The sequence below is a fragment of the Scleropages formosus genome, chromosome 11 (assembly GCF_900964775.1).
Source record: "Scleropages formosus chromosome 11, fSclFor1.1, whole genome shotgun sequence".
Taxonomy (NCBI): Eukaryota; Metazoa; Chordata; class Actinopteri; order Osteoglossiformes; family Osteoglossidae; genus Scleropages; species Scleropages formosus.
The window spans coordinates 11,251,641-11,373,536 of record NC_041816.1 but is presented as its reverse complement, the minus strand read 5'-3'; the positions used below and the strand labels follow the sequence as shown (position 1 = coordinate 11,373,536).

Here is a 121,896-nt window from a genome sequence, read left to right as displayed (position 1 = left end):
GCACCTAGAGGAAATCCTCGCAGACTGAGCGGCATTCGAACGCACATCTCAGTGAATACACAGCCAAGCAGATCCGAGGCATCCGCTCCACTGAGCCCTGTTTTTGCGCTTTATGTTTTTAAATGTAATATTACCGCTAACTGTATAGCACTTTCTTAGGGTGTGCAGGGAAATAGCCTCGCGGCTGATTGGCTGCAGCTTCACTACATTAGTCCATTTCTGCGGTAATTATTCTTTACGTTAAAAGTGTCCTGTTCTGCTTTAAACTGGCTGGGACTGGACCATGTGCAAATGGATATGAGCTCATACGCTTCTGCCACCGTATTGATAATTCACAATGAAGTTCAGTAATTGAACTGGGGCCAGCGATCACTTGGAGCGACTGTAGAGCGCCAGGGTTTCGTCTGAGTCAAAATTTTTTAGCTGCGTGCTCGATAATCTGCTCGATTTTCCCTTTTCTGCTCAGCTGATATTCACTAGTGGCTTTGCACCGTGCTCCACTTTATCACATTATTTCGCGCATTAAATACGAAGTCGGAGAAATCTTCCACCAAAAATAAGACTCCTTTTCAAAATATTGCAACGACCCGCGTTACTGGGAGTTCAAGCGGGAAAATGGGTCTATTGAAAATAGTTGAATTGTGGGTAAATGGAATTGTGTTCAACCGCTGTGGGAACTCACAGGGAATATAAGGGGGCCTGTGGAAAAGGGAAAAAAGGCTTGAGAAGAGTTAGATGCTGAGAATTGGCCTGAGGTGTAGGTCTTTGAAAAGTTATTTGAAATGAAAATACTATTGCCTTATACTCCAATAAACGCTCAGAGTGAACGCTTTTTGTTCGTCTTTTTTCGCTGCATCTCAGACCGCAGCTCCCTACAATATCTTTTCCTCAGTTTTTTCCTGCAGATGGCAGTATTTATACGACTTACATTTTCTAAAGGTCATAATATAGGTTGAATATTAATAAATCACTTGCAAACCAAAAATAAATGTGTTTAGTACATTTATCCTAACTATCAAAAAGTAGTTGCAAATGATATTTATCATTCCTTGTAATGAGAAGCTACATGAGCAAAGTTAATACGTGTGCAGCTTCTGCTTATAAATATGTAAATAAAACACAATATAGTTGTTACCTGTAAGCATGTTTTATAAATGATTTAACTCTATAAAACATCAAAATAAATGTTAATAGTCAAGCAAATAGTGCTATGGATGTCTTCCTCTGTACTCGTGACATTAGAATACCTTTCTATTTAACATTTGCATTGTGCCACAGGCAAACATAACCTCAAAGCAATACCAGACTTATTTTCCCCATTTCTATTGATAGGTTGAGATGGAAAGCACAGCATCTGTAATTATACCTTCCGAAATGTTCAGTTATTGGCTGTAAAACACCATTACTGGTGACTGTGTGGAAGCACATTTCAGTGCACTATATCATGTTGCTCCAATCTATTTTGGCACCATCATTTTGCAGCTTTACATGACACATTTTCACAATAAAGTACATCTGGGTGGTACAGTGGATAGTGCTGGTGTCTCCCTTTGTCTGAATGGTATCAGTAGATATGGATTTGATCCCTGATCCATCTGTGTGGAGTTGGCATTTTGTCCCTGTGCTTCATGTGGTTTTACTCCAAGAGCTCTCGTTTTCTCCCACAATCCAAAGGTGTGTTTCAGGTTGACTGGTTACTATAAATTTCCTATTTTGTGTGTTTATATTTGTTACATTGCTATGTTGTATAGATGGGTTAATGGTTGTAGCAAATTAAGTGCAGTATGTCTAGCGTGGTGGCGCAGTGGGTTGGACCACAGTCCTGCTCTCCCGTGGGTCTGGGGTTCGAGTCCTTTCTTGGGGTGCCTTGCGGCGGACTGACGTCCCGTCCTGGGTGTGTCCCCTCCCCCTCCGGCCTTGCGCCCTGAGTTGCCGGGTTAGGCTCTGGTTCCCCGCGACCCCGTATGGGACAAGCGGTTCAGAAAATGTGTGTGTCTAGCACAGTAAGTCACCTTAGAGAAAGTCAGCTATATATTACATAGTGTGTATTAGATCTGAAGGTACTTGATATTTTGATATGTGTTCAAAAACATTACATTAATATGTTTTCAGTAGCTGTTTGTCCACTGCAAGGTCAGTGTTGTTCAAAACATATCTTGAAAGGACAAGGCTTGAGGTACAGTTCACTCTGGATAAAACACCAATCCATCACACACGTTAAAACACGGGTCTTTAGCTTTGAAACCAGAGCGTCCAATAGAACCATATGTGAATATAGGGAGAACATGAGAACTCTGTATGGATTAAGCCAGATTCAAACTCATCTCTAAACCTACAGTCCAGCTGGGAGGCACTAGTTACCTCTGCACCACTTTGTCCCTCCCTGACAAAAGCCATAATATTTCACATTGTATTCTGTGCACTGTGTGAAGTTTGCATGTTCTCCCCGTGTCTGTGTGGGTTTCCTTCGGGTGCTCCGGTTTCCTCCCACACTCCAATGACATGCTGTTCAGGGTCTCCCATAGCGTGAGTGACGGAGAGAGTGTGTTCCACTGTTGTATGGATGAGCGACCCATTATAAGTAGTGAATCTAGCATTGTAAATCACTTTGGTGAATAAGGTGTGGGGGCTGATAAGACTACATAATATCCATTGTAAGTTGCTTTGGAGAAAAGCATCTGCTAAAAAAATTAATCTAAATGTAAATGTATTTATGTGTGTGTTTATGTGTATCCAAGAGAATGTAACCGTTAAAATGGTAGGGCTTCTAAATGAAAAAAAATGAAGTCAGCAAAATGACATGGAGCAAATTGGTAGTGATCAAGAAGTTCAAGAAATTCGAAACATGATTACTGAACTTGTGATGAGCATTTTTAAATAATATACAGTATGGATCTCAGTCCCAAGCTGATGGAAAAGACAAGTTTTAAAAAAAATCAGACAAATTTTAATGAGGATGTGTTGCTCATTTTCAGTCTCCTTGTCTAACATGCAACATAAATATTACAGTTCTCTCCAGATGTTTGACAGCTGTTTAATACAGCCCATAATGACTTTTTTTGGACACTAGTACCATTTTAACTGGAGCGCTTAAGGGACTATAAACATGGATGTGTTATTTTCGGTTTAGCCTCAAAGAGTTTCATGGCTTTAGGGAAATGCTACAAAACAAAACAATCAAAAAGAGGTCAAGGAAGAGAACTGAAGGAAAACAGTCAGAAATTATACTCGCTCTTTGTTAGTAATATATTTATCATTTGCTTTACTTTTACTGGGTGAAGAGTTATTCAGGCACATTTGATTCTGGTACTTAAAGGCAATGGGTCTATCAAAAATCTTTGTGGAAAAATTCTATGCTGGAAGTCATACACTTAATATAAATTGTTGATGTTTTATTTATTTTAAATACATTAACTGCTGGGTTAATCTTAACAGAGTTTCAAAGGAGTGCTTCCACAAATTACGTTTTCATGAATTTCATCGTTTCAAGGCTGGCACTGTACGGTCGAGACACACACACACACACACACACTCACACACACACACTCTTGCACTGCAGCAGGTTTGACTTCACCGAGACTTGTAAAATGTAACAGAATTTAGAGGCGGGGCTCTGTGTGCGTGGGCGGGGAATCGGAAGGCCGAGTCTTGATTGGCTGTAAGGATGTCGCTTCCGCTGGCCGCCTCCGTTTATATATCCAATGAGGGCAAAGACAAATTTTGTGGAGAAGTGTGACTTTGCGGCAGGTTCTCTCTCTGTGGAAGACGGTGACAGAGCCACATCATCCAGCATTACTTATAATTCGCACCATGGAGGACTCGAGTAGTTGACGTTTCCTTTAACCTTCTCTTTTTAAGCTTTCTTTCGTGTATCGATCATCGCGCTCCGAAACCGAGCTTACTGGTTCGTCCACTTTTTTTCCTGGAGGTGTGCGTGCTGTCAGATATGAAGATGAAGTTCGTTGTCGGCATCGGAGGGTGAGTGGAAAGCAACAGATATGAACATCAGCTGTACGTTTGTGTAACGATGGCACTGACACTTGCCACGTGGGTTGACCTAAGTTGTATACGACATAGATCTTCTTATTATAATACATCATCACAAGCCTGAGAAGTTCATTTTTATGTATAAGAAGGGAGAAAATATGTCATGTATGAATGAATCCTTCCCAGGCTACTTATATATTTGTGTAGTAAACATTAGCGATGCACTTGCTCAGACCCGATCTGTTGCCAGCAGTACCGGGATTAATGATGCGCTTTTTCTTTTCCCCTAACTTAGGGTAACCAACGGGGGTAAGACCACCCTCACGGACCAGTTAATCAAGAATTTACCCAACTGCTGTGTCGTGCACCAGGATGACTTCTTCAAGGTGAGCGCAAACACTCCTACACCACGACCTGCTCAAATATGACAAGTTTATATGTCTGCTTGAAACAGAGTGAAACGATCGCAGCTACAAACAAAAATGCTTTATAATAAAAGAATGCCAATGTAGCTTTTGTAAATGGCAGTGACGCCTTGTTTCATGCTGAACGTCGTGCTTACCATTACACATTAAAGTGTCCACATGCACTGAAGGAGAACTGTGCCGACGCACCACTTTATTCAATACACACTGACTGACTGTGTCAGTTCTGTTCCGGACGCTTCCAACACTGGTTCGCTGTTTACATGGACCTGCTTTCCGAATGAAAGGAGACTCTTTCCTTAATCAGTTGCGCTAAAACGTCCTGATGGCATGCGCCTTGTGGACTGTACACGAGTATCTCATCCATGTATGTTTCAGCCCCAAGATCAGATTGAAGTGGGTGAAGATGGCTTTAAGCAGTATGATGGTAAGCTGGGATCTCTTCAAGGGATCATGGGTTTGTGTGTACGAGTGTGTGTTTGAGACTTTTGGGCACCTTATTTAAAACATCTGCATGTCCCTAGGGTGCCTGATGACATGTTACCTATGCCAGTTTCTCATCCTTCCACTGTGTCTCCTGCCTCTCCCCTCCCCCCGCCACCCATTCAGTGATTACTGCCCTGGACATGGAGGCCATGATGAGCACCATCTACGCTTGGCTTGAGAATCCAGTGAAGTTTGAGCGATCACACGGCATCAACAGCACTCTGGACACGGAGATAGGCTCGGAGTCTAAGCATAAGGATGATGGCATCCACATCCTTATTGTGGAGGGCTTTTTGCTTTACACCTACGGGTCAGTGTTCTGGTCTAAAAGGATATTCTATGACTTTGCTCTAGCTCTTAGCTTCTATCCAATCCTTGTCCTTTAGCATTTTAAATTTTTCCTTTTTTTTTCCCCCTCTCCCCTTTTGTTTCTTAGGCCTTTGATCGACATATGTGACCAGCGTTACTTTATTTCCATTCCATACGAAGAATGCAAAAAGAGAAGGTGGTGAGTTTTCATGTTTGAGCTTTCAGATCGTTTACATATCCAGAACCAAACCATCTGACACAACATTCTAAATTTGTTCTTTACCAGTCTTTAAATTAACAATTCTTTCATAAGTAAGCTTGTATTCGTTGAGTCAGTTTTCATAAATTGTGCTGCAAAATGAATTCTAGTAGTTTTGCTCTTATAAGACCTTGCTTCCTGTAGTTCAAGGAACTACCTGGTGCCAGACCCGCCTGGACTGTTTGACGGTCATGTCTGGCCCATGTATGTGAGACATAAGACCATGATGGAGGAGGCTGGATTTGAAGTTGGTAAGTACGTTTTGCTGTTTACATGTTTTCCTCTTATAGCAGTTTTAACCAGTGTTTTTAAATAAATGTCTTCTTTCTGTAACAGTGCAACTAGATGGAACTAAGTCGAAGGAGCAGCTGTATAATGAAGTCTTTGGGCAAATACAAAACGGCATCTACAGACAGCTGCAGTAAACAAAGGTGAGGGGATCAGCATGGAATCTGTTCATGTGATCAATGGACCGTTGCTGATACCTTCATGCCTCCTTATCAGATGGCCTTGTTAAATTAAAATCCTTTAAGCCTTAGAGGTGAAATAGGAGGATTTACAAATGAGACTGTTATTTTACCTGTGTTCTCTTAATTGTTTAGGTGGAGTGCTGGCCTCTTTTGTTAATACTGTCTTTGTGCATTATGCTGTATTCACACTCTCCTCTCTCTCTTTTTAGGTCATGTGATCTGCTAAAACCATAATCTACACGCCTTGCCTTAATGTGTTGAAGTGGCAGCTCTTTATTATCAGTCAGCTAAGACTTTAAATTATTTATCCAATGGCATTATGTGCTGGCTTGGTTTTATATCTTTCATATTTATTATTGCTTTATCATAAGCCAACATTTTGGAATGGTTTTACCTAGATGCACCTGTCAATAAAGGCAACCTCCTGAAATGTTTGGACTTCCGTTCATTTTTATTTCATTGTACTACTGAGTACTAAATTACTTCCTGTTCATCAGTGTATGAAATGTGATGGATAGACAAAAAGTTGTAAAATATCACTATGCACAGTGAAGCCCCCTCTTCCAACAAAGTATGTTGACACTTACTGTAGAGTCATGCTCTAGACTACAGGTGAACGTGGACATGTCACCTCTTCCCCAGTGACCTTTTGTCATAAAGAGACATATTAAGTGTGCATGATGTTAAAATCAACTGACTTTCAACCCCCCCCCCCCCCCCCAAAAAAAAAAAAAAAAAAAAACAATTTTTTCATTGAATAATCCTGTCCCTCCAAATCAACTTAGACAAAGCTGTCTTGTAAATAAAGAATAACTTAACTGGAAACAGATTTGCATATGTTGTATTTGACATAATTTAGGTCTTGCCCTGCACAGGTTTCTGTAACTGCTGTGGAACTCCAGCTGGTGACACCTCTTAAGTGATAGAGATGTAAAGTAGCAAGGTGTTAAAAATCATGTGAAATGCTTCCACATGTGGCTTTAACCAAAAAGCCTGTGGTCGGCCTGTGGCATAGAATCTGCTGCTGGGCTGCTGAACTGATTTAGTGGTTCTCTTGCCAGGTCTAGCCTCTGGGTGACCAGGCCAAGCATGCTGTGGAGTTGCTGAGAGGGACGTGTTGTGGAGGTCATTGCAATTCTATCTACGCTGGGAATTTCCTGGAGCCGTTTTTAGCTGCACAGTTGCATGAGGCGTTGCAAATGGTGTGCTGCTTTATAAAAAGAAATCTATAATTCTGCTTTAATTGTAAAGTATGTGTTGGACAAACTTTTTAATATAATATGAAAAATATGATTTTCAGAGCAGAATGGAGATTAATATATTTCCTTAATATTATATTAGAATAATACAATTTTTTATAAACTTATTCTTTATTCTATAATGGGCAATAAGTGATCTGAAATACATCAATACAGTCTTTTTTTGGTGCTTCGTTTGAGATGCTCAAAGTTGCAGGCTGGAGTTTCTCCCTTCTGACATTTCATATTTTCAGAACACATGTACACTAGAGAACTTCATAGTGCATCCTAACGGTGAACCTGTCCTTTCTCAAACTGACAAAAATTTGAGAATTTTAACATTAAAACATGCAATAGCATACCAAAAATCAACATGAAGGAGAAGAGAAATTAATATTAAAGTGCAGTCTCCAAGAACAAGTTTCTCTGTCTATGTATTTCCAGTTAACAGATTTAGTACATAGATATACATACGTATAAAACTATTTTAAGGGTGTACCATAGCATCGTAGTTCCTAAAACCGACCAGACCACAGAAAGCACACATGAATTTTCAAGATAAGCAGTTATGTAACTGAGCGTTGGCACATATCTTGGCGGTGTGTCCCACACTGGCCCCTCAGTGCTATCCCGTGCTGCGCCACCAGACCCAGTTCACCTTCTTTTGCACTTGTATTTGCTCTTGGTAGATAGTGCTATCCTCCCTCCCAAACGTTACTGCGGCGCACTGCGTACTGAATCATGTATCTACATATTCAAGAAGCCTGCTTTATGAGGCGGAGGGGTGGCTCTCATAACCTCACAGGTCCCATATGCTTTGCGATACAGAGGATTCTGTTCTGGGCTGAACAACAGTGCCATAATAGCAACGGTGCCCAAGGACCTCATTGCGCACCAAAGAACGTACTATGGGTTGTGATACATTTTTTCCTCTCCGCGAATGATTCAGGCTCTGAGTAACCAGAAAAAGTCCTGAAAACTGAGGTGGGTATTATTAGTAGTACCAGCTTTGGTGCCGGACCTCATCTGAAAGGAACATAAGGTTTCCATCATGAGGGCACCGGAGAAAGCACCACTGACCAGAGCAATGTCATGGAATGGTAGCTGCCCTACACCTTTTGCAGAACCTCCGCCTCCACACCGCACCACTCACTTAGGTCGCTTGTGGCTGAGCCAAATAGAGTATAAACAACACAATAAATCCTCACAGAAGACATTTTTTCTCCCCCGTATGGTTATGGCCTCCACAGGAGACCCAGAAAGCTTGTTGGAGGAAAACAGCCACTCATCTACTGAAACCACCAACAGCTCTATGGCAGCTGAGATGATGCTTGACGTGAAGACAAAACATCTGTTTAGGAAAACAAAATTCCACCAACCTTTTTTCTTTCAAAGTCAACAAGTGGTAACCTCCCTGCTCCTAGGTTACATAATACATGCAACCACAAGGGCAAGAGAAACTTGTTTAATAAAATCCTTTCTTCCTTCAACCACAATCACTGAACATGCTGGACATGTAGCATTAAAATCTTCATCACGTGTTGTCTTTACGGTGTATTTATATAGCTTCGACAGCCCACTGGAACCATAGCTTTGTTTTTCCAAGTTACTCACTTTTAGCTTTTCACCAATCTATATTTAGAAATATACTTAATAAGACTGCGAGGCCTGTATGAGCTGTCATGCAACTTAGTATTTTAAATCAATTTTTAAGAAATACTTTTTCTAAAAATGTTTTTACAAGACTGCTTAAACTCATTAGTACAAAACTGGGGTATTTAGTACAATGTTACACATGGTTTGCTCACGAAAAATTAGCGGCCCACCTACTTACGGTCATCACTTAATTTGGGACTGACTTGGCTCAGAGAAAAATTATTTTAGTGAATTTTAGTGAGAATCTAACAAATCTCTTCCATCATAATGAAGGTAAATTAACAGAACAGCTTCAAGGGAATAGAAAAGTTAAGGGAAAAAAACATTTTGCAGCAATTGCCACTTTGGAAGTCCACATCACGTCCTGTTTTGGTGGGGTTAGAGCACCGTTTTGTGTACGAAGGTTTCCTTCCAGCCCCAGAAAGAGCCACAGCCATCCTCCTCCTCCTCATCCTCCCCACTCACTGGTGACTCATTGTTTACTTAGACAGGACGGCTGTTGCTCCCTCCACTGCTTGCTGCTAAATATCTGTGGAGTCGGTTGTGGTTTTGACAAGGGGCTTGTTTTTCCCCTTACAACCAAAATTCTAAATTGAGATGCGAGTTTCAACAAAAAAAACGCAGGGGTGAGAGCAGCTGCCTTGACCTCGAAAACCACTGCTTCCCTGAGCCTGTCTGGCTTCTCGAGCGCAGCTTGTGCCCTTTGGCCTCCGTCTCGTGGTGTCTGAGGTTCGCATTCAGATGGCAAACCTTTTCAGTCTGCCTCCACGAGGTTTCTTCATCCAGAACAACACAGCCTGGGAGCTGATGTCAGTGGCATTGGAGCAGAACCAGCTTCCTGTCTGTAGTAAGATTAAAAATAGACAGTTTATAGAAAGCCTGCAAAGGAGGTGGAGTGGACACATTATGTTTTCTTTCTTTTTTTTTTTTTTGTGAAGGAAAAAGGAATTTAACCTACATTTTGTCACCTGAATTTCAAACTGGTAAACTTTCTGCTTCATAATTATATCCCGTATCCGCGACATGCCATCATTTATGTCACCTCAGGTATTTTATGAAGAAAACACTAGGAGGGAGTATAGATAAAACTGGATGGAAAAGTTATGAGTACTTTCCATGCACAAGGGTTTTTAAAATGGTAATTTCTCTATAAACTGTAAAGATGTCTGGGAGGTATGTTTTGTGATGCTATACTGCTGTCTTTCACAGTTTAGGGATGCAGAATGTGAGAAGACATTCAGTCTAATCTTGTTTACATTTCTGAATCAGGTCTGAACAGTCTGGACTTTTCTGGAAGGCTTTTGATCTGAATGATGTAATACCAACATACACAGTTTTACACCAACAAAAGAACTTTGAACCAACAAAAATACATTGAAAAATATAGTAAACATAAAAAAAAACAATTTAAATAAAAGCAATTATTTAAAAAAAAAAAATGTCTTGAGAACTCCGCACATTATAATATGCGCTGCCAATAAGCACACAGTATAACCAACAACCAATAAGAACTTCGTAAAAGGTATTAATATTCAAGAACACGTGACACATTTTTTCAAACTATACTGTTACGATATTCATTTTAAAGCATATATATGCAACTGAAACTGCAAAGCCTCGAGAGACTTTATATCTTATTCGAAAAATGAGTTCTTTTATCAAACTATTTTGTCTCTACTGCCATCTGGTGTCAGATTCTCAAAATGTACGCGAAGCCTCAACTAACCCTGAACGCCTTCAGTGATGAGCGTGAGCTCTAACTTTGACAGCGTAAAAGACAATTACGCTTCCGTGCAGTTAACCTTTAAAGCTGCCAGCCGACGTTACAGAAGAATTAATGACGATTCCTACATTTTATTTTCACACGATAACGACCTGAGATGCAAATATAAAAAGTATGCTCTGTACATTTACAAGACGATCATTGTTTGGACTGCATGTGACCCCATGGTTGTTCTTGGTGGAAAGTGGGCGCCTGCCAAAACCCTTCCTGAACCCTGAGGACCCAGAAGGCTGGACTCTTTCCAAAACAAGAGGCTCATAAGCACAGGCCTGCAGAGCAGCATGCTCTTTCCTTTCGCTCTACCTCAGCTTCTTCCCGCTACATTTAAACGACTGCTTCGCCACTGACTCCATCTACTTGGTGTTTGAAGGTCTAAATCAGGCACTAATTAGACGGCAATCTGAAACCCATACCACTCTGGAGGGATGTAGATTCTAAGCCCCGATTTAGCCGACACAAGTACCGGTTCCCTCACTGCTCATTATGGCATCTGCAGCTTTAAAATGTACTAAGATCTTTTGTCTTAAATATCTTTCTATAAGGGGGCACGGTGGTGCAGCAGGCTTGGCCAGGTCCTGCTCTCTGGCAGGTCTGTGGTTCAAGTCCCGCTTGGGGTGCCTTGTGATGGACTGGCATCCTGTCCTGGGTGTGTCCCCTCCCCCTCCAGCCTTCTGCCCTGTGTTTCCAGCTTAGGCTCCAGTTTTCCACAACCCTGCTTGGGACAAGCAGCTTCAGCCAGTGTGCATGTATCTTTCTATACAAACATTTTGATGGATTTCCAGCATCTCTGTGGCATCAGATGAGCCCTGCTGCATTTCTTCAACTCAGGAATCACCATAGCCAATGATGTTTTTTTGTGTGCATTACATTTGTGTATTTAGCAGATGCTTTTCTCCAAATTGACTTCCAATGAACTCTTCCTCCGCTTTATCCGGGGCCGGGTCGCGGGGGCAGCAGTCCGAGCAGAGTACTCCAGACTTCCCTCTCCCCGCACACCTCCTCCAGTTCCTCTGGGGGAACCCCAAGGCGTTCCCAGGCCAGCCGGGAGACATAGTCTCTCCAACGTGTCCTGGGTCTGCCCCGAGGCCTCCTCCCAGTGGGACAAGCCCGGAACACCTCCCCAGGGAGGCGTCCAGGAGGCATCCGGAACAGATGCCCGAGCCACCTCAACTGGCTCCTCTCGATGCGGAGGAGCAGCGGCTCTACTCCGAGCTCCTCCCGGGTGACTGAGCTCCTCACCCTATCCCTAAGGGTGCGCCCAGCCACTCTGCGGAGGAAACTCATTTCTGCCGCTTGTATCCGCGATCTCATTCTTTCGGTCATGATCCAGAGTTCATGACCATAGGTGAGGGTAGGAACGTAGATCGACCGGTAAATTGAGAGCTTCGCCTTACGACTCAGCTCCCTCTTCACCACAACAGACCGGTACAATGACCGCATTACTGCGGACGCCGCACCGATCCGTCTGTCGACCTGCCGCTCCATTTTTCCCTCACTCGTGAACAAGACCCCGAGATACTTAAACTCCTCCACTTGAGGGAGCAACTCCCCCCTAACCCGGAGGGAGCAATCCACCTTTTTCCGACTGAGAACCATGGCCTCGGATTTGGAGGTGCTGATTCTCATCCCCGCCGCTTCGCACTCGGCTGCAAACCTCCCCAGTGCACGCTGCAAGTCTTGACTTGATGAAGCCAACAGGACCACATCGTCCGCAAAAAGCAGAGACGAGATCTCGCGGCCACCAAAGCAGACACCCTCCGTTCCCTGACTGCGCCTAGAAATTCTGTCCATAAAGATAATGAACAGAATCGGTGACAAAGGGCAGCCCTGGCGGAGTCCAACATGCACCGGGAAAAGGTCTGACTTACTGCCGGCAATGTGAACCAAGCTCCTGCTCCGGTCATACAGGGAACGAACAGCCCGTAGCAACGAGCCCTGAACCCCATAATCCCGAAGTACCCCCCACAGGATGCCACGAGGGACACGGTCGAATGCCTTCTCCAGGTCCACAAAACACATATGGACTGGTTGGGCAAACTCCCACGAACCCTCCAGCACCCTAGTGAGGGTATAGAGCTGGTCCAGTGTTCCACGGCCAGGGCGAAAACCGCATTGCTCCTCCTGGATCCGAGGTTCGACTATCGGTCGGATTCTCCTTTCCAGTACCCTGGCATAGACTTTCCCAGGGAGGCTAAGGAGTGTGATCCCCCTGTAGTTGGAACACAATCTCCGGTCCCCCTTCTTAAAAAGAGGGACCACCACCCCGGTCTGCCAGTCCAGAGGCACCGTTCCCGAACTCCACGCGATGCTGCAGAGGCGTGTCAGCCAAGACAGCCCCACAACATCCAGAGACTTGAGAAACTCGGGGCGGATCTCATCCACCCCCGGAGCCTTGCCACCGAGGAGTTTTTTGACTACCTCAGCAACTTCAGCCAGGGTAATGGACGAGTCCCCCTCCGAGTCCCCGGCCTCAGCTTCCTCTACGGAAGGCGTGTCGGAGGGATTGAGGAGATCCTCAAAGTACTCCTTCCACCACCCGAGAACATCCTCAGCTGAGGTCAGCAGCGCACCACTTCCACTGTAAACAGTGTTCGTGGAACACCGCTTCCCCCCTCTGAGTCGCCGGACGGTTTGCCAGAATCTCTTTGAGGCCGACCGAAAGTCTTCCTCCATGGCCTCACCGAACTCCTCCCAAGCCCGAGTTTTTGCCGCGGCGACTGCCAGAGCCGCGCTCCGTTTGGCCCGTCGGTACCTGTCAGCTGCTTCAGGAGTCCCATGAGCCAGCCAGGCCCGATAGAACTCCTTCTTCAGCTTGACGGCATCCCTTACTTCCGGTGTCCACCACCGTGTTCGGGGATTGCCGCCGCGACAGGCACCGGAGACCTTATGGCCGCAGCTCCGAACCGCCGCACCGACAATGGAGGAGCGGAACATAGTCCATTCGGACTCAATGTCCCCCACCTCCCTCGGGACCTGGTTGAAGCTCTGTCGGAGGTGGGAGTTGAAGACCTCTCTGACAGGGGCCTCCGCCAAACGTTCCCAACAGACCCTCACTATGCGTTTGGGCCTGCCAGGTCTATCCAGCTTTTTCCCCCGCCATCGAATCCAACTCACCACCAGGTGGTGATCAGTTGACAGCTCAGCCCCTCTCTTCACCCGAGTGTCCAAGACATATGGCCGAAGGTCAGAAGAAACGACTACAAAGTCGATCATCGACCTCCGACCTAGGGTGTCCTGGTGCCAAGTGCACTGGTGGACACCCTTATGCATGAACATGGTGTTCGTTATGGATAAACCGCGACTAGCACAGAAATCCAATAACAACTCACCACTCGGGTTCAGATCAGGGAGGCCGTTCCTCCCAATCACGCCCCTCCAGGTATCACTGTCGCTGCCCACGTGGGCGTTAAAGTCCCCCAGTAGAACGACAGAGTCCCCAGTGGGAGCGCTTTCCAGCACGCCCCCCAAGGACTCTAAAAAGGCCGGGTACTCTACACTGCCGCTAGGCGCATAAGCACAAACGACAGTGAGAGACCGTTCCCTGACCCGAAGGCGTAGGGAGATGACCCTCTCATTCACCGGGGTAGACTCCAACACATGGCGGCTGAACTGGGGGGCTATTAATAAGCCCACACCAGCCCGCCGCCTCTCACCTTGGGCAACGCCAGAATAGTGGAGAGTCCACCCTCGATCGAGTAGAGTGGTTCCAGAACCCAAGCTGTGAGTGGAAGTGAGCCCGACTATATCTAGACGGTATCTCTCAACTTCCCGCACCAGCTCAGGCTCCTTCCCCGCCAGTGAGGTGACATTCCAAGTCCCAAAAACCAGAGTTGGCGCCCGAGGTTTGGGTCGGCCGGGCACTCGGCCCCGACCACCGCCCAACTCACAATGCACCGGCCCCTTACGGTTTCTCCGGCAGGTGGTGAGCCCACCGAAGAGCGGCTCCACGTTATGGCTTCGGGCTGAGCCCGGCCAGGCCCCGTGGGCATAGACCTGGCCACCAGGCGCTCGCATGCGAGCCCCCCCCCCAGGCCTGGCTCCAGGGTGGGGCCCCGGTGACCCCATACCGGGCGGGGTAAACGGACGCCTTGCTTTTTCCTTCATAAGGGGTTTTTGAACCGCGCTTTGTCTCGTCTGTCATCCAGGACCTGTCTGCCATGGGAGACCCTACCAGGGGCATGTAGCCCCAGACAACATAGCTCCTGGACTCATTCAGGCACTCAAACCCCTCCACCACGATAAGGTGGCGGTTCACGGAGGAGAATGAATGAACTCTGTGTAGTGTTATCAGCCCACACACTTTAGTCACCAAGGTGACTTACACTGCTAGATACACTACTTACAATGGGTCACTCATCTATACATCAGTGGAACACACACACACTCTGTGTCACTCACACACTATGGGTGAACTTGAGCAGCATGTCTTTGGACTGTGGGAGGAAACCAGAGCAAGCCCACAAAGACGGGAGAGAATATGCAAACTGCTCACAAGCTAAGTGGGGATCAAACCCACATCCTCTCACACCACCCAGGCGCTGTGAGACAGCAGCGCTACTCACTCTGCCACCATGCCAGCCATGTGTACTAAGAACGTCTTAAGTTAAGGTCTAGGTGGACCACGTCCAGGAGGTTCTGCACTCCTCCTGTCTGCAGTGCGGCTCAGAGAAGGACGTATAGCTTCTGTTTGAAACAGGAAGTTAACAGACATGGTTCACAGACCATTTGGAGCAAAACCCTCCAACACATGGGTATCCAGAGCAGTGGAGAAAAAGCATATGCTAAATGAATAAATGTAAAAGACTTCTGTTACCTGAACTTATTTTTATTTTTTAATGATCATGTAATATAGCATACAACCAACATTTCGCTGATATTTCTGCATAAATATGAATGGCACTGAGAGTGACAGCTCAAGGTCCTTCCTTCAGAGGATCACACATATACAATATCTACAACTGCTTGTCCTAAGTGGGGGTCGCAGCAAACTGGAGCCTAACCAGGAAATACAGGGCGCAAGGCTGGAGGGGGAGGGGACACACGCAGGAGGGGACGCCAGTCTGTCACAAGGCACCCCAAGTGGGACTTGAACCCCATGCCCCTCATCGAGCAGGGTCTAGCCAAACCCACTACGCCACCACACCCTCTCCTTCAGAGAATCAACTGAGTTACACATGTAACAGGGGTTCTGTGGCCATTGATAAGGTCTGCAGTGTATTCATCTTCTTTGCTTGTTGCAAAATACACTGTGGGACCAGTGAAATGGCAGGCAACAGCTTAAAATTACAAGAGTACACTTTGGCTAGTTTGTAATATTTAAAAAGAATGCTGAACACACAGAAATGGTGACTCGGGTTACAGTGATGTTTGCTGCGCACACAGCAGGATTTATGATAACCTGTATTTGAGAACTACCTGCATTTTTTTAATGAAGACTAGACTGAACACCAGCAAACATAATCATCATGCACCGTGACTCAGTGCATCACTGTATACCCGGTGTCCGTATACACATTTTGTGTGTTTTCATCATGCATACATATTCAATTTTGTATCGTTCATTTGTACACCAGTACCTACTGGATAGTTTAGTATAATTATACGAAGTCATTATGAATGTCATTACTGTACACAGTATGTCAGGGTGCACCATCGCGTACGTCATCATTATGTAGAGGTACACTCCAGTGACGTCACGATAGCCCTCACGTGACTTCCTTCGGCCACGTGACTCTGTACCAGCACATCCGTACTAGCTGCGTTCTGGAGGTTCTGTCAGTGTGTCCGAATCGCCGGAAGCATACAACCGCGTATTCGATTAGTGGTACTTTCGGTTTGGGTGTTTTATCGCTGACATTTACTGCAAATCTGACGTTCTGTCGGAATGCGTGAGCTCAGCGCGACCGCTCGGGAGCGCGTATGCGGCGACGCGCTCGTTTATCCGCTCAGACAGCGGTAACCGAATCGAATGTGTTTGAATATGATAATTTATGATGATGTCGACGTCTCCCTGAGCTTCCTCTGCACCGGGGCTCCAGGCCCGTCGTGTCGGGCTGCCGGACGAAGCGAAACGTAAAGTGGAGAGAACTACGATCTGTCTCTCTCTCTCTCTCTCTCTCTCTCCGGCACACTCACACGCGCACACAGTTTGACTGGGGTGGCCGCGTGCGCGGGGCGGGTCGCGAGCTCGAGCCGCTTTCACCGGGCGGGCGCTGCTTTTCCGCTTTCCAGACCCCCTTCAGTCAGATGGACCTGCTGGGTGATGGGTCCCTTTAAACTGCTTTTTTTTGCGCTGAAATGAAACTGGTGCTGCGCGTTTCCTCTTCAGTCAGCGCACGGTGGCCGGAGCCTGAGCGAGAGCGCGGAGGTACCTATATATACACACCGTTCTGTGTGTGTGTGTGCTGTTGCGCTTGGAGGATCACACCTCGAGGGTAGGCCCCTACGTCTGCTCACCATTTGTCTCGATTCAAGCGTTTGAATGACTCAAGGAGCTCTGTCTCTGGGTCCCAGTGTTCAGGTACTGTCCTGAGGGCTCTTGTCTACAGTGTGAAGGGCCTGGGTTCAAATCCTCACTTCCGCTTTCATACCCATGAGCGAAATACTCGCCTTGAATTGGTGCGGTGACAATGCCCTGCTGTGTGAGTTATTGCTGATGTGGCTGTCTGACGTTACACATCAGCGGTGAAGATAAATCAGGTTAATAATCGGAGTGAGGTGCGATCCGTGGAGGCGGCCATGGCGGGTTCAGGTTTCCTGGTCAAGGTGAGGTCTGCCTTCCAGAAGGAGCCCCTGGATTGGGACCTCAGCGACACTGTCCCCTTTGACCTCCCCCACAACCACGCGCTGGATGAGGATGAAACCCCAACATTCAGGAAACTGAGGGTCATCGTGTCTGGAGAGACAGATCGCCCGTCGGGTTCGCGAACGAATGGAGCGCTGTTGAACACCGTGGTGGACGATGACGAGTCCCTGCTGGACTCCAGCATCGACAGTCCTACAGCGGGGCAAGACCCCTGCGACAGCTGCACCAGGAGGAGAGAAAGGCTGAAACAGAACAGGGTGATGAAGAAGCTGGGATTCGCTGCACTTTTATATCTGCTTTTTATGATAGGGGAACTTGTAGGTAAGGTGCCATTCAGAAGTGGTGAAATCATGATTTTTATGTTTTTTTTTCTTTTCTTCCCCCAATTTTTAAGCACTTGTATCTGCTGCATGAGGTCAAGTTACTATGTGGAAAATGTTTCACTGAATACTTAGCAAATTTTCTGTAACGTGAAATGTATTTCGCAACTGTAGAACACAGAGTATTGTTTATAGGATGGGGTATTAATGAATATTTGAGTATAAAGCTTTTAACAGATTTAGTTTTGGGAATGTTTGTTGTACTGTTTATGAAAGAATATGGAATAAAATGATGGGACATGTCATAGAAAGAATAAGATGGGACAGGTGGTAGAGTAGTGGTTAGAGTTGCTGCCTTTGGATCTAGAGGTCACAGGTTCGATCCCCACCTCGGGCTGTACTACCCTTGAGCAAGGTACTTACCCTAAATTGCTCCAGTAAAATTACCCAGCTGTATGAACAGGTAAATAATTATAAGCTTGTAATAATTGTAATCTTAACATTGTAATGTTACATTGCTTTAGAGAAGTGTCAGCTAAATGAATAAATATAAATATGGAATAATGGGGTAGATAATGATTTTACTAATTTGACAGTTTAATAAAAATTTAAATAGCTGATATTATTCCTTTTAAAATTGGACAAAAAATGAGTCACACTTGCTCATATGTAGATGCCATATGATTGTGTTTTACGCCAATATGGGGAAAATAATGTAATTTAAATGTTTGCGTAACAGTTCCTACTTGAAAGCTAAATTTTCAAACCCATGTTTGACACGTAAGGCATGATGGATGGTGTTTTACACCTGTAACATATGTCTTTCCAGTACAGTTGTGTACACTTCTTGTTAAAACACATTTCCCATTGTGTGACATTCTAACTTATTTTAACTGTCCTCTTCAAGGTGGTTACATCGCCAACAGCCTAGCCATCATGACCGATGCCCTTCACATGCTGACGGACCTTGTTGGTATCATCGTGTCTTTACTTGCACTGTGGCTGTCTGCAAAACCTCCCACTAAAAGGTTCACCTTTGGGTTGCATCGCCTTGGTATGTTCATTGTCATATAAAAGGGGATTTTTGTAGAGGAACTACTTCTCTGAAACATTTTGACTCTATCTTTGCCAAAACCCACTTCTACAATTTATAGAACAATGAAATGATTGAAATGCTGTTAAGTAAATACCCTTTGACTCAATTTATTACATTGGTATTCCAAGTACCCTTTGAATGGATTTTCAGGGGAATTTCCTTTTTTTTAATGTTTTGTTCACTGATGAAAATGTTGGGTGCTTCATACTTAGCTATATTTGTTATTAACCCAAATCTCCATTTAAATTATCTTCCTGTCCAAAGTGTACCCAGTGTCACACCTTATTTTTTCAGGACAGGCTCTGGACCCATCATTACTGAGCATGAATGGATAGTTATTCTCTATTTTTATGGATCTTGTTGGATCAGGACTTTGGTCCATAGCGATGCTTATGTTCTGTTTTTGTGTGTACGCCCCTTTTCCAGAGGTGGTGTCGGCAGCCATCAGTGTACTACTCATATACATTCTTACTGCGGTGCTACTGAACGAGGCCATCCAGAGGACCATCCATCAGGACTTTGACATCGATGGAGATGTCATGCTCATTACCGCTGCAGTTGGGGTGGCTGTGAACTTAATGTGAGTCGGTCTTAGAGTAGGGCCACGGAGGCTAACCTGCCCCTTTTTTAATGAAAGCCTGTTAATTTCAGATTAATAACATTGATTTCTTTTCAGTGTTGATTTATCTGATGTTCAGCTCTCCTGTAATGGAGGAAATGTAGACCAAGTCTGGTGTGTGTGACAAGCACATATACTTGTGTTGTAAGAGCTACCCACACACTTAATAAGTAGATAACCATAAACATGCTGCCTACTTCTATAATGCGGGGTGAATCAGTGGCCCGGGAGCACTGTGCTATTTGATAGCCATCTTTTTTGCTTCGAGCAGAATGGGCTTCCTGCTGAACCAGTCGGGCCACTTGCATTCCCATTCGCATCACCACGGTGCTCCGCAGCCATCCCACGGCCATGAAGGCAGTCATGGAAGTCTGGCAGTGAGGGCTGCCTTCATCCACGCACTTGGAGACCTGGTGCAGAGTGTTGGTGTGCTCATAGCGGCTTACGTTGTCCGCTTCAAGGTACAGGAACCGTTTCTCTCAAAGCACGAGTAGTCAACATATGCAGTATAAGTTAAACATTTGAGTACACCACGCAGCCTGGGTGATATTTGTATGGGAGAAACTGGAGAGGAGAGTTAAAGCAAAGCAAATGACTACTGCAGAAGATCTGGGAAAGCATAGTGACACATTTCCTGGAAAAAACAATTGTCCTGCAATTGTACTCAAATTTTTGACCAGTAGTGGAAATGTGAGGTATACGAAACAGTATGGATTCAAGCAGTGTCAAGACAAAATATGAGCTAAATCATATTGTAGCGAGAATGTTTAGTGGCGGAGCAACAGCTTGATGTTTTGTTTTCATGGAATTGTGAGGGAATTCCAAATTACATTCAGCGGTGTGGGAGTTGTCCCTTTCGGTTTGGTAAACAACATTCTTATCCCATATGTTAGGAGTAAATGTTGAACCGCCTGTCAGTGCGGCTATGTCTGCATGTGAAGTGTATCTGAGACAGTGTCCTTGGTCGCTTGTCTGGGTGGCCTTGTCTTCACACAGTGAGAGCAGAGCTGATGCTGCACCTCAAATGACTGCCTGTGCGCCGCACTACTGATTGGAATAGCCGCCTGTACTGGTGGCCCCTCCTCTTTCTCACGTACACACCAGTGTCTGTGCTGAACTCTGTCGCCCCCTGGTGACTCCTGTATCACTGCTCATGTTCTGGCTGAGTGTACATTTACCTTTGTTCGTTTAGCAGATGCTTTTCTCCAAAGCAACTTCCAGTGAACTCTGTGTAGCGTTATCAGCCCACACACCTTATTCACCGAGATGACTTACACTGCTAGATACACTACTTACAATGGGTCACTCAGTCACTCATCAGTGGAACACTCTCTCTGTCACTCACACACTATGGGGGAACCTGGACAGCATGTCTTTGAACTGTGGGAGGAAACCCATGCAGACACAGGGTAGAACATACAAACTCCACACACAGTGGGTGGGGATGAAACCCACATCCTCTCGCACCACCCAGGCGCTGTCAAACAGCAGAGCTACTCGCTGTACCACTGTGCTGCCCGAGCGTACAGAAGTTCCTCTTGCCCCTGTTCAGAGTGGTCTCTAATCTCTCAGTTCTGATAAGAAATCCGACATGTGGAATGTTTTAGGCGTCACGAGGTTGTTGGAGTGGCAGCTCTCTGGTGCAGCCTGTGGCATGTGGCGGTGTGCAGATACCACTCTGCATTTCCCAAGTTTTGAATGATCTGCAAGAGCTTTAACTCATGTTTACATTTCTCAATCGTTTTTTAATCTTTTACTTTATTGTTTTTGGAGTTTTTGCAGATGAGAACAATTAAACATTATTAAAAACAGCAGGCAGATATTTGAAGAAATATTTTGGTTTGAAAATACTCTTACTTGGTAGTATGGTGACGCAGTGGGTAGTGATGCTACATCACAGTACCTGGGCTATTTAGGCATACATTTGAATTTGAGTTTGCAGGCTCTTTCTCCCTCTGTCTGTGTGGGTTTCCTTTGGGTGCTCTGGTTTCCTCCCACAGCCCAAAGATACAGTTGAGGTGAGCTGGATTCTCTCAATTGCCCATACTGTGTAATTGTGTGTATGTGTGTGGCTGCCCTACGATGGACTGGTGTCCCATTCAAGGTTTAACCCCCACTCTTGCATCCAGTGATTGTGGGAAGGGCTCCAGCCCACTGCAACCCCTACTAGGACAAGCCATTATGTCACCTGAGCTATGGCAAAGCCAGGCTGTGAGCTTTGGAATTGTTCAGAGGCACTGTAGGCCCCTGGGCACATCAGCACCAGAACAGGTTGTCATGGAGAATAGCCCGCTGGGATCAGCCTTTGACCTGCCAGTGCAGCACTCGTTGTCACCGGTCGCCTTCCACTAAATAATTCAACCTGCTCATAAAAGGAATTTGATGAGATTCGTCTGCTGCCAGTGTTTCAGTTTCCTTTCTGGAATGTTCTATCTAGTCAGTGAGATGAAGACGACTCATTCAAGCTTGCTTTTGTTTTGCCAGTCTCTTCAACATTGCTGTGCCATGGCCACAGATGTATCATTTCCCAAGTGGTATAAATGATTCATTTGTAGTTTGGGTTCGTTCTGTATCACACTGCATGCTGCATAGCCTGAAATTCCCTGATCGTAGTACGTTTTTGTGTGCTATATGTCAGCAGTATGTTCAAATCAGAAGTTTTACATGAAAACACTGCTTGTCCACAAAATACTTTTCCATAGTAAACTAATTCTATTCATGTTTTGCATTTACAGCCTGAATACAAGATTGCGGATCCGATTTGCACATACATCTTCTCATTCCTTGTTTTGTTCACAACATTAAAAATTGTAAGGGATACTGGAATTATTGTCCTAGAAGGTAAGACATACTGTAACAAAGTGTTCAAAGGTATCGATGATGATGGTTTATCTCCAAGATAATATGTGGGGAAAGAGAAAATGTTATGCATGTGAAGCCATAAGCCCTTAGAAATGCCTCCTGGTTAAACGTTCAAGTTTATGACTTCTTTAGGTGTCCCAAGGCACTTGGATGTGACGCGGATCAGAGAAGACTTGCAGAAACTGGAAGACGTGCATTCAGTGGAGGATCTCAACGTCTGGGCCTTAACACCTGACAAGACTGCTGCCTTGGTGCACTTATATTTGGGTGAGGGTTTTTTGCCCCTCTCTCTCTCTCTCTCTCTCTCTCTCTCTCTCTCTCTCTCTCTCTCTCTCTCTCTCTCTCACCTTAACTTCACCCACTGAGAAGTGGACAGACGTCATCTGATTGTGAGCAGTAACTAGCTTGAGACCAGTGGCAGTTGGTCCTCCGTGGTTTGAAATGATATGTATTTTTGGAGTCATCTTCTGCTATTTATTCTGAGTGGCAATTACAGGTGTAGGTGTGAACACTCAGTTAAACGGCGTATGAAATGCTTACTTCCTGGTTTTACTGTAATGTGTGGATGTCTTAGAGTACAGATGATATAGGTAAAACCACTTGAGAAAGTTACTTTATGAGACATTGCTACAGTAAACCATGCAGCTTAAGGACCTTTAAAAAAAAAAAAAAAAGGTAGGAGGGTATCAGGATTTGTCTACCCTGTGTTTTATGCACCTACTTGAACGATGAACCTCAGTGCAGCAAGTGGTAGGTAACAAACTAGGTTTACTTGAGTCACATGTCTGCAGCTGTCTCTTAATGTAATGCATAAATTGTACTTTTGCTGAGATGTACGTTGCTTTGGACAAAAGCGTCTGCTAAATGAATTAATCTAAATGTAAGGACTAGGTAAAAATGTCAGTTGCTCTGGATAAGAATACATTATAGACAGCAAAATACTTAACTTGGCATCCTTGTGTATCTGTTCCCAGTACCGTCCAGCAGCGCTGACTGGGAGGAGGTCCAGGAGAAGGCTAGACTCCTACTCCTCAACATGTATGGAATTTCCAAGTGCACAATTCAGCTGCAGTGCTACAGGGAGCCATCGCCCAACACCTGCAGCAGCTGTCAAGTCCTCAGCGCATGAAAGCTGGGAAAGTCCTGTGCGCACAGCCTTCTCATCGACAAGTGACCTGGTGTCACAGGCACTTTGAACATGTCCTTTTCTTATGTCTTAAATGCTGCAGCTAAAATGGACAAATTTTATATGAAACAAGATCCAGTAACCATACTAATAAGGTTGCCAAAGGACATTGATTTTATTTTTTACTATTAATGCTCATTTTTTTTTGGGGGGGGGGGGGGGACATGCATTCTTCATAGGATCTGAATGTGTATGTTTTTAAGTAATATTAATAGTGTGTATGGCTATGAATTGTTAGTTGTCAGCACAGTTAAATTATTTGTTCAGATTTTTTGGCTGCTGCAGACTGCAGGGTTATTCAGTCTGGAAAGACTATAGATGCAGTTCTTTGTGTGGCTTAAATTTGCATACCAGGTCCTTTTCTGATCAGGTTTACAGGTACACATTAAGCGCACAGTAACGGTTTGTTTTGGGATGCATTCAGGTAGATAGTGCTATGTTTGTGAGCCTTTCCCATTGGGAATCTAACAAAAAAAATATATAACAAAAATGAAATTGGTGTGGAAGCATTTCCACCAGAGAAAGGCCATGTCATTGTGTGAACTGATGCAAAACTATATAACGGTTTTGGTCTATAGTAGTCTTGATGGCTTTCATATGTAAAGCACTATAGACACAAGGGTCAATTCAGTTTTAAGCAGTAAAGTATTTAAAAATAAACTTCACTTTTTTCCCATAAGGGTTGGTTGTAAATGATATAATTTAGGTGATCTGATCAGTATGGTATATGTAACAGTGCAAAAGTGTTGAGTGTGAATGTATAACCTTTTAAAGTGTTTTTTACTGTATTGTGATTTACTTGGATCTTGACAGCTATATTATATATATATATATATATATATATATATATATATATGCACACATTATATATATATATATATATATATATATATATATATATATATATGGGATGTTTGTAGAAGGGCTGTTTAAGTATAATCAAAGCTGGATCTGTGTGTTAATGGTTTTTTTTTTTTCCTTACTGAAATGCATAATTGTCAGGGTAGGCTAAATACTACACTTGAAATATTCCTGCTTTAACTTTGCACATTCTGGTATAACCAATAACGATCAAGGATACAAAACATTTTTATAACTAGAGTTAAGTCTTGCTCAGAAGTTGAAAGATACTCTAGGAGATGCTTCCGGGTTAATTCACTTTGCATAGATTTGTCTCACAACTGGAATGTTTTCTCACTGAAAATGTGAATGACAAGGCTAATGCTACATTTATAGATTAAATATGATTGAATACCTGACTGTCAGTGCCTTTCATTCTGCCTGTTGCCCCAGCTAGGCTTTTAAAATACTTTCAGTTGATGAAGAAATTCACGTTGGTGGTGCATCATCACTAGATGGTGCAATTTCGCATAATTAAATGATTCCGGTATCCTTTGAACAGGTAATACATTTACATTTATTGATTTAGGTGGCTCTTTTCTCCAAAGCAACTTAGTGTTAAGGTTGCAGTTATTACAGTTACAAGCTTATAATTATTTACCCATTTATACAGCTAGGTCATTTTACTAGAGCAATTTAAGGTAGGTACCTTGCTCAAGGGTACTACAGCCAGAGGTGGGGCTCAGGGTCGAACCCCAACCTCAGTACAATTCCTTTGTGCAGCACAGAAAAATTGAAATCAGTTGTATCATATCAAATCATTTTCTCCAAAATCTTCTTCATGTTATGTCTGTAAGTGCTGTTGAGTATGTGAGGAAGGTAGTGGTTTTCCTGGTTATAGTTGATTTCTGTATTTTGGAATAATGTTTCATTACTTGATTTTGTATCCCTGCAACTTAGGAAAAGGATGTACTGCTTGGCTCTGCATTCCCATCATCGCTACATCACAGGGGTCTGGCAAATAACTATGTCGGTCCAAGGAAATGGTGGATAAGGATGTTCGGTTTAAACATCGCGTGGCGTTGATGGAAGTGATTAATCAGAGGGAGCTCCGCTATGACAGGTAAATAAAACAGTCCTTTTCTGGCAAATTCATTAATGGTAACTGAAATATTTCATAACTGCTTTTTGCATAGAGTACAATATGAAAGGCCTTTGAAACAGCACAAAAGACAGCATTTTGCAAAAAATTTCAGGAAATTGTTTAATCAATCCAATCAATAAGGCAAGTAGGACTGACTATTAATTTGGCGATGAGCACTTAGAAGCTAAAATTGTGACAAGAGGGTGGTTGTTCATCTTGCCAATAGACATGTTATCCAGGAAAGGGAAGCAGACCTGTGGAATGTGCCCAACCAGCCCAACACTTTAATTTCTGCAGTGTGACAACAGTCACATTGTCTTTTGTATATCATTGGTTTACATCCTTCTGCACATGGGGTTGCATTTGTAGACACAAAGGGAATGCTGGATATAGATGCGTAATCACAGGATATACCAGTCATTGTAATGTGGCGAAATAAATGACAGTTAAGTCTGATTGAACGGCAGCTCCAACTGGATAAATGTTTGGTTTAAGGTCTGAATTCATATTTTGAATATGACTGTTCTCTATTTGGACATTCTGGGAATGAACATGTTCAGTGACAATGGCAACTGGTTAGTTTACATTAGCGTTGGTTATTATGGACATTAAGAGTTAACAAAGGGCTGTGATCAGCCCCATGTAAACTGCTCCCCATGGTGAAACAATGTGTTGTTTTGAGCTGAAGAGGAAATCCAAGCTACAGCGAGCGGATGGCGTGGATCAGTTTAATTCATGAGATATGCTTTAGGAGTGGTGTGGAAGTGCGCGTTTCCTGCCTCATTTTCTCAGGAACCTCCTAGAAAGGCACTCCGACACAGGATCAGGTGCGCGGTCCATCTCCCTGTTCTCATGTGATCACATTTCTATCCCTAAACTGAACTGACTTGGAGGATGAAACCATCTTCTGGACTTATGTGATTTAACCATGTGATTTAACTTGACTTTTCTGACCAACCTGTCTAACTTTACTGCCTCCATCTGCCTCATACCGGTTTAGTTTGTTCTGTCATTTTGCAATGTGTTTCAGCAGGGTGTGGTCTTATACAAATAAGTGAAAACCCCCACCAAACTGAAACTGTTCAACGATCAACGCAGCGTTACGACCAACGCTGTGAAAACTTGGATGCTCAAAACAAGCATCAGTAAAACATCTGAAGAGAGCCTCAGGATTGCTTATAGGGTGTCACCTGCTTCCAGAACACATACACACACACACACACACATTTTCAGAACCGCTTGTCCCATACGGGGTCGCGGGGAACCGGAGCCTAACCCGGTAACACAGGACGTAAGGCCGGAGGGGGAGGGGACACACCCAGGACGGGATGCCAGTCCATCGCAAGGCACCCCAAGCGGGCTCGAACCCCAGACCCACCAGAGAGGAGGACCCGGTCCAACCCACCGCGCCACCACGCCCCCTATGCTTCCAGAACAGGCATCCTGTAATTTAAAACTTAGATTTCCAAAAGAAGGCAGATTTACATTTAATTTATTGGAAAGCGCAGAGTCTGAGCAGAAGCTGAGATACTGAAGCAAACGGGGAGTGATGTGCACCTTCTGCCCTTTGCTCGGCGTGCGCTGATGCCAAGTGGAGGACTTCAGCAGCTCTCGCGCCGAGATCAACGCTGCGCTGATGAGGAAGTTTGGTGGCTGTGCAGGTCACAGCTTCTCGCCAACGTCAGGTCATGTGACCGAGTCTGGGCGTCCATGTCAGGATGTGTAAATGTGATATTGCCGCCCTTCTTCAGTCAAGTCACGTAGACAGAGTGGAAATAGCTGTGGTTAAATTTCAACCCTGCTGGAACTGTTGTGGGACTTTTCTGGTTCAAAAACTGTTATTTCCTTGGGTGTAATCGAGCCACATCAACAAGTGGTTTTGTTGATAAGGTATACTAATTCAGAAAATATTCATATTTTAACATGCTAAATGTTTTAAATTGATTTACACATCAGGTTTACCATATAGGGAATGGGTGTGTCTTCAGTTGTCCTAAAGGGTGGCATATCATATAATGCCATATAATAAAGAATGGAGGTTTAACTTTGGTTCAGCCAGTTGCAGATTTATTTTTTCACAGATTTAGTTTTTATTAACAGTTCCTCAGAATGTGATGTTTTATTAACATCTGGTCATGTCACGTGAAGTACACAAGTAATTGTTTGAATGCCCCTCTGTACTAGTACTTTAAAAAGATATGAGTTGGAGTTTAAAGTTTTAATACTCTTCTGGAATTTCAGGACTTGCCTAATGTGGTGAAAAGGAAAGCATAACTCGGAGGGGTGTGACGCTCATGGTGAAATGAAAGCACACATCAGAGAATTGTGACAATTGCACTTTATCGACTCTGTACCCATAGGGCTTCAGACAGGAGGGAATATTTTTAAAAAGAAAATGCATTCTCATCATGACAACATCAGCCTTCTGCAGAACAACAATTCCTATTTAAACTGGAGTTTAACTTGTTAGAGGTTCAAAATTGTAGTCTCTGGAATTTAATTCATAAAGTTTATAGTTATAAAATTAACATTTTTACAAATTAATTTAAAAAATGTAATTATTTATACATGAAATTTGGCATCTAATTTGGGATTTAAATAAAGCACTTAATAGCTGACTTTAATCCAGTGTACTCCAGAATTCCTGAAGACCCCCACTGGGGAGCCCTGCTGGTTTCATTCTGCACGGACCATTCTAGCCTGGTTTCGAATGAAGCCTCCTCTCCCGACCTATTTAAGCAAGTCCTACTTTGGGAGTAAAATGCAAAGTCACTGTGAGTCATTTCCTTCAGCAACATAGAAGTTATGCATTCCAGAGGGAACTGACTATGATAACATCTGTCTAGCATAATGCCTTGTTTTATTAACCTGTGCCTATTCTAATAGATCCATAACATATGCAGTACTAAAAAAGTCAAAACAGTCTTGAACCACAGTACTATTAATCTGGTTTGTGTAATTACCTTTCCTAATTACTACAAAGCGTGGGACCCAGATGCTCTGTACAGAACTCTTGTTTTGCAGGTGTAATGCTGCATTAATTACAATCAAAAAAAAAAATCGGGGGAGCTGTCAAAAAATGATACTGCAATTACGGTAATGGTAATGGAATGTTGCCCACTTGCATCACACTGATTATTCTCTTACATTAGAGAAATGAAAGCTGTGCTACGGTTTCATAGAGTATCAGGCTGGGAAGCGTGGAACAATAGACAACTCATTTTACCTGATATATGGATATCTAATGTGTACTATCATTCAGCTCTGTTTTGCATGCACTAAACTGCAAGCCTCACTCCATAGTAAAAGCATGTAACCTTGATAGCACTTAGAGCACCCAGCATGTCCTGAAAAAAGGACAGATCACATTGTTTCATGCGTGGGATGCATTAAAATAGCACTTTTTATTTTTTGCTTTTCCTGTTTTAGAAGGAATAACTGAAGGCATTTTTGGTCATACAGCAACACCACCATGGATGCACGACCAGTGAACACAAATTTTACACTTAGTGTGAAGAGTTTGTGTAACATTGCGTATCTATGAGATGCAGACGTTAATACATTTCGGATGACGGTTTCTAATGTATCTGACAAAAATTAAGTACACCAAGAACACAAACTAGTAGCAATGATTTATTTTACAGCAATACATTCACAAAGAACATAGGTCACCAGGATCAGCAGTGTGGCAGATGGAGTACTGTACCGTCACATGAAGCAAGTGCAGAGAAACATCTCCCCCAAAGACGTGCTCAGACACAAGCTCGATGGAATTGCAACGGCCTGTGCGCAGCGCTGCTCGTCTGGGCTCTACCACCATCCTTTGCTAGAGCGAGTCGAACATGCTCAAAACCCCACCAGTGTGGCAGAAGCATTTCCGCACACTGATCGCCAGAGAGCCTAGTCAGTGCAGAGATGATTCCGACAGACTGATGGGGAGTGCGCAGTGAGCAGAGGGCAGGCTGCAGACCCCATACAATGACGTCTCACTTGGTGATGCTCTTCACCAGCTGCAGCTCCTCCACGGGTTTCCACTGCTGGTTGACGGTGAGGAGCTGAACGACAGGGGAAAGAAGGCTGCTGTCAGGAAGCCCCCACACATCACCGTGACAGACAAGGACGGCGAAGGGCAAGTGTCGCTGTGGGAGCACCCACGAAGCTGATGCCACCGTGATCGCGTTTTACCATGTGGCGGCAGTCTCGCGTGACAAGGACAGTTAATTTTTCACAATGCGCAAGAGTAAACTGTTGCTATGTCAACTGTGCAACTGTTGGCGCCAGGTTAGGAGCAAAGTGTATTTCGACTTTCCAACAGCTTTCATGGAACAGACCATTAAAGAAAAGGAAAATTACCTTCTGAGGCTTTGAAGGATCGAGTTTCTCCCAGGGCTCTGGGTTGTTTGTCTTGTTAAGACTAAAAGAATATTAAATGTATGTTACTTCTCACTTACAATAGCTTCGATCAGCCCTTCGTTTCAGATTACCATGGGTTACTGTGTTTCATATGTAAATAATAAATACAGTCCACAACTATGCTAATGATAAATGAATCAATGACTGAATGAGATGGATGAAACACTTGACTTTCACACTACACACCTAGGCACTAAAATTAAAGGTAACCTTAATTAATGTCTTGGCAATATCAATGATACATCAATGACACGAAATGCATTCCTTAACGTGGAAATAATATTTCTTACATCACGTCTGGCTTTGTGAATAAGAAGTAAAGGGAGGCAGTCGTGGCGCCCGTTGCTGCAAACGCCATAAATCCAATCAGAGGAATCAACTAAGAAATAAATATGAAAATAAATCAAAGCATCTGATTTTCACACTTCTCTCAGGGAAATCACGAGAGTAAACATGTAGGCTAGAAAAAAAAAAAAGAAAAGAAAATTCCGCCGTGCCATTGAACTCACCTCCTTCTTCTTTTTCAACAAATTAATAAATCCAGACATGTCCAGGTGTTCTCACTTCGTACTGAGGACAGGAAAGGGACGAGACACTGACAGACGAGCACTGAAGGTCACACTGCACACACGGGGCTCCCCGTCAGAAGGCTACGGACTCCGAGTGTCTGACATGAAGATGATGCTGAATGATCAGAGAGCTCATCCAAAGAAGACTGAGGCTCCCCGTCCTCCCCCCTCTCCATCCATCCATCCATCCCTCCCTTCCACTCACTCACTCACTCACTCACCTGCTGCACTGCTGCCGGCGTCAGGTGCTTCTCGCGATCAGCCGCCTTCCTCTCGTATTAATAGAGGGCGATACGAGTACAGAGGCACGTACGCAAGCCTTGCGTCGCCTACCGAAACCTCAACAAACAACTTCATTGTCAGGAGTCAAAGGGGCCGTGGTTCGAGCGCTGCCTCTCAGCGGCCTCGTGTGGCGGGAAAGCGAAGCGCGCGAGGTGCAGCTTCCGCGCGGGGGAAATCATCAAGGGCGTCGGAATGTAGGGCTCGGAGGCGCTCTCTCCAAATTTCACAAAATGACCGAGCGACGTGTTCGAGAGCCGTGAAGCACTGACCTCTGAGGGGATTTTAATTTAATAGCTCCTCGTTATCGGCGCGTTTTTGTCCTGAGGCGCGTTTCTCACTTCCGCTCCAAGTTCACAGTAACAGGAGGGTCGTTGACGTTGTGTTTCTCTCCACATCCCAATTTCTGCTTCACTTTATTGACCTGAAGTATCGCAGTACAACTTCACCTGTGCCTTTGACCTTCATCTGTCTACAGACAGTGGGGAAAAAATGCTCATATAGCACAGGCACACACACCTATAAAGATGTAAAATATTATTGTTATTAATAACAACAATAATAATAGCAGATACACTTCAGTGACAGAGCACAGTAATGGCCGCTGGTCCACATGACATGCTGCCCGGATGGACCCTTCACGGTTTGCAGGTGCACTTGTGTACAGCCTGTGCTCATGGACATGTGGATCCTGGTGTCCGTCCCGAGTTCATCTCTCTGCTCCTACTTTCGGCCTCCTGTGACGTGGTGATTTGTGTAAAATATACACCGAGTCTACCGTGTGACGTAAAGTCAACAGGAAGTGCTGTTTTGGGAACTTCTGTCACTGGTTCAAATGTGCAGTCCTGTTGCAGGACCATTGATCAAGGTACTTGCCCTAAATTAATAGTGCACAGTAAGAATACCGTGGTGATTAGATATTATAAGTCCCCTTCAGGATAAAAGTACTTAACTCTTGAGCCATATGTACCCTCCAGGAATAACTGTTCAGTTATACTTATAGTTATAGCAAAACTTTTGTTAAATACCATAAAATGATTTTCAGAACAATCAGTAACCAAACAGGTTAACAATAAAATAATTGCTTTTATTTTATATGGTGTTAAACCAGCAATTAACACTGCAAATACATGTAATAATATATATAATGCACAGCATTCAGCTCATAAACAGATGTTGATAATGTTCTATTTGCTGGGTGCTGAGGGAAGGTCTCATACTTTGGAGTGATTTCTGGAAGTACTGGTGTTTTATTGTGGATGCCTCCATGCTTTCCTCTTGAAGGGTCAATAGGGCTGCCTAAAAACATCAGTTGAGGTACAGAAAAATTGGATTCAGGAAAATATTTCAGATGAGACCAATAAATGAACTGGCAAAGAAAGCATTGCTTCACCAGCTTTACAGTAACTATGAAACCATTCACAAGTCAGATTGCAAGAGAGTGAGCTAGTGGCGAAACAACTGGAAAAATACTGGCTCTATTTCAAGAGATGTTACAGTCTAGAGTGAAACTGAAAGTGCCCAGTCCAACAGAAATACACTGCTACACTGCTGACTGCACAGCAAACTGCGCTGCCCATGAGCTAACCTGTTGATGATTGTCAATGCAGTGCCAATGCTTATATGCTATCAAAAATGTACATTTTTGCAGAATTTTTCATTTTATAGCTTTGATTTTGGTTCAAAAATCATTACATATGTATACTGATCCATAAAATTGGCTGGAAAAACCACAAAATTATTTCATTTGTACTATGAGAATTTTTTATTTTTTTTACCTCTTTACAAAGATTCTCCAAGTCAGCCCCTGAAAACAAGTGTGTTTCCTCTGCCAGCTCTTTCAGAGAGACATCCTCCTCCAGTGGCATCTTCTCAGTGCAAATCTTCAGAATGGCCAGGCGTGCCTTTGAGAGAAACAAAAGTCACATCTGAATCCACAATCTTCTCTGGGGTTCTGCTCACATATTTTAAAAAAATATAGATATTATATGTAGTGTTCTCTGCAACCTCAGGATGAAGGCTCTCTCAGGAAAAAAAATAAATTATATACAAACTATACTAGAGTAAAAGTTTTATCGAGAATTATTTTACCTCTAGATCAGGGGGTGGCACATAAATGATCTTATCTAATCTTCCTGGTCGCAGAAGAGCATTATCTATGACACCTGGTCTGTTTGTTGCAGCCACTATTATCACATCCTTGTTGCAGACTTCATGGTATTCCATCTGAAATATTAAAGGGCATACACTTATGTTATCAGAATGAGCATGTGAGTATCCCTCAAAAAGTGCTGACAACATCTATTATTGCTAGAGAACTCTAGCGAATCGTTAATTGTTCTGTTCATCACCAGAGATGATATGATCGCCCACACACTTGCTGCTCCTCTTTCACATCACTGGAGCCCTCTGCAAGGTACTTTTGCCTCTCTGTTCCTCTCCTCTCCAGAGTCTTCAGCCCCACACCATCCATCTCATTCAGAAGAACAGAGAGCACTCTAGCCTGGACACTGTGAGGTGCTCTGCTGTCCTCACGGGAGCCCAGTAAAGTGTCGATCTCATCCAAGAACAAAATGGAGGGTGCACATGCTCTGGCTTGGCGAAAAAGCTTTGTAGAAAATAATCACAGGGCATGTTATGTTTCTCTCAAATTGCAAAGGCGAGATGTTTTTTGTTGGAGATTCTCCTTTTGAGAAAATTAAAAATTCATCTTTCTAAGAACTATGAATGTTTCACTTTCTTGAACAATTCTGTCACATTTGGTCAGAATCCTAAAGAAATGTGAGCAGCAGAGGTCCAAACCTGAGCCAGGGCCTTTTCAGAGTCTCCAACAAAAGGTGAGAAGAGGTCTGCCCCACTGACTGACAGAAATGTGCAGTGGGAAGAGCCAGCAGCAGCCTTCACCAGAGTGGTCTTGGCACATCCAGGGGGACCATACAATAGAATCCCACGTGGGCGTGATAGACCAAGCCTGACAAAGGCCTCCGGGAACTTCATGGGCCACTCAATACTCTTTTAAAACACAAAGATACCGTATTTAAGAAATTAACCGATCCAAGGTTAGATTCAGATAGGACTTCTTTGATGTGATGTCTTTTAAAGTGCATCCTGTGTAGAACATAAAAGTACCAATACCTGCTTCAGCTTTAACTTGACTTCCTCTAAACCACCTATTTGGTCCCAAGTGATAGGTTTGAAATCGGTCAGGCCAATACTGCTCCTGAGACAGGATGGCTGGACTTTTTTGAAGGCCTCAAGAAAGTGTTCCATGCCTACTGTCTGACCGTGGGAACCCTTCAGGAAAAGATGGAAAACTGGTCATTTAATGTCCTGGCTGGAAATTACTTGCACAATAGATTATGTATGGTGGCTACAGGCTTCCTTCTAACTGTGCATCCTGTATATGTTCTGCGCTGGGCTGGTCAGAGAGCTTAGTTTGCAACCTGATGTACCTGGGAGCTCCAGAAAATGGCTTTCAAAGCTGCTTCTCTACAGAGGGCACTCAGGTCAGCTCCTACATATCCAGTGGTCATTTCTGCTAAGGCAATCAAGTCCACGTTGTCTGACAGAGCCATCTTCGAAGTTAAGGAGTCCAAAATGGATTTCCTCTCATTAAGCACTGGAACACCAATAATGACCTAGAAAAGAAAAAGTAAAGGAATTGAATTTGGTTACTGATTTTGTAAAAAGACAAGCATAAATGTTTAATGAAAAAGAAGTTTCACCTCTCTGTCAAATCTGCCAGGCCTCCTTAAGGCAGGATCCAAGGTGTCCGGTTGGTTGGTTGCCCCAATGACGACAAAACGTTGCACGCTACCAATGCCATCCATCAGTGTTAACAACTGTGCTACAGTCCTGTTTTGGGGGGCACTTCTTGAACCAGCCCGTTTTGGACACAAAGAATCAATTTCATCTATGAACAGAACACAAGGTCCATCTAGGGAAGCTTGTGCAGCTCGTTGGAACATCTTTCTTAGGTTTTCCTCACTTTCTCCAGGTCTTGACCCAAGAATCACAGGCCCATTTATTGTCACCAGAGAAGCACCAACCTCTTTGACGACACTTCTTACCAATGTGGTTTTGCCAACCCCAGGGGGCCCAATAAGCAATACACCTTTAGGGCAGGAGAGGCCAAGCTTTTGCAATGTTCCTGGATAGTTGAGTGGCAAATTTAGCATTTCTTTTAGCAAAGCACAAACCTCCTCCATTCCTCCCAGTGCAATACTGGACAATTCCTTTTGCTGGCTTATGTATTTGCTGTGAGTCTGTATCTCTCCCACACTGATACTTGTTTTACCGGTGATGAGACCCGTCTCACCAGTGGACTGATGTAAACGTTCAATAACAATTAACTGAACTGGAGTTCCCAAGTGCCTCACATTAACTACGTGCCGCTCTGACACATAGGTGCCTCGCAGCATGTCTTTCACCACATCCTGAATGAAATGCACAGGTGAATTTTTTTTAAATTCTTCCGATTGTACAACTACGTTTACTCTCACACATTTTACCTTTGGACAAGTCACAGCCTTGATCTGGCTTAGGCTGACCAGCAGGTTTCTGTTCATAAGCGAGGTGAAATCTTTTGTAGCACATTTAGTGTCAATCTGCAAGAAACCCTCAGCCAAGTCACTTCTTGGCCATGCTGTACACAGACAGTCCCCCCCAGACAGACTTAATCTAACTGGGAAGCCAATCTTGAGTCCGAGAGATACCATAGCTTCAGGGCCCAGTCTGCACCTCTGTGTGCCCAAGTCGACTGGATCCAAAGGGAGAACTTTCAGACACATCTCCTCCATTTTGCAGAATCACTGTAAAAGACAGCAGCGCAAGACTAGTAAACTGCAGCGTCTGATGTTATTATCTACACATTGAGAAAGTTTTACCGTTACACGCTCAGCTTCCAGTACGAAGATGTAAATACCCACCTCAAAAATTACTAGTGATCGCAGACAACGAATCCTAAACAAGCAGCCATGTGTTGAAACAAATTAAGATGGCCAACAGTGAGCTTACTCTTCGTTCAGGTAAAATTACATTTCAACTACAAGACTACACCCATTCTTATAACTTAACATATTACAAAGTTAAGTTATAGAAAAGCTAAAAATAATACTTAGAAGTTTGTACTTCAAAACTGTTACGTCCTCTCCGTTATTGTGTGTGTTTGAAATTATTTTAAGCTTATGGTCGGCCAACACAATTATTTTTCTATCGTTGAGGAAGCCGAACAGGCTTTTTCAGTAACTTGATGTAGAACAACTTTTTTGATGGTTTTGTATGGATCTTAATTTCACGCGATATATAACGTCAATCTCACCGAATGAGGTCGTTTTTTCATGTATGGCAATTGATAGAGTACATTTTTTAATTGATGCAGCATAGTACTGTAGTTTAAAAAGCAAATAGCAAAGAGGAGAACAACAGTAAAGATTCTATAAAAAAGACAAAGGAGCCAGGGCAGGGGAATACAAATACAGATTAGAGTTTTAATATAAATGAACGATTTACAGAGTGTAATACAAGTTTTAATTGTTTTTTAGTGAGTCTTGGATAGTTAGTAATACTACTGTTTGATTTAATTTGAGAGCCCTATAAACTCAGGTTCCTTATTTGCGAATTAACGTTTGGGATATAAAATTTGGTTAACAGTAAATTAATTAGATGAAATAAAATTGCTTGCTGTCTTTCCTCTGCAGCAATCAAAGAAACCAAACAGCACATTTTCCCACAGTAGTGACAATAATGATCTTGCCATTTTTCTTAGATGATTATATTAACTGGAAAATCCTACTAGAAAAATAAAACACGGTGACAATGCGTAACAGTTCAGTTCAAACTGAAACGACTAGCGGCGACAAGCAATAATACATCAACGCGATTAGGTGACGCAACGCCAGACAAAGCAGCACTGGATTGGGTAAAACAGCACAACGATACACAGCAAATAGCGCGGATGGGCTACGTCGGACAACATGGAATGTCTGATAAGCGGAGGTCGGATAATCCAGACTGCAGTACAAATCAGTTTGTTCTTCCGTAAATCGAAAAGTGGATATCAAAAGACACGAGTCTTTTCAGAGGAATGTCAGATAAAGAGAGTTCGTAAATCGAGGGGTTCCAGTATAATATTGTAACAGCGCTGAGGGGAGTAAATGTGTAAATAGTGTTTATGTGTGTGTACATAGTTGTGTGTGGTTTCTGATTGGTTGTCGTCCTATTTATGTTCAGTGTTCGAGAGTGGGATTCTGGGGAGTCCCGGGGGAACCCCTTAACCATAGGGTGCAGCAGGGGGGCTGGGAGTGACCCAGGGGGATTCTGTAATGGTTTGTGTCTTGGACTGTGTGAAGTGTCTTTGTTAAAATTGTGGCTGGAGACATGGAACACTTCTAATAAAGCGTACGCTCCTTTTACTCTGTTAAGCCGGTTTCTCCTAGTTCCGTGGGGGGGTAGTGTTACAGTATTGTATGCTTGTACTTTGTGCTACCAAAATATGAGTTACAACTTTCAGGAAATATGAGTCTGGTCCTTTCCAAGTTTTTTCAGTTATTAATAACTGCGCTTTCTTAATCTTTTTGAAATTTCTTTGCTGTGGCCCACGTTTCTGATTGTTGTTATCGTTAGAAAACACTCGGAGGAGATAAGGGAGGTGGCAGTTCACAGCATCTTGTGGATTTTCCAAACAGACTTATGTCAGCCTATTTTTTGTAGCTGTATCAGAGGCTTTTACAGAAACTATCCAGCGAGTAAACAGAGGCATGCGCCTATTATTAGACTTTTTGAAACTGAAGATGACCAAATGCAGACAAGTATATTTAAAGATGAATGGGTAACGTCCTCATGGCCAGTGAAACAGAGCTGGGATTTAAGGTGATTTAAGGTGAAACAGTTGTAATACTTTCTGTAACTCATGCTGTTTCATTCTGCTATGGCTCTTGAAGTGCAGAGGTTACATTTGAAGTAGCACAGCGGAGTATTTTTTATTTTCAGTAAAGTAGACTTTTATTTTACTTCATTTTAATAAAAGATACTGTGCATAATTCAAGTTTAATATTCTGGTTACAGTTGACAGGCATACCAGAGGATCTGCTTCCCAATACCCATAGGACTATCACCATGCCCCAACCAGACTGCTACGCTTCTGCACCTCTGACTGCTTGGTGGTCCCATGCACAAGGTTTCTAACTCCAGTGTTATGGAATGAGCTCCCTTTCTCCCTTAGAACTGCTGAATCCCACTCAACATTGAGGAAGCATCTTAAAATACATCTCTTTTGGAATTACTTTTCTCCCGATCTTCTGTCTGCTCCATAAACTTTCACATCATTATGTCAAAAAACACCTGATTCTATATACAGCTATTTATGTAACGCATCCTGGCAAAAGTGATGCTATTGGACTAAGTGACTATATGAATTACTTGTCTGTGTCTCTATTTCTCCATGTGGTGGTGAAATGCAGTCTTGTTTACTCCGAGTTGTACGTCCCTTTGGAGCAAAATATCTTCTGCATGAATGAATGTAACAGATAAGCTGGTGCCAGTTCCTGAAGCTGTCTGCCTCAAGCCCAATGCTTTCAGTACAGGAAAACCGAGATTCTCAATTTTACGAATTGTGGGTGGAAATAAATGTCTTGCAGACAATTTTTAATTCACTATAGCTTTTTCTGTTTATCTGATGTTTTCAATAGAATCTAACTTCTGAATACATTGAGGGATTAAGACTGTCACAAAGCGGGTTGCTTTAGGAACAATTCTGAGTTATGAACAGACATTACTATATTACCATCTGTGTAAATTGTGGTAGAAGTGTACTGTGTTTGTTTCTATCGGGGAAAGGGAGAATTTTCAGTGGTTTCTACGGGTTTTTTTTTAGCAACCTCCAAATGCAATAAACAGGATAATCATCTTACATTTGCATATATTCATTTAGCAGATGTTTTTCTCCAAACTCAGAACGAAAGTGTATAACTGAAAAAACTTACAAATACAACTGACAATGGGAGTCTCTTAATTTTATTATTGCTAACTTAAAAGTCACTTTTAAAACTAATCAGCCGAGTCACAATCAATAAATGATGAGATTTCCCTCCATTAATTCTGCAAAATTCTCAAGTATAGCTATAACAACAATAATTACTACAAAATTTCAGTGCTGAGCTACATTAAAACCAATGTAAAATTACCGAAGCAAACTTTTAAAATCAAAAAATTAAATATGGTTAAATTAAATTCAATCAACGCAAATTTTATGAGACAATTAAGAAACAACCAGCAACTCAGCGCTGATTGTGAGAAATGTCTCCTCTTGCCACTGTCAGCCTTAGTCGGACTTCAGTCTCCATGGTAACAGGACGCCTCTCCTTAGTGGCAGTACTGCACTGGAACCAAGCAGAGTCAGGAACACGGAGCACCAGCTGGAGGACTGGGAAAGCAACTTGAAATAAGGTGCTGACACACTCCTCCATTTCACTGTGTTTTACTGGCAGTTATCAGCTCGACAGGTAAATAAAAGTTGTGCTCGCTCCGCTACAAATTGGAGATTCGGGAAAACAAAAGGTTGACAATCTGTGTATCTTTCCATTTTATTTGAAAGCTTCCCATCTTCGACATTTCGTAAGTCAACCTGTCCGAAGTGCAGTAGCAGGTTTATTCAGCGCGCATAACATTTGTCGTGGCGCCATGGCACCACCTAGTGTTTTTATTGGGAATGTTTGTTCGCCGCGTGTCCGAATCTACCGTTCAATTACCTACAGGTACATCATACATGCGTTGCCGACACACAGGCGTAAGACATTCTGTATAAGTAATCCCACTGCTAATATTTCTGGTCAAAGTCTCTTAAGTTGCTTGTCCTAAATTGCTAAAGGCTCTTCTTAGCGAAAGAAAAAAATTGTCACAGACTAGATGCGACCTGTGGTCATAATGTTAATCCACACACACACACACACACACATTTTCTGAACCGCTTGTGCCATACAGGGTCGCGGGGAACCGGAGCCTAACCCGGCAACACAGGGCGTAAGGCCGGAGGAGGAGGGGACACACCCAGGACGGGACGCCAGTCCGTCACAAGTCACCCCAAGCGGGACTCGAACCCCAGACCCACTGGAGAGCAGGACCCGGTCCAACCCACTGCGCCACCGCGCCCCCCCTAATCCACAACCAATAGTGTGATTAACAGATAGAATATCAAAATCAACTTTATTGTCATTCCACCTAGAGGAGTAGAATATTGCATTTAATTCTTGGTATATTTCCTGAAAAAAGTTTTATATATTTTATTAATTGAAGAGCAGTGCGTTTCTCATATATGGCACGGCTCACCGATGCGGGCGCTGCTGGCGGTTACCAGAGAAACCACGAGACGAGACCCTTAGATCGACTCGTTTGATCCTAGCACTTCACTACAACGTCGCCTGGACTAGTCTATACTTTCGGGTCGCCGGTTCAACACTTGAAAAGTACGATTTGTGATCGCTGCAATTCATTCAGACCCCTTCGGTGTTGCTGGGACTGTTTACAGAGGCACGTCTCAGTGCACTTACACGTGTGGCGCGTGCTCGGGAGATCGCAGCGGCGAAGCAACGTGAATCCAATCCCACGCGTGTCTTTCCTTAATCAACGTGCTTTAGCCGGACAGTGAGTGACGTGACAATGTGCTGCTGTAGCCGAGCTCGGCCTCGACGCAGGTGGGCTACTGCTACTAGCCCCTCATACCTCTTTGTCTAAGTGACAAGAGTGAAGAATAACGGGGAATAATGAGAATAATTCTTCGATGCATAAACGGATGCGCACTGTGTGTATGTTCGTTGTTAGCAGTGAGAAAGTGTGTGTTGAAGCTGCATGTGCTGTTCGAACTCGATCATCGAGCCCCACGCGAGAGTCGCCTGTAGACTGTAGTCAAGCCAAAATTCACTGATCGTTCGGGTACGATTAAACTTTGATTTCTCAGTGTTCAGGTATAAACCCCCGAGTTTAGTGTGCAGTTATAAACCGCCGATATAATAATATTAATATATATAATATAAGCCCACATTCCACCAGTGGTCTCCCGAAACAAAAGCCCTTGGCTTTCACCCCTAATTCCCCGTGTCAAGAACAAAAAAGGGTGAAATCGCGCAGTTTGCAGGTACAAACCGTTATAGTTATAAGCCCGAAAGCATTCGAGTGTCCAGGTAGAAAACCCGAGGTTCGACCCCCTCGTGCGTGTGTGTGCGCGCGCGCACTGGCTCACTGTGCGGGTAGAAAAGGCCGGTTTAGGAGGGCGCTGTACGTGGACACAGTCGCGGCGGTGTCCACGCGCAGTCCCAAGGCTGGAGTCTCGCTCGAGCTGTGGCTCGTGAGCGCTAATTGCGCCACCGTTACAGCCTGGGACAGGAGCGCGCGCCGCTCGCCCCCCCGCCTTCTCGCTTCTCGCGAAGCCTCACTGCGCTCTGACGCGCCCTGTCTCCCCTTCCACGTCGCCAGTAAGTAATAATAATGCCCGCAAGTATGATGTGTTTGGTTTTAATTATTAATCAGCTATAGTTTACCATGCTCGCGGTTGCCTCTGAATTCTGCCCCCGCAATGCCGTTGATTGCAACAGCAGCACGAACGTCGCGTTTCTCTTCAAATAGCAGGTAAAAGAGCCGTTAGGACACTGTGTTGGAGTTCGATTAAGGAACCGACAATGAATGTACGGATCTCGGCTCTTAAGTGCAGCGGAAAAGCCCTGCGTTAGCGCTCCGATCTGGGCGTGTGTGTGTGTGTGTGTGAGAGAGAGAGAGACTGAGAGACAGTCATCTTTGGCTGCTTCGCGGAAGGCAGGAGGAGCATGCCGTGTAACGCTTCTCAGGTTTGCCTTTTAATAATTGTTCTTAAAGCTGCCGTTAGGAGCTGATCGGAGCAGCAGTTAACCGTGCGGGTTCGGTGTGTGTGTCGAAATGAAGACGTGAAAGAAGAAACAGTGAAACACAGGGACACTTGGAAGTTGTACAACTTCCTCATCATGTGGCGATCGCGGTAGTACGCGCAGCTAAAAGGTGTCAGTGACTCCGTGTCGTGTGTGCAGACCGCTTTGGTGCAACTTTTCACTCCGTGTGTGTGTGTTTGAACGCGGTACAGAGTTGGTCTTCTCGGTCTTTCAGGAGTCAATGTGACCGTCCGCCCGCCTCCTCCAACTCCTCCGAGCCGCAATGACACCTTTCCAAAGACTGCGGCTCTTTCAGGTAAAACGGGCTGCTTTGTGCTCCTCTGCTCTTTTTCAGAAAGAACATAAAAGGGAACTTGTTTTGTAAAAGAGTTATGAAGGCTTGCCTGGAGCTCCACCTTACCGCAGTGTGCTGTGTGAGGCTCCTCACCACCACTCTTCCATCACGAGGGTCTACATGGTCCAGACCAAAAGTCCCTCATAACTTGGGCAGTTTAAAGGTGATCACAGCCCATGTGCTCCATCATCATATTACTTTGCTGAAGGTGATGATGTAGCTCCAAACCGATGAGCAGAGCTCTTGTGCTTCTGCCCTGGGACACAAGTAGATGTGTTGAAGTGGTTCTTATGAAGTCCTTGACCAACCTTCTTCGCCTTAGTCTTTGTATTATATCTCTTAAATACAACTGCATGACTTGTCTTAAAAGGCATGGCTGACCTTTAATTATTACTTGCTGAGGATAACTTGTTTATACTTGTGGTGATTAGTGTTTGAAACCGCTTTGCCTAATGTTTGTGCTTAGGCTCATAAACAGATATGCATACAGAATCTCTGAAGCTCATGTAAGGTGTAAATGTTCATGCACTGAAACTTTGTGATCATACCCAGATAAGCCCTTACACAGTCGCTACTCCTGTATTGTATGTAAATGTTTGTTTCTTTAAAAAATATTGCTAGAAGGTGATCGGGCATCGTCTTTTCTGAGTTTTATGCAGCTACTCGTGTGATGAACATCGGTGCATAAAGTGGAAAGAAGCAAACTAAGTTTACTTAAGAATCACACGTCTGCAGCTATATGCCTTTGTCCTAATGTAATGCACAAATTGTATTTTCTGAGATGTCCGTCGCTTTGGAGAGAAGCGTCTGCCAAATGAATAAATATAAATGTGCTCTGCTGGGTAAACTGACGTAAAACTGTTCAAAATGTGCACGAGCTGACATTTCCACATGGGCCGCACATTTTTCGTAAATCCACAACCAGATTTTGTTTGCTCAGTGTGTGCGAGGGCCCCTGCTGTGTATTCACACATGGGTTAATAATGGGATCCTAATATGTGGGCCCTGGATCACACACACACTATAGGTGGATGACGGTGCCAATAAAAACTGCAAAGTAACTCACATATATCCCCTATGGGACATTGGGTGCAGTCTTGTTTACCCACAAGTTTGTTTACCTTTGCTGGGCTGCCCATTATAAACCATTTGGAGGCCAAATGGTTACGTCGGTAGTGTTCTTCAGTGAAGTAATGCAAAATTTGTATTAATAAACATATACACTCTCTGGGGACTTCTGCCTTCCTTGGACACTACAGACCTGTGCACAGTAATGGATCAGCAATGTTAAGCATCTGCATTTATTCATTTAACTGATACTTTTCTCCACATTAGCTTACAATGGTTAGGTTGCAATTATTGTAGTTACAGAATTTATACAGTGGTATTTTTTGCAGCAATTTCAGTTAAGTACCTTGCTCAAGGGTGCTACAGCCAGTAGTGGGGCTCAAACCTGCAACCTTTGCATCTAACGGGAACAACTCTAACTACTATGCTACCACCCACCACTGTTTATGCATAAGCGCTCTCTCTCATTTTATTCCTGGTTTGGAACATAAGGCCTCAACAATTTGTCGCCATCTCTCCCTATCATTTGCAACATGTGCCTCTCCTCATCTACGTAAGATTCATCTCCTTTACTTCAGATATTGCAGTTCTTCGTCTTCCCCGATTTCTCTTTCCTGTTGGCATCCATCTGAGGGCAACCTCTGCAATATATTGCTGGTGCATTCTTAGTACATGCACAAGCCATCTCATCCGCCAATACTTGATCTCTTGAACCACTCTATAGCATTCGGTCCTCTTACGCAGTTCTTTATCAGATATCTTTACTGGCCAGTAAACATAAATACATATATAAACACAGCAGGCTGTTATATCAGTTAATAACAGGCCGTGCAAACTATTGTACCGACCCGCGTTGCTGTGTGTTTGGGTGGGGAGATTTGTTTATTGTAAGTAGTTGAATTGTGGATAAAAAGTAATAGAGGGTTCAACCACTAGGGTGATTTATGGGGAAACTAATGGGGTGATTGTGTTTGGGAGGGTGTTGAAAAAAGCCTGGGGATGCTAAGTAGGCTGGCTTGAGGTGCAGGTCCTGGAGGAAATGGGGTCCATGAGCATTATTTTCCTCTGTGCTGGTGTTCTAACAAACATTTGTCATGAACACTAACTATGCATCCTTCTTTGCCCCTTTCAAACCCATGGTGCTGCGTGCCTCAGTATAATAAATGTTATATATACATACACACTTACTTTCTGAACCGCTTGTCCCATACGGGGTCGCAGGGAACCGGAGCCTACCCAGTAACACAGGGCATAAGGCCAGAGGGGGAGGGGACACACCCAGAACAGGACACCAGTCCATCACAGGGAACCCCAAGAGGGACTCGAACCCCAGACCCACTGGAGAGCAGGACCCGGTCCAACCCACTGCACCACCGTGCCCCCATAAATGTTATAAAGCACGTGAAATACATTATTAAGGTATAAGATGCACCTAAATACCAGGATTTTTTGCAAGCCAGGAAGCAGGAAAATCTGAGAAAACAAACACACATGTAGCTAGTTCAACAATGCTTTTGCTGTTATTGCTTATACTTACAGTACATTATGAAAAGATTGACCACATTTATCAAAATCTTTCTAAAGTGACCTAAACTGGCACAATTTTGATAACCGAGAGAGATTTGGGCAAGAATTCAGGAAGAGATATCGTCTCAGTGTACCACACCGCGTAATGTCAGAAAACTGTTGAGGCCCAATAAATTGTACCTGCTTTTAAGTGTAATCTTATCTATAAAATCGTGCAAGGGTATGCAGGCCTTGTTGGTGCTTTATTTTGTGTTTGTCTTGAGCTAAGCTTGCACTTTTGGGAGACTTCAGCTACTCCTTTGCCTCAACAAAGGACTGTTTCAGCTACCCTCTAAAAGTGGATCCTTCATAGCGTAAGGGGATTTTCGACTTCATGTTACACTCCCACTGTGTATTCCTTGGCTTTGGCCATGTACACTCCTTCCTTAGTAGAACATTCTTATGTGTATTCTGAGAGTCTCAGTTGGATACTGTGTTGAAAAAGTACAATGAGCACTTGTACTAGCTGAAGAACTGGTGATGATCACTTAATATAAAGCAGATGCTTCCATTAAGATGTTGCAAGGCTTATGTGACAATGAACGGTGTTTGGCAAGAAACACGTCGAAGGAAAGAAATGAGTAAAGAAAAAAGCCACTTTAGGAAATGCTGACATCAGATGGCCTCCCAGAGGTGATGTGCTGTGGGGTCCTCTGGGCTTCAATTAAATGTGTTTGGAGGGGAGGGAAGCTGAGGTGGCGTGTTCTAGATTGTGAGCGAATATTAGTGGCCTCCAGTTCACACTGTGGACACTGCTTTGAAGCACATAAACGTGGCCCAAACACATAAGTAATACTGTAGTTTCTGTTAATTGTATGTCCTGTTGTCTAGTTTTTTTGCAAGTCATTTTTACTTTTTATGAAGTAATGAATTATGGGTGTACAATGTATTCCAGTTTGAAAATCACAATTAAAAAAAAAAATAGTAATTACCCTGTGTAAACAACTTGCCTAATATTTGACATCAGGTTAGTGTGATGATGGAATATGCTGGGTGACTGTTCTGTCGCCAGAATGAATTCCCGGTGTTTGACGCTTGTGGCGCGAGTGGCGATTTACCAGACATGCTGGACGGAGTGTAGTTGTAAAAACTATTTATGTGTGTGTGTGATTACCAGGATAATTCTCAAATGAGAAGAAAAGCAAAAATGTTTATTTTTCTCATTTCAGGTGTGTGAAAGAAACACTGTCCTCGCACTTTGACCTTGAAAACACTCTTGGAAAAGTATGTGGAAAGCCTACGGTTACCTGGTTATGATTAAAATGACAGGTTAAAACAGTTTGTTCCAGAAGGTCAGCTCATTTTCAGTGTGCAGTGCTTACAGTGGATAATGATGATCTTGAAATTCTGTGCGAGTCTTTTCGCACTCCAAACTAAGCAGTAGCTGTGAATAATAGGCTCTTGTCAGATACGATGAAAATCCCATGGGCGTGAGTTCGCACCATGGTTTGTCGGCCAACTTCATCAACAATATATGCAATTTTTACTTCATGCCTATTTGTCAGACTTCTGTTGTTTTTTGGTATTCTTTGAACATGAATCATTCAGTAAACATTTTAGTTAACATGCATAGTCATAGTATTTGCAGTTTAATTTCTGAAGAAGCTCTACCCTTAAAGCCTAATTTACTTGGTAGTTAACAAAGTTCTGTTTAAAGGGGCCTTCTTTTTTGAGGGATTAATGTTCTGCATGTTTTTTTGATCTTGGTACCACATTTAGGGTACTCCCATGTCATTTTTCTGCACACTCTAAAGAGCGTTAGGAAAAACCTAACAGCATCAGTATGTATGGATTGGTTTAGTAAATAATTTCTCCCATTCAGGTTAATTCTTTCTTGCAAACTGGCGAAATATTGCAGGAAGTAAATTATCAGAGAGAAAATTTAATATGGGGGAAAACAAAATCTCCAGAAGTATTCTATGATTTAAATTAGCTACACATATAAGGTAAATAAAAGTGTAATTTTTTTTTGCAATTAATTTTTGCAGGCAAGCTGACAGACACTGCTGGAAGTCCCTTGAAACTATGAGGTATTGTGAGAAGGAGAGTTGCACCGGTAAGAGCAACTGAAATGCTTCTTTTTTCCACATTCTAACTCGGGTTTTTAGGTGCGATGTAACCGAGTCTGTGACCATGTGAACAAACCCTACACTGCACCACTTAACCCATGCTGTAAATAAACTGGCTTCTCAGACAGCACCGTTACAAAGTGCAGAGACCAAAGTTTGGCAAGTGAAAGAGGCAGAAACACTAGTTACTCTGGTCATACAGGACAGTTGATATCTGAGTATTATAATACAGTGATGAAGCAGCTCCCTTATCTGTGTAGTGCACATTAGTGAGTATGTGTGAATGACATCATTTATTTTTGTACAGACTGCCATAGCTGGTTTCCTGGAAGCAAGTCTTCTTAACATTGTTAAAATGTTAAAATCAATATTCGTGAAACACAATCTGGGAACAGTAACCTAAATTTAGTCTCCTTCCCTTCTGCCAGCATTTGATAACCATTTGTGAAGATGGTGCAGAGGTCTTGTTGCTTGGAGACCTGCATGATATCCCTCTCCGCAGGAGATTAAAGTTTTTTGTTTTAAGCTCCAACCGTATCTTGCCTCAGAATAGCAATGACACAAAGACATAAAAGTAATGTTTTAGCTCCTGACAGACGGAAGTCAGGAGGGCACAATAACCTATATGACTGAATAGAAAGTCTTTAATTTCATGGTGTTGCTTTTGGAAAAGTCATGGTGCATTGTACGTTCTCTACTGCTCTCTGCACCCTCAAGCTGTCGTACATCTACGGCAGCATTTGTGTCTGTGTGTGTTTGTATGTATATGTATGTGTGTGTGTCTGTTCTCTGAGCTACAGTAGATAATAGTAATTTTCCAATGATGTAGTCTGACACCCCATGTGCACATGAAAAACGGTTGTCAGCCTACAGGTATCTGAAGCGACATGTATTCACAAGTGTTCTTACATTTGATTATAACCTTATGGTTATAATTCTGGGGCTTTATTTTCTTGCCCACTAAAGAGCAAGGAAAGGCTGGTGAGATACGGCAAGTGTGGCATTCTTTGCCACTTGCCTGTGCGAATGGGCGATGCTGAGCTCCCTCAATGGATCTTCTGGTTGTTTTCCAAATAGGAACTAGACAAATTAGATGCTGGCTGCTTACCTTGTTTGTTTGGTTCCACCATGGTTGCTGAAAGTTGCTGATCATCTCTGTGGCAGTTGACTGGGTTTAGTTTTTCTGTGAATCATGGGTCCGTGGTGGGGGGGGGTCCTTTCTCAAAATGAGAAAACGTGGATGACGCATGGAGGTTCTGAGCTTGTGAAGACTCAGTATCGATTGCTTTGGTAGGTAGCACCTGCTTGGCTGCTTATTTTTTAAATTTTTGTTATTGTGTCCTAAATGGAATGGACAACTGTTACAGGCAGTGAGACGAAGCGCACTGAAAATCTTTTATTTATAAATGTAAAATGACAAAGCATTGTGACTGCAAAACCAGTGCTTAAATGGTGGTAAATGAAGCACCATGCATGTTCGCCACGAAAATACCTTATAAAGAAATGCATAAATAGAAGACTTAAAAACAAAAGCAAGGACCCTTCAGTTATTCATCTAAAAAGGCATGGGAGCAGACGAAAAGCCGTGTTCGGCGGCACTCCCGTTACTTGGTGTCATAAGGTTAACGGCCATGCATTATTCAGCCCGAATTTGCCACCATTCTTTTGTGTTCTTGGTAGGGCTCAGTTGTCCCTGTGCAATGGAAGATGTATAAGTTAAGTTGTGTGCCAGGGCCTTTCAGATCTGTTTCTGTGAAATCTTGCATAACAATATTTTTTTATGTAGCTAAATTCATGTTGTGAGATTTTTATCCATATACAGTCCCATCTCTGCATTATTTTGTTCATGGACACTATGCTGCATGTGTCTGTGAAGTCACTGTGGACTTTGGAGCAGTTTTATGCAGTTTGGTCTTTTCTATATGTGCAAGCAATGCCTAGGGCTTTTGTTGAAGTAAAAATGCTGTGGTGCGCTGGATAAATGGGTCCTTGGAGGCTGTACGGTCTCTGCATGGTAACAATAACACGGCAGCCACAGAAGGTAAATGCTCTGGTCGGTATTGCTCTGGTTGAATAAGATTTCTTCAGAGGGAAGATGTGCTCATTGTGATTTCCGAGAAGTTGCTCAATTTGTTGTGAAATTATTTCAGTACTGTTCAGTTGACCTTAGGTTTTTTTGGCATGTGAGTAATTCAAGACTTTTCTTTTTTCCTTTTGAGGCTTGACAGAGTACCTGGAATGTTTAATGGATTGTTTGATAACTAATACAATTACTGGCAATGGCTAAATTTTGAAATGATGCACAGTGAGGTAAAGGAAGAAGATAATGAGTCTGGCACTAATCCATAGACAAGGGAGCACTGAGGTTTTTATTTCTGTCTGACTGTCTCTTATTACCCTTAAGGAATTTGACACTGTCCTTTATGCAATAGGAACATGATATTGAAAAAAATAAAATAACCAATCTAAGAAATTATCGAATTTACTCTATGGAACTAATTCCCGAGGGGGTTGTTGCGCACTGAGAATGCCAGAGAAAGGTGCTAGAATCATAGTAAGAAAGATTCAGTATTTTGCAATCTGGCTCATCTCTTGATACGTTTGTGCAGGTTAATTGTTCACTGTGGCTACAGGAACATACTAGACCTGTATAATTCCCAACACCTCGTCTTGCTCGGTTTGGTTTTACCAAACATTATTCTTGGAAAATGTTTGATGATACAGAATCTTAAGTGTATACAAAGATTAATCATTTATGAACTACTGCTCCTTCTCCGTAGAGTAACGGAACCTTTTTTCATCCCAAAGAAATGTCTGATCTGGTGGTTAATGATTAATGGCTCCTTTGGACCTCCTTCCCCAAGGTGTGTGTTTGTTCTGCCCAGTGGTCTGGCACACTAGTTACACCATTAGAGGAACAATGGTTGATGTGTTAGCGTGTTGTCTTTGTTGTTGAAATGCGAGTCTGAAGATAGTTCTGCACCTTTCATTTCTTTTGGAAATACAGGATCCCACTGAAAGTATGGTTTCTTGACAACTCTTGAGACATCATGTGATCTGTCCAGCTGTAAAGTCAAGTATTATTTATGCTGCTGAGCAGTTGTAAGCTCAGTTTTAAACCCTAAGTGGGGGTGACAGTTAGCGTGACAGGTAGCAAGACACCCAACCTAATTGGTCTTGGAGCTTTTACCGGATTCAGTTTGTAGTTTAGCAGTTTGAGTTCTCATTCAAGGAGCATACAGCTTGATGTTGGGCGGAGGAGAAGGTCATTGACAGTGTCACAAGACTGAAAAGGGAAGTACAGGATCGACATGGGGGGAGACGAGTAGTTCTAGCTAGAATCAGGTGATGATAGGCTCTCTGACATCTGGCTGTGTTTATATCAGATTGAAAGTAAGGTAATCTTGGAGTAGTTTTGTGTCTACTGTAGTGCTGGTAGCACCAAGGCCTGTGACAGCATTTCTGAACATGACTGAAAATGCAAGTTTTTCTTTGTCAGTTTCGTCGTACTTAATGTCATATTTATGAATCAACTAAACTAAATCATAAGAAGGCAAAAGGTTGAAATGTTTTCACACTCAAGCAGTAAGGAGAAGTACCGGGGAAATGGGCACCTTGTCCATTCTGGAAAAAGCTGACTTTAAGTTATGCCTGGAGGATGCGGTAGTGTTCTCAAAACCAGTTGAACTGCTTTCCATAAAGTTCAAGACACTTCCCATATTTTTGAGAAAAAGTGACATTTTTTTAGCAAATCAAAGACTTTTATGAATTGTTTTAAACGCACAACACACAAACCAAATGCTTAATTGGTGTATTACGTGAAGGAGTACTTGTAGAGAATGAGTATGTGGAGGAGTGCCTCCCCTATACATAGGGCAAGTACAGACACCTTCCACATGCCACAGCAGCGGCTTGCCTCACAGACAAGCTTGCAGAAATGCACAGCCTGCAGGTGTGGAAGACGCTGTGGAAACCCACAGGAGAAAAGCTCTCTTCTCTTGCTGCCATTTTCTGGAGTCTCTAGCAAGCAGAAAGCTAGGAAGTTAATGAACATGTTTTTCATGTGAAGTGGGGGGCCCTTGGGAAGCAGGACTCTTGTCATGTTGGACTTTCGTCTCATCGACGTAAACTGACTTCCTGCCTTGTTTCTACAAGGATGACCGTGCCCAAGGATATGGCTGAGAAATGGCTGTGGATGTTGGTGCCATGGAGAGGACGCCGGAACCCTCGCAACAAGAACCCCGGTCAAGGTGAAACTGGAGGATGAGAAGGAGTAGCCTTGGGGTAGTGCCCAGAGATAATGGGTCCATGTATGTAAATTATCATAAAGACATGGCCCACAGGTCATGCCCAGTAACAGATACATTTAAAAAAATCATATTTGTTTCAGTCAATAATTGCTCAATTACTTTATGTAAAAGAATACCTAAGAAAGGGCACAAAATCAAGGTAGTTTCCTTGTGACTGGTTAGCTAATGTTTTACTGAATGCTTTTGTTAAACTTCATGAACTTCTATATTTATAAATGTCATGTAATTATCATTTTTTTTCACTTCCCTAGTCTGAACATCTGATATCTGGTGAACTCTGTTTTTGCTGACTTTTGTGAATGTCAGTTAATGCCGAAGTTATAAAAGTGATTAATCATGTTGTGACTGTTCAATATGCAGTACAGTGCAAAAGTCTTAGGCACTTAGATGTTTCACAAAAATATTTGTTTTAGGCAGTTATTTAACATCTTCTGCATTAGTGTTAGTGGGAAAGAGCATATTTTAGATTTCCAAGCATTCCTTTTGCAAAAGGTTACAGAAGTACAGTAAGGGTTTTGAATGTCATTAAAGGAAGTACACACACACACACACACACACACACAGACTGTCTGAAACCACTTGTCCCAAGCGGGGTCGCGGCAATCCGGAGCCTAACCCGGCAACAGAGGGCGCAAGGCTGGAGGGGGAGGGGACACACCCAGGACGGGACGCCAGTCCATCACAAGGCACCCCAAGCAGGACTCGAACCCCAGTCCCACCAGAGAGTGGGACTCAGCCAAGCCCACCGCAACCCCGCTCGGGACAAGCATTTGTTGATGATGGATGGTTACTAAGCTTTGTAGGAAGTTTATTAATTAAGAGCATTATTTTTGGAAGCATTCTCACTTTATAGCTTTTTTCCCCAAGTGCCTAAAACTTTTGCACAGTACTATATAAAAATACTGTACTGTATTTTAAAAATATCCTGTGTAATTTCTTGTGTTCAGCAGACACCATATCTATCTAATGTTTTTTGTCTGGAAACAGTAAAATGGTGAAATGACTACATAAGCAGTTACAATATATGAATTATTTGAAGTTATTATGATTTGGGGACCAGATACTTTTTGTTTGACCTTGCTGTTTCTTTAAAGTTTTATTAAAATCAGTACTCTTACATATACCAACCATGTTCCATGGAGTTCGTGTGCTATATTTTGACTAATGTAGTCAGCAGTTCTTTGTCCACAAGGGATTGATGCATGAGTTCCTTTTTTTTAGTTAAACAGACTTTTTAGACATCCATGGTTAACCATGTGTTCTTAAAAGTTCTACCGTTTTCTTCTTGCCAGTAAATTCACTTTTGTTACGTAACTGTTGTTTCCTTTCAGAAGAGGAGCGCCGTGTGAAAGCTAGTGACCGTGATTACAATGAGAAGTTTCCATACGCTGTAAGTACCCTGTTTGTTCCCTATTCCTAGAGATAATTCAGGGTTGTTTAAAAAAAATGCTGTGATCGTTTACTGTATATGGTAAAATTACTGTTTGAATGTAATTGTGTGGAAATATATTGATGTAAAATCGAGCGTTCCTGTACTCAGAATTGATTTCAAAATACACCGGCCTTCTGAAATTAGTTAAGGGCCTGAAAACATTTTGCCAGTTAAATTCCTGTAGATGAGCTATGTTTTCTTTGACAATAGTAGTAATATTTCTATTCCTTCTTTGTCTTTAGACTTTGTGCTGAATCTCATTATGTGGCAAAATGGTTTTGAGGAGCTGTTGAACCAACGACTAAACTTTCTGAAATGCCAGTGTATATTTATTTAAATAAACAATTGAAGGCTAAATATAAGATGAATCCTTACACTCAGAGTTCTGTCTGACCCCAAGTTGTCTTATGATTGTGACTTGAAGTTCCATAGTAATGAACCGTAACCACCAGTGTGATGTGCTGGAGGTGGATTTAGATCATTGAATGTGTCATTTACATTTATTCACTTGGCAGACACTTTTCTCCAAAGCAACTTACAACAGCTACTCTGTAGTGTTATCAGCCCACACACCTTATTCACCAAGGTGACTTAAACTGCTAGATACACTACTTACACTGGGTCACTCATCCATAAACCAGTGGAACACACTCTCTTTATGTCACTCCCACACTATGGGGGAACCTGAACAACATGTCTTTGGACTGGGGGAGGAAACCAGAGCACTCACCAGGAAACCCACACAAACACAGGGAGAACATGCAAACTCTACACAGACTGAACAGGGATCAAACCCACATTTTCTCGCACCACCCACGCATTGTGAGACAGCAGCGCTATGGCTATACCACTGTGCTGCCCCTTATTGCTGGTTATTACAAAATTTCCCAGTATCATGGGCACAAGCACTGACTACAGAATTAGAAGTTACTAAAGTGGAATGGAAACTAAGGTTGAATGTACGGACAGACATATGGATAACTAGGAGTAAAATGTTTTAAGAAATACACACACACACACACATTTTCAGAACCGCTTGTCCCATACGGGGTCACGGGGAACCGGAGCCTACCCGGTAACACAGGGCGTAAGGCCAGGGGGGGAGGGGACACACCCAGGACGGGACGCCAGTCCATCGCAAGGCACCCCAAGCGGGACTCGAACCCCAGACCCCCCGGAGAGCAGGACTGTGGTTCAACCCACTGAGAAATAATAATTGAAAAAAATCTAATCGATTTTCACAGTTTAATTAAGACAGGGGCAAAGCGAGTAAAAACTGTAAAATATGAGAAGCTGCAGATCTGTCTCAGAAATTGATTTAAATACTGAAAATGATCATATTTGGATAATACAGTGCTGCTTGAAAGTATGTGAACCCTATGGGGATGGTTGTTATTCTTTATAAAATACTCAAATTAACCACACACACACACACACACACATACACATACACTGTCTGAACCGCTTGTCCCATATGGGATCGCAGGGAGCTGGAGCCTAACCCAGCAACTCAGGGTGTAAGGCTGGAGGGGGAGGGGACACACCCAGGATGGGACACCAGTCCATCGCAAGGCACCCCAAGCAGGACTCGAACCCCAGACCCACTGGAGAGCAGGACCCAGTCTAACCCACTGCACCACTGCACCACCACACCCCCTCAAATAAACTAATAAAATCTAAATCTTAAAATAAAATGATGAATGCAATAAAATGAGAATGGAAAAATGATTATGATTTACACACCCGATTCTACTTACCTCCTTGTATTAACCAGTGCAACTTGGGCTTCACTTACTGTTGCTCCCGCACTGCTTGTGTTTTTCTACTTACGTACATGATTTCCTCTAAACCAGCATATTGAATTGCTCATTGCACACCTGTTACATCAGGTGACCAAGACTGCTTCTGACTAAATAACAATTCTGTGGTCCAACTAAAGGAAACATGGGTTTGACATGCTTTCAAGCAGCACTGTGTTTTGTTGTGTTGTGATGATAGTGAATGACTGAGTGAATGATAAAATAAGACATATATTAGCTAAAATTTTTGGTAATTAAGCTTTCATCCAAACTGATGAGCAATACTGGGACTCCTGTGAGTGAATGGAAAGTCACAAGTAACCCCAGTGGAAACAGAAGTAGCAGTACACCTACACTCGCCCTGGATGTGCTGTCATTGCCAACTTCTCAACATCAGGGTTTCTAAGTGACATTCACCTTGAGCAATACCTGCATTGCAGAGGCTGGTCATGATGTGTCTGCGGTATTGTGAGATTCTGATTGTTGCAAAAGGTTCTAAACAAACAGTTTTTTGTGTTGTGTATGGTGGGTCATAAGAGGTTTTCTCTTTTTATGCTATTGGCCGGTCAGTGTTCACTGAATTTTCCTTATAGCTTCAGCAGAATGTGTCCCTGCAAAAACAGAAGGCAGTGTTTTCAGTTTCTTCACACTGGTTCTGAGCTGTTGGTGAGCACTGGTGGAGCTCAGTTGCTCAAGAAATTGAGCAGGTTCTAAAGGAAGGGTTTCATGTCTTGGCAACCAAAAGGCTGAGTTCACTTTGCAGGAGGGAATCTGCTGTTGTACTGTTAAATACAATTGAGTACATTCTGTATAAAGCTGGTAAATTGGCAAAACTGTAAATCATCCTGAATAAAAGTGTTGTCTAAGAAGTTGCAGTAATCACACACACACACACGCTGAAACCGCTTATTGCGGCGAACCGGTCCATCACAAGGCACTCCAAGCAAGGCTCGAACCCCAGACCCACCAGAGAGCAGGACCTGCTGCACACCCGAGTAGCAGTAATAAAAATAGTAATTATATATGACGTTGTGAAGGTACTGGCAGAGATATTTCTGGACCTAACACATTTTCATTAATTTTGTATCATCGTTTCACCTGGATGTGGGAAAAAGAATGATTATGCTTATGAGATGCTTCAACAAAAGTATTTTCTCTTTTGCTTTATACAGAGTTGAGTTTGCATGAGATTTTACAGAGTCTAGCAGTTTGAAGAGGAGGACCTAAATAATGAACATGAGGGATATTTGTATGTTTGTACACTGTGTGGTTTGCCTGACATTGTAATTTTGGATGTACGGAGCTTTGCAGAAAAGCATCCGCTAAATGAATAGATGTAAATGTATTTTGCCTTGACTACAGAAAAGAAAAATTGTTTTTCTTGGTAGCATTGTTGTCATGGTTACCAGATTCAGTCACAGCTCTTTGTTCAGCTATTGGCCTTCACAACTATTGTTGCTTAATTTCTTAGCCTAAATCCATAGCTAATTAAAACTACAGATTTATTCAACTGTATCTGCGGTGAGAGTTGAAGTTCCTTTGATTGACTTGACACCTTCAAAACATGCCTGTGTTATTCGTTTCTGGCATGCTCAGGGGCCCAGCAGGAATCACCTTTGAACCGACAATTCTGAAAACGTGAATGTGTTGCTCCAACCACAGCACCACATCCTGCCAATGAAGCTTTCCAAAACTGACAAGAACTGTTTGGGCAGTTACTTTATGCTGTATTTCTTCTTATGCCTTCCACCCCTCTTGGGGCACAAGGGGCCAACAAGGGTTCTCCAGCTGTCCCTAAGAGCTGAGATGTCATGAAGTTTCCTTGTTGGCGTTTCTGTAGCTGGCGAGGTTTTTACGGTGTGGGGTAGCTAACCTCACGCCAAACCCTCCTCCTTTCTCAGCCGGGCTTGAGACCGTCAATGGCGGATTTACTTTATATTTAACACCGTTAATTTTTTAGTCTTCCTAAGATTATTCAGCTGTCTACTATTATGCATAATAAAGTTTTAGTAATATAAACTGTTAATATTTGGTGAAATACAGCTTTTTGCAGTAAAAATAAATTTTGGTCAATGATTCATACCAAAATATTGTCAAAGATCTGACACAAAATGTATCTAATTAATTAATGTTCTTCATACACTGTGGTAAAGGTGCTAATTATGAAATTATATTTTATGACAAACTCTAGAATATTTTGTTTCTTGTCACAGGGCTGTCAGGTGGTTTTTTTTTGTTGACATTTCTAAGTACATATAGCAAAACAATGGTAGAGCCACTGTGGGATTTTAAGAATAGAAAAAATAAAAATTGTCTTTAAAATGAATAACTGAAGCTAATTTGATATTTTCTAAAGAACTTTCAACTCCTATTGCGTTGTATAGTTGAGGTGGAAAACCAAAAACCCATGGTGAATTTCAGAAATCTAGGTCATCATATTACCGGTTCCTTCCCTCATACTGTTCTCTAGTATCCAAATTTTTGTAAATAACAAAAAACCAAGGACGTTCCTTCAAAAATTCTTAAAAACAGCATGCTAGCCTCCCCCATGTTATTCCCATTTGAATTTTGAGCATTTGAGTTTCATGTAATACCTGTATTTGTATCCATATAACTTCATATAATACCTATTTCTGTCTCTCCCCTTCTCCCTCTGTCTCGCCACCTAAATACTTTACATTTATTAATTTACAATAATCTTTTCTCCAAAGTGACTTATTTATTATTAATTTGTATTTAGCGGGTTTGGCGAAGTCCCTGTATATGGGAGAAGCGGTTTCTGATGATGATGATGATGTATGTATGTGTGTGAAAGCTTTGTAAATTTTAAGATAAAGTTTTTATCGTTTTTTTTCCTCTTTATTTCAGGATAATCGCATCAGAACATCGAAGTACAACATTTTCACATTCCTGCCTATTAACCTCTTTGAACAGTTCCAGCGTGTTGCTAATGCTTACTTCTTATTCCTGCTTATATTACAGGTGAGTTTAGTCTGAATAAAATTCATGGTTTGTTGGACACTGCAAAAATCACAAACATCTTCAATTTTATATGTATCTTTTGGGTGTCAGATCTGAGTCAGTTTTGTGATCTGTGATTGCTACTCATTATGTCGTTATCCTCGTGTGCCATACATATGTTAGACTAAAGACCTAAGTTTGTCCGTAGCTTTTTCAACAAAGTTCTAAGACTATTTTTTGCTTGTGTCTGTAGCTGATTCCCCAAATCTCCTCTCTGTCCTGGTTCACCACCATTGTGCCTTTGGTGTTAGTGCTGACCATCACAGCTGTTAAGGATGCCACAGATGATTATGTAGGTACCGTTCCATTTAGGTGTCGACCACAATGTCACACAGCCATGCTCTCGTTCTTGACATTAATGCCCTACATATGTTGGCGCATGCTGTTTAATAATGGATAGATGGGAATAGTTGAGGGACCTCTTTTGGAGTTAGATTTTTTTTGTAAAATGTTTAAATACTGTTGCAAAGGAGCTGTTGAATACTTTGTGTATTCATTTTTATTATTTATGCAGCCATTGCATTAAATTGGCTGCATGTGATACGTTGTTTGTGAGTATCTGAAAAACCATTATAGTGCCAAGAATTCTCAGTTACTTTATCTAGATTCAAGTAGAAGTTTCAAGTAGTTTATTTAATCTTTTTGTGTTTAAACTGTACAGGGGATATATCAAGTGTACAATTGATTAAACTCAAAGAAATAATGTTGGCCGTTGGAAATTTAAGATCTAACTTCAGTATAATTAGCAACATTACAAGTTAAATGCTTTTTCTTGTTCACTTGTCTTATTTACCTATACTGATACTGAATGGACTTTCTGGCTTTCAGTTTCGCCATAAAAGTGATCAACAAGTCAACAGTCGCCAGTCTCAGGTACTCATCAATGGAAAGTAAGTTTATCGGCAGTTTAATTTTTTTTGCTATACTCAGTCACTGTTTATAGGCCTCAGGCTAGAATGAAAACGATGGTGTTTTAGGAGTGATTAGTAATCAGAATGACGGCACAGATTACATGGGACGTATGTAATATCCCTTGTGTACCTCCATGTTTAACATACCTGTCTGCCTGTTTGATATATTTTATAAATAGGCAAAGGTATCTGCTAAATGTAAAACATAACTCAAAGTGGTCAGTACCCAGTGTTTGGTTGGTTACATTGCTTATGTGTGGAGCAAACCATTTTTGGGAAGTTTTTGATGATTCCCCACCAGCTCTTTTTGTGTAATATGTATAAACGTTATGTTAAAAGGTAATGTACTGTGTTCTAGGCTGCAGAATGAAAAGTGGATGAACGTCCGTGTAGGAGACATCATTAAACTGGAGAATAATCAGTTTGTTGCTGTAAGTCACCATTGTTGGAAGAATGTTTTGATATGCTTACTACTTCACCTACAAGTTTTTTTTTTTTATAAGGCTGTTTTTGAGTGCTCTTGGAAAAGAACCATATTGATGCAGAAATCGTTACTGCATCAAGGTGCTCGTTGCATGACAAGGCTTTTAATTGTATTTCATTAAAGGCATGCCTTTTTTCTTTTGATGTAGTAATGGAGTATATGAAGCCAAGAATCGTTTTTTTCGCCAGCAAAATATGTACATATCTACAGTATGTTTAATTTGTTTTTGAAATTTCAGGGAGCTTTGCTTCAAATGTATACATGCACATCTTTACTGAACGTCAAATCTTTGGCAGGCTGACCTCCTTCTCCTGTCCAGCAGTGAGCCCTATGGACTCTGTTACGTTGAGACTGCTGAGCTGGATGGGTAAGAAATAATCTGTACTGCACTGAACCGAAAGGCGTTATGTGTTCTGGTACTCTGCTATAAAATGCTATTGGCTAGTGCTGTGACAACTATTGATATGTTCTTACTTTGTACTGACATTGATTTTGATTTATAATTTCCCTCACCAGGGAGACTAACTTGAAAGTGCGTCAAGCTTTAACAGTGACTTCAGAGCTGGGAATGGATATGAGCAAGTTGGCTGATTTTGATGGTGAATCACTTTTTCCTTTCATACTGTATAGTGTAGTCAGGGCTCAAAATGTTAGCGTAAATTCAAGCAAGTATTCGGTTTCAATTATTCTTGTGGAATTGCTTACATTTACAACAGGCAGATTTTGGCGTTGTAGAAGAATACCTGTAATTTGGTTAGCGCTCTGGCCTGTTGTCAGTTCAGTTTGAGATGGGAGCAGAGAAATTGTTCACACCTGCTAAGCATTCGTACGGATTGCTTTGTTACTGCCACTTAGGCCCGAGGAGCTCGCTCTGGGAAGTGACAGTCTGAGCAGCTGTGATAGAGCATCTCAACATAAGTGCCTATTCCTGTGTCTCTGTGATGAAGATTCATATTTCCTCAGATAATGATACGTGTGTGTTGTTCATCATCATAATATTTTAGAACTCTGGCAGATTTGCTAAGGGAAAACATGCGGATAAAGCAAGTTGAAACAGAGTAATGAAATTACTGGATCTTCGGACAGATTTACACCATTTTTCATGTACCACAATGAAAGGAAGTGGTGGTTTAATTTTGCAGATGTTCCCACCTGTGTCTGTAGAAAGTATAGAGGTTACGGTGTGTACATTCCTCATCACATTTACTCATTTAGATGACACTTTTCTCCAAAGTGACTTGCAGTGTTAAGCTACTTACAGTTATTTACCCATTTATCCGAACCGCCTGTCCCATACGGGGTCGCGGGGAACCGGAGCCTACCCGGCAACTCAGGGCGTAAGGCCGGAGGGGGAGGGGACACACCCAGGACGGGACGCCAGTCCGCCACAAGGCACCCCAAGCGGGACTCGAACCCCAGACCCACCAGAGGGCAGGACCCAGTCCAACCCACTGCGCCACCGCACCCCCACTTTACCCATTTATATAGCTGGGTAATTTTTCTAAAGGCTGGAGGTAGGATTCCAACCTGTGACCTTTGGGCCCAAACACAGCTGCTGTAACGACTATGCTACCAGCTGCCCCATAAATGCAAGCGAAACCTGCTACTACAGTCCAGACCATTCCATGCTGCAGATTTCACTATGAGGCACCTATGGAATGATTAGCCAAAATACAGTACGACAGCTAATATGAATCCCTACCCTGGTAAAGAGGGGAAAGTTGTTGTGATGCCACAGTGAATTCAGTGGTACATTGTGGTTACATGCACTATGTAGCCTTTGTAAAAGTGCTCCCACTGCATGTACTAGTGGTACTTTTCTTGATGTTAAATACAAGTACTAGAGCCCTTGAAAACACTTGCTCACTGCCATTTGCCTTAGAATGGCTCTTATAGGCAGTTCTGCAGTTGTACATTTTAGGATGGTACTTTTCAAAGGAGGCGAATAGATCAAATGGGGTTTGTGGCAGGTCCCTAAGTGTTCTGTATTCACTTACTTTCTCTGGTTTCCCAGCGTGATCCAGCTCCAGGAAGTAAATGTTTGTGTATTCCTCAGGGGAGGTTGTGTGCGAGCCGCCCAACAACAAGCTTGACCGCTTTGTGGGCACTCTGTACTGGAAAGACAGCAGGTATCCTTTGGACAATGAGAAGCTGCTGCTACGGGGCTGTGTGCTCAGGAACACTGAGTGGTGCTTCGGAATGGTTATTTTTGCAGGTATTGACAATGTTCTGTGAGTGTTGAGTGTGATTAAGCTACTTTTAATCTAATTTAGAGGATGTTTCTAATTTATGTACCATACCAGCCCAAAATTTGAGTGGAGCTGGTTAACCTGGCAACATCTGTATAAGGTGATCTGGACAAATGAGTCATAGCAAAGCAACCCACAGGTGACCCATATCTCTGTGAATTACTCAGAAGAGCTGAAAAAATACAGCAGCTGATTTCCTGTTAAAACTTGATAACTGTCATGAGGAAAAAAATCCAGCAAGTGCACTCAGTCTTTTGATTGATACTATACATATTTGCTTATATTCAAATTTGAATTTGTAGTTTAACATTTGATGTCCTTTAAATGCACTATTAAAATTTAAATCATTGTCGAACAGAAGTAGACCAGATGTCTGTTTGCTTGTTCTCTCCACAAGGGCCACAAACTAAGCTAATGCAGAATTGTGGGCGGACAGCGTTTAAAAGAACCAGCATCGAAAGACTGATGAACACTTTAGTTTTGTGGGTGAGTTATTCGCCTTCCTGCTGCTTTCAGTCCACCCTGTGTGATTACTAATGTAATTAACATGCCCCTGCATGGCCAGGCTTATCAAGGGTAATTGACAATGCAAGCACTTTACATCTGTTTCTGCAGTCTAGGGAATACACACACACATTTTCAGAACCGCTTGTCCCATACGGGGTCACAGGGAACCGGAGCCTACCCGGTAACACAGGGCATAAGGCCGGAGGGGGAAGGGGACACACCCAGGACAGGACGCCAGTCTGCCGCAAGGCACCCCAAGTGGGACTCGAACCCCAGACCCACCAGAGAGCAGGACTGTGGCCCAACCCACTGCGCCACCGCACCCGGTCTAGGGAATAGTGTCTTGCATTTCATGATTAGTGTTGTTGAGGGGAAGGCACAGAGTTTGGGCATGGGTTCTGTGTAGCTCACATACTAGCGATGTGTTCTTTGTTTTATAGCTCTGTATCTTCTCACCTCGCTCTTTTTCTTACTGATGAGTGATAAAGTCCAGAGCATTCTGTGAAAAAGAGAATATATGAGCAGATGGACTTGCTGTTAACAGGTTATTTTTTTTCTTGTAAGATCTTTGGCTTTCTCCTGTGCATGGGGATTATCCTTGCCATTGGAAACTCCATCTGGGAGGAGAAGGTGGGCAAGAACTTCCGGGATTACCTGGTTTGGGAAGATGTGCTGAGCAATTCTGTCTTCTCTGGATTTCTGACCTTCTGGTCTTACATTATCATCCTCAACACAGTTGTCCCTATTTCTCTTTATGTCAGGTAAGAATAAAAAGTACAACAAAATGAGCTGCATGAGGATTGTTAATATGCCACAGCATATGATCTAGTTATATCCTTCTTTTGGGTCAGGGTCATTTTATATTTAACTTTAGCTTTGGGGACAGCGGGTAGCGTAGTGGTTAGAGCTACTGCCTTTTGACCCAAAGGGTCAGGTTCAGTTTCCGCCTCTGGCTGTAGTACCCTTGAGCAAGGTACTTAACCTAAATTGCTCCAGTAAAATTACCCAGCTGTATAAATGGTTAAATAATTGTAAGTTGCTTTGGAGAAAAGTGTAAGCTAAATGAATAAATGTAACAGGTCAGAGCTTCTGTGTATTTGTTGCAATGTTAAAGAATATAGCCTCCTTGCAGTAAATTGAGGAGGTAAAGGGCTGAAATAAGCATCATAGCTGGCAGTGTTTTTTAGTATACTGTATTTATCTGGTATTTGCTGGAATGCTTAGGTAACCATTAGTTCCTTATGTAAATTTTCATTTGATGGCATTTAGAATTTGCAAGGTTGTCTATGTACAGGAGTGTTCTAGCTCGCAGCGCTGAGCACAGTTTTAATTCTGTGAAGTACTCCAGAACATCATTGCTCTTTTGTGAATGCTTGAATGTATTGTGTATATCCAGTAATTCATTTGCATTGCTAAGTGAGCATCAAGTGCTTGCCAAGCAAATGCTCAAATCTGATGTTTGTGTGGGTATCAAGAAATTAATTTGCATTTTCAAGTGAGCACTGTGTTTGGGCTGAAACAGTAAACACTCTATTTTTCACTTGAGTCAGCTTCTGCACGATTAGCTGTCTATTAGTAAAGGGCAGATATCTTATAGGAATGGAAATGTTCAGCCTGGTAATTTTGGTGGGTTATTTGATACTCAGCTGTGCACTTTTTTTCTTTCCATGTTGTCTTGTTCCCATGAAAGTGTGGAGGTTATCCGCCTCGGCCACAGCTATTTCATCAACTGGGACAGGAAGATGTACTATGGCCAGAGGGACATGCCGGCAGAGGCTCGCACTACTACATTGAATGAGGAGTTGGGTCAAGTGGAATACATATTCTCTGACAAGACTGGCACCCTTACCCAAAACATCATGGTCTTCAACAAGTGCTCCATCAATGGAAAGACCTATGGTATGCAGCTTGGACATCTCACAACTGAAAAGCTCAGAATAAGATTTATGAAATTAATCCTAAATGAATCACCCCTATGCTGTACTATACACTGGATTCCATTTTTATTTTGAACAAATGCTGTGTCTCACAACACTTTACAATTTATGCTTTTTCCATTAAGGTGATGTTTATGATGAATTTGGGCACAAGGTGGAAATCTCAGAGGTACGATGAATGTCATTGTCTTTGCGTTGAACCTTTTGGTAGGAGGTAGGCCTAGGTGACTGATCGTCCTGCTGATGTGAATAGTAAATTTTTTTTAAAAAAGGAAACTACAGTCAGTCAGGCTTGGTAAATGTGAAGGATTTGCTGTCAATAATAGTTTTTTTTTTTTTTTTTAATTGTGGCAGTGTTTTAACATTTAATTTTATTATAACCAACTTGTATGTCTCTGAACATTTTTTGTTTATACAGACAGACTGCAAGATGCAATTATATGCTGTTAAAGCTGTAGTGTCAACTCTTCTTGAAAGACATAGTAGAAATGCCTGACTTGGTCTTTTTAACACAACTGCAGAAAACTCCATGTGTGGACTTCTCCTTCAATCCCCTAAGAGACAAGAAGTTCCACTTCTATGACCACAGTCTAGTGGAGGCCATCAAGCTAGGAGACCCTATGGTAGAGGAGTTCTTCAGGCTGCTGGCCCTCTGTCACACTGTTATGTCTGAAGAGAAGAACGAAGGTGAGCATCATGGAAGGACATGCATCATATAGTGATATCGGGTGAATCTTCAGGATACTGGAATTTAGTGTTTAAGATACTCTAGTGTCAAATGTCAGCTGTGGTTAAAAATAACATGTGGTTTGGAGAACTGCTCAAGAAACTTTGTTTGAGGCATTATAGTTCCCCTTCCTTCTTTTCTCCAGCTAGGGTCTATAAATTATGTATATTACATACTATAGATTATATACATGCTAGGTTTAACAGCATTCTATCTGGGAAGATTCATGGTTGAGATTAATAGATATGTGGTTGCCAATATATCCCTCTGAAAATAACTGATGTGTGGGGTACAGGGTCAGTGGGTATTTCTTTAAAACAGTGCTTTTGTAGTGGCTCATGTGGAGGCATTAGTTGTGCAGCTGCTTCTCTTGCGGCAGTGTGGGCCTTTTGTCCTTTCCAGGGGAGCTGGTGTATCAGGCACAGTCACCAGATGAGGGTGCGCTGGTCACTGCTGCGCGCAACTTTGGATTTGTCTTCAGAGCTCGGACCCCGGAGACCATAACTCTGTATGAAATGGGGAAGCATGTCACTTACCAGCTTCTGGCCATCTTGGACTTCAACAATGTGCGCAAGAGAATGAGCGTCATTGGTCAGTCCTGCACAGCTAGTGTTGTTTACTTGAGAAAATTTACAGAAAGATGAAACACAAGAGAATCACCTGCAGATTGTGAAAGGAATCAGTGTTTGATAATATGTTTGAACATGCTTTTACCAACAACTGTGTGTTGCAAAGTCCTTCATCTTTACGTTTTGAAAGTCTCCAACCTCTAGGTACTAATTTTGTGAAGGTAATTTTTTTTTTCCTGCTTCACTTAGTGAGAAACCCAGTGGGACAAATCAAGCTCTACTCAAAGGGAGCAGATACCATTCTGTTTGACAGACTGGATCCAACCAATGATGACCTCATGTACACTACCTCAGAACATCTCAATGTAGGTTGCACAACCTGACTGCTTCTCATTCTGTGGGTCATTTAAAAATATTGGAATGTGGTAGCTAACATAGTCAGACTCTTTGACTTGCTGAAAGAATTTTGTCATTGTTACCCATACCAGAACTGGTATATTAGTATGATCATCAGTGAAAGAAATATGGCTGTAAATGAACTAGTTACAAGATTATGCACTATATTTTCACAGTTGATCCAGTGGCACTGAAAGGTGTTTTAATTTTGCCTGTGTGTTGCCAAAGGTTTTGGCATTGTATTTCCAAATGTGTTGTTGGTGGTACGTTAAGAGATTTAACAGCTTAGTTTATGCAGTATGCCATCATGGATATGTTAAATTCATTTTAATTTAATTTTTATCTGGTAAACTGTTGTAAAGGTTTCTAGATTCATTGGGTGCTAGTAATATGTTCATTATTATTAGCCACTTAATGGCTGTTTCTCCTTAGTCTCTGGTAAAAATTAAACATACTTGCATTCATGCCATTGTGCAGGATGCATTTATTGTTACAACAAAAGGACCTTAACTCTTGAGGATAAATTTGGTGTTCATCCATTAGTGATGACAGCTGAGGCATCTGTTTTCTGAATGACGTACATGAAGAGAGATACGCATCTATCACACATTTTCTGCACATTTATTTACATTTATATTTCCCTTTATTCATTTAGCAGATGCTTTTCTCCAAAGTGATGTACATCTCATAGAAAATACAATTTGTGCATTACCTTAAGAGAAAGAGACATAGCTGCAAATGTGTGACTCTTAAGTACAGTTAGTTTCCTTCACCATATGCACCAACGTTCATCACACAAGTAGCTGCATAGAACTTTACCAGAATATCGCCAATCCCTATCACCTTCCTAGTAGTTTTTTTTTTTTTTGAGATACATATAAACATTTGCGTTACATGGCAGGAGTGGCATTTATGCTCCTTGATTTTTCTCCTCATAATTACCATCCGCTCTTACTTTAGACTACTAGAATCTTCTAGAGTAATTATAAGATGAGATAGTTTATTGTCATTGTATGCAATACAATGAAATTTTGTGTAGTAAATTGTGTTTCAACTTTCCTTGTCACAGGAATTTGCTGGAGAGGGCCTGAGAACATTAGCTCTTGCCTACAAGGACCTAGATGAGGAGTACTTTGCAGATTGGATGAAAAGGCTTCATATAGCCAGCACCACACTAGAGAATAGAGAGGAGCTCCTGGCCTCACTGTATGAGGAAATTGAGCAGGACATGATGGTGAGTATTGAGCAGCACTATGTATAAGTACACTAAGAGACCTTGTTTTCCAGGACTACTCAATGAAAATTGATTTTTTTTTTATCTCTTTAAGTTGTTAGGAGCAACAGCCATAGAAGACAAGCTGCAGGAAGGTGTGGCTGAGACCATTGCTTGTTTAACTCTGTCCAGCATTAAGATCTGGGTTCTCACTGGAGACAAATTAGGTAACTGGAATCTTTTATTATTTTTTTTATCCCATAATTTTACCTAATGCAGCTTACATTTTTTAATTTAGTAGATGCTTGTCTCCAAACAGTCATACTGTAAGTGTCCTGTGATTCTCAAAACAGTTTTTCCAGTACAGCTATTTTTGCTGGCATACTTTGTACCGAGTAGCTCCTCAGATCTGATAAGGGATACATAGTGACAGATGATGTGATGTTAGTTCGTAGAACATTTAGGAAGTTAGCAGAGAAGTATGTCCAAGTGAAGTGTGTTTTGAGACCCTTCTTAAATGTTGAAATGGATTCAGTATCTCTGAGGGAGAGAGGGATCTCATTCAGTCACGTCTAGGCCAAAACAGTGATCCTAAAGACTTTTCAATTTGGATCTCTCAAATATAAGACCATCAAGCAGCCAGAGATGGAGAACTGAAGTGGTCTTGCAAGTGTGTAGGAAGTAACAACTAATTACCAGTGGGCAGATCCTTTGAGTGAGATAAGGAGGGGAAATACATGGGAATGAATGCATTGGCAGGTCAAATAGAACATGACATAGAATATTGGCTCAACTGGAGAGACTTGATGGCAGGTGCCAGAGGACCAGGTATGAGGGATCTGCAGTAGTCCAGGTGGGAGATCACCATAGCCTGCACCAGGAGTTGTGTAACGTGTGTTGTGAGATACGGGATGTATCTGCGGGATCAAGTTATGGCTTCAGTGTGGTGGGAGAGTCATGGGCTTCAGTGGATTGTTACTCCCAGGCTGTCGAGGGCTGAAATTGATAAAATTAACAAACTGCCCAGTTTGATAGAGTTCCCGTTACTTAGATGGACCTGCTGAGAGATGAAGGATCTTGGTCTAGGAAAGACTGAGTTGGTCAATCATCTAAGCAAAAATGTCTGAGGGGGAAACTGCAATATGAGAGGTACATGACTATAAGAGGTAGATGCAATATAAGAGGTATATGAGTACATAGCTGGATGCGTAGTGATTAGAGCTACTACCTTGGGACCCAAAGGTTGCAGGTTTGATTCCTACCTCCCGCTGTAGTAATTTTGAGCAAAGTACTTACCCTAAATTGCTCCAGTGAAATTAACCAGCTGTATAAATGGGTAAATAATTGTAAGCCCCTTATCATTGTAAGCTGCTTTGTAAAGAAGTGTCATCTAAATGAATAAATGTAAATGAGAGGGAAGAGAAGAGTTAGGTAGCATCAGTGTAGCAGTGATAGGAGAATCCATGAGTGGCAGTGACAGAGTTGAAGGAAGCTGTGTAGATAGAGGAGATTAACGGCCCTAGCACTGTTCCCTGTGGAACACCTTCTGAGAGAGACTTACTTTATTACCTTAAAAGAGACAGTGTTTGGCATACTTATACTGCATTTTTTTCCTTTTTTTTACTGGAGCCTTGGGTAACTGTCATACATACAGTTCTCACAGTAGTGAGAAGTGAGACTTCAGATGGTAATTGTTAGATTACAAATCTGTGTCCTCAGCTGCTACAAGTGCAGCAATAATCATGGGTGATATCAGCTGAATTTTATTGTACTGCAACAAATATATATGACAGTCAGTGGAGCTGTAGGGGATATGGTGATGATCTCAGTTTCTTTTTGTGATACAGAAACAGCCATGAACATTGGCTATTCTTGTAACATGTTGCGAGATGACATGAATGAGGTTTTCATCATTACTGGCCACACAGTACTGGAGGTCCAACAGCAGCTCAGGTAAGCTATATTGAGGGTCCAGACTCTTCGGTGGCCTCAGGAAAGGAGCTGCATTAAGAAAGTTTACTTGGATGTATACATAAAATTTACGAGGCCTTTGACATCAATTCAGAAGCTGAAGACGTATCATAACACAGCTAGCGTTAGCAATTTATTCTGTTTTATTCTATAACACTGTTTACAGTGTTGCCAAGCCAAAGTCATGTGACTTTTTGCTAGAAGAAAGAAATAATATTTTTTGTGTCACTGCATGGTGTGGAGGGGGCGCAGTGGCGCAGTGGGTTGGACCAGGTCCTTCTCTCCAGTGGGTCTGGGGTTCGAGTCCCGCTTGGGGTGCCCTGCGACAGACTGGCATCCCATCCTGGGTATGTCCCCTCCCCCTCCAGCCTTACGCCCTGAGTTGCCGGGTTAGGCTCCGGTTCCCCGCGACCCTGTATGGGACAAGCGGTTCAGAAAATTGTGTGTGTGTGTGTGTGTGTGTGTGTGTGTGTATATGGTGTGGAGGTGATCTATGAACTATGGAATGAAAAATTCTGATTGGATATTTGAAACTATTTCAAAACTGTGTACTTCCCGTTTACAGTAACAGTTGTGACCGATGACCTTTGAGCTCTTTCCGGTATCCTTCCTTTCCTGGGCATAGACATCTTTTTCTTACTCTTTGTATGGGTCTAGGAAGAAAATGTATCACTAACACTATAGTACCATGTCAGCTGGCCCTGCTTTCTACTTGGTATTCAGCTGGCCCTACTTGCTATTAATCTTTCCACATTGCAGGTTTACTGTACATATTCTGTTAATGCCTTTTGAGAATAGCTGAACACAGGCCTTAAGCCAAGTATTTAGCAACAGCTGCAAAAACCAAGTACAATTTGAATGTGTTTTGGTTTAGTTGTTCAAATGAAATAATGTACTAGTTACTATTAAATCCATAGAGCTGCACATAGTAATTATGGAAATTATACCACATGCATGTGTGCATAAGTCTTGTCTTTTCTCCTCAAGGAGAGCCAAGGAGCAGATTCTGGGGTCAGGCCGAGAGACTGCCAACTGCAGTAAAGATGCAGAGAAGACGGAGCAATACAGGAATGATTCTGTGTTTGAAGAAACCATTACTTCAGAATATGCATTAATCATTAACGGCCACAGTTTGGTAAGGGTTTTGACAGATGACTTGAATTTTCAAGTGTGAAAAAGCTTAGTTTAATCTTATTCTAATCTTTTCCTTTAGTGTTTATTGGTTAAATTGGCAAACAGTTCCCTAAAGTCGTTGTGAAGGTACAGCATGCCTGAAAGGTGTGTTACAGAGAAAATACAGAGGAAGGTCCTTTTCATGGAACAATAAAGGAGACCAGTTCTTTACGCTAGTTATCTCCGTGTGTGAGGTGTTTGTGTGTGTATGCAGACTGCTTCTGCTGCTGTAGGCAGTTAAAGGGCACATCAGCAGGGTCGCTGGTCCTGCAGCATCAGATTCCCCAGGCTCTTAATTAAAACACACCACTGTGCTGGAGGCACCTCCTCCTTGCCCTGGTCTCTGCGGTTCCCCTTAGGGACCGCATCGCTGCGGCAGAGTACACAGCCTTTTGATGCTGTATCCAGGCCTGTGGCAACAGCAGCCTAATGTCTGAAGTGTTTCTCACAGCGAGGGGTAAGTACAGACAGCTGTGCCAGTCTTGCTAATGGCTGGTCTACCAGCAGTCGGTGATGCCTATTGTTCCCTTAAGCCCCCATAATGCTCCAGGTTGTTTTTTTTTAATTTTATTAAGTTGTCCAACAGTGCCAGCATTAGTAGTGGGCCTGTGGCAACCTGACAGCTGTGTGGGTATCTCTCTGCAGGCTCACGCCCTGGAGGCGGACCTGGAATGCCTGCTGCTGGACACAGCCTGCCTGTGCAAGACGGTTGTCTGCTGCCGTGTCACACCCCTCCAGAAGGCTCAGGTGGTAGAGCTGGTGAAGAAGTATAAGAGAGCTGTCACCCTGGCCATAGGAGATGGTGCCAATGATGTCAGCATGATTAAAAGTAAGCATACTTGTGCGCCTCGAGGGGCATCCATCTCCAGTTCACATGATCATAGAACTTCTCAGTGTTATTGTAAAAATGTAGACAGGTGAGAGACTTAATCATTTGAGTTGCTGTTTTGTCTACATCCATAATGTCTTTTTGACAAAAGTGGATCAGAAGAATACAGATAGTGAGGACAGTGAAACAAAACATTGGACACCATTTCTTTGTAATGTTGTTAAATACTGTATTTTGTAAACTGATTTGGTGTGTATGTGGATCTTTAATGCGTGTTTGGCCAATTCTCCATAGCGGCTCATATTGGCGTGGGTATTAGCGGACAAGAAGGCATGCAGGCAGTACTGGCCTCTGACTACTCCTTCGCACAGTTCCGCTACCTGCAGCGCCTCCTGCTGGTTCACGGCCGATGGTCCTACTACCGCATGTGCCGTTTCCTTTGCTACTTTTTCTACAAGAACTTTGCGTTCACGCTGGTACATTTCTGGTTTGGCTTCTTCTGCGGCTTTTCAGCACAGGTGAGGCTTCCACATGGTGGTCCTGATTGGCCAGCAGACAGTTAGTTTAATATTTTAACACATAATAAATTCGAATTTTTTTGCATTTAAAGAGATGTGATACAGATGTATATATTCATGTGGGAAGTATGAACTGTAAATTTGTGTTATTGAACAAAATTGCAAGTCCAGATGTGTTGCTTAGGTGAATCGATCAATTACATGAATCAGTTTCTCCCTCTCTGTCACCACAGACCGTGTATGACCAGTGGTTTATCACCCTCTTCAATATAGTATACACCTCTCTGCCAGTCCTTGCTATGGGCCTGTTTGATCAGGTGTGGCGTACTTTTTAATTTTAAACTCATTAACAAACTAATGTTTTTCTTAGTATTACATTCTTTAATAACTCTTTTTAGTGTAACAGATCCAAAGTTAATAGTGAATACTGGTAAAACATTTATAAGCTTTGTAAGATACATGATGAGTGAAACCTTTATTTTTATCTGATGCATTAGCATTTCGATCAGCATCCTAATTTTGACCCTCTGCTTTCCAAAGGATGTCAATGAGCAGAACAGTCTTCGGCAGCCTAAACTGTATGAGCCTGGACAGCTGAACCTGCTCTTTAACAAACGCCAGTTCTTCATGTGCACACTGCAAGGCATCTACACCTCCTGTGTACTCTTCTTCATCCCGTATGGAGCCTTTTCCAATACTGTCAGGGACGATGGCTCCCACATTGCTGACCAGCAGTCGTTTGCTGTCACCATAGCAACGTCCCTGATAATTGTTGTGAGCGTTCAGGTAAGAATGCAGCATCGACACTGCAGAAGGAGGCATCTTGCTCAATGTGCTACCATGCTGATTGAATCATAATAATCATTTAATATCATGATGATTTCCCGTAACCCCTGCTAGTGTAGAAATGTGGCAGTGCAACACTTAGTTCCCCATCTGTTTCATTCTGATACTTGCCTGTTCCGACCTGCATGGAAAATATTGGTAATGTGAACTACACCATTGTTCATCATGTCGAAATGTATGTTTACGCAAGCTGAGGTACTTACATAATTTAGTGTAACATTTCAGATGCAGTGTGCAATGAATCATAAAACAATATTTTTAAAAGCAAAGATTTAATTTAAATATGAAAATGCATTTGTTCTCATATGGTAATGAAACTGCATCCTCCGTTGTACTCTATGCTGTGGTTAAATGGAACATTGCATTCTTGTGATGATGGGTTGAAAAACTGTGATGCATGTAACTGCTTTTCTTTCAGATTGGACTTGACACAAATTACTGGACTGCTGTGAATCACTTCTATATATGGGGGAGCCTTACTGTTTACTTTTCCATATTGTTTGCTATGCACAGTGATGGAATTTTCAGGATATTTCCAAGCCACTTCCCTTTCATTGGTAAGTCTAAGTCAGCTGCGTTTAGTGTACATTATTTTTACCCTCTGCTAAGACAGAACGTGAAAAAAGACCACCTCCGTAGTTTCAACACTGTGCTGTGGTTTTGGGGAACTCCAGGCACTGCTCGGAACTCCCTGACCCAGACAAGTGTGTGGCTCGTCATTCTCCTCACCGCGGTTATATGTGTCATGCCAGTGGTGGCCATCAGATTCCTGCGGACAGATCTCTATCCAACTTTGTCAGACAAGGTACGCTATAACGGGCCTTTACAGGCGTTGTGGGAGGGTGGCAGATCTCTGGTGCAGATAAGTAAAAATTACAAGAATTGCCTTCAGAGAAGCTCTTAAGCAGAGAGAGGCTAGAAATTAGTCTTTCAATTTTGTCAGTACTGTGCATAAAAAATATGTTTTGAGAAAAACTCACTGAAAGAATAAGAACATTTTTTTTCTATCATAATGTAAGAATTTTTTTCTGTGCTTAAGACATTGGATAATAGTAATACAGTAAGATAATTATAATAATGAAAGGTATATACTAGTAACATAATAATAATTATCTTATTACTATATAAGGGGGCGCAGTGGCGCAGTGGGTTGGACCACAGTCCTGCTCTCCGGTGGGTCTGGGGTTCGGGTCCCGCTTGGGGTGCCTTGCGACAGACTGGCGTCCTGTCCTGGGTGTGTCCCCTCCCCCTCCGGCCTTACGCCCTGTGTTGCCGGGTAGGCTCCGGTTCCCCGTGACCCTGTATGGGACAAGCGGTTCTGAAAATGTGTGTGTGTGTATTACTATATAATACTAATTAATACATTACTTATAATACTAATTACTATATAACTTACTATAGAATAGTAAGATAATAATAGTAATGAAAGGCTTGAGAAGGTGCAACAGCAGCAAACCCAAGTATTTTTTGTCTGTGGTTTATGTGTAATCGCATTTTTCTGGCAGCATGGGTGCCTGATGAGCACGGCCTTCTTGGTTCCCTAGGTGCGTCACATGCAGCAGGCTAGCAGGAAGCAACGTCCGCAGGAGCAGAACCTGAAGCGCGTGCGTAGGACCAGCTCCCGCCGCTCGGCCTACGCTTTCTCCCACCAGGAGGGCTATGGGGAGCTAATCACATCAGGGAAAAACATGAAGGCAGCAAGATTATTCCCAGCTCCGCCCACGGGCAGAATCCCAGGCAGCAGTAGCTGGATCGAGAGCTTGCTGAAAAAGCGGACCGAGATGGCCAGTGGCGCTGCAGTGGGGCCTTTAAACGGCAGCGCAGAGAGAAGCAAATCAGAGAACACCCCAGTGCAGCAGCAGCACATAGACTGAAGGACCACATCAAACCCAGAAGTAGCACTCTGATGGAGGGTGCAATCCGATCCAACGTTGAGCCACCTTATATAATCACGTGTTATCACCAACAAATCTATTTCTTCTGTGGAATTGGAGGTACTGCACAGTATCCTTCTGTCCTACTTATGAAGTCACTATCAGGATAGAAATGGAGTGAGATATCTTATCGTACCTTGAACTGCTTGAAGGAGCTTTTCCTTCTGTGCTCGATGAGGTTAGTGTCTGAATGTTGAAAGAACACATTGAGGCCAAAAGTACTTACCATTAAATGGCTTGGATATAACTTATTAGGTCACTGATACTGATGGAAAGTCTGTTGCTTTAAGACCACTCTTGGTAGTAGCATGTATATTGCATCCAAAGTACTGTATATAATAAACAAAGACACAAAATCTTTGTACACACAATAGATACAGAAAAGATACACACAAAATTGCTAATCAGTCATGTTGTAACCAGACCGAGTTACAGTAAGAATTAATTTATAATCATAAGATATGATTTAAGGAGAGCCTTCATTACAATTAACACTGTTCAGAAGATTGCCTTTGCAGAATTTTTATGTTGAACGATACACTATTTTCTCTGCTGCTGCAGATAGCCTGTGCATTTTTGTGTTGGAAGCATATTTTTATTTAATTTAAATATTCTGTTGTTTTGTTGCCTGTTTCATGATAAATGTACAAGTCATCTGAATGATATTGCATACATTATGGTACAGTCACTATAAAATTAAGTTCTGAGAACCTCTTGGAGAGGAGATTTTCAGTCTTTAAAATTGCTGAAAGGCTGATATTTGCTGAACATTGCCCTGTATGAAGTGGGAGGGTGTGGTGGCACAGCAGGCTTGGCTGGGGTCTGCTCTCTGGTGGGTCGGGGGTTCGAGTCCTGGTTGGGGTGCCTTGCAGCGGACGGGTGTCCCATCTGGGGTGTGTCCCCTCCAGCCTTGCGCCCTGTGTTGCTGGGTTGGGCTCCGGCTTGCCGTGACCTGTCTCGGGACAAACGTTTGTAGATAGTGTGTGTGTGTGTGCCCTGTATGTGTTTTCTTGGAAACTGTTCTGTTCTCTGTGTGGAATAGCATTGCATCATGTATGCACAGTATATATAGTATGTATATTTTATTGAGCTATTATAAGCCTTACTAAAACAATTGTAAAAAAGAGCTACAATTATTCTATGTTGAATTTTAAATTTGTCATATTCCTTCTATGTTTTACAACCAAGGAATGTGTAACATTGCTTCTGAAATTGTATTTAAAGGGAATATGCCAGCTTTTGTATCTTGCAAAATGACTGTACATACCTGCATGGATTTCTATATTTATATATAAATTGCCATGTTTTTATATGAAAATGTTCTTTTTTTCTAATTTGCAAAAATAAATGTAAATGTTGTTTATTTAAATATAATACATTGCAAACTGCTACAGTTAACAACTCTATTTAAACTGAAAACTGTGGGGATTTATTCATGTACGTACAGTAGACATAAGCATATTTATATTCGAAATTATGTGAAATCAAAGTTTGTGTAGATCAGCTCACTTTTCTCAGCATGCATTCTCAGATGGTTTGCATATTTACATTCTAAGATGGTTTGCATATTTACATATTTTGAAACACTGGTTTAGGTTTTATGCTCAAAGGTGCATGTCAGGTGGGAGTGTTTGCAGAGGTGTTAAGACACACACTTTGGTCCTTCCATGCTTTGTGGGTTCTTGCCAGCCAAACCCTCTTTATATATGTACCCCCTGTTCTAGATGACTCATCTCGTGCAGTAGCTTCTGAGAAATACTGGTTTGTTTGCTGTGTCTGGCTGGGTGTCTGCCCATCTCTCCAGACCCAGCTCAATGTTCGGCCTTCGGCGGAATACTACAATGAAAGACAACTTCCTGCACTCAGGAGTTCGAAGTCTGAAGTGTCCAGAAGTGTTCCACTTCTCTCTGAACAACGTCTTAAAAACCTGTAACGTCCCCATATTAACAGCAGTACTCAGTGGAGCCGTACTGGAGATATATGACGCTATTTACAGTGTGTTTATGTGTGATTCAGGGTTACCCAGGATTTATGCTGAAATTGAATTAGTTTTTGTTTTTAAATCATTTGACCTCCTTCACAAGGTAACTGGTTTAACATGGTGTAATCTGGTCCCCAAACCTAGGCCACTATGTTCTTGTGTAACCTTGTTACTTAATCCCTCACTTCTTCACTTCAGTCTCTTGTTGCCTCTTGACAAATTGCAAGAAGTGAATGCCGATTACAATTAGCCAGAAAAGGTCATAGTTGCACGGTTAAAGAAAAATAACGGACTTTAAATTCTATTACTGGCAATAGACAAAAACGTGAATCCCCAAGTTTAAAAAGTAGCACATTTCTGTAACCCTTTTGACCGGTAGATGGCACCGAAGTGTACATCTCCATGTCATTTATTGTGGTGTCGGTAACAGAGCTTGTAATAATATCAGCAACATTTTTTTAGGTTTCTGCTTGAAGTACATTGTTGAGAAAGGGTAATTAGACATGCAAGAAATAGCGTGGAAAGTACTTTATTGTCGCGATAAATATTCAGAGAGGTATCATTTTCTATTACTTTTTTTAAACATAGTGATAGTGACAAGTTTAATTTTTGCAATTCGCTTGTCACGTCAGTCGTCCCGTCACTCCTGCCACTGTTCGAGGGTAACGTATGTCAGCGCTCCTCGCGTCGCGAGGTCGCGCGCGTGCGAGTCACGTGCCCCGTTATTTATAGAAGATCGCGCTGAGGCGCTAGCTTTGGAGCGTGAAGGTCGACATGACGGTTAAGCTACTGAAAAATAACGAGTTCCTGAAAGAATAAATTTACACTAGACCACTAAGCACTCGATCAAGCGGTCAGTGCAAATATTAAATATGTAGAACTGTAAAGTTCTCAGCCGCTGTTTACGCCTCATTCTCCTGAAAGAAACGTTGATTTCACATTTTTACAGTGAACAAATTTGAATGCACTTTCTTAATTCGTGCATTGTGGGAGAAATGCCTTAATAAGCCTTCAGTTATTTTTTTCATTATCTAAGATTACCCATTGTTCTTGGACTAAGTACTGCAGTTCACAATAAAATAAAAGAAAATCCAAGGGGGGGGGGGGGGCAAATATAAAGCATATTCAAAATGTGGGTAATATGTGTTATGAGAGGTTCGCTACATACTAGGAGGGCCCCAACAATGCAGGTACTGGGTGACCATGAATACAAGCAGCAGGACTCAGTGGAGTTAGACACAGATTAGAAGGACACAGTAATGCTTGTCTGACACATCCCAGTTGTTATGCCTTTGCAATAGACCATAGGCTGTTCCTGTGTGAAATGTGTACTGCTGCCCTCAGTGTTGCGTTTCCTCTGCAGGCAGTGTTACTATCAGCAGGTGTGATCTGTGCGTAACTCTACTCTCAAGGAGAGAGCACTTTCTTGGCACCGCGTCCTGAGCCGCCGTCACGCTTGCAGGTCTCGCGACTCTGCAGACTCTCAGCTGGTTGGCTGGCCATCTGGTGCCGTGTCCCGGAGACCTCTAATGTCACACGGCTGTCCCCGGGCCTAGCCGGCAAGAGCGTGCGGGTAACGGAGCCGGGTTCCGCTCGAGGACCATGCGTTTTCACAACTGGTCATGAGTCCTGTGTCTGAATCCTTGCCTTTCGCTGCAGGAGACCCACAGTGAGTCAACAGGACGGAGCTGTAAGACATGTCCTCCCTGCTTCGCTGTGTTTCCACCTGCTCTGTGCCCTTGTTACAACAAGGTGCACTGCCAAGGTCCTCTGGGATAAGGTACTTCAGAACTTTTCCCTTCCTATGGAACCAGCAAGCTTCTAAAGGTATGAGAGAAGGGTTCCTTGTCTGATTCGCTGTATTTATTATTTTTAGAATAAACTCTGGTACCGTGCTAGCAACTGGTGTGTGTTTGTATTCTGCTCTACCTTTCTGGCGTTCTGGTAAAGAGGTCATGAACATTTCTTACCTATTTGAATGCAATGAAGAAAAGGAGGCAACTACCTTAGCTTGTGGGCGATGTTCATTTGGAAGCGGTGGTTTTGTTCTGCATGTGTGGGGACGATTGATACTTGTGTTTATCTTGGTTTAAGTCTGAGGAGAGGTCAAGCAAAGGTGAAAGGCACATTCGGTACCTGTATCTCTTTAGTCCAGGTCACCAGAATGCTCCTCACAGGTGACAGGTCTGCTGTGTGTCATGGTCCCCGCTGCGTGTTATTAGTCCCAGGTTTTGTTCTTTGCTTTTAGTATACTAGCTAGTGGCACAGTGTGTGCACTGAGTCTGAGCCAGCTTGCCGGGCAGCAGAGGCCCATGCAAGGGCTGTAATATGGGCTCTCTGCCAAGCAGCTGCTAATAATGTCATGCTGAACTTGGACGTTCACCATGCCAATTAAGGACAGATATGTGAAACTGGACCCTTACTGGAACATTTTAGCCGGCTGTCTGAGGCCTGTAAAGTTGGGATTGCATTAGCCTCGTCTTGTTTTAAACATTTCAGCCCCAGGCTAAACTAGAAAATCGGGGCTCCTCGTAACAGGTGGTTGGAACGTGTTTTGAAAAGAATCTCGTGTGTGCTCGGTAACCTAATTTGATTGAAGGTTTTACATTTATTCATTTCTTGTTTATTCATTAGCAGCTGCTTTTCTTCTGAGTGACATACATCTACAGTAAACAAAAATTTGATAACAGATTAGGGTTTTAGATGTAGAAATATTACTGTCAAAGCACAGTCAGTTTATTCCATACCACTGTTTTTGCTGGTGCACATTGCATGAGTAACTGCATTGATAGGAAATACAAAGGCGAGCATAACCAATGATATGATGCAAGTTTGTAGAACAGTTAGGAGATCAGGGGAGAAGTGGTTCTGAAAGTGATGTGTTTAGAAACCCCTCTTAAATGTTGAAAGGGTTTAGGGAGTGTGGGAGCTCATCCCACCACACGGGAACCAATACAGAGACCCAACAGTCTTTCGATTCTGGACCTCTTATGCACGGAATATGCAACTTTCATCATTTTTTCCTGTATTTCATTGTAGTTTAGCAGTTCTCAGATCTCCATCACGCTCAGTCCATAGTGTCCCTTTAATCTCACCATAGAAATGCATCCTGGATAATTCTGGTTGATTGTTTAAATTCCCTGTCACATATGGCAGGTGACACAACCTTGACTTCAACTCCTGTCCGGATTTAGGTATTGCTCTGAAAGATGCCCTCTAATGGCCCTTGAAAGACCATGATGCACCTTATCTAGTTAGTGGCCCCATTATATATATAAAAGTATGTATGCTTACATTCCAGGGGTGCGGTACTCAGACATCCTTGTGGGTGTCCCCAAAGAAATCTTCAAGAACGAGAAGAGGGTGGCAGTATCTCCTGCTGGTGTTCAGGCACTGGTTAAGCAAGGCTTCAAAGTGAAGGTAGAGGCTGGGGCTGGGGAGCAGTCAAAGTTCTCGGATGACCAGTACAAAGAGGCAGGTGCCAGCATGGCCGACACAAAGAGCATCTTTGCTTGCGACCTTGTCCTGAAGGTAAGAATTTATTTAATATGTATTTAATTGAAATGTCCAGATAGCAAGCCTTTGCATTCCATTATCTTCTTCATTGAAAGGTTCGAGCACCAGTGTTCAATGATGCCTTGGGACAGCATGAGGCTGAATTGCTCAAACCAAAGTCCACTCTAGTGAGCTTCATTTACCCAGCCCAGAATCCTAGCCTTATGGAAAAGCTCTCCAAGCAGAAATGCACTGTTCTGGCCATGGACCAGGTACCAAGGGTCACTATTGCCCAGGGATACGATGCTCTGAGTTCCATGGCTAATATTGCAGGGTAAGAGAATGTGGAGTTTACAAAACCTTGACACAAGGTCCTGAAGGACATGCTATCTCCTGTAATTATATTCAGCAATCCACTTTTTCACATTTTCTTTGCTTCACAGTTAAATGTCTGAAATCACTTCCAGTACTTATGGTGACAAATTCCATCATATTTTTGCATAAAGGAGCATATTTAAACCTCTTCAATTTATGTCATCTGGAAAATATTGGATTAATGTAATTTTTCATATAGGTACAAGGCGGTTGTGTTGGCAGCCAATAATTTTGGAAGATTTTTTACTGGCCAAATCACGGCTGCAGGGAAAGTGCCTCCAGCTAAGGTTGGTAATTCACTGACAGCATGTCAGACTACAATATGTCAACACGTGTAGAACACTCGAGGAAACAACAGTAGCACACCCCTTATGAAACCTGAACATTTAATGTTATTTTCTTATGTTGAGTACCAAGGGTGTTAGGTTAACGTATTGCCACATTGTGTTAACTCTTGCAGGTCCTTGTTATTGGTGGTGGAGTTGCCGGTTTGGCTGCAGCTGGTGCTGCAAAATCAATGGGTGCCATCGTGAGAGGTTTTGATACAAGGTGACTGAAGTTCAGGACTGACACCAGTGCTGTTCTCATGGGCTATACTTCTAGGTGTTTGTGCTGTTTTCTTCACTCTCAGGCCAGCTGCTTTGGAGCAATTCAAGTCATTTGGGGCAGAACCTTTGGAGGTGGATGTGACGGAATCTGGTGAGGGGGTAGGTGGTTATGCGAAAGAGATGTCCAAGGAGTTCATTGAGGCAGAAATGGCACTTTTTGCCAAGCAGTGCAAGGATGTGGACATCATCATCAGCACTGCACTCATTCCAGGTGAATGCTCATGACTGCTTCAAGACTTTCCTCTTTTATTACCTGCTGATTTAGCTGCTCATTTGTCTCTTATTTCTCCTTCCTTCTTTTCCACACAGGGAAGCGAGCACCCATCCTCATCACAACGGACATGATAGAATCCATGAAAGATGGCTCTGTGGTAGTTGATCTGGCAGCTGAAGCAGGGGGCAACTTTGAGACGACAAGATCTGGGGAACTATATGTTTACAAGGTAGGAATTATTCTGGATTTTTAAATTATTTTACATTTATTATCTAAAAGGGCTAGTATGTGGCAGAGATGAGTGTTTCATTGTGTCCACAAGGGGGTGTTGGATGACTCTTGCAGTACATATTTGCTAATGTGTGCATAACACCTGTTCAGCATGTCCTTTGTGTTTAATTTAATTTTGTTTTTGTACCAGGGTGTGACACATATTGGCTACACAGATTTGCCAAGCCGCATGCCAACACAGGCCAGCACACTGTACTCTAATAATATTCTGAAATTACTGAAGGCCATCAGTCCTGACAAAGACTACTTCTACTTTGAGCCGAAGGATGAGTTTGATTATGGAACTGTCGACCATGTCATTCGGGGCACAGTGGTCATGCAGGTATGTCTGATGTTTTATTCTAGCATTGGGCAATATCATAAACCCTCAGACTGACAAGAGTTTAAGAGGAATATTTTCACCTGAGCCTAGCATAATTTAATTGAATTCAACCTAATCCTCAAAAGATTTTTACATTTTCAGGCTCAGTCCTATTCAAAACCTGAAAAGGTTTAAGCAAGGTACAAAATTACAAAAGCACATTGTAGCTACCATTACAATAAGTTGATTAATAAGTAACCACAATAATAGGCCTTTGTTGTTGTTTATGCTGGGCCCTTCTGGTAAGAATAAACATTTTGTCTGGCCTCATCCAGTTTTAGCAGGTCCCATTGGGTCTCCTTGAGATTGGGTCAGGTATTCAACCTCTACCCCCAAAACACACAGGAACTTAGTTTCTTTTGAAGGCTTTTTCCTTTTTGTTCATTTTTCTTTTGTTTGCCCATTACAGGCTTCAGTATTTTTTGGGTGTAATGGATTTAAACTATATAAACTGAACTACAAAGGGCTTTCACATGAAACATGAGAGGGTAACTGGCAACATATGTCAGATCATAAAAATGAATCAATATTTAGATACTTATACAATGTTTCCAGTTATAGGTTGCTATATTAAATTTATTTTCTGGCAAAAATGAATAACTATCTTACATGAGACTGGGACAGTTTAACTTATTATGCATTAAATATAAAAATATGATCGACGCGTAATTTAAATGAAATACATATTTTTGCAAGGCTTAACTGTGAAATAGGAGCAGCTCATATTTTTACAAGACTTTTCAAGGTTTTTTTATTCTGGTGTTCAACATACATTTCACATTAGTCAGTAGTATTTTTTCCTTGACTTTGAGCTTAAGAAAAAAGTGTACGGCTAGAGAGTATCGTCTAATAATAAACTCTGTAGAGAAATTTGAAGTGACATGTTTAATGACATATGATTGTCACATTTAATTTTAGTTTTAATTTCATTTCATTTCAGGATGGCAAGAACCTTTTCCCATCTCCTCTTCCAAAAACTACCCCACCCCCAACTCCAGTCATGCAGAAGACAGTGGCGGAACTGGAGGCTGAGAAGTTTGCTGAAGTCTCCCCATTCAAGCGAACTATGACATCTGCCTGCATCTACACGGCAGGTTGGAGACAAGATCCTAAGGTTCTTTGTAATTACCCCAGGGACTGTCAGCAAATCAATGCATGTTTGGTTATGGAAAAAGATTTAACATTATTAATTGTCCAAGATGACTTACAGCTCTGGATACACACACACACAGTTTCTGAACCACTTGTACCATACGGGGTCACAGAGCCTAACCCAGCAACACAGGGCGTAAGGCCAGAGGGGGAGGGGACACACCCAGGACAGGACGCCAGTCCGTCGCAAGGCACCCCAAGCGGGACTCGAACCCCAGACCTACTGGAGAGCAGAACCCGGTCCAACCCACTACGCCACCGCACCCCCCGCATTTTCAGAACCGCTTGTCCCATACGGGGTCGCGGGGAACCGGAGCCTACCCAGTAACACATGGCGTAAGGCCGGAGGGGACACACCCAGGACGGGACGCCAGTCTGTCGCAAGGCACCCCAAGTGGGACTTGAACCCCAGACCCACCAGCGAGCAGGACCATGGGCCAACCCACCACGCCACCACACCCCCCTCAGCTCTGGATATTTTATTATAAACAATGTATAATCATTTACTTTGTTTATACAGCAGAGCAATGTAACATATTTACAGCACCAAGAGCAGTTCAGCTTCACCAGTTCGCCTGAAATACACATCTTTCAATTAGTGGAGCAAGGGAGAGCATACGAATTCCACATAGACTGAAACAATTTCGATCCAATTTCTGAACTAGCTACCTTCCGTGCTACTGTGCTACATTGACTGGATTTACAGGGTCAGACACAGGAACTGGCATCTGAACTTATTTTAACTTCGCTGCTCAAGATGTGTTTTTTTTCTTGCAGGATGCAAGGTATCATTGAAGTTTAACACATTTTCTTGCTTTCTTGCTTGGGGCAGCTGATAGGGTAGTGGTTAGAGCTGCTGCCTTTTGCTCAGAAGGTTGCTGGTTCATATTTTACCTATAGCTGTAGTACCCTTGAGTAAGGAACTTACCCAGAATTGCTCTGGTGAAATTACCCAGCTGTATGAATGGGTAAATAACTGTAAGGTTCTTTGGAGAAAAGCATTATGCTGCAGAGTGAGTGGTCAACAGTGCATCATTACGAACGTTCACTCACTTTTGTTATCTGTTTGTCCTTGTCAGGGTTACAGTGACAGAGCCAATCCCAGAATCACTGGGTACTAGGCTAGTAGGGTACACCCTGGATGGGACTCCATTGCAGGGTACCCAGAAACACTCAGAGTCACATACACATTCATATACTACAGACAATTTAGACTGACCACTTAACCTGAAAAACATGCTTTTGGATTGTGGGATGAATTCAGAGCACTGACCCATGCAGACACTGGGAGAACATGCGAACCCCACACAAACTGAGCTGGAGTTGAAACTATGCCACCCACCACAACAGAATATTTTTGTTTTCAGCATGTGCCATTGTGTCAGCATGACCCAGATAAAAGGGCTTTTTCTTAAGTTCACTGTAAAAAAAAGGAGATCTGGCATTTGTCTGTCCTCACATCTTGCTTGTTGAAGGTGGCGCTCAGGTGTGTAACTTCCTTCTTCTTCTCCCCAGGTCTTTCTGGAGTTCTTGGGCTGGGCATGATCTCCCCCAATTCTGCTTTTACCCAGATGGTCACCACATTTGGCCTTGCAGGGATTGTGGGATATCACACTGTGTGGGGGGTCACTCCTGCCCTGCACTCCCCACTTATGTCTGTCACCAATGCTATCTCAGGTGAGAGCTGTCAGCTGGTCATAACTTTCTCTTTGTCCCATTCAGGCAACTTATTATCTATAGCATTCTGCCATTCTACAGATTTACTCTGTCTCTGCCTGAAGCTGTTTACTTAAGGTATTTCATACTCCAGGTCTGTGTACTGTGTGTCATGTGCATGTTTTCAGTACAAGTCTGCTGTGTCTGAAGATGTGTCTGTGTCTACATGTCAGGGATGCCATGTGTTTCTGTCTCTCTATACCCAAATGTCCTTTTTTTCCTACAGGCCTCACAGCAGTGGGAGGCCTAGTTTTGATGGGCGGTGGCCTCACCCCCTCCAGCCTTCCAGAAACACTGGCCCTGCTGGCTGCTTTTGTCTCCTCCATCAACATAGCTGGTGGGTGACTACATGGCAAGAATAGTGGCCTTATTTGTTTGCACACAAGAATTTTACTCTGCAAAACAACTCACGCGTGGATCTTGTGGTCTTCTGTTTGCAGGTGGCTTTCTCATCACTCAAAGGATGTTGGATATGTTCAAGCGTCCCACTGACCCCCCGGAGTACAACTATCTGTATGCTATTCCTGGAGTTGTTTTTGTAGGGGGATATGGCGCCTCTCTTGCAGGAGGCTTCAGCATTGAACAGGTCAGGAATAAACATCAGTGTGCTGTCCTCTTGAAATTAAATCAAGGTAACACAGTAACTGAAGAACAGGTCTTGTGAACGTAAAGGTTTTATGTCAAAACTGCATCACCATTTACTGCCAATGGTGTCATGAAATTCAGCAGTATTCGAGGCTTCTTTTTGTAAGATAATATGTATAAGGTGCTGTTTAACTCAGTAAAATTAACTATTAATAATTAAACAGATATTTGAAAATCAATACATTTTAACAGAAATTCCAATGCTTCACTGTCATTATTACTTACAATTTCCTGGGGACCTGCTTGTAAGTGCAATACATAACACCATTGCAAGTTTTGCAGAACAAGGAGCCAATATTTTACACTTTAGTAAAAACAGATTTCATAGTGTGCTTTCAAGTTGTATTTATGCACTCCAAAAGTTGTTTATATATGATGTACGTGTTTTGACAGAGCTGTTTACTTACAGATGATGTACCTGGGGTCAGGGCTGTGCTGCGTGGGAGCACTAGCAGGCCTGTCTGCACAGGGCACTTCAAGGCTGGGCAATGCCTTGGGCATGATTGGAGTAGCCGGGGGAATTGCTGCCACTTTAGGTGCTCTGAAACCCTCCCCTGAACTGCTGTCACAGATGTCTCTGGCAATGGCCACTGGCGGAACGCTAGGTGGGTCCAGTGTTAGTCCAGAGTCACAATCTGGGATTTCCAGTTATCCTTCTGAGTTGCTCTCGGAAGCTGTTAAAATGTAAAACCTATTGAAAAGCAGTTAGATAATTTGAAGGATGCTGAAATTCAAAGTGGAAATAAAATATTGCTAATTTTGTAAAAAATGCAAAAAACCTGCTATAACTGATGCTTTAACAACATCACTTTGTACATTCCAGATTGCTTTCAGAGAAGTATAAAATTCAGAGGTATTTAACATGTTGTTTGCTAAAAAACAAGTTCAGAAACTTGTTTGTGATCTCAGCAGCCAGGGGCACATATGGAGAGCAAACTTCCTAGACATTTTGTAATCCTTAGTCACCTGATAGCTGCAGAGATAAAAGATAAGTCAAGTACACAGTCGCCAACCCTTCAGGGATTCAAAGCCTATGAAAGATAAAGGCAGTAGAGGAAGAAGTAGAAAAAGGAAAGGTATTTAATGCTTCAGGGTTAACAGTGCCTGTAAAGTTGATAAGTAAATTAATAACGGACCCTTCACTCCCCTTGAAACACAGGGCCTGTGGAAAGGTTCAGAAGGCAGAACAGGGTTTGTAAGGCTTCCAAGGTTTACATGATTTTAAGTACGTTTATGGTTAGTAAGATGTGTGCTTGAAGGGAAAACAGAGTATCCCCTCCTTTAAAAAACTGTGTCGATGTTTTATCCATCAGAACTGATCACTGCATATTTATAGATGCACTGGAGACTTATATATATATAAACTTTTAAATTCATAAGGGTCAAATTATGCTGAAAGCTTCAAAAGACCCATATTCCTATAGTAAATAGTCTCCATCTAATGCCTTTTTAAAAGAACAGTTTGCTTTTAATTTGTAAGTATTACAACCTTTGAAGTTAATTGTATTATTTTGTTTTAAATTGTAAGGATGATCTCAGACATAACATGTATTTTAATGTTAATCATGTAGTCTAAATTATAGTGTTGCTGAAAAGATTCATGAGGATATAATTCTCTGTCTATCCTTGGCAGCTGTATGAAATGAAAGCGTGCTTACAGATGTCATCAGGTTGTTAATCCTGTGGCTTTACAATGCATTTTCGTACACTTCATGGGATTTATTTGGATTTTAAGTACATTTAGTACATGTTGTACAGCATGCCTTTTATGTTGTTGAAAGCTGACACATTTATTGCTAATTGAGTCTTAGGATTTCTTTTTATTCAGCATCATTTGGTAAATAAAAACATTTCCTTTCAGTCACAAAGGTCAGAGTGATTTACAGATAAAATAAAGAATAAGAGAAAAACTATAACAGTATAACAGAAAATGAAAAATAAAGAGTAATGACAGCCTAGCCTTTTCTGGCAACTTTTGTTTTCAGACAGCTAGATGGAATAGGAAGGAGTTATGATAAAGCCTGACAATTTGGACAGGAATACAGAGCCTGTCAGCTTTTGTGCAAAATGAAGTTTGCAGAATATGTGCAAGAATTTGATGTATTTCTACTGCTGTGGCTGCTTTGTCTTGTCAGGCCTGACTGTTGCCAAGCGCATCGAGATCAGTGATCTGCCTCAGCTGGTGGCTGGTTTCCACAGCCTGGTTGGCCTGGCTGCTGTGCTCACCTGCATTGCAGAGTTCATGATTGAACACCCTCACCTGGATGCTCACCCAGCAGCAAACATGGTGAAGACGGTGGCCTACCTAGGCACCTACATTGGGGGTGTAACTTTCAGTGGCTCTCTAGTGGCTTATGGCAAGCTGCAAGGTCTGTACTGAGATGACCTTTCTGGTTATCCTTTTCTGTTTCATCTTTCTTTCCGAAACTTAGAAAGACCCACAGAAATCTTCAGATTCTATGAGAAACCAAATAAAGGCATTGGATATTATTTTCTGGGAACCCTTTACTCCTCATTAGAGGACTGGACATGTAGTGGTGGTTGACTTCTGATTTGCAATAACCTCAGTAGGAAAAGCAGAGATTATGAGCTCAGAAACTGGCTTGAACATGCATTCCTCTAGTGGCACGAAAGGGCATCCAGAGTGACTGTGGAGCAAAAAACCACATTTCTCTAAGATGAGAAATCTCTATAATGTCTCTGAGGTATTTGGTTTTTATTATAACAACTGAAATGGGTTTATAGGACAAATTCTGCCATGTTAGTTTTGGTAGGTGAAGCTCTTCTGTTTAAATAGTTGTGCCCTCTATAACTGCCTGCCAGCAATCTGACACCAAGGAGCAAAACCACACAGAGACACAGTGCTGTTTCTCAGCCAGCCCTCGAGATAATGCACAGCAGACGTGGTGGCCCGTTGCCATGCTGGGGCTGTTGTCTGCCATCGTTCTCCCTCCCCTCCAGCAGTCTGTGCTTGTCCTTAAAATCATCCACTTTCATCCTGGAGCACCCTATCGTCCCTCATTTCCATGACCACTCTAGTTGGGATTCTAAAGCTGTCTTCAGGGCCGTGGCTCCACATTCTTTTCTGTTGCCTTAGGTTTTGAGGGCTCCCTATGCATTTGTGCTTCCAGGGATCCTGGACTCAGCTCCTCTGCTCCTCCCTGGTCGGCATATGTTGAATGCAGGGTTGATGGCTGCCTCAGTGGGGGGCATGGTTCCCTTCATGATGAGCTCCGGCTATGCCACTGGCTTGAGCTGTCTGCTGGGTGTGTCAGGCCTTTCCACGGTTATGGTAAGAGCTGGGTCGCAATTTTCTAAATGTTTGGAAGTTATACACATTGGAGTACAGTGAAATTACATCAGTATCTATTGGTCTATATTCTGTGTGAGTCTTTCTGAAACGGGCTTTTGTAGACATTCACAAAACAGCAGGCAATACGAACTCAAATTTCAAATGCTATATAACACATTTGTGTAGGTAAGATAAGTGCCATTCAGTCAAAGTCAACTCATGGTGAACACTGGCATGGTTTTTACGGTAGGGGAGGGTACAGAAATGGTTTACCATTGACTTCTCCACATGTTTTTTGTACTGTGAGAGGAAGGCCACTCAGCCATTGGGAGAGCATGCAAACTCCACACAGGTTGATTGGGGATTGGATCCCAAATCCAAAACCACAGCCCAGGTGCTGTGAGGCTCCAGCTTTACCCCTACACAACACATTATAGATTCTGCAACATGAGGCATGATGTGTTTAGAAACCATAGGTCGAGAGAAGTGGCAACAGTTTTTCTATGTCTCTAGGATAAGTGTCCACGGAAGTCCTAGCAAGAGTTCTGTGTTGTCTGCAGGGTGTCACTCTGACGGCAGCCATAGGGGGTGCTGACATGCCTGTGGTCATCACAGTGCTCAACAGCTACTCAGGCTGGGCACTGTGTGCTGAGGGATTCCTGCTGGACAACAACCTCATGACGATTGTCGGAGCGCTTATTGGTTCCTCAGGTGCCATCCTGTCCTATATCATGTGTGTGGTGAGTGTTTCTATAGTTGATCCAGATATCATAGCAATATTAGCACTAACTGTGGTGTGTTCCTGTATTAAGAACTGTGTCATGAACCGTGACATGGTCCCTATCTGACAGGCTATGAATCGTTCACTGCCCAATGTAATTCTGGGTGGATATGGGACAACGTCCACCTTGGGAGGTAAGCCCATGGAGATTGTTGGGACCCATACAGAAGTCAACGTGGATCAAGCCATTGAGATGATCAAAGAGGCAAACAGTATTATCATCACACCTGGTGAGTAAGCGAGTACCTGAGATGCGAAAGATCTGAGATCATCTTTGGTATGCTTGCATTGGCTGCAAGGAGATGCTAACAGATGTTTGTGAGCACTAGGGGGCAGTGACTTCATACCGAAACTCTTGATATTTCAGAGAGGCGTGCAACAGACAGGCACACTAATAGAACCATTGTGTATAATCTTTCCTAATTGACAAAAATGGGTATAGCAGATGGCAATGGATGCCCCAGGGGTTTTTGTGCCAGAGAGAGATTATTTGCAAAGCTGTAAGGATCCAACGTGTGTATTGCTTACGGCTGCATCGGTCTCAGGCAGCTGCCGGTGAAAGAGGACTCCATTAGTGGCTTTTCAGTTGCCCTTCACTGTGAGGAAAGAGCGAGGCAATGCTGCCATACAAAAACCAGTTGTGGAAAGTTCGGAGGCCAAAGCCAGATTCAAGGACACAGTGCAAAAAACATGTGGCTCAAGTTTGTTTTTCTTGCTGTTGTTTGTAACAACACTGCAAAACATCAGGACCAATTCAAATGTGTTGAATCAATTATCGAATGGAGGGAGTTGAAAGAAGCAGCCATAAAGGCAATCCCAGACTTTTCTGCCTTATCACGGAAAGCCCTTGGTCAGACAGAAGAAACCCATTACAGCAGGGAATGGAGAAACAGAAGGATGCAGCTGCCTGATGGGCAGGTGACCATCCCAAAGGGATTTCCTCAAGAATTTAATCTGTTACTCCCCAGATACGGCAGTTGAGGTCACCTAGGCAAATTGAGAAGTTACTGCCTTGCACGCAAACTTACACAACATTTTGAATGCCTTACAGTCTAGGTACTTAGGACTGTAAGGCATTCAAAGTTCTGCGGACGGAGCTAATGTAACCCCTAGTGAGTAGAGATACTTTTGTTATGCAGTATGATACATAGGCACTGCTCTATTTTAAAAACACTGGATGCAACTGACTACCTCGTAAACATTTGTCTTTGTACTGTATTTCATTTAGATCTGCCGTCTAAACTCAGAAACAAACACATTAAAGTTGTCACTATTGCTCAATGGTTGAGTCAAGTGACTGGTTCTATGTACTCCAACAGGCTGGGGTCTCTGTGCTGCCAAAGCCCAGTATCCCATTGCAGACATGGTGAAAATGCTGCGAGAGCAGGGGAAAACTGTCAGGTAGGACTACCACTGTAGTTCTGTGAGCGTTGCTGCTGACGAGTCACAACGGAGTGACTGGAACAGTGCCACAATCACTTGTATGAAGACGTTCTATTCAGTTCTGGTTTCATTATTAAGATAACATTCTCAAGTTTTTTAGTATTTTGTAAATGAAGTGCTTTAATTTTATTCTGTTGCAGACACCACTATTTCAAAACTGTAAACTGATTTCTGAGTTTTAAGGATAAAGTGCACCTGTCTATGATGCCTAATACCAAAAATGCATAATAGGCTGCAAAGTAATAAACAACATTTATATACTGTAAGAAAATGGCTGAAATGAGCCTAAAGTGCTGATGATTGTTCTGTACATCAAATCAATGAATTCATCCTGTATGAGAAGGCCATTTCTTTGCCGGTCTGCATAAAAGCTAAGGATACTTCTGGACCTGTTAGGTGTGGTTCGGGATTTATAGAGATACTGTGGGAATAAAGCAGCCCTTTTTATCCAGGTTTGGCATCCATCCGGTGGCCGGACGCATGCCGGGACAGCTGAATGTGCTGCTGGCTGAGGCAGGGGTCCCTTATGATGTGGTGCTGGAGATGGACGAGATTAACGAGGACTTTCCAGGTTGACTTGGTTTTTGTTATTTGTGACCAACCTTAGCAGCTTTTTTTGCAGTAATAAAAAAGCAGAAAATCTGCTTTCCAGAACTAAACTGAACTAGAGCATGGCTCTGTGAGGAAATTAGAATAGAATTGCCACGGTGCTGCTCATGCAAAGGGAAGAATAGGAGAATAAAATCTTTTATCCCCAAGTTAACAAAGTACATCTTCATCTGAAAGTTAGGCTCAGACAGGCAGTGTTAAAGCACAATATATTTTTATATTTTGACAACTGAGGGAGATCTGGCCTCTTGGCAGTTTGCTTACAGATGGTTTTCATCAGGTTACGTGCAGGTAAGAGTGCTGAAGGGCAAATGACGGCCTTAGTTTGTTTTACTTTGCAGTACATCACAGCACTTTAAGATAATGCTGCTCACTTGCCATTAAAGGTTTTTGCTCATCTTGCGTGAATCTTTGTACAGAAACAGACCTGACACTGGTAATTGGTGCCAATGACACAGTGAACTCTGCAGCGCAGGAGGACCCCAACTCCATCATTGCTGGCATGCCTGTTCTAGAGGTCTGGAAGTCCAAACAGGTACAGGCATCCAACCGATTTGCTTGCCAATTACATCCACCCTTCACCTAACAGGTGAATTTGTTCTGTGAAATCACCCCATTAGGTAAATTCTTCTCCATGGAGGGGTCGCGTCATCATTGTCTTATGAAAAAATTATGTATTAATAAATATTTTAAAAATCAATGACAATAATAGCAACATATTTTATAATTTTTGTAACAAAAATATTGAATTCTGCCACTTTTTATGCAAATAAATAAAACCGGTATTGTGAATTGTACAAGAGACTGAGTAATGTTTGGCCTGTCAGTGTCACCTCAGTGTTACCTTCAGACTCATAAACCACATGTCTTATTTGCCCTAGTGAAAAGGTATTCCTCTTAGAAAAACTGTTTATCATTTAAATAACTACTATTTTAGGTTTATTATGATTTATATGATTGGTTGAGACTGCCATGTGACAGAAAATATGAAATATATAGAAAGGTTTGCAATGGACAACGAAGAGTGTCCGTGTGCCTTGCTGAGTGAAACAGTGGATAAAACATCTCGTCATAAATTGCTGGAGTACCGGAAAAAAAATGCTGCTGTACTAGAAAACAAGCCTCTTGTATGTAAAAATTGCATATCTTTCCATAAGGTGTTTTAGAGGTTTTTCATAGTACAGGTCCCTATTGCACGGGTGAAGAGTGTGCTCTGTCTTGCTGTTTTTATCTTAATATAGTTTTAAATTCCAAGGTGGCTGTCATGACTTTATAGCAGGACAAGGAACAATGTGAGCTCAGACTGCATTTCAGGATAAACAGCTTCATTATGGCTAAAATCAAAATGGAAATCCAGTACAGCTTTAACAGTTTTTGGTGTTTTCAAATTATTTAAGCAAACAATTTTAATGATGACTGCTGTCTAATTTTTATTTCCCTTAGGTCATTGTCATGAAGCGCACTCTTGGAGTGGGATATGCTGCTGTAGATAACCCCATTTTTTACAAGCCAAACACAGCCATGCTGTTGGGAGATGCCAAGAAAACATGTGATTCATTACAGGGGAAAATTAGAGAATCTTATTACTAAATGTAACACTGTAACAATCAGTTTATTATTAACTGTATTTTACATTTTTCCTTCCAACTTATTTGTGGCAAGTTCAAACATACAATTTCAGAATTTCCATAAGGTAAATGATAAATGCATTAATGGTCCTGCTGAGTTTGTCTCTTTGCAATTTTGGAATCTGTTAAAATGATCAATTCTTGCATGACACAGTGACCTGGTGATCTGATTTGTAAATAAACTCTGACTAAATGTCCATCCATCCATGTTAAGCAGCTCCTCAGCCAATTCAGGGTTGGAATGGTCTAGCCCAAACAATGAAACAGGGAATAAGGCAAGACATACCCTGGATGGGATGCCAAGCTACTGCAGGAAGTCACACACTCTCACTGACACATGAACACACTGATAGAAATTTTTAGACTCACCAATTCACCTGAAACATCTTTGGCCTGTGGAAGAGGCCACATGGACACAAGTACATGCAAAATCTACCCTTAAGCCCGATTTTAATCAAGACTAAAACGCTAAGACCAGAAGTTCCTAAATATGGGCACAACATATTTTGTATACCACCCTTAATTATTAATTCACTTACATTCTAAACATTAATATTACTACAATTCTAATAAGTATTTAGATATGTAGATCTACATATACTTTTTAAGAGAAAATTTTAACACTGAAGTTATAAAAATGTCTACAGTATTCAGAGGTTAAATGAAACTACATAGAGCACTCTTAAGAGCTAGAAATAACTGCACCTTGTGCATGGCCTGAATTTTTATGGTTCCTGAAATAACACAGATGCTAAATTGAACTTATGTACCCATAATGCCAACTCACCACCTGCCTTAGCCCATCACAAAAATAGTGAAAGATCTTTAACTTTTACACTGTTTTAACATTTAAATTGGTTCCATATGTACTGTACTTTCCATCCTCACAATCAGTGGCTCTCAGCTGGTTATGGGATGCCTGTATATAGTTTTTTTTTTTTTTGAAGCGTACCTCTTAATGCAATTTTGTGCAATTCAGCTGTTACTGAATAAATCATATGACGAAAAAACATGCAAATGCATTTAGAGAAGGGCTTTGTATAGGATAATTTTGAAACATAATTCCCATTGGTCAAAGAAAGCTGGCAAAGATTCAAGATATACAATCTTGTTTTTTTATTCAGTATTCCTGGAAATTTATTCAGTATTTCTTGAGTTAATACTAAGCATCAGTCCTTTAATTGTTTTACAACTATGAAAGATGTAGCATATAATTATACCAGCTGCTTTGCTGAAATAATGACAACTGTTAGTAAGAGAAAATTAAACATCTTTAATGATTTTTGCACCATTACATATGACATGGAACTCATTCAGCTCAGTAACTGAGACATGTTCTCAAACAAAAGAAAAATTGCAGGTACACAACGATCAGGGCTGAAAGATTCTACTCTAGCACTGTCTTCTTTAACTTATAAAATATAAGTTAAACCTTTTACAAAATCTAGAATGAATACACAAAATAAAATGTAATTTCCTTTAATCTGTTTAATTCTGAAACCTGCACTCTGATGACCACTGGATTTTTAAAAAATTGTTACTATTGGTCACTTTGCAGTGATCAAAGCTCTGAAATTTTTATCTGGTCTCAGGGGCACGCTTACTGACCCATATGTTTGCCCATTCTTTTTCTCTCCTTGATTTTGTATTCACAGTCCACATAAAGGAAAATGGTCTTCAGTTTATAATGATTTGTCAAGTTGTGCCAGTTCTTATAGGAGAACAAAACTTCAAATCTTGAGAGTTCACAGCAGCTCACTATACTGTATATGAATGGACCTTGTTTACAGTTTCCCAGCAGCTTTCTTGGCATTGTTAATCAGCTTGTGCAGGTACACAAAAAAGTAAAGTAGATTGTCGTATTCTCCTTGATACTCCTCTGATAAGCACTGCATATGAAAATCCTTGAGAAAGTAATAAATGGCTTCAATTGTTGCCAAGTAAGTGTCTGGAGACCCTCGCTGATGACGCCAGAAACAGGTCTTCCTTGTCTTGAGCTCAACTTGAAGCAAGGCTGGTAAAAAGTAAATAAGTGCTTTATTTTTCTTATGGTGTACATAAACATGATAAGAACTGTGACTCCACAATTAACTGATAATCTGGTAATTTGAGATGATTGGATGGTCAGGTGGATGTATAAATAAAATTTAAATTCAAGGTAGGAATTTAGAATTTATAATGCCATGTGATGCAGTTACCTTGAAGTCTCTCATCTGTGATTATTTTATTTGTCTGATTCCACGTGCTGTCAATAAAGACTACCCTTTGGAGAGGACATACTCCTTGCTGGTTTTTTGTACATTGTTCTTCCAGTGACTTGACCTCCCTCTTCAGTCTTTTTGGGCAGGGAGCATCTGTAGAATCATCTGAACTTTTCTTGGGAATCTCAAGCAGCTGCTTTGACATTTCCTCCACTGTCACTGACTGTGAACCTGGGAAAACTAACACAACCTACAAAACAACCTTTATTTACAGCGCACTGAATGTATGCCATTTTAAAGACAGATATATGTGAATGCTGCCACATTTTTCAAAATATGAATAAATGTTAAAAAAAAAATACTAACTTCATGTCTCTCGCTCTCATACTCAGGGATACAGGGGTAGGTGTACACTGTGACATCGTCTGGGGCAATGAGCTTGGCGTGCACGGCTGTGCTCTTGCCATCCGTCTCATTTGGATGCTTAATGATGTCTATTTTAATTGGCAGCTGGAACAAAAAGTTTGTCATTTAGCCCAATGCAATTCAAACTCCACACAATACGTCTGCTGAACTCCTCTCAACATTCAAGAAGCACCTCAAAACATCTTCCAGAACCACTGCATTAACTGTTAACATGGAAATGACAATCTTATGAAATTCTACATGCAGCTACTCGTGTAATGTATGCCAGCAAAAAAGGGTGCACAGGACTGACTACATCTCTAGAATCACGCCTGCCCCTGTCTCTCTCCATCCGTCGATGAGATGCACTTGCGTTTACTCTGAGCTGCGTGCCTGCTATATAAACGTAAAGGATCATACAGCTATTAAATTATAATCTGAAAATTCCTTGCATCAAACTAGTGCGAATAGTCAGTAGAACTCCAGTCACTGAAATCTCCACATGCACCAAGTAGGGCAGCTCAACCAACATCTTCATACTCACCTTGACAGTGGGGATCTCCTGCTGACTGATGCCCACTAAAGAGAAACACGTGTAGCAGTAAAACATCCTGGATCCGGCACACTTGGGGCACTTCAACCTGCCTGCAGACTGTGCTCGCTCCAAGGGGGCATGTGAGGCTAGTTTCAAGCCCAGGAGAGGCTCAGCCTTAGGCTCATCTTTGGAAGATGAGTTACATGAGGACCTCTGAAGGCTTTCAGTGCAGACAAAGCACGGATCACCCTTTTTTGGGGCAGGTAAGTCTGCCGACATCCCAAACACTGACTAACAGCAGGTGACGTCCTAGCAGCCCAGCCCAGCCCAGCCCAGCTTATACACACACAGATAAAGAAGTACTAGTAGTAGTTAACACAGATGAGATGCTAGAAAGGCTACAACTGTTTCTGTTACTAACGTTGGCAGAGTATTACTGAAAATATATATTATATAATCATACTAATTTAGTTCTGTCTTCTAGCAGTTATAGCTTCAATCCATCATGGTCAGACCGGACATTCATGACATAAAATAAATTATGTCTATATATGTTTGACGTGTGAAACTGTATGCATCCGTCACCACGCTCCACGGCGTGTTTGCTGTGTGGGGAAAAAAAAGCCCTAAATGTAACGTGGGCTCTTCTGATCGATTATACTTCACCGAAAATATACTGCCGTTTTCACAAACTAAACGCGACAAACAACTACCAAGGAGACATCCGATTTATTTCACATAAACCAAACACCGTTTCTAAATATAATTTTGAACCGGTTGAAAACGCGGTGCGCGCTCCCGGAAATGTGTCCAGACTTCCCGTGTTAACCGGAAGTTATTTGTTCCCCGACAATTCAAAGGAACGGACGTTAAAGCGCACCGTTGTTTTCTGTTCTGAATGACCGTGTTAATTATAGTCCATTTTTTAATTGAACAAATTACACACAATACAAGAACGTTAATTCAGAGCAGTCAACCTAGCCAGGGGGAATTAAAAAAAAATACAAAACACTCCAATAACCAGAGACTGTCAAAAGACCTTAAAAATATTACAATACAGTCTTATGGCCTTCTTATATATCACCCTCCTCGATAGTGTTTATGTACTGCTTAAATTTTTTAAGAAAAACAGAAAATATAGGTTTTTTTATTAGCAAATTTTGACCTGTGTATATGATATTTAGCCAAAATGATTAATAAATTAATGACATATGCTTGTTTCTCTGTATGTCTATCAAAACGAAAGAACGCAAACAGTACATATTCATAGTACAAAGCAAAAATCCTTACACAGTTTATCAATAATAAATTTAGAGACATCTCTCCATAGCTTTTTGGTATAACAGCAGTGCCAAAAAAGGTGAGGCACTGTTTCTGGATGCAGGTTGCAAAAAGGACAACTTACATCAATCCCATCCTTGAATGAATATTCTAAGAAAATGCTTGACAGGGTAGAATTTGTGTATAATCTTGAAAGAGATTTCCCTAACCTTGTTTGTTAAGAAGTATTTGTGAGTCAACAGCCAAACTTTCTCCCATGGGACATAGGATCCATTGTAAGTCGCTTTGGAGAAAAGTGTCTGCTAAGTAAATAAATGTAAATAACCGAGAACAAAAAAAAGAATAAAGCATATTTCTATATCTTCATCACAAAAAGGCTCCTTTGTGTCATGAATACTAGTGGCCTAAATTAAACCAGTAGTTCATTTAATACTTAACAACAGCATTTTTGCTACAGATTTTAAAAAATAAACTTGCCTAAATTGTTGTCTAAGAGTACATATACATTTACATTTACATTTTTTCATTTAGCAAGTGCTTTTGTCCAAAGCAACGTACATCTCAGCAAAAGTACAATTTATGCATTAGATTGAGAAAAGGAGACATAGCTGCAGACATGACAGTCTCAAACAAACCTAGTTTGTTACCTACCACTTGCTGCGCCGAGGTTCATCGTTCGAGTAGGTGTATAAGACACAGGGTAGACAAACCCCGATACCCTCCCACAATTTTTTTTTTTTTTTTTTTAAATATTATAAGATAAACAAATGCACAAGTACAATGCCAGAGTAATTGCTGAATAAAGGTTGTATCTGGGGATGCTTATGGAGTTACGATGCGTGCGTACTGGGAGTTTCCTAATGATTAACGATTAAAGCATTTTAAATATGAAAGTATCAGTATAAACATATGTGAGGTAACACAGGAATCTTTGGAAGACAATGAATATCATGACATTTCAGGGTTTTTCAGAAGGAAAGAAGGCCGAGTGAATAGGTTAACTTGGCTGTGTGTGTCGTAAATAGTTGTGCTTGTCACTGAAAACGACTGATTGCTGTACCACGCAAGAATTAAAAAAACAAATCTATTTGTCATGAGTCATGAGCAGGCTCTTAAGCCTCCCCCATGCAGGCAACACCTTTCTCTTAACTATGAAATGTATCAGATATAACAAGGAAACATTTCAACATTCCAGTCTGTGGTAATATGCACAAACCACTGGCTGACTGTATGATGAAGACTAAGTCAAAAAAGTACTGTGAAAATGAACTAAAATGCACAGGAATTTTGGCTGGTCTGCATAAACAAGCTTGTCTGTTAGAGGATGTTTGATTATATTCCTTTATGCATTAAAGTCTGCATATTGTTGTCAGGTGATGCCAGTGGGTTGGCAGTACGGGAACATTCCTTGACTTCTCAACACAGTAGTCTGACATCATCAGTATGGTAATAATGGTCCTTCACTATAATATTCTTAACAAATAGACTTATGAATGCACTATTTGCTTGTTTGTTTATGCTGTTTCTTTTTTAACTGGGGGGGGGGGGGGCGCAGTGACGTGACGGACTTGGCCGGGTCCCACTTTCTGGTGGGTCTGGGGTTCGAGTCCTGCTTGGGGTGCCTTGTGATGGACTGGCATCCCATCCTGGGTGTGTCCTGTCCCCTCCAGCCTTGCGCCCTGTGTTACTGCGTTAGGCTCCAGTTCGTTTGTTGCAACCCCACTCGGGACAAGTGTGTGTGTGTTTTCTAACATATTCTCCTAAGACCTAGCAAAAAATGTTTCTAACATGATTTAGAAAGTTGTCAAAGCCCTAAAACTGAACATGTGGTATCATTTAAAAGGATAAAATGTTCTCTATAAGGTAGATTAGAATTCAGCACTGCAGCATGTGCTTTCTGGAAGAAATATATTATGTGTCCTCTTGAGTGGATAAAAATTAATGTATGGGTCTCAGGAGATGTGTGTTTAAGTTATTATCGAGTGAAACATGAAGAACATGTAAAATTGTCCTATAGTTTCATTGATTACAATCCATCCATCAGACCACCCATCTTCAATAGCTGCTTGTGCAATTCAGAGTTGTGGCGGTCCAGAGCTTAACCTGGGAAGTACAGGATGTATGGAAGGGTATACCCTGGGCAAAATGCCTCTGCATTGGAGGGTATTCAAACACACAACTGGACATGTATGTTTAGAAACACCCAAAGAAAACCTACGTGAACATGAGGAGACCATGCAGACTCCACACACTGCCAGATTTGGACCTACAGCACAGGAGCTACAAGGCATAAGCTCCACCATGCCATCCTTTGATTAAAGTCCACATGCACAATTAAATTGTTTTTTAAAATGCGCATGTCTTAGAGAAAGTGTGATGTTCTTTGTACTCTAAACGGTGTCTTTAAGCCACATCTGTATTTTATTTCTAAGTGTAGGAGGATGCTTTATCCTCTGTTCTTGCTGAAATAATGTCTTTAGTACTTAGTTGCTATTGACATTGACTGAGAGGTCTTTGGTAAACTACTAAGGTTCAATGGTCTTACAGAGTAAAGACATAGAGGTAATTTTGTTAACCTTTCATACCGTATATTAACATACAGTTAATACAGGTTTTTGAGATTATTACTAAAATTAGAATAAGTATGCTTTTGTATTTGGAATAATAAGTTAATCTGTCCTTTGTAATGTCTTTCTGTAATATTCTTTTCTTTGGACCATGCAAATAATACATGGAATTTTTTACTCTGTTGTTTATAGCAAAGTGTGAAAGGGGCAGAATATTAGCCTTTGATGGATAAATTGTTCCATGTGTGGTATAAACATGCCTTACCGCTTTTGTAGGTGTGCACAGGCTGCTTAACTCAAGTGGTTTTCAGCATTTTTTTATGGAACATTCCACAAGTCACACAGTCATTTCACTGATGACTTTAAGAAAGACCTCACAGACTCAGTTTCTTTCTGGGTGTCAGTCAATACTTTAGTTATTGTGACACTTTGGCTTTGGTGAACCTTCTTATATGACAAAGTGTGCCTTAAGCCAAATTTAAAAATGCATAAAATTCTGTCTGATGAAAACAGCACTGATTCAATAAATTCGCATAACCGTTAAGTTAAATTGGCATTTTTCAAAATGTTTCCACTGCTGATGCTATGCTCTTTGAGTGTGAAGTGGTTACAGTTGAATATTTTATCAGATACGCTAATAAAAGGGAGTACATTGCATTTAGTAGCATAGGGAATGTTGAAAAGGTACCTGAATAATCTTCAGTGTCGTTTCTCTGATTGAGATACTACTAGGTACTTTACTGTGTCAGTGTTTTCCACAGGTCAAAATGAATGTCAGTACACATGGAAGAACTGGAACCTGAGCTGGCTGTACTTGTCCGAGGAATGGCATGGAAGAGGAATAGGATACTGTGCCAAGTCCCTCAAAATGTGTGTGTTTCACGTAAATATGCTCTAGACTTAATGTCTGCTTTATGTATACACACACACACACACACACGTTGTCTGATACCGCTTGTTCCACAGGGGGTCACGGGGAGCCGGAGCCTAACCCGGCAACACAGGGCATAAAGCCAGAGGGGGAGGGGACACACCCAGGACGGGACGCTAGTCCATCACAGGGCACCCCAAGCGGGATTCAAACCCCAGACCCACTGGAGAGCAGGACCCGGTCCAACCCACTGCACCACCGCGCCCCCCTGCTTTATAATGTTGCATAATTTCAATTTGTTTAATGTGCTGCTGACTAACTTCTGTTCACATTAGTGATCTTAGATGAAATAATACATATTTAGACCAAATCCTAAAATATAAAATGTGCTCAAGGGTTCACACACTGACTGAGCATTACAAAACAACCTAATGCAGCCTTTGCCTTTATTTGAACCAGAGGAGTCCCCCCAGTCGGACGTTCAGAGTTGCAGGCTATTGTGGCATGTTTATTAGCTGGTTTTCTATTTTCCAAGAAACATGGAGCGGAGTGTTCAAGGACAGCAAGGAACAAAAGCTCTTAAAAGCTCAGCTTTGAGGGATATTATGAGATGCCTTTAGTGAGGTTGCTGCTGTGTGTGGTCACCACTAACATGCAATCTCTTCAGAATGATGTGACCCATCAGGATACAGTCCAGATGTGTTGCTCGGGTAATTACGTTTATGTCTGGTATTGGGAAACTGTACCCATGCAGCGGCTTGGGAAGCTTGCTTTACTTATCCATCTTTAACGTTGCCAAATGCATTTTTGTTTTTACAAAAAATGTTTGTGCTTAAAATGGCAAAACAAATCATCAGCGCACAGTTTGTGTATTGGCTGAGAGGGTAAGATTAAAGAAACCTTTTTTACTTTCAATAAATAATTATGATTTATGTCTGAATTGAAAAATCTGCGTTTCTGAAAGCTTCAACACTAAGCATCAGAAAGCCAACCAACCAATTTCAATAAGCGCTTGCCCCAATCAGGGTCGCAGTGAGCCGGAGCCTATCCCAGAGACATTGGGTGCAATGCTGAAGGGGTGGGGCACACCCTGGATGGGATGCCAGTCTATCGGAGGGCCACAACTAGATACCCAGTCACGCAGCCAGGCGAAGGTACTGGAGCAATTGCAGAGAAAGCACTTTGCTCAAAGGCACTACAGCACGAGTCGGGGATCGAACCGGTAGCCTTCAGAGTCAAAGGTAGCCGCTCCAACCACAACACCACTAGCCACCCATTACATCAGAAAGCAATTATTTAAAAAAAAAATCATAAAGTGTACAGTGACTTATTAAAGTAACAGGAAGTGTAATTGAAAAAAAGTCTCACTGGAATTTGTAACACATTTTCTGTAATGACTGTCAAAATGTTTTATAATGTCATACACCAATAGTCATGTTTTCAGCCAGTTGTAACATATTTCAAAACAGAGTTTCCCGTGCTCTCGATGACTCGTTTGCAAAGGGGGGGGACATGGCGTCACAGAAATTTTTTTCCCTTTTTTGGTTTACGATGTTAAAGATCGTTTCCTGTCACATATGTTAGAATAGACAACGGTAATGCTAGTGACCAATGGTTCATGTAGCCCTTTTTGAACTTGGAGTCTTAAACTTAGATAGGGAGTCTCAACCAATGGAGAAAACCATTCCTCACTGTGAACAATTCATAAGTATTTTTAATGCTGTCGCTACCTCGCTATTCTTTAAAATTTATAAAAACACCACATTAGGTTTTTTTTTTAACAAACCGTTTGGGACAATTAAGGCCATTATCTAGTAGACCAGTTAGTGATAGACTAGAATACATCTGCACAAATTTAATCATGTGACTTTAACTTGAGAAAATATGGCATGAGTGACCGCTGACCATTTATTTCTGCCTTCTAAGTGGCAGTTAAATTTTCTCTTGGCTGTGGAAATGTAAGAGGCATGTTATTATGGCATGCAGTAGTCATTTGAGGTTCATATGTGTCCTCTCTCCAGAATCTAGACTCTTTTCATTCTTTCTCAGTTTAAATAAACTGTTTCTACTAAAGATTTTGACCATATTATTTTCCTGACTTTCAGCTTAAGAACATCACATTTGTAGTAGTACCTAGGTTATATACATACATGCATACACACACTGTCTGAACCGCTTGTCCCATATGGGGTTGCGGGGAGCTGGAGCCTAACCCAGCAACACAGGGTGCAAGGCTGGAGGGGATACACCTAGGGCAGGACGCCAGTCCGTCGCAAGGCGCCCCAAGTGGGACTTGAACCCCAGGCCCACCAGAGAGCAGGACCCGGTCCAACCCACTGTGCCACCGCACCCCCCCTACCTCGGTTACTCATCACTGCTATTCTGGAGCAGTTGTTCAACATCTTGAAAGTTGTCAACTTTGTCAGCTTTGCAATAATTTGAGTGCCTCACCTTAAAGGTGCCCTTAGGTGGCCTGTTCTGCAAACAGTAGTGAAGACATTATTTTCCAGGCCATTATCAAGAGATCTTCAATTAATATTTATGGAAACTGTGCTTCAAATGTCATTCACAGATCAGTGTATCAATGCCGTATTGATGCTTTAGACTAATAAATGACCTTCAGTGATGTCATTTTATCTTTTTTTTTTTCCTCCAACCCAAGTTTCTCTGTGTGTTGCATTGATATGTCTCTGGTTGCTCCTCATAGTTCAAAGGTAAAATTAATCAGTTGTAATTATCAGTTTTATTTACAAGACTCTTCTAAGTAAGCTATTCATAGTACTGAAACACTTGACTCATGCATTTTGTTGGGAAATCCAAAATCTGAACCATATAAGTGCTCCAAGGTCCTTCTGCCAGGTATTGCAGGTATGCACTTTGGCAGGAACATAAGCAGATCATGACAGAAACAGACAATCACACTTTCAGGTAGTATATACAAAGACGATGTTTATATTTTTCGTTTTCAAATATGTAATAACTTTGCAAGTTACTGCGAGTCTTATCAAAAGAAATTTAGCGTTATATCTGTTTACTGGAAGACTCTTTCTTCTCAAGCCATCCAGCATACCAGACGTATTTGGGGATAACCTTTGAATCCATTGCTGACACATCTCCAGAGTGAAAAATATTCGCTGTTGGCTCGCCAGCATCACTTTCCACAGCAACCTGATGTTCCTCAGACAGTTCCCATGGTAACGGTAACCTGGCCTAGGCCCGTCTTAGCTTCTGCAGTTTGAGTGAAGGCACCCTGCTGCCAGTTTCAGTTTGTGGTGTAATATAAACCAGATGTTGATTATGGTTACCTGTTGCTACATTGCATGGCTTTGTTTATTTGTAATTTTCGGTAGATTGTCTGTCAAATGATGTTACTGCTTAAGAGTTCACTTTAAAGGACCGGGACTCAAAATGTAAAGTTTTGAGTGCAACGAACCAGTTAAACGTAAGCAGCTTTGTCTTTAGATGATATGATGAAAAATAATAAGATACATTGCAGTTATAATGACACTAATCTCAGTGTGGCACTTTAATGGCACAGCTATGTGTTCAGCAGAGCGTGCCAGCTTCTGTTCTAGCTCGTGGCGGCTGCCTCTCATATGACAGTAGAGAAGCTAAGCCGGCAGCCTTGAGCTGAAAGTAATGTTTATATTGCGAACATGTTACAGATTATCTGCTCGGGCTAGCATTGCGTGACTTGGCAAAAGCCCGCACCTTGTTCAGACATTGTTTGGGTCAAACTGATTCAGACGTTGGCGTTCGCAATTTTAGCCTCTTTATCTGTCAGTTTTTTCTGATCCAGATGTGAACCTAAGAGAAGGTAAAATTCTCATGTGCTCTGTTCCTCTGTGCGTGTGGTTTTCAAGCTGGTATTTCTGGAGCTGTGTTCTCCAACGTGACTTATCAAATTTCACGCAATGGAATATATGTTTTTACGTAGCACGGGGAAAAACTGAATTATTATGCTTTCAGCTTTCTTAGGTTCTTTATAAATATCCTGCAGCTAATGCAAACTGAAATCACTGAGAGAAATCCCAAGATCTCCAAGTCTCTAAATTTAAAAGGTAAATTCTGTTTCACAATTTTAACGTAATGCAAGTTAATTAAATATGTAGTTTATTAAAATGAGTCTGAAATAGAGTTAATTACAATGTTTTAAAACAACTTGAAATGTACCGTTGGGCCCTCAGCAGTGCAGAATCAGTGAAAATACACAAAATAGATCAAAGCAAAAAGTGCATATGGAACTTTTATGTATATTATTGTATAATATTATACATAGAACTAGTGTGTAAAATCAATAACGTACACTGGTAAAGTTAATACAATTTTAGAAAACAGCTCAACAAGATGTATACATATTTTTTTAATTAGGATTGTTTAATTGAAATGTATAAGTTTGCCGAACCAAACTTCTCGTTCACTGTACGGCATCAGCAAAGCACATTAAACTTTTGATGTGTTTACAAATATGATTTTGTATATGTGACAAATACATTTGTAGGTTATAATCTGGTTATCCTCGGTGAACTAATTTTCTTTCCGTCACTTTAAAAGTTTATAGTGAAAGTGCCTATTTGTAAACAACAGCAGAAAAATAGTGTAACACATTATGAAAATAATCAAGCATGTTCAAACACACAGCTCATCTGGAATTTTATATAAATAACAAATAACATAAATAACATACATCAGTAATGTATAACAGAAGATTTACCACTGAATGAGGGAAATTTTATTATACAGAGTGAGCATATAATGACTTAAAATTCAAGTTGTGAGAAGTTTTGTGCAGTGTTTTATCAGACTTAAGTGACTATGAAGTAGATATTCCTATTTCTTAATGCAGTAACATAATTGCGACTGCCAGTTATTGTTGTGTAAGCCACAGCTGGAAATGAAAATAAAATGTTTTAAAAAACACTGTTCTGAAAGAACCAAAGGTGAATTATGTATGTGCTTGTTGATTAATACATATTAGTTAAGCAGAACTTTTTTCTGATATTGATAGCCATGGTATTATTAACAGCGTTTATTATGCAGTTTAGTAACAATGATATTTTTCAGCAGCTTCAGAGTTTTGCTTAGTTAACCGTAACCACAGCCATGTTAATATATTTAGCAGCCATGAAAAAGGCATCATCGAGTTATTATAAAAAAATTAACAAAGCAGATCATATAAATAGTGACAACTAATTTACTCCTATACTTGTGAATATTTTTCTTTTCTTTGTTTAATGTAAAATGTAGAGTCACAAAATGCACATTCCATGAAAAAGCAAGTCCAGCTTGTTTACTTTCAGTAGTTATTCCCACCTCTTATGAATATACTCTCTCATAAATTAATGATTGTCTAAATAAGTTCACTGCTTGATTGACACATGTCAAGATAATGGACTTTATATCAAATGGATCAAGAGCTCTTTTCCTTTATATTTGCTCATCTTAAAAGAAGTATAAAGTATTTCTTGTTTCATACTAACCAAAATAGAAAATTTGGGAATGTTAATAATAACATATACTGTAATTATATGACTGTCACTGCAGGATCTTTAATATTTTCAGCATTTTACATTTCAGTAAAATTCAGTTATACAGGAAAACATTCAGATTTTTAGAATTAGCTGTTGCATGTTGTAATAATGGTTTCATAAGCTCAACAGACAAATGAGTACATTTTAAATCTGAACAAGTGTAGTTTAACTCTGCTACACTTTGTGATTTGCTCTTTGTATAGTAGTTGGTGCGTCTTATTTATTCCGCTGTTTCTTTAGCCTAGGATACATTTGCAAATGACTGGTTTCATTTTCCCCTGGTAGTTACCGCATTGCTGAAATCATTACATGATAAGTCATTACGTAATTACAAAACACAGCAAATTAGCTGTTTATGCATGTGATGCCAATAATGAAAAGAGGAATATGAGTCAATCCTCGTCACCACACATTTGATCATTTGTAAACAGTACAGAAAGTGTAATATGATTGTCATTTTGGGTGTTGACACCTTTTAGGCAAGTAAATGGGAAGTAAAAAAGTATTTTTGCATTTTAAACCTTAACATTAAAGTTTTTTTTAACTAAATTCATGTCAATTTTAAGTTCATTCTTGATTATCATGATTACCAAATTTGTGAAAATAGCTTTGGTGATGAATTGATACATTTTTGACATTTGCAGCTTGTATTTAATATTTTGGGATTAATGCATTCATTCATAATGCATTAATTATCCAACTGGATTATGCATCAGCAATGACATTCAGACTAACTAGAACAACCATGTACCGTGTTCGGAGTTCAGCACTCCCTTCACCAGCACCAACAGTGTAACATCAGTCTGTTCTCTTCTCCTCTTCCCTGCAATACATGGGTAGGAAATGAGATGAGATATTCTCCTTCTTGGTCTTCCTGCCCCTCAGTGGCCGTCCATTCTGGTTTAAAGCAATGAACATTTCTGTTCCATTTTGTTTAGTCCACTTTGCTGAAGAATACGCATTGAAGAAGTTTTCTAGAAACTCCTCCTTAAAGTTGCAGTTTTCATTGTAAGTTTTCTGTGAAATTAGATGAGGAACAAGTTAGACATTACATTGGCTTTAATTCGATGTTTGTAAAATGACATGATTAAATGTAAAAGAAAAACTATCAATTGTTGCTTTTACCTTGCCTTGAAGCACACCAGACTTGTTCATTGATATGTAGTATTGGCTTTTCACACCTTTGATAGCCAACACACCACCCTCGGAGACGGTCCGTATTTCCAAGATACCTGCCATGAAACAGAAAATACACATTTGTCCTTTGACCCTGGCAGTCATCCTTATTGTAGGAGCAGGCTGGTGTCTTTGCAGTTAGTCATTTGGTGGTTTTATTTCATAGTTCTCAAATAGGTTGGGTTGCTATCCAGGAAACCGCAACCCATGCAATTGCACATATGGCCAACATATTAAACACTGCTCCCTAAGGGTAAAAATTGTCCTTTCCCATTAATCCTGCATGCTACATTTCAGGTGAGTGATTGAGCTCCTTTTATGGGCACAGCAAAATATGTTATTCAGCCTTTCAGTTACTTTGTTATATGTATTTTATTATACATCACTTTAGTTAAAGGTATTATATATTGGATGTGTGAGTATAACATGGATTTTTGAAATGCAAATATGAAAAATGCTTGCAATTTTAGATAAAATATATTAACTATAATATTGTTGCCATAATTATATTTATAGATAATCTACTGCGATTACTGTTTCACAAATTCCCTTCATTTAAATCTGACTACATTATCTTAGATAGTACTGAGTTAGTGATGAGCGACTAGCAGCATGTTCTTGCAGCCCTTAGGGAATGACTGAGACAACCCGGCCCAGAAGCAGGTAAACTAGATCAGCCACTCAGCTTTTGTAGTGATCAGCCTGAACAATATTTGATTACAAGTATTATGCACAAAGTATTCTAGTCATGCTTTCTAATTTCCTGAATTATTAACATGTGGTCTTTTTACAATTCCTGGATAATTGAAACCAGGCTACACTGAGTTGTGAATTGGAATACATCAGAAGAATTCTAGGGTTCTCCTTAATAGCATGAAAAATGCATATGTATTCATGCAACTGCATGTTTTGAATACTTTTTCCACTTTTCTGCAGGATCTTCATATAAGTACTGGGTTATTTTAGCAAAATAAACTATCTGCAGTTATGACATTATTTTTTTAACTGACGCACAGTGATAAAATCTGAGCAACATGCTGAATTATGTGCACACACGTTGAAAAATCTTTCTTTTACCCAAAGAATTTAAAGTGTGAAATAGAGATATACTGTAGATATTTTCAGTACTTGAAAAAACCAAGCTGAAGGCCTTTGCTTCTGGCTTTAACTACTTAATGATGCATATTTACTTTATAGGGAGCAAAGCTGTACATGTCTGAGGCAGACAGGCTGTGTTTCACGATGGAAGCCCATGGTCTCATGAAAATGTCTAGCGTTTCACTCTAAATCATAATGATGTCTTTGTTCATATACTATATAATTGGTTCTACTTCACTTGGAGGGTTCTTTGGTTTATAGATATTTCTTCGAACTCAGATGCAACTAATAAGGTGGCTCAGTGTCTAGTGGATTCTGAGAAATGTAATAAGTAGGTCTGAGGTGTAGATAACTAGTTCAAATGCCAGTTCAGTTTCTCCACATTTTTGCTTTAAAGCCCACACCTTGTTGTCTTAGTAGATGGGATTTATTCTGTATAATAAACTACAAAAATAATGGGTTTTGGGAAGTACTTTTTTCCTCCTTTAGTGTCACATAACCATATGTGTCATTGTGCCTTGTTTAATTTAATAACTTTGAATGGGAAGTTGTTGCATGGATGACACTGCTCTTGCGTTTGATCATAATCCTTCCACTGCACTGTATTCCCAGTGAAGATTAAGCTATAATTTTATCAAGGTTAAGATTTTCAGGTCAGTAGCAACAATGATGAATATCTGTGGGGAGCAGCAGGGGCGCCTCTCAGGGGTTGCTAAATTTGTGCAGTATTATTGTTTCATGTTTTAGCAAGTGCAACTGTTTAGCTCATATTAGAATAGACTAATGCACTCATATGGGTAACAAATGTTACCTCTGCTGTTCAGGACACTTTAGCAAGGCTTTCCCCAGGTTGAACAAATTTTCCTCCTCATTCGACTCTAGTGTCTGGCCAAGCAGTCCAATTTGGGGCCAATTCTCCTGTCTTGTCTGCACGGAGATGACATCCACCTTAATTCAGTTAGTTTCTTCTTAAGCTTGTAGCACAGAATACGAGGCAAAGCGCCTTGCACACACCTGTGAATATGTCTTTCTGTCACATAACTGCTGCTTTGATGGACCTGTCTGTATCTGAAGCTCTCTGTTCTTGAATGCACTTTTGATTCTTGGAAGAAAAAGTCTGTTCAGTTAATGAATGCAATGTAACTATCATTTTAGGAATCTCTGACTATTAGGGGATTTAACATAGTGTGTTTAGAAAGTTCACTCAGGTGTCCATGTGACTTGAGTCAGTTTAACTTAATTAGCAGAACAGAATTTCATGCTGGAAATCAATGCATCCAATATGAACAATGCATGCAGGCCATATAGAAGTTACTGATGAAAAATCAAAACACTTGTTTTTGCAGCTGGTGTCCCTCTACCTTTGATTACAGATGGGTACAAGGGCACACTTACAATACGGCTCTGTTCTCACAGTAGAAAAGGTGAATAATTGATCCATGTTAAGAGTATACCTTGTAATTTTCAAACTGTTACAAGTGCTGTATCTCAGAAGCAGGCAAACAAGTTTTCTAATGTGTTTCCATCAGTCTCGGTATGAGGTTTCTGGAATGGGTGTGTCATCGGTGCTTACTCCTGTGCAGTGCAAGTTTCACATACATATCCATGGAACACCAGGCTCAGTAAGTGTCTTACGAGCTGGTAAAATATTTTGAGAAATGCACATTTGTGTGGTCCCTCTTTAAAGTATTCATTAGCTAATTTTAACCCACCCTCTTATCACACAAACAAAATCAATGTGCAATATTTCAAACTTTTTACGACTTACTGCAGGTAACGTCAGGTCCATTGTCCTGTGAAACTGCCATAATTCACTTTGACATATTTTCATGTGGTAAACAGTTTAATTGAACACATGGAAGACAGAAAATATTTCAGTCACAGCGCATGTCATATTTCAAAAACACACACTGCTTATGTAAACATTAAGTGGGAAGTGAATTATTCAGTTAATAATAAGCAGCATTTGTAAACTACAACAGACATTTTAATTGGATTTGAAATTATTTTCAATGGATAAAACATATGGGAGGGCGCGGTGGTGCGGTGGTGCAGTGGTGCAGTGGGTTGCACTGGGTCCTGCTCTCCAGTGGGTCTGTGGTTCGAGTCCCGCTTGGGGTGCCTTGCGGCGGACTGGTGTCCCGTCCTGGGTGTGTCCCCTCCCCCTCCGGCCTTACGCCCTGAGTTGCCGGGTTGGCTCCGGTTCCCCGCGACCCCGTATGGGACAAGCGGTTCAGAAAATGTGTGTGTGTGTGGATAAAACATTACAGATAAATTTGGTTGTTGTTTTGCTGCAAAATTTTATTTCAGGGCTATCCAACTAGCGAGGGAAGTACTTAGCAAGGAAACGTATTTGTAGACTGAAAACTGCTTTTTACGTGCAGGTGAAAGTACAGATTTACAGTGAACTTAAAGTTTCAAATAGTACAGTTAGATCAAAATAGCTCATTTACACAAAGCGCTGGAGTAATAAGAGGCTTAAAGAGCACTTAAGTTCCTTGTATTTCTCTGTGATCTTCAAGACACTGTTATCCCGAGTGCACACACACACCATCTGAACCACTTCTCCTATATAGGGTCACAGGGAGCAGGAGCCTAACCTGGCAACACAGGGCATAAGGCTGGAGGAGGAGGGGACACACCCAGGACAGGACGCCACTCTGTCGCAAGGCGACCCAAGCGGGACTTGAACCCCAGACTCACCGGAGAGCAGGACCTGGTCCAACCCACTGTGCCACTGTACTACTGCACCCCCTTTCCCGAGTGACATCCAATAAATATATATTAATATATTTACGGTCATGGGGTGCGGTGGCGCAGTGGGTTGGACCACGGTCCTGCTCTCCGGTAGGTCTGGGGTTCGAGTCCCGCTTGGGGTGCCTTGCGATGGACTGGCGTCCCGTCCTGGGTGTGTCCCCTCCCCCTCCGGCCTTACGCCCTGTGTTGCCGGGTAGGCTCCGGCTCCCCGTGACCCCGTATGGGACAAGCGGTTCTGAAAATGTGTGTGTGTGTGTGTATTTACGGCCATTGCTACAAATACGTTCTTAAAATACATAGAATTGTGGCAAAATAGAGCAGATGTTCTCCTAATCCCTCAGCATAAGTGCTTAATATACTCTGTGTAATCTATCAACTCTTTTAATGAGGGAGCAACAGTAATATTTAAAGACTCTTGGTCCAGTTAAATGTAACTAATGGCAGCTGGAATATAGGCCATGAAAGTTCATTATCGTCATTATTTGTTTTCAGATACTCTTTTTGCATGCATTTGGGTACTCAAAGGTTAACTTGAAGCAAGTCCTTTCAGCAAAGCCAAGACTAATGAAGTGTTTTGGAAAGAACAGGTGCTCTGCTTCCTAGGTGTTCAAGAAACTTTCCAGCCAGCTGCTACAGGATTAATAAGGCTCATGTTAGCACATTTTCTACTCTTAAAAGCATTGATAGCAAGGCTGATATTTTATGCACTGCAAACACATGATTCAGCACTGGAGCATGATTAGATGTAAATATGACATGTGTGTGTAAGACACTTGGCAGTAGTAACGTATAATAGGCTTGTTTACTTTGTTAGGGTCTTTGTTTACAGTGCAAAACCACGCGGTGCCAAACCAGACACCTGTTTTCTTTTAATGCTGTCATTTTTCTTGCCTGTGCTTTCTGAACAGAAATACATGACCTATTACCAATGTGATTACATTCTTAGGAGCATTTCACCAAAACAACATACTGGCAGAGATGGTCATAACTAAGAAAAATATCTTGTGTTACATCTTACTGGGAAATTGAATGGCATCAGCAGTCAAGCACTAGTAAACAAACCGAATGAAGTCGGAACGCTTTCAGACTGATGTAATGTAAATTCACCCGTTAGAATCTGCACACAGTAATCAGTAGGAGCAGGAGCTAGAGAAAAAACAGGATTTTAGCCTCACGTGAGCCGTAGAGAAATGAAGAAAAAGATCGAAATAACCACAGCACGCAAAGCAGATACACTGGACATGTTCTTGCAATACTTCACGATAAGACTGTGTACACTAGGTACTTACTGTAGCAGTTGGTCGGATCTTGCGTCCCGTTGATGTTGCCATGGTCGTCAATGGTGAGGAACCACTGTGTTCTGCTGAAAAGCTGTCGGATTCGTACATCCCCTCCCTCCATGTAGTCGTAGTTTCTTGTGTGCCTTTCATGTTTGGAACACTTCATAATTGCCGCCAGTTGTTCTGGCGTCCTGTCACTGCAAGTTAGACACATGCTGCCAAGCAAAAAGATGATGTGCAAGTAGAGTCTGGAGAGCAAAGTTGGCAGGTTCCATTTCAACATCCATTTGCGCATTATAATAGAATGCTGTGGGTATTTATGAACACCATACTGAAGTGCACAGAGCAAAGCTTTTGCCAGAAGGTCTTTGACCCGGTCCCTTCCTCGAACGTCTTCAGTCTGCCGAACTTGTTCTCGCCGTCTTCGCTTTTAGGGGGCTTGAAGAAGTAGATTCTCTGTAATCCTCTTCTTGCCCACACTACTTGTACATGGCAAAAAAAGACGGCTATGTGCTGAAGGATATGTTCTTGCTGCTAAGGCTGACAGCCTTGTGAGCGGAGGCTCTGTCGGAGATAATAAAGAGGAAAGCAGTTTTGGTTGATTTGTTTAAATCTCCAGCAAAGTACAACAATTTCCGCTACAAGTGCTATGTCAGTGACAGGTACCACACCGAAAACAGCCCAATAACTTCTGATGCATTTTTTACCATTTAAACTACTCCAGCTGTAGTAAAACCTGTCATTTTGCTGTCCAGACAAATATGAAAAGGGAAACATTGGATTTAGTGCTATGCAGGAATTATACGCTGTGTCCCCTTCCTCATTCGCTCACCTCATACTTGTAGTGAGCCCTTTATAAACACTGACCCTTTTGTGGCAAACCAGTTCCCTCAGAACTGCCCACATTTCTCTTACTCAGCCGCCTGGATGGTCGGGGGACCTCCTCTTTTCAGCCAAGCACATGTAGAACTTGCTGTGCTTCAATAACAGGTTCCACTCACTCACAAATGCGCTGGTAGAACGTTTCAAATAAGCTGTGGAATGTGACAGCACCGTAGGATACGCTGCAAAATCAGAAGACTGTCTCATAGTCCGTTTCGGTTTTTCCGAGCAGAGCTGAGAGAACTTACATTTGATGGAGGACGCCAGCCACAGATACCAATATGTGTTCCCCTCAGATGTTGTGCTTTACCAAAGCACCGTGAGCAGGGGAGCTTCTCGCCTACTGAGGGTACTGGTTGCGCTGCTGTTCCTGGGGATCGAAGAGCAGCTCACCGATGGTGTCTGCTCTGCATCTTCGCCCTGTCGTTATTGAGGGTGTGTAGATAAATGCTGTGCGCTGACCTCACTTGAGAGCAATTAGCCGTTAGCCAGTCAGCTGTCACTTGGGTGCCGGCTGGAGAAAAAAAAGTTTTCCCCATGTCAGCTTGCCAGGGGTCATCAAAGGGAGCCTGAAGAGCACTTGTTATTTCTGCAGGTGTGCTCAGTATGTCATTCACTCAGGTAAGTACACTTTCATAAAATGATGTTCACTGTTGTCATCTCATATAATCTCTTCTTCCTCTGATCTACAATCCAAGGTATAAGTGTGTACATATATAGCTGTTTAAAGTAAAATAGACATCCCTCGACTTACATAAACAGACTGTTCTTCAACACTTTACGTAAGTCAGAGGTTACGTATGTCAGATTCCCCTTCCTCCCCTACCATTCTCAACGTAGTATAGTCTACCCTACCTAGTGCAGGCATTTGTTGCAAACATGGGTATGAAAAAATTACACAAAATAATTCTCTAGTAAATGTCAAACATATTAAATACTGTAATATTATTATTTTCAATTTCATCTCCAAATCGATTGCTGTACGCTTGCGAGAGGGTTCTCGTTTTCCTTCAAGTGCACGTTTACCACCAGGCATTGTGAATAATGAAAAGGGTAAAGAAATATGGGAAAAAGGACTACGCTACGAGAGGAGATGCGTTCACGGCTCAAAACACGCGGGAACTGGGAAGACGCAGTTTGAGCTTCCTGCATTGTCTGACTACGCCGATTTCTCCTTAACGTATTTCAGATGTTTTGCATAAAATAAAAGTGCTATCTGTAAATAAAGTGTATCCCAGGAAATTTCTACCTAAATCCAGATTTACATAAGTTAAATTTACGTAAGTTGAGGGGTGTCTGTATGCATTTTCTCTTAGGCAGTTGATTTGGCTTACTTTTACTGAATGAACTATTAAATCGTGAGAAATTATTATGTCTTTATGACAGTTTCATTTTTTTATGAAAAAAGTTAGTTTTGTTGCCATTTGTCTTGAATATTTTGTGTTACGCTCCGATTGCACATAACTAATATTATAAAGTCTAAGTGTTCTGATGTTATTCTGCATAATGAATAATGAGTAGCTATCAAAGTGGACAAAGCAAGGTCATTACTACAGTAAGCTTTAGTTTTCTACAAGGATTGCCTCTCTTTCAGTTATTCTGCTTCTATTTTAAACCCATAATTTCGTGTTCTAAACACCTGGCCATGTCTTGCAGTCAGCACTTCAAAAGCTGACATGCGACGTAATGATATATTGCCCCAAGGAAGAGAAGATGTAGGACACTGCCCGAAGGCTTAGCAGGAGACACTTCAGAAGTGTGCAATCCTCCTTTTGTTTTTTAAACCGAGGGTCATAAATGCCTGGTCTATTGAACTATTTCATATGATTAGAGTTTACAGGTCAGTAAGAATCCTAGAGAAGCTCCCAGAAGAAAAGAACCAAAGCAGACATACCAACAAATTTCAGAAATTGTTTCACTTCAAGGCTTGGGAATTTGTTTAAGGAGCCACTCAACTTTATGTGTGGCTCAAGAAGGCTTTGGTATGATTGTATTAATAGCTAAGAAAAAAGTCTACGTTACTCAACAGCTGAACACCAGAGGCACATAAAGTGGAAAAACCCTAAACAAGCTGGAGTGTAAGCGTTTCATGTGGCCAAAGCCAAGAAAGTAATACATTTCAATTGGACTTGTATATAAAAGAGTGTCTGACCTTGTATCCATGCCATGACTTATTTTGGATATTTTCTATTAAGTAAATATTTGCAGAGTCTTACAATAATGTCAGTCAGGTCATTAATTTAGTAATATTTCTGTAAAAGACATAGTTTAAGAAGTAAGAGATCTGGCACACATGTGGAGAGTGTTTAAACTATTAAGAGGCAACTATCGTATGATGGAGAATATTCTCTGGAAAGTGGGGATGTGCATAAGGTTGCAAGTTTGAGTTCTAAGGAAACCAGATGACTCCCTACTGTTGTTCAGCCACCTAGTAAAAGCAAGCAACCTTCTGAAGGCCTGTGGAAGAGTGTGTGGTGTTTGGTGTTCTAAAGCAGGGTTCCCTAGCAATGGGTTCCAATAAACCAAGCAAACAACAAATTAACCCTGTACAGATTTTAATATACTGTACAGTATAACTGGGCTATGAAGAGAAGTATATTGATGTGTAAATGTAGAAATATAGCTATTAGCAAGTAATATTAAGTACTAGTGAGTTATAGGCTATTTCACACTCACACACACTTTCTGAACCGCTTGTCCCATACGGGGTTGCAGGGAACCGGAGCCTACCCAGCAACACAGGGCGTAAGGCCAGAGGGGGAGGGGACACACCCAGGACGGGACGCCAGTCCGTCACAAGGCACCCCAAGCGGGACTCGAACCCTAGACTCACTCGAGAGCAGGACCCAGTCCGACCCACTGTGCCACCACCCCCCTCATTTTGTACTCAGACTTTTTAAAATGACTAAATAGGGTCAATGCCACAAACTGAGTTGTGTTCTGCAGTTATCTCTTATATCATATCATATTCCCTTGCAAAAACAAGACTTAAAAAAACTTATTATCCATACTGCATCATCTTACACACACACGGTGGCTGAAAGCACTTGCTCCAAGCGGGGTCACGGTGAGCCGGAGCCTAACCCGGCAACACAAGGCACAAGGCTGTAGGGGGAGGGGACACACTCAGGACGGGACGCAGTTGTTATTGAGGGTGTGTAGATAATGTGTATCTATATACCTGTAAATCACACATTCTGAGAAAAAATGCAAGAATGGTAATACAAAAATGGTGTAAAATATGACACAATATGCCATTAATACATTTTACTTTCTGAAACTTCTAGAACAAAATTTAGTAAGAGTAAAACAAATTGTAATTTTGCACCCAAACTGTTGTTAATTATGACATCTATGGTGATGTACCGTGAATAATGTTTGTAGCATGTCTCATTTTGGCTTCATTTTGCCAGGATATTTCATCATTAACTTGCCAATGTGTGAGACCCTGAACTAACAGAATCCAACTATGCTCACTATGTCTCAACGTCTGAATCATAAGTTGCCCACAGAAGCAAAGCTATGCAGAAAATATGTTTCAGGGAGTGGGAGTGGGAATGAAATGAATGCAATTTGTTAAATCCTTCCAGTATCATGTTCTTATGCATATTTAAACAGATCAACACTGACAGCTTGTTTTCTTATGGAGTATTCACACATGGGCTTCTAGTCATTCAGTGGAAAACCCTTTTACTTTATACTCTGTTTCTGCAAGTACGGCTTCTGAGAGTTAAGATTTCCCCTTCGCGATTCCTTCTCTTATTCACATGTGCTATTTGAAAATATGTTTTTACTTTTTGCTGCCAGATGGGGCTTGGGGAGGTTATTAGGGTTTATTGTTTAAATTGCAGCAAGCAGATCAAAGAGCACTTGAAAGGAAAAAGGGCCAAACAAAGAGTAATTTACGTTTACAGTAGCAGAGGACTTGTTCTGCTGGGGGACCTGCAGACCCTGCGTGAGTGTGCCTCTTTAATTCCCCCCTACACTTCGTTTTATGCCAAATTGATTACCAGCGAAAGCATGTGCAGCAATTATTTGCACATTTTGAAGACAAATAAAACCTTACTTACCTTTGCTTTTAATTTACTTCCATTATTACTGTACACCTGCCTTGAGCAATGAAAGCTGAGTGTGTTCAGATGATTGCATTGTGACACGCAAACAGAAGAGCACATTCCAAAGCCAGTGCAATTTTAACAGTGTAAAACAGTGGGTCTTCGGTCTCGCCTCCCTCATCATAGATTTTAACTTTATTTGTAAAATATTTCTTCTTCAGGGGGGTGCAGTGGTGCAGTGGGTTGGACCTGGTCCTGGTCCTGCTCTCCAGTGGGTCTGGGGTTCGAGTCCCGCTTGGGGTGCCTTGTGACGGACTGGTGTCCTGTCCTGGGTGTGTCCCCTCCCCCTCTGGCCTTATGCCCTGTGTTGCTGGGTAGGCTCTGGTTCCCTGCGACCCTGTAGGGGACAAGTGGTTCAGAAAGTGTGTGTGTGTGTGTGTGTGTGTGTGTGTGTTTCTTTTTCACAGGCAAATCATAAAATCATTTAAATTGTGATAGTGATTTAATGGGCAAAGTGATTTTCAGAGTTCGCGGCTTTAGAGAAACACAAAAGATGTTTCTGAATGCAATGTTATTTTATCCCATCCAATAATGTATTTATGCAGTTTGTACGTGTACTGGTTATACTGTAAATGTGTCTATGTGGGTAGACACATTTTTGAGGCATAGCGCCATGTGATGTCACAGGTGTAAAAGCTACATTTCTGATGTCTTGCTCATCAAATAGCTGATTTGATTATCTATGCCCAAAATGTCCAGGTTCTATTTAAAACAAGCTTTTCATTTCATTTTCACATGTGCTGAGAGTTTTGGCAAGCCTTCGTATTCATTAAAACATTGAACACATTTTATCTTCTGTTGGACATAGTAGGATCTCTTAAGGTTTATGTCATTATAGTTTAAAACAAACTGTGCCTTCATGCTGGCAAGGAGTTGTATATTTCCATGATTTATTCAAGTCTTTCAGCAATCATTTCAGTGCAATTTCACTAGCATTATTCCAACTCTCCTTATTTCTAAAGCATTTCAAACAATAATTATTTGCAATTTTTTGCCGTTAAATAATCTTTCTCTTCATGCTGACGCTCATTGATACAGATGAAGTTACATTTATAAAATTATGTTTAAGGTCAAACTATTCTTAGATAGTAGATGTAGTTACTGTCTGTCTGTTTGGGTCAGGCCTCTGCTTTCTAAATTCCTTGATAATTGGTCTGTACTGGGACTGGTGCCTGTTAGTATTACTTTATAAATAGACCTCAGCCCTTGTCTTTGCAATACATCTTCCAGGAATGCACGTGCTATATTGTTGTTTATATTTATTCTTTTTTAAACAACATTACTTTCTGAATATTGCATAGCTAATGAAAGAATCTACAATCACCTACAGATATTTAAAAATAATTTCCTGCAAGCAAATGTGGAATACTGTAATATATATTGAAATCGCAAACCAAAACTCATAAAACAGGTATGAAATGAAGACAATGTGAGAAGACAGGAAGCCACACTTGAGAATCCATACATGTAGGAAACAATATCGTCTTGGAGACAAGATGCTTGTTTAAACTTTTTCGGGCAAACAAACTGAAGATGCCTGAAATGCAAAGAGGTCAGCGTATGTTCTCAAGATGTATGCATACCATTAAAAATAATTCATTGACTGATTGTCATCTGAGCATGTTATATAAAACAGTGCAGCAGTCTTCTGTATAAAATAGTGGTGGCATTTCTGCACATGCACACAGTTTAATTCGTGCTAAAAAAAGGTGAAAGTTATGTTAGTCTCATATTTTCTTCTCAAGAATATTTAGATTTTTATAGATTTCATTGAGGGGGGCGTGGTGGCGCAGTGGGTTGCACCACAGTCCTGCTGTCCGGTGGGTCTGGGGTTCAAGTCCCGCTTGGGGTACCTTGCGATGGACTGGCGTCCTGTCCTGGGTGTGTCCCCTCCCCCCTCCGGCCTTATGCCCTGTGTTGCCGGGTAGGCTCCGCTTCCCTGCGACCCCGTATGGGACAAGCGGTTCTGAAAGTGTGTGTGTGTGTGTGGATTTCATTGAACACCTATTTAATTTCCCACTGACACTTTCATGGATGGAAAACTGAAGTGTTCTTACAGTAAAGCGGAGAGGTTCTGCGATGAGATCAGTTCTCAAGTGTACTCCTCAAAGAGCCAGCTTGCTTGTGTGACGGGGTCTTCCCTTGATGTGATACAGCTCTGCCAGTGTGACACCGGGCCTGAGAAGCCTGTTCTCTGATGCTGCTGTCCCTGCATCATGACAAAGGTATATGTTAATGCACCCAAAGGTGACCAACAGTAACATCTTACTGTGCGGATCGAGCCAGAATCACGAGAATTGTTTGATGCATTTCTATCTTGTTTTTCTTTCACTTCACAAAGGTGATAACTTATTATGTGTTCGATTTTGGGGCAAAAAATATACATCTTGGAATTTATAAAAATTCAGTTGGGACCCAATAATTTAAATATATTGCTTATTTTTTTCTGGGGGGGTGTGGTGGCGCAGCGGGTTTGGCCGGGACCTGCTCTGGGGTTCAAGTCCTGCTTGGGGTGTCCTGCAGCAGACTGGCATCCCATCCTGGGTGTTTCCCCTCCAGCCCTGTGCCCTGTGCTGCCAGGCTAGGCTCCAACTTGCCACGACCCCACTCGGGAAGCAGTTGTAGACATTATGTGTGCATGTGCATTTTTTCTTCTGTGATTTAGTATCAGTCTGTACATTCTTGTCTTTTTGTTCCCATTTTCTCCCAGACTGTAACTGTATTTAGCTCCTTCATAAATCTGACTTAGCAAAATCCCCAAATTCAGTAAAATATATAACATGCATGAATTTCTTAATGATCTAAGGCATTCTGTTGTCTGTATGTATGATATCTGAATTGTGCATCAATTTAAATGTGCAGCAATAATGAAGCTGTTTGAATAAGTATGCTGATCTGAATAAGTCAGATTTTCTAGGAGCCCAGCCTCTTGTTTATGAGGACTGAAAAAAACTGAATGGAAATGTTTTTTTTTTTTTTACTTCTGTTTGAGACATAGATCATCAGTGTAAATTTGAAATGAATAATTGATTATATTTTGAGTGATACAAACTCATTGCTGCACACATGTCACTTCAAGATTTGTCCTGGCAGCCAGCAGTGTATGTATAGAATAATCGCTCCCTGCTTGTTCTGGTCGCACTGGTCCAGAGCCTATCCCAGAATAATTGGGCGCACATCTGATATGGGACACCAATCCATTGTAGAGCAGCCACACGCACACACTCGTTCACACACTACAAGCAATTTAACATTGCCAATTTATTTGAACTGCATGTCTTTGGATTGTGGGAGGAAATTAAAGCACGTAAAGGAAACCCACACAGACATATGGAGAACTGCAAATTCCACACGCACTGAGACAGATTTGAACCCACACCTGAACAGCCCAGTAGTTGTGAGGCAGCAGGGCCTCCTGCTGCGCCACCATGCCATAATTATGTATAGCATCATTAAATAATCCAAAAAATATCCATCACATGAAATGTCACTAAAATGCATAATAGTCAATCCTCAGTCTTGGGTCCAGCTGAAAGTCATTTTGTGTTTTAAAAACAAAATTAATATGTGGAATAATGAAGATGGCCTACAAACCATGTGAAGGATTTTTTTTTCAAACATGTCTGAAGCTTCGAAGAGGTCAAAGAGCTTATTTGGGTGTGTGATGATATTTGTGCTTAATAACACATCAAGGCATTCTAGAGTTTGTATTTTAAGCTGTGGAGAATGTGAGTCAGTCTCACGTGAGCATCCAAAGGGCAAGCAAGCTTTTGGTGGCTGCAGTGGTGAAGCATGCCCCTAGTGAGTGCTAAACACTGCTGGCACAAAGTCTTTACTGTTAGCAACCTTTTTTAAGGCTTACAGTACATGTTAGATTTACCATCATTTATCCACAAGCTTGGGGGGGTGTGGTGGCGCAGTGGCACAGTGGGTTTGGCTGGGTCTTCCTCTCCAGTGGGTCTGGGGTTTGTGTCCTGCTTAGGGTGCCTTGATGTGGACTGGCATCCTGTCCTGGGTGTGTCCCCTCCCCCTCCAGCCTTGTGTTGCTGGGTTAGGCTCCGGCTCACCACGACCCCACATAGGACAAGTGATTTCAGTGTGTGTGTGTGTATCCACATCCTTCTAGTCTCTTATATTATCATACTGTCCTATCTGCATCAGTTGTTAGATCACACAGTAATTTTTATTAGAATGTCATGACTCTCTTTCCTTTAACCTGATATCAAAAAAGTGGGAATCAGGTTTTATTCTGAATCAAGCCATTAGAAGAACTTGTGCTGCATTTCGTACTAATTTAAGTTGAATGGAATAAAGCTTTGTAAAGAATGTGAAAACACATTTAGTCCTTGGGTCACCTGGGAACTTATACATTCTTGATAATACACAGACAGCTGTTTGGGATCAGTGTATTAACTGTGCTAACTAAAATCAGATATCTGTCATTGTAGTTAAAAAATTCAACCTTTGTTAAATAAACATGAGAACGCTTTAGCGGTATTAAAAGATTATTCTAGAATAACCAGCAAAATTATAATACTGGGCAGCTTTAGGGTATTCAGAAACCTCTAATTTAAACTTATTTGCACTGTGAACTATGCAGCAAAAAGTCTCTAAGCTTTTGGAAAAGTCTAGCAGCCTGCTGTGTTACGAATCCAATGCTTTGTTTTCTGTATTTGCCTATGTGATGACACACATCCTGTGTGTATGAGCTCTGAAGTATCTCCCATTAGTCACATCTTTGTCAAGCTGTGGTGTTCTGAGGCCGTCTACCAAGTAGTCACAATCAGTCATATCATGACAGATTACTCACTTAGTTTCTTTAACCGCTGCCCTTGTGGGGGTTGTAGCACTGCGGAGATTGTCCTGGAATCACTGGGCACAAGGTGAGCAGAGGTATGTCCTGGATGGGACCCCAGGCCATTGCAGAGCAGCCACACACGTACACACTTCAGGCATTTAGAGCGGCCAGTTCACACAAACATTGCATCTCTTTGGACCGTGGGAGGAAACACACACTGGCATGGGGAAAACATAAAAATTCCAAAATAACTGATCTGGATTCGAGCCTACACCCAAACAGCCCA

The 121,896-nt window shown here is 41.8% G+C and overlaps 8 protein-coding genes across 23 annotated transcripts; 4 read left to right on the top strand and 4 right to left on the bottom strand.

Annotated features, from left to right (window-relative positions):
• The first annotated feature begins 3,733 nt into the window (after window positions 1–3,733).
• Window positions 3,734–6,374, top strand: LOC108940965 (nicotinamide riboside kinase 2-like). Its single transcript, XM_018763373.1, has 8 exons — window positions 3,734–3,978; window positions 4,283–4,373; window positions 4,791–4,839; window positions 5,022–5,208; window positions 5,335–5,406; window positions 5,611–5,717; window positions 5,803–5,897; window positions 6,146–6,374. Exons 1-7 carry the CDS (start codon window positions 3,947–3,949, stop codon window positions 5,889–5,891), a joined length of 627 nt encoding a protein of 208 aa, XP_018618889.1. The 5' UTR covers window positions 3,734–3,946; the 3' UTR covers window positions 5,892–5,897; window positions 6,146–6,374.
• Window positions 6,375–16,345: 9,971 nt separating this feature from the next.
• Window positions 16,346–24,322, top strand: LOC108940793 (zinc transporter 4-like). 2 transcript variants are annotated; one of them, XM_018763158.2, is made up of 8 exons: window positions 16,346–17,047; window positions 17,127–17,739; window positions 18,646–18,792; window positions 19,261–19,414; window positions 19,725–19,914; window positions 22,189–22,294; window positions 22,448–22,582; window positions 23,290–24,322. In XM_018763158.2, exons 2-8 carry the CDS (start codon window positions 17,352–17,354, stop codon window positions 23,442–23,444), a joined length of 1,275 nt encoding a protein of 424 aa, XP_018618674.1. In that variant the 5' UTR covers window positions 16,346–17,047; window positions 17,127–17,351; the 3' UTR covers window positions 23,445–24,322. The 2 variants fall into 2 exon arrangements, with proteins under 2 accessions (XP_018618674.1, XP_018618673.1); XM_018763157.2 differs by having other exon boundaries at window positions 16,346–17,739.
• A 4,663-nt stretch (window positions 24,323–28,985) lies between these two features.
• Window positions 28,986–30,894, bottom strand: c11h15orf48 (chromosome 11 C15orf48 homolog). Of its 4 annotated transcripts, none has more exons than XM_018763431.1 (5): window positions 30,689–30,894; window positions 30,408–30,468; window positions 30,189–30,277; window positions 29,839–29,899; window positions 28,987–29,540 (listed from the first exon to the last, which is right to left on the bottom strand). In XM_018763431.1, exons 2-5 carry the CDS (start codon window positions 30,444–30,446, stop codon window positions 29,472–29,474), a joined length of 258 nt encoding a protein of 85 aa, XP_018618947.1. In that variant the 5' UTR covers window positions 30,447–30,468; window positions 30,689–30,894; the 3' UTR covers window positions 28,987–29,471. The 4 variants fall into 4 exon arrangements, with proteins under 4 accessions (XP_029112163.1, XP_018618947.1, XP_018618946.1 ...); XM_018763430.1 differs by having other exon boundaries at window positions 30,408–30,519; window positions 30,689–30,889; XM_018763429.1 differs by having other exon boundaries at window positions 30,408–30,565; window positions 30,689–30,888.
• Window positions 30,895–31,812: 918 nt separating this feature from the next.
• Window positions 31,813–35,738, bottom strand: afg2b (AFG2 AAA ATPase homolog B). Of its 3 annotated transcripts, XM_018763377.2 has the most exons (9): window positions 35,675–35,738; window positions 34,472–35,557; window positions 34,199–34,384; window positions 33,882–34,040; window positions 33,549–33,758; window positions 33,124–33,354; window positions 32,838–32,972; window positions 32,525–32,650; window positions 31,813–32,045 (listed from the first exon to the last, which is right to left on the bottom strand). In XM_018763377.2, the coding sequence occupies exons 2-9, from the start codon at window positions 35,543–35,545 to the stop codon at window positions 31,905–31,907; spliced, it is 2,262 nt and encodes a 753-aa protein (XP_018618893.1). In that variant the 5' UTR covers window positions 35,546–35,557; window positions 35,675–35,738; the 3' UTR covers window positions 31,813–31,904. The 3 variants fall into 3 exon arrangements, with proteins under 3 accessions (XP_018618893.1, XP_018618894.1, XP_018618895.1); XM_018763378.2 differs by lacking the exon at window positions 35,675–35,738 and having other exon boundaries at window positions 34,472–35,647; XM_018763379.1 differs by lacking the exons at window positions 31,813–32,045; window positions 32,525–32,650 and having other exon boundaries at window positions 32,909–32,972; window positions 33,098–33,354.
• A 3,392-nt stretch (window positions 35,739–39,130) lies between these two features.
• LOC108941116 (probable phospholipid-transporting ATPase IM) lies at window positions 39,131–74,395 on the top strand. 9 transcript variants are annotated; one of them, XM_018763657.1, is made up of 31 exons: window positions 39,882–41,212; window positions 41,874–41,954; window positions 45,797–45,851; window positions 46,616–46,683; window positions 50,852–50,946; window positions 52,338–52,396; window positions 57,106–57,219; window positions 57,452–57,550; window positions 58,087–58,148; window positions 58,528–58,600; window positions 58,950–59,020; window positions 59,170–59,252; window positions 60,710–60,868; window positions 61,300–61,388; window positions 61,974–62,170; window positions 63,100–63,308; window positions 63,472–63,515; window positions 63,868–64,033; window positions 64,476–64,664; window positions 64,892–65,007; window positions 66,108–66,272; window positions 66,367–66,478; window positions 68,099–68,204; window positions 69,210–69,357; window positions 70,041–70,224; window positions 70,519–70,742; window positions 70,976–71,059; window positions 71,283–71,528; window positions 72,007–72,145; window positions 72,263–72,393; window positions 73,133–74,395. In XM_018763657.1, the coding sequence occupies exons 5-31, from the start codon at window positions 50,853–50,855 to the stop codon at window positions 73,460–73,462; spliced, it is 3,693 nt and encodes a 1,230-aa protein (XP_018619173.1). In that variant the 5' UTR covers window positions 39,882–41,212; window positions 41,874–41,954; window positions 45,797–45,851; window positions 46,616–46,683; window position 50,852; the 3' UTR covers window positions 73,463–74,395. The 9 variants fall into 9 exon arrangements, with proteins under 9 accessions (XP_018619175.1, XP_018619173.1, XP_018619171.1 ...); XM_018763655.2 differs by having other exon boundaries at window positions 39,882–41,581; XM_018763654.1 differs by lacking the exon at window positions 39,882–41,212 and having other exon boundaries at window positions 41,592–41,954.
• A 2,509-nt stretch (window positions 74,396–76,904) lies between these two features.
• nnt2 (nicotinamide nucleotide transhydrogenase 2) lies at window positions 76,905–92,626 on the top strand. Of its 2 annotated transcripts, XM_018763664.2 has the most exons (22): window positions 76,905–77,076; window positions 77,163–77,330; window positions 78,805–79,034; window positions 79,115–79,332; window positions 79,573–79,660; window positions 79,834–79,922; window positions 80,005–80,192; window positions 80,291–80,424; window positions 80,617–80,808; window positions 81,788–81,941; window positions 83,515–83,676; window positions 83,942–84,052; window positions 84,156–84,301; window positions 84,770–84,965; window positions 86,496–86,729; window positions 87,492–87,652; window positions 88,213–88,392; window positions 88,504–88,663; window positions 89,753–89,834; window positions 90,329–90,447; window positions 90,905–91,020; window positions 91,929–92,626. In XM_018763664.2, the coding sequence occupies exons 2-22, from the start codon at window positions 77,201–77,203 to the stop codon at window positions 92,073–92,075; spliced, it is 3,237 nt and encodes a 1,078-aa protein (XP_018619180.2). In that variant the 5' UTR covers window positions 76,905–77,076; window positions 77,163–77,200; the 3' UTR covers window positions 92,076–92,626. The 2 variants fall into 2 exon arrangements, with proteins under 2 accessions (XP_018619180.2, XP_029111903.1); XM_029256070.1 differs by having other exon boundaries at window positions 76,905–77,330.
• A 17-nt stretch (window positions 92,627–92,643) lies between these two features.
• Window positions 92,644–95,579, bottom strand: dtwd1 (DTW domain containing 1). The gene is made up of 4 exons (XM_018763665.2): window positions 95,264–95,579; window positions 94,681–94,824; window positions 94,312–94,564; window positions 92,644–94,127 (listed from the first exon to the last, which is right to left on the bottom strand). The coding sequence occupies exons 1-4, from the start codon at window positions 95,531–95,533 to the stop codon at window positions 93,898–93,900; spliced, it is 897 nt and encodes a 298-aa protein (XP_018619181.1). The 5' UTR covers window positions 95,534–95,579; the 3' UTR covers window positions 92,644–93,897.
• A 10,723-nt stretch (window positions 95,580–106,302) lies between these two features.
• Window positions 106,303–112,110, bottom strand: LOC108940861 (fibroblast growth factor 7). Its single transcript, XM_018763267.1, has 3 exons — window positions 111,825–112,110; window positions 106,630–106,736; window positions 106,303–106,521 (listed from the first exon to the last, which is right to left on the bottom strand). Exons 1-3 carry the CDS (start codon window positions 112,108–112,110, stop codon window positions 106,303–106,305), a joined length of 612 nt encoding a protein of 203 aa, XP_018618783.1.
• Window positions 112,111–121,896: the final 9,786 nt, after the last annotated feature.

Excerpts from the sequence above, each read along its gene's own strand:
- dtwd1 (XM_018763665.2), bottom strand. The coding sequence starts at position 95,533 with ATGTCGGCAGACTTACCTGCCCCAAAAAAGGGTGATCCGTGCTTTGTC. Across the intron at positions 94,825-95,263 it reads AGGAGATCCCCACTGTCAAG|CTGCCAATTAAAATAGACAT; the intron begins GTGAGTATGAAG and ends TTTTTGTTCCAG. Across the intron at positions 94,565-94,680 it reads ATGAGAGCGAGAGACATGAA|GTTGTGTTAGTTTTCCCAGG; the intron begins GTTAGTATTTTT and ends GTTGTTTTGTAG.
- afg2b (XM_018763377.2), bottom strand. The coding sequence starts at position 35,545 with ATGGAGGAGATGTGTCTGAAAGTTCTCCCTTTGGATCCAGTCGACTTG. Across the intron at positions 34,385-34,471 it reads CTGGCAGATTTGACAGAGAG|GTCATTATTGGTGTTCCAGT; the intron begins GTGAAACTTCTT and ends TTTCTTTTCTAG. Across the intron at positions 32,651-32,837 it reads TGCCACCCCCTGATCTAGAG|GCACGCCTGGCCATTCTGAA; the intron begins GTAAAATAATTC and ends TTTCTCTCAAAG.
- LOC108941116 (XM_018763659.1), top strand. The coding sequence starts at position 50,853 with ATGACCGTGCCCAAGGATATGGCTGAGAAATGGCTGTGGATGTTGGTG. Across the intron at positions 52,397-57,105 it reads ATGAGAAGTTTCCATACGCT|GATAATCGCATCAGAACATC; the intron begins GTAAGTACCCTG and ends TCTTTATTTCAG. Across the intron at positions 59,021-59,169 it reads GAGACTGCTGAGCTGGATGG|GGAGACTAACTTGAAAGTGC; the intron begins GTAAGAAATAAT and ends TTCCCTCACCAG.
- LOC108940861 (XM_018763267.1), bottom strand. The coding sequence starts at position 112,110 with ATGCGCAAATGGATGTTGAAATGGAACCTGCCAACTTTGCTCTCCAGA. Across the intron at positions 106,737-111,824 it reads AGATCCGACCAACTGCTACA|GTATCTTGGAAATACGGACC; the intron begins GTAAGTACCTAG and ends GTTTCATGGCAG. Across the intron at positions 106,522-106,629 it reads CTGGTGTGCTTCAAGGCAAG|AAAACTTACAATGAAAACTG; the intron begins GTAAAAGCAACA and ends CTAATTTCACAG.
- LOC108940965 (XM_018763373.1), top strand. The coding sequence starts at position 3,947 with ATGAAGATGAAGTTCGTTGTCGGCATCGGAGG. Across the intron at positions 4,840-5,021 it reads TGGCTTTAAGCAGTATGATG|TGATTACTGCCCTGGACATG; the intron begins GTAAGCTGGGAT and ends CCACCCATTCAG. Across the intron at positions 5,407-5,610 it reads GAATGCAAAAAGAGAAGGTG|TTCAAGGAACTACCTGGTGC; the intron begins GTGAGTTTTCAT and ends TGCTTCCTGTAG.
- nnt2 (XM_018763664.2), top strand. The coding sequence starts at position 77,201 with ATGTCCTCCCTGCTTCGCTGTGTTTCCACCTGCTCTGTGCCCTTGTTA. Across the intron at positions 81,942-83,514 it reads TGCCTGCATCTACACGGCAG|GTCTTTCTGGAGTTCTTGGG; the intron begins GTTGGAGACAAG and ends TCTTCTCCCCAG. Across the intron at positions 90,448-90,904 it reads GATTAACGAGGACTTTCCAG|AAACAGACCTGACACTGGTA; the intron begins GTTGACTTGGTT and ends ATCTTTGTACAG.
- c11h15orf48 (XM_018763431.1), bottom strand. The coding sequence starts at position 30,446 with ATGTCTGGATTTATTAATTTGTTGAAAAAGAAGAAGGAG. Across the intron at positions 30,278-30,407 it reads TGTTGAAAAAGAAGAAGGAG|TTGATTCCTCTGATTGGATT; the intron begins GTGAGTTCAATG and ends TTTATTTCTTAG. Across the intron at positions 29,541-29,838 it reads ATCCTTCAAAGCCTCAGAAG|CTCCTCACCGTCAACCAGCA; the intron begins GTAATTTTCCTT and ends CCTGTCGTTCAG.
- LOC108940793 (XM_018763158.2), top strand. The coding sequence starts at position 17,352 with ATGGCGGGTTCAGGTTTCCTGGTCAAGGTGAGGTCTGCCTTCCAGAAG. Across the intron at positions 18,793-19,260 it reads CTTTGGGTTGCATCGCCTTG|AGGTGGTGTCGGCAGCCATC; the intron begins GTATGTTCATTG and ends CCCCTTTTCCAG. Across the intron at positions 22,295-22,447 it reads TGGAATTATTGTCCTAGAAG|GTGTCCCAAGGCACTTGGAT; the intron begins GTAAGACATACT and ends TGACTTCTTTAG.